General features: G+C 44.1%; 5 protein-coding genes across 9 annotated transcripts; 3 read left to right on the top strand and 2 right to left on the bottom strand.

Moving 5' to 3' along the window:
- Positions 1-62,398: 62,398 nt before the first annotated feature.
- On the top strand, positions 62,399-66,893 carry LOC123045488 (uncharacterized). 4 transcript variants are annotated; one of them, XM_044468584.1, is made up of 8 exons: positions 62,399-62,687; positions 62,780-62,842; positions 62,921-62,996; positions 63,095-63,137; positions 63,394-63,483; positions 64,386-64,402; positions 65,404-65,504; positions 66,514-66,893. In XM_044468584.1, the coding sequence occupies exons 1-6, from the start codon at positions 62,583-62,585 to the stop codon at positions 64,390-64,392; spliced, it is 384 nt and encodes a 127-aa protein (XP_044324519.1). In that variant the 5' UTR covers positions 62,399-62,582; the 3' UTR covers positions 64,393-64,402; positions 65,404-65,504; positions 66,514-66,893. The 4 variants fall into 4 exon arrangements, with proteins under 4 accessions (XP_044324519.1, XP_044324510.1, XP_044324498.1 ...); XM_044468575.1 differs by having other exon boundaries at positions 64,386-64,431; XM_044468563.1 differs by having other exon boundaries at positions 63,394-63,546.
- Positions 66,894-67,645: 752 nt separating this feature from the next.
- On the top strand, positions 67,646-71,191 carry LOC123045480 (vacuolar protein sorting-associated protein 2 homolog 3). Its single transcript, XM_044468551.1, has 11 exons — positions 67,646-67,862; positions 68,094-68,138; positions 68,783-68,817; positions 69,066-69,116; positions 69,203-69,307; positions 69,391-69,462; positions 69,668-69,739; positions 69,911-69,991; positions 70,096-70,131; positions 70,221-70,276; positions 70,882-71,191. The coding sequence occupies exons 1-11, from the start codon at positions 67,829-67,831 to the stop codon at positions 70,931-70,933; spliced, it is 639 nt and encodes a 212-aa protein (XP_044324486.1). The 5' UTR covers positions 67,646-67,828; the 3' UTR covers positions 70,934-71,191.
- Positions 71,192-71,437: 246 nt separating this feature from the next.
- Positions 71,438-81,603, top strand: LOC123181999 (uncharacterized). Its single transcript, XM_044594466.1, has 5 exons — positions 71,438-72,008; positions 72,439-72,576; positions 74,420-74,507; positions 76,248-79,150; positions 81,593-81,603. Exons 4-5 carry the CDS (start codon positions 76,981-76,983, stop codon positions 81,601-81,603), a joined length of 2,181 nt encoding a protein of 726 aa, XP_044450401.1. The 5' UTR covers positions 71,438-72,008; positions 72,439-72,576; positions 74,420-74,507; positions 76,248-76,980.
- An 11,090-nt stretch (positions 81,604-92,693) lies between these two features.
- Positions 92,694-102,180, bottom strand: LOC123045462 (serine/threonine-protein kinase tricornered). The gene is made up of 13 exons (XM_044468521.1): positions 101,583-102,180; positions 101,040-101,214; positions 100,869-100,952; positions 100,539-100,780; positions 100,205-100,430; positions 99,980-100,059; positions 99,813-99,897; positions 99,576-99,707; positions 99,331-99,444; positions 99,196-99,243; positions 99,001-99,085; positions 93,232-93,285; positions 92,694-93,157 (listed from the first exon to the last, which is right to left on the bottom strand). The coding sequence occupies exons 1-13, from the start codon at positions 101,783-101,785 to the stop codon at positions 92,991-92,993; spliced, it is 1,695 nt and encodes a 564-aa protein (XP_044324456.1). The 5' UTR covers positions 101,786-102,180; the 3' UTR covers positions 92,694-92,990.
- Positions 102,181-102,668: 488 nt separating this feature from the next.
- Positions 102,669-106,632, bottom strand: LOC123045471 (uncharacterized protein At1g03900). 2 transcript variants are annotated; one of them, XM_044468540.1, is made up of 4 exons: positions 106,387-106,632; positions 105,780-106,303; positions 103,261-103,542; positions 102,669-103,106 (listed from the first exon to the last, which is right to left on the bottom strand). In XM_044468540.1, exons 2-4 carry the CDS (start codon positions 106,269-106,271, stop codon positions 103,038-103,040), a joined length of 843 nt encoding a protein of 280 aa, XP_044324475.1. In that variant the 5' UTR covers positions 106,272-106,303; positions 106,387-106,632; the 3' UTR covers positions 102,669-103,037. The 2 variants fall into 2 exon arrangements, with proteins under 2 accessions (XP_044324475.1, XP_044324468.1); XM_044468533.1 differs by having other exon boundaries at positions 105,780-106,306; positions 106,387-106,622.
- Between the last annotated feature and the right edge of the window lie 37,547 nt (positions 106,633-144,179).

Below are 144,179 nucleotides of genomic sequence, written 5' to 3'. Positions count from 1 at the left end.
GGCAAGGGAGTTGCCGCGCCCGGTAAGCAAGCTGTCGGGAAGAAGCCAAAGAATGGACCCAAGCCCGAGACTGAGTGCTTTTATTGCAAGGAAAGTGGTCACTGGAAGCGGAACTGCCCCAAATACTTAGCGGACAAGAAGGCCGGCAAAACGAAAGGTATATGTGATATACATGTAATTGATGTGTACCTTACCAATACTCGTAGTAGCTCCTGGGTATTTGATACCGGTGCGGTTGCTCACATTTGTAACTCAAAGCAGGAGCTGTGGAATAAGCGGAGACTGGCGAAGGACGAGGTGACGATGCGCGTCGGGAATGGTTCCAAGGTCGATGTGATTGCCGTCGGCACGCTACCTCTACATTTACCTACGGGATTAGTTTTGAACCTCAATAATTGTTATTTAGTGCCAAGTTTGAGCATGAACATTGTATCAGGATCTCGTTTAATACGAGATGGCTACTCCTTTAAATCCGAGAATAATGGTTGTTCTATTTATATGAGAGATATGTTTTATGGTCATGCTCCGATGGTGAATGGTTTATTCTTAACGAATCTCGAGTGTAATGCTACACATATTCATACTGTGAGTACCAAAAGATGTAAGGTTGATAATGATAGTCCCACATACTTGTGGCACTGCCGCCTTGGTCACATAGGTGTCAAACGCATGAGGAAGCTCCATGCAGATGGACTTTTAGAGTCTCTTGATTACGAATCATTTGACACATGTGAACCATGCCTCGTGGGTAAAATGACCAAGACTCCATTCTCAGGAACAATGGAGCGAGCAACCAACTTATTGGAAATCATACATACTGATGTGTGCAGTCCAATGAGTGTTGAGGCTCACGGTGGTTATCGTTATGTTCTCACCCTCACTGATGACTTGAGTAGATATGGGTATGTCTACTTAATGAAACACAAGTCTGAGACCTTTGAAAGGTTCAAGGAATTTCAGAGTGAGGTTGAGAATCAACGTGACAGGAAAATCAAGTTCCTGCGATCAGATCGTGGAGGAGAATACTTGAGTCACGAATTTGGCACACACTTAAGAAAATGTGGAATAGTTTCACAACTCACGCCGCCTGGAACACCTCAGCGTAATGGTGTGTCCGAACATCGTAATCGCACTCTATTAGATATGGTGCGATCTATGATGTCTCTTACCGATTTACCGCTATCATTTTGGGGCTATGCTTTAGAGACTGCCGCATTCACTTTAAATAGGGCTCCGTCAAAATCCGTTGAGACGACACCGTATGAGTTATGGATTGGGAAGAAACCTAAGCTATCATTTCTAAAAGTTTGGGGATGCGATGCTTATGTCAAGAAACTTCAACCTGAAAAGCTCGAACCCAAGTCGGAAAAATGCGTCTTCATAGGATACCCTAAAGAAACTATTGGGTATACCTTATACCTCAGATCCGAAAGCAAGATCTTTGTTGCCAAGAATGGATCCTTTCTAGAGAAGGAGTTTCTCTCGAGAGAAGTAAGTGGGAGGAAAGTAGAACTTGATGAAGTATTACTTCTTGAACCGGAATATGGCGCAACTCAAGAAAATGTTCCTGAGGTGCCTGCACCGACTAGAGAGGAAGTTAATGATGATGATCATGAAACTTCAGATCAAGTTGCTACTGAACTTCGTAGGTCCACAAGGACACGTTCCGCACCAGAGTGGTACATCAACCTTGTCTTGGAAATCATGTTGTTAGACAATGGTGAACCTTCGAACTATGAAGAAGCGATGGCGGGCCCGGAGTCTGACAAATGGCTGGAAGCCATGAAATCCGAGATAGGATCCATGTATGAAAATGAAGTATGGACTTTGACTGACTTGCCCGTTGAGCAGCGAGCCATAGGAAATAAATGGATCTTTAAGAAGAAGACAGACGCGGATGGTAATGTGACCATCTATAAAGTTCGGCTTGTCGCTAAGAGTTATCGACAAGTTCAAGGGGTTGACTACGATGAGACTTTCTCACCGGTAGCGAAGCTGAAGTCCGTCCGAATCATGTTAGTAATTGCCGCATTCTATGATTATGAGATATGGCAAATGGACGTCAAAACGGCATTCCTTAATGGTTTCCTTAAGGAAGAATTGTATATGATGCAGCCGGAAGGTTTTGTCGACCCTAAGAATGCTGACAAGGTGTGCAAGCTCCAACGCTCGATTTATGGGCTGGTGCAAGCATCTCGGAGTTGGAACATTTGCTTTGATGAGATGATCAAAGCGTTTGGGTTTATGCAGACTTATGGAGAAGCCTGCGTTTACAAGAAAGTGAGTGGGAGCTCTGTAGCATTTCTCATATTATATGTAGATGACATACTTTTGATGGGAAATGATATAGAGCTTTTGGACAGCATTAAGGCCTACTTGAATAAGAGTTTTTCAATGAAGGACCTTGGAGAAGCTGCTTATATATTAGGCATCAAGATCTATAGAGATAGATCAAGACGCCTCATAGGTCTTTCACAAAGCACATACCTTGATAAGATATTGAAGAAGTTCAATATGGATCAGTCTAAGAAGGGGTTCTTGCCTGTGTTGCAAGGTGTGAAATTGAGCTCAGCTCAATGTCCGACCACGGCAGAAGATATAGAAGAGATGAGTGTCATCCCCTATGCCTCAGCCATAGGTTCTATTATGTATGCCATGTTGTGTACCAGACCTGATGTAAACCTTGCCGTAAGTTTGGTAGGTAGGTACCAAAGTAATCCCGGCAAGGAACACTGGACAGCGGTCAAGAATATCCTAAAGTACCTGAAAAGGACTAAGGAAATGTTTCTCGTTTATGGAGGTGACGAAGAGCTCATCGTAAAGGGTTACGTCGACGCTAGCTTCGACACAGATCTGGATGACTCTAAGTCACAAACCTGATACGTGTATATTTTGAATGGTGGGGCAGTAAGCTGGTGCAGTTGCAAGCAGAGCGTCGTGGCGGGATCTACATGTGAAGCGGAGTACATGGCAGCCTCGGAGGCAGCGCATGAAGCAATTTGGGTGAAGGAGTTCATCACCGACCTAGGAGTCATACCCAATGCGTCGGGGCCAATCAAACTCTTTTGTGACAACACTGGAGCTATTGCACTTGCCAAGGAGCCCAGGTTTCACAAGAAGACAAGGCACATCAAGCGTCGCTTCAACTCCATTCGTGAAAATGTTCAAGATGGAGACATAGATATTTGTAAAGTACATACGGACCTGAGTGTAGCAGATCCGTTGACTAAACCTCTCCCTAGAGCAAAACATGATCAACACCAGAATTCCATGGGTGTTCGATTCATCACAATGTAACTAATTTATTGACTCTAGTGCAAGTGGGAGACTGTTGGAAATATGCCCTAGAGGCAATAATAAAAAGGATTATTATTGTGTTTCCTTATTCATGATAATTGTCTTTTATTCATGCTATAATTGTGTTATTCGGAAATTGTAATACATGTGTGAATACATAGACACCAACATGTCCCTAGTAAGCCTCTAGTTGACTAGCTCGTTGATCAATAGATGGTCGTGGTTTCCTGACTATGGACATTGGATGTCATTGATAACGAGATCACATCATTAGGAGAATAATGTGATGGACAAGACCCAATCCTAAACTTAGCACAAGATCGTATAGTTCGTTTGCTAGAGTTTTTCCAATGTCAAGTATCTTTTCCATAGACCATGAGATCGTGTAACTCCCGGATGCCGTAGGAGTGCTTTGGGTGTACCAAATGTCACAACGTAACTGGGTGACTATAAAGGTATACTACGGGTATCTCCAAAAGTGTCTGTTGGGTTGACACGGATCAAGACTGGGATTTGTCACTCCGTATAACGGAGAGGCATCTCTGGGCCCACTCGGTAATGCATCATCATAATGAGCTCAAAGTGACCAAGTGTCTGGTCACGGGATCATGCATTACGGTACGAGTAAAGTGACTTGCCGGTAACGAGATTGAACGAGGTATTGGGATACCGACGATCGAATCTCGGGCAAGTAACGTACCGATTGACAAAGGGAATTGTATATGGGGTTGCTTGAATCCTCGACATCGTGGTTAATCCGGTGAGATCATCGAGGAGCATGTGGGAGCCAACATGGGTATTCAGATCCCGCTGTTGGTTATTGACCGGAGAGCCATCTCGGTCATGTCTACATGTCTCCCGAACCCGTAGGGTCTACACACTTAAGGTTCGGTGATGCTAGGGTTGTAGAGATATAATATGCAGTAACCCGAAAGTTGTTCGGAGTCCCGGATGAGATCCCGGACGTCACGAGGAGTTCCGGAATGGTCCAGAGGTGAAGAATTATATATAGGAAGTGCAGTTTCGGCCATCGGGAGAGTTTCGGGGGTCACCGGTATTGTACCGGGACCACCGGGGGTCCACCGGGTGGGGCCACCCATCCCGGAGGGCCCCATGGGCCAAAGTGGGGAGGGGAACCAGCCCATAGTGGGCTGGTGCGCCCCCCTTGGCCCACCCCATGCGCCTAGGATTGGGAACCCTAGGGTGGGGGGGCGCCCCACCTGGCTTGGGGGGCACTCCACCCCTTGGCCGCCGCCCCTCCCTAGGAGATCCCATCTCCTAGGGCCGGCGCACCCCCTAGGGGCCTATATAAAGGGGGGGAGGGAGGGGTAGCCGCACCCTTGAGTCTTGGCGCCTCCCTCTCCCCTGCTACACCTCTCCCTCTCGTAGTAGAACGGCGAAGCCCTGCAGCGGTGACCCCTGCATCCACCACCACGCCGTCGTGCTGCTGGATCTTCATCAACCTCTCCTCCCCCCCTTGCTGGATCAAGAAGGAGGAGACGTCATGCTGACCGTACGTGTGTTGAACGCGGAGGTGCCGTCCGTTCGGCGCTAGGATCTTTGGTGATTTGGATCACGTCGAGTACGACTTCCTATCCCCGTTCTTTGAACGCTTCTGCGCATGATCTACAAAGGTATGTAGATGCAATTCGATCACTCGTTGCTAGATGAACTCATAGATGGATCTTGGTGAAACCGTAGGAAAATTTTTGTTTTCTGTAACGTTCCCCAACAAAGGTCCCATATAGTCAAAGCCCCAAACATTAAATGGTTCGATAAAGAGTGAATAGTTCATAGGCATTTCTTGGCGTCTACTCATATTACCAATTCTTTGACATTCATCACAAGATAAGACAAACTTACGGGCATCCTTGAAGAGAGTAGGCCAATAAAAACCAGATTGCAATACCTTATGTGCAGTTCTATCTCCAGCATGGTGTCCTCCATAAGCTTCAGAGTGACACTTGCGTAGGATATGTTCATGTTCATGCTCAGGTACACAACGTCTAATAACACCATCTACTCCTTCTTTATAAAGATGTGGGTCATCCCAAAAGTAATGCCTCAAATCATAGAAGAACTTTTTCTTTTGCTGGTATGTGAAACTAGGTGGTATGAATTTGGCAACAATGTAATTAGCATAATCAGCATACCATGGAGCAATATGAGAAGCATTTATGACATTTAATTGCTCATCAGGAAAGCTATCATCAATAGGTAGTGGGTCATCAAGCACATTTTCTAACCTAGACAAGTTGTCTGCAATGGGGTTCTCAGCTCCCTTTCTATGAACAATATGTAAGTCAAATTCTTGTAGCAAGAGAACCCATCTAATAAGTCTAGGTTTAGCATATTTCTTTTCCATAAGATATTTAATAGCAGCATGATCAGTGTGAATAGTTACTTTAGAATCAAAAATATAAGGTCTGAACTTATCACAAGCAAATACAACTGCTAAGAATTCTTTTTCAGTAGTAGCATAATTTCTTTGAGCATTGTCTAGGGTTTTACTAGCATATTGAATAACGTTTAATTTCTTATCAACTCTTTGCCCTAGAACAACACCTACATCATAATCACTAGCATCACACATAATTTCAAAGGGTAAATTCCAATCAGGTGGTTGGACAAAGGTGCAGAGATTAATGATTTCTTAAGTATTTCAAATGCTTCTACGCAATCCTCATCAAAGACAAATGGTATATCTTTTTGTAATAAATTAGTCAGAGGCCGAGAAATTTTTGAGAAGTCCTTAATGAACCTCCTATAAAATCCGGCATGCCCAAGGAAACTTCTTATACCTTTGATGTCCTTGGGGCATGGCATCTTTTCAATAGCATCAACCTTGGCTTTATCAACTTCAATACCTCTTTCAAAAACTTTATGCCCCAAGACAATACCTTCATTAACCATAAAGTGGCACTTTTCCCAATTCAAGACAAGATTAGCTTCTTCACATATCTGCAAAACTCGATCAAGGTTGCTCAAGCAATCATCAAAAGAAGATCCATAGACGGAGAAATCGTCCATGAAAACCTCACAAATCTTTTCACAAAAGTCAGAGAATATAGCCATCATGCATCTTTGAAAGGTAGCAGGTGCATTACATAAACCAAAAGGCATATGTCTATAAGAAAAAGTACCAAAAGGGCAAGTAAAAGTAGTCTTTGATTGATCCTTGGCTGACACAGGTATTTGAGAGAAACCAGAATAACCATCTAGAAAGCAAAAATGTGTATATTTGGATAATCTTTCTAGCATTGATCGATAAAAGGTAAGGGGTAATGATCATTTTTAGTGGCCTTATTTAATTTGCGGAAATCAATTACCATCCTATAACCTGTAATAATTCTTTGAGGAATCAATTCATCTTTATCATTAGGAACAACAGTAATACCTTCCTTCTTAGGGACACAATGGACATGACTTACCCACTGACTATCAGCAACGGGATAGATTATACCTGCCTCAAGGAGCTTTAGTATTTCCTTTCTTACCACTTCTTTCATTTTAGGATTCAGCCGTCGTTGATGATCACGAACTGGTTTAGCATCTTCTTCCAAATTTATTTTATGTTGACATAGAGTGGGACTAATGCCCTTAAGATCATCAAGAGTATACCCAATAGCACCACGGTGCTTGTTTAGAGTGTTCAATAATCTCTCTTCCTCATGCTCTGAAAGGTTAGCACTAATAATAACAAGATATATCTTCTTCTCATCAAGATAAGCATATTTAAGAGTATCAGGCAACGGTTTAAGCTCAAACACGGGATCACGCTTGGGTGGAGGAGGATCCCCTAGGATTTCAACAGGCAAATTATGTTTTAGAATAGGTTCCTGTTTAAAGAATACTTCATCTATTTCCTTTCTTTCATTCATAAACATAGCATTTTCATGGTCTAGCAAATATTGTTCTAAAGGATCACTAGGAGGTACGACAATAGAAGCAAGACCAATAATTTCATCCTTACTAGGTAATTCTTCTTCACTGTTGTGACGCCCGGGTAATTAAGCTACAATAATTCCCTGTTAATCATGACACATCACCGCGATTACTGTTGTTAAACTCACAATGGTTTAATCCCGTTCGAAATCAAAAGTCAAAAACAAGTCAAATGGTAAGGATTTTCAAATATTAAAACTAAAATGTTCGGGAGGTGCAAAATAATGCATAGGTAATTATGGTGGAGAAACCATACTTTTATATAATTCTTTAATACTTCAAAGTGATTAAATGGTAACAAAAACAATTAAGTAAATGCCTCTTTTCAATTAATAAAACTCTAAACTAATTTATTTCAGGGTAAAACTTTTATGCCAGTGGGTGGTCCTGAAACATTATTTTAGGAGTTGTTATCAGATTTTACTAAACTAAATTTAAGGTGTATCTATTATAAAACAGTAAAGAAAAACAAATCAAAAACAAAAGAAAGATAAGAAGAGATGTAAGGATGTCACATCCCTAGCTTCTGGTAATGCTCTAGGCTAGCTTCATGTGTGCATCATGTTTAAATTCTGAAATTTGAACTGAGGGAAATTGGAAGCCTCAAAATCCTAAATAAAAGAGGGGCAAGAAACCCTAAAATTGCAACCAGTAAATCCAAAATGCCCTAGAAATAGCTCTGACAATTTTGGCAAGAGTTATAAATCAAACCAAAATTTTGGGACATTTCTAAGGAATTATTGGGCTCTGATTTTAAATCAATATTTTATTTGAATTTGGATTTATATTCATAATATATAATGAATATATTTTCAAATGACCTGAGATATTTTGTTATATGTGGAGAAGTCCATTAAGTGACTTAAAAATATCCAGGGGAGTTTTGGCACTGTTTTCAAACTCTGTTTGAATTAAAATTCAGTGCCAATTAAATAAAACAGAACAAAAATAGAAAACAGTAAATAAAAACAGAGAGAGGGAGAGAAGGCCACCTGGGCCACCTACCTGGCGCCACTTACCTGGCCCAGCTCCCCCAGCGGCCCAGCCCACCTGGCCCCCCTTCTCCTGTCTTCTTCCCGTGCCAGCGCACGAAGCAGCTCGGTGGCGAGCACCGCCGTCGCGCTTGGCCACCTCCTGCCTGGTTGCCTCCCTCCTCGATGCGCCTGGAGACGCCACGACACCCCTGGCCTCTCTCTCACTCTCCCTGGAACCCCTCTCGCTCTCCCTCCGTCCCTATTCCCCCTCTGCTCTCTCTCCCTCCCGCGACCGAACGGAGCCGCCGCCACCGACGAGCTCCCTCGCGGCCACCGGCCACCCCACGCAAACCCGACGCGCCCAGAAGCTCCGCCACGTTGTCTTCTTCATCTTCGATGAGCCACGCAAGCCGGGAGGGCCCGGAACATCGCCATCGCCGTCGTCTTCCACCTCGGGCTCCGACCACCGCCGCCGTTGATTCGCCGTCTCCACCGCCTCCCCGAGCACGCCGACCTTCTCTTCGAACTCACCGTGAGCCCCTGTCCATTTCCCCTCTCTCTCCGTGCCCGTCCGCGCCCTCTAACCACCCTGGCTGTCGGAGCCGACCGTTCCTCGCCGCCGGCGATGACGCAGACGGTGCTAGAGCCACCGTAGCTAACTTCCGAGCACGGCAACGTGCTCAGCACCCTTCCAGGAGCCGAGCGCGCCCACCCGTGCGACCTGCCGTGCCCCCTAGCGCCAACCCCGACCTCGCCGAGCTCCGGCCGCCGCCAAACACGTCGCCGGCGCCTTTTCCGGCGACCCCGAACCCAACTACCTGCACCACTCGCCGCGGCCCACTCCCAGCTATCCATAGAGCCCAACGGCGCCCCGAACGGTGCCCTGTACGTAAAACCCGCACCTGCACCGCCGCGTTTAGCCTCGCCGGCGGCTAAACGCCGGCGAGTTGACCCCGCCGACCAGGGAGTTTGACCCTGGGTCACTGACGTGTGGGCCTCTGGCCACTAACTAAATTAGGATTAACACTAATCAGATTAGTTAAACTAATTACCCCCTGCTGACACTGACATGTGGGCCCTAGTGCCCTAATCTTTAATTAAACTAAACTAAACCCCCCCTGTTTAACCCGTGTCACTGACGTGTGGACCCCACACGTCAGGTTTGACCTGGACCGCCCTGTTGACCTGATGACGTCAGGGTGAGGTCATGCTGACGCCATATTCCTTTTCTGGAATTTAGTTTATTTTATAATAATCAGGAAATTCCAGAAATAGCTAAAACTTCTATAAATCATAGAAAATTAACCGTAACTCCAAATTAAATAATTTATATATGAAAAATTATCAGAAAAATTCAAGGAATCCATATGTACCACTTTCATGCATGTTAGAACAACATATAGCTGCTGTTTAGCACAAATCAATTAAATGGCATTTGAATAATCACATATGGAGTTTGAATTTGAATCTTGTATTCAAACCAACTTCATTTAATCTGTTGCTAGTTGCATTAGCTCAAAACACATTCATATTGCCATGTCATGAGCATGCATCATATTGTGCATTGCATTGATTGTGTTCCTTTCTGTGTTGCCGGTATTTGTCCCCTCTCGATAGACGCGATACCGATGATGTGATCGTTGACACTGATGAAGACTCAATGTTATCTTCAGAAGTGCCAGGCAAGCAAAAACCCCTTGTTCATTCCGATAAAATCCCACTCTCTCGCTCCTGCTCTCTTTTACTACATTAGGACAACAACGATTCATCTGTTACTTGCTGCGGTAGCTGAACCCCTTTATCCTTTGCATGACCTGTCATTGCCACAGTAACTAGATGAAACCCACTAGCATGAGTAGGAGTTGTTTGAGCCCTGTTGTGCCTACTCATTCATGCTTGTTTGTCATGCCTGCTACCGCTTAGAGTTGAGTCAGGTCTGATTCATCGGGGATGAATCAGAGGCGTGTGAACATGTCCTACTGTGTGTGAGCCAAGTGTGTGAACACGTTTTGGTAAAGGTAGCGGTGAGAGGCCATGTAGGAGTACATGGTGGGTTGTCTCATTGAAGCCGTCCTCAGGAACTGAGTTCTGTGTTTGTGATCCATGATTCAGCTACTACCATACATTGGGCCCTGAAATATGACCCCGCTCGACTTCTTATTCACCCTTGTCCTCTGTCCAGGAGTTGCAAGTAGTTTCTGGTGTTTGTAGTATGCTGGAGGCCGTGGACAGCGCTGACCGTAGGGGTGGGCTGTGATGCGGTAGGCACGTGGCCGGGTATACCGGGTGCCCGTTTGGTGTCACGGAACCCTGTTCACATCGTTTGGGGCTGTGAGCGAAACTCCGGCCGGATCTCCTCATGGATGGAACCCGAATAGGCGATAAACCTGGACTAGAGACTTGAGTGTTTAGGTAGGTCGTGGTCTACACCCACGTCGGCTTTCGCTTGAAGTCTGCCGAGCACATGTCGTGTGCAGACGCTAAGTGGTGGAAACATGTATGAAGAAGTACACCCCTGCAGGGTTAACATCATCTATTCGAATAGCCGTGTCCGCGGAAAAGGACTTCTGGGTTGCTTATATCAGTTCATAGACAAGTGAAAGTGGATACTCTAAAATACGCAAGATAAGCGTGAGTGCTATGGATGGCGTTCTCGTAGGGAGACGGGAGCGGATCCATAGTGGTGTATTGATATGGTGAATATGTGGACTCGTGTGCGCCACCTCAAAAGAGTTACATTGCAGTCGTAGTTCAGGATAGCCACCGAGTCAAAGCTGGCTTGCTGCAGTTAAACCCCACCATCCCCTTGTTGATAATGATGCATATGTAGTTAGTTCTGATGTAAGTCTTGCTGGGTACATTTGTACTCACGTTTGCCTATTTTATGTTTTTGCAGAGAGACTTCAGTCTCACTAGTAGTTCCACGTGGACTTCGACGTTTAGCTTGTTACCTCAGCTACGATCTTGTGCCCTCGGCAGGATCTGGTAGATAGTCAGGCTTCTCAGCCTTTTTCATTTATAGATGTCTGTACTCAGACATGATAGCTTCCGCTTGTGCTTTGACTTGTATGCTCTGAATGTTGGGTCATGAGACCCATGTTTGTAATATCTCGCTCCTCGGAGCCTATTGAATAAATTACTTGAGTCGTAGAGTCATGTTGTGATGCCATGTTGTATTTGCACATATCGAGCATATTGTGTGTATGTTATTGAAATGCTTGGTATGTGTGGGATCTGACCATCTAGTTGTTTATCTTTAGTAGCCTCTCTTACGGGGAAATGTCTCCTAGTGTTTCCACCGAGCCATGGTAGCTTGCTACTGCTCCGGAACACTTAGGCTGGCCGGCATGTGTCCTTCTTCGTTCCTGTGTCTGTCCCTTCGGGGAAATGTCACGCGATGAATACCGGAGTCCTGTTAGCCCGCTACAGCCCGGTTCACCGGAGTCCTGCTAGCCCAGTGCTACAGCCTGGATTCACTCGCTGATGACCGACACGTTCGATGCTGGGTCATGGATGCCTGTCCCTGTAAGTCTGTGCCACTTTGGGTTTACGACTAGCCATGTCAGCCCGGGCTCCTTATCATATGGATGCTAGCGACACTGTCATATACGTGTGCCAAAAGGCGCAAACGGTCCCGGGCAAAGGTAAGGCGACACCCGTGGGAATACCGTGCGTGAGGCCGCAAAGTGATATGAGGTGTTACAAGCTAGATCGATGTGGCATTGAGTCGGGGTCCTGACAGCGTTGGTATCAGAGCTTGACTGCCTGTAGGATTACCAAGCCAAACTGGTCGAAGTTGAGTCTAGAAATTCTTTAGTTATATAAGGGAATTGATTGTGGGATGGAACGTAAGGCTCTTTTTACTCCTTATATCTCATGCCCTTCTGATCTGAGTCATCATCTTCTCTTCTACGGGGATTAAGAACTAGGCTATCTCTTCTTTCTATCAGGATCACGTGTTACTAATCCGTAGACTTATAAGATTGTTGTTTCAAGCCCCAGTTCAGTTCCTACTATCTTCCGCATGTTAATTGTTGATCTCGAAACCTTGATATTGTGCTTCTGAGTGGTTATGCCACCATTTTTGTGAATGTCTCAAATCCTTTCTGAGCATTTACAGCCGTTATGCTGTCCGAGTCATCCCAGGTTTCTAAGTAGTCTAATGCATTTGCAAATCCTTTCTTCCCGTTCCAATGTTCCCATGGGCCAGATTAACCACACTAATCAGTGAGTTGAGGTACTCTGTTACCTTGACATATATGTTGGAGATATTATTATGACCCTAGGTGTCTTAGGGGATCATCTAGTAATTTAGCCATGATTTGTGTTCCCAGTGTGATGATTCTGGCCATCATTCTCGAAAGCATCCCGTGATGCTACTTAGTAATAGGTATTCTGTTCCTGGGTTCTTGAACCCGAGATTCACTCTACCTACTTCATGTTGATAGTAATTGCTAGTGCCTTTAGGATATTAGTAACCTTTGCGATAGTCCTTGAAGTCCGTGGTATCTTCTTCTTCCAAATACCATGAACTACTTATGGCAGAAGTTCCTCGTTGAACTGAAATATCACAACAGGATTATTCTTGATGAGTTCTCCATTATATATTGTGGCTCTGCCAGTTCTACCTTTCTGCATGGGTTATCCGGAAGAAATATGTTGAACTTCGTTCGACATGCTAATCCATGCATCCACAACTTAGAAAATCATATGTTCTTTGAGTTGTCCCATCTTAGTTGTTTCCGACCCTCGCCTATCAATTGATAGTCAAGAGTATGCGTGCAATCGTTCATCGATACCTATTACTCTTGTGGTCCGTCAAGCCATTCTATCGCGGAATGACTAGGAGAAACAAACTCCAGTACCTCTTCCCTATCCAGGATTGGGTCAAAGAAGTTGTGCTCCGCAGATCAAATTGCTAATCCAGCTTTTGTTCTGCTCTACCTTGGAGTATTACATATTTTATATCGAGATTGTTATAGGAATTGCACACCATCCTATGAACTCTTGGTGCAGTGATACTTCTTGCCATCATTGTTCATTCCTCGGTTCCTGTGTTATTGTAACCGGAATGCCGACAAATGAATCATGGCGTGTGAAATCAATACTCCTAGCAACCTTGTTGCTTGGTAGTTAAAGGATAATAATTTCATTCTTAGCATGTTGGTTAGTGAATCATCATTCTAAGATTGATCGTGCTACCTTGTCCATCTTTCTGGTGCACTCCTCGACCAATGAGTTAGGAATTATTTCAAGTCCTCACTCATTTGATCATGTCGTCTTGCCCTCAAAAGCAAGATTGTTCTCAAGCTTAGTAACATACCGGTGGTTCGTGATTTTCCGAATATCTTCTCGAAGTATTACCAGGTTGTCACCTGACTGTTATGTTGAGCTCGTGATCAAGTTGGTTTCTTGTGAACCACCCTCTCTCCAAGAATCTGTGTGGGATACCCCTGAGCCAGTTGGTTAAGCTAAACAACAACTTGGAGAGTTGGAAGATAAAAGCTTGTCCGACTTAGTTCATGTTAAGGGATATCTTTTTGTGTGTGTGTGTGTTGAAGAAAGATGATATCCTCATCAATTGGTCCTTGTGATCAATTGTTGGATCTATTATCTTACCCAAACCTTTGATTGAGTATGGGCTATCGTCAAATCAAATCAGTACCAACGATGCTCGTAATGTTGTCTTATTCGTGGTTGATCCCTCGAGCATATACCATTACATCTTTGGTCTGACCAATGCTATCACCGTGTTCACTTAACTATGGAATTCCTTTTAAAAGGAAACCTAGATGAATTGTTGTTGAGCCCATTGACAACATCCTTATCTCCTCCCTGATTTTGTTGAACATTAAGCTAGTGTTGGAAACTTGTGTAAGCATTTTCTTCATGCCCCGTTCGTGAAGCATTTGTTTGGATGAAAAGAAGTGACTTCCTCTAGTTCATGTGCATTTGATGCAAGTTGCCGTCGTGAATTCGAGAAAGCATGTTTTTACCTCCTTTGGAATCGTCCCAAGTCAGTCATGCACGTGCAAAGAATTATGTGGCCTGTTAGACTGATCATCTTCATTCCATATGTATATCCTAGCACACCAAGCCACTGATTGACTTGTTCAAGGAAAAGAAGTCTATGCTTGGGATCTAATCCATGGACTTGCGTAAAGACTTCGATATCCTCGATGATGGCTCCCAACCAGAACTCGGTAGTGTTTTATTGTAGGACTACCATGTGGGCATGCTTGTCTGGGACAACGTGTTCACATGTTTGTAGCAGAACCAGCTCATGTTTTGGAGCTTGCTATCGTAGTTCATTTCCCGAGAATCTCGCAACGTCATCTCGTCGATTTGTGTTGCAAACTTTCATTTTTCTTCCTAGACTCGATGAGTCTGGAATATCCTGACACCAACCAGATCTGAGTCTCAGGCAGATATGATGGTTGGAATATTTCCCAAGAACTATAATATTGGTCCCTCGATAACCGGTAAAGTGGATGTCGTGGCCAACACACCCAGCCGGAAGACCTATTATTGTAGTATCTTGTTTGAGGAAGTTGGCCACCTCCCCATAAGGATTTCGTAGGATTTACCTCCGTAACTGTTCCTTATGGATTCTATTGCTCCCGAAGTCTGACCTTTACTTGATGTTCTAGATATCAAACCATATCTATGAATGGGTTACACTAGCACATCAAGGAGAACATTAGAAGCGGAGTGCTAAATGTCTCTCGGTCGATCATTCAGATTTTGTTTCCTTGGCCCCGCTAAGGTGAAATCTGAGAAGGTGTTGTCTTCCTTTGCATCTGCAGCGTCCATCGCTATTCATCATGGTAGTATGTTGTGTTGTCAGCACCCTTGTCACGGATGTTGATAAAACCTTGATGATTATGGAAATGCTCAAGTTCTTGAGAGCACGCGCAAGTGCTAGGTTTGATCGTCGGCATTAACTGTATAGTGCTCTCAGTTTCCTCGGCAATGCTATGACCTTTTCAAACAGTGAATTCACTCTCTATTGTTGGGTTCTTCCCCAGTTACCAGAATCATTCCCAGCATTTGCATTTTGTTCCCAGCTTGCACCGTCAATGTGCCATTCTACCATGGATCTCTTCCACTTCCGGTGGTAAGCAAGTTCATCCATTACGTTGTCTTCAACAAGGTAATCCACATCATCCAAGTCCGAGTATGCCATTCTACCGACCCCCGCCAATCGATTGCTGTGATTTGCCTTAGGCTGATATAGAGAGTCTCAATGATCTCTATATCAAAGGTAATTCTTTTTGCCACTTAAGATAATAATCTACGAATCACCCTCCTCCAGGATGTTTCGTCGTGGTATCATGGCAATTCAACTCCTCGCTATGTTGACAACCGATCACCACATTCTTAAGTCTGGAATTGCTGTCTACCTAGTGAACCTCGTCACCTGCTCCACTCCGTCCCTCTAGAGGTATGCTTCGTCTCTCAGCTCGAGAGATGTTGCTATGTCACATTCCGGGAGTTAATCCTGAGTTGTTCGAACCTCGAGGAGATCGACCCTTCTAGAGTCTCCTTCTTCCCTCCATGTCATGTTGACAGGATTTCTCAGAGCAAGACTTCAAGACAATAATGGTGAATGAATCAACGTTCAACTGAAGTGCACCCTGGATCGTGAAGATTGTACTAGTTTACGTTTCCCCTTCATCCTACCCTACGCTTGAATCTCGAGACGAGATTCTTGTTTAGTGGGGGTGAGTTGTCACATCCCTAGCTTCTGGTAATGCTCTAGGCTAGCTTCATGTGTGCATCATGTTTAAATTCTGAAATTTGAACTGAGGGAAATTGGAAGCCTCAAAATCCTAAATAAAAGAGGGGCAAGAAACCCTAAAATTGCAATCAGTAAATCCAAAATGCCCTAGAAATAGCTCTGACAATTTTGGCAAGAGTTATAAATCAAACCAAAATTTTGGGACATTTCTAAGGAATTATTGGGCTCTGATTTTAAATCAATATTTTATTTGAATTTGGAGTTATATTCATAATATATAATGAATATATTTTCAAATGACCTGAGATATTTTTGTTATATGTGGAGAAGTCCATTAAGTGACTTAAAAATATCCAGGGGAGTTTTGGCACTGTTTTCAAACTCTGTTTGAATTAAAATTCAGTGCCAATTAAATAAAACAGAACAAAAATAGAAAACAGTAAATAAAAACAGAGAGAGGGAGAGAAGGCCACCTGGGCCACCTACCTGGCGCCACTTACCTGGCCCAGCTCCCCCAGCGGCCCAGCCCACCTGGCCCCCCTTCTCCTGTCTTCTTCCCGTGCCAGCGCACGAAGCAGCTCGGTGGCGAGCACCGCCGTCGCGCTTGGCCACCTCCTGCCTGGTTGCCTCCCTCCTCGATGCGCCTGGAGACGCCACGACACCCCTGGCCTCTCTCTCACTCTCCCTGGAACCCCTCTCGCTCTCCCTCCGTCCCTATTCCCCCTCTGCTCTCTCTCCCTCCCGCGACCGAACGGAGCCGCCGCCACCGACGAGCTCCCTCGCGGCCACCGGCCACCCCACGCAAACCCGACGCGCCCAGAAGCTCCGCCACGTTGTCTTCTTCATCTTCGATGAGCCACGCAAGCCGGGAGGGCCCGGAACATCGCCATCGCCGTCGTCTTCCACCTCGGGCTCCGACCACCGCCGCCGTTGATTCGCCGTCTCCACCGCCTCCCCGAGCACGCCGACCTTCTCTTCGAACTCACCGTGAGCCCCTGTCCATTTCCCCTCTCTCTCCGTGCCCGTCCGCGCCCTCTAACCACCCTGGCTGTCGGAGCCGACCGTTCCTTGCCGCCGGCGATGACGCAGACGGTGCTAGAGCCACCGTAGCTAACTTCCGAGCACGGCAACGTGCTCAGCACCCTTCCAGGAGCCGAGCGCGCCCACCCGTGCGACCTGCCGTGCCCCCTAGCGCCAACCCCGACCTCGCCGAGCTCCGGCCGCCGCCAAACACGTCGCCGGCGCCTTTTCCGGCGACCCCGAACCCAACTACCTGCACCACTCGCCGCGGCCCACTCCCAGCTATCCATAGAGCCCAACGGCGCCCCGAACGGTGCCCTGTACGTAAAACCCGCACCTGCACCGCCGCGTTTAGCCTCGCCGGCGGCTAAACGCCGGCGAGTTGACCCCGCCGACCAGGGAGTTTGACCCTAGGTCACTGACGTGTGGGCCTCTGGCCACTAACTAAATTAGGATTAACACTAATCGGATTAGTTAAACTAATTACCCCCTGCTGACACTGACATGTGGGCCCTAGTGCCCTAATCTTTAATTAAACTAAACTAACCCCCCCCCCCTGTTTAACCCGTGTCACTGACGTGTGGACCCCACACGTCAGGTTTGACCTGGACCGCCCTGTTGACCTGATGATGTCAGGGTGAGGTCATGCTGACGCCATATTCCTTTTCTGGAATTTAGTTTACTTTATAATAATCAGGAAATTCCAGAAATAGCTAAAACTTCTATAAATCATAGAAAATTAACCGTAACTCCAAATTAAATAATTTATATATGAAAAATTATCAGAAAAATTCAAGGAATCCATATGTACCACTTTCATGCATGTTAGAACAACTTATAGCTGCTGTTTAGCACAAATCAATTAAATGGCATTTGAATAATCACATATGGAGTTTGAATTTGAATCTTGTATTCAAACCAACTTCATTTAATCTGTTGCTAGTTGCATTAGCTCAAAACACATTCATATTGCCATGTCATGAGCATGCATCATATTGTGCATTGCATTGATTGTGTTCCTTTCTGTGTTGCTGGTATTTGTCCCCTCTCGATAGACGCGATACCGATGATGTGATCGTTGACACCGATGAAGACTCAATGTTATCTTCAGAAGTGCCAGGCAAGCAAAAACCCCTTGTTCATTCCGATAAAATCCCACTCTCTCGCTCCTGCTCTCTTTTACTGCATTAGGACAACAATGATTCATCTGTTACTTGCTGCGGCAGCTGAACCCCTTTATCCTTTGCATGACCTGTCATTGCCACAATAACTAGATGAAACCCACTAGCATGAGTAGGAGTTGTTTGAGCCCTGTTGTGCCTACTCATTCATGCTTGTTTGTCATGCCTGCTACTGCTTAGAGTTGAGTCAGGTCTGATTCATCGGGGATGAATCAGAGGCGTGTGAACATGTCCTACTGTGTGTGAGCCAAGTGTGTGAACACGTTTTGGTAAAGGTAGCGGTGAGAGGCCATGTAGGAGTACATGGTGGGTTGTCTCATTGAAGCCGTCCTCAGGAACTGAGTTCTGTGTTTGTGATCCATGATTCAGCTACTACCATACATTGGGCCCTGAAATATGACCCCGCTCGACTTCTTATTCACCCTTGTCCTCTGTCCAGGAGTTGCAAGTAGTTTCTGGTGTTTGTAGTATGCTGGAGGCCGTGGACAGCGCTGACCGTAGGGGTGGGCTGTGATGCGGTAGGCACGTGGCCGGGTATACCGGGCGCCCGTTTGGTGTCACGGAACCCTGTTCACATCGTTTGGGGCTGTGAGCGAAACTTCGGCCGGATCTCCTCATGGATGGAACCCGAATAGGCGATAAACCTGGACTAGAGACTTGAGTGTTTAGGTAGGTCGTGGTCTACACCCACGTCGGCTTTCGCTTGAAGTCTGCCGAGCACATGTCGTGTGCAGACGCTAAGTGGTGGAAACATGTATGAAGAAGTACACCCCTGCAGGGTTAACATCATCTATTCGAATAGCCGTGTCCGCGGAAAAGGACTTCTGGGTTGCTTATATCAGTTCATAGACAAGTGAAGGTGGATACTCTAAAATACGCAAGATAAGCGTGAGTGCTATGGATGGCGTTCTCGTAGGGAGACGGGAGCGGATCCATAGTGGTGTATTGATATGGTGAATATGTGGACTCGTGTGCGCCACCTCAAAAGAGTTACATTGCAGTCGTAGTTCAGGATAGCCACCGAGTCAAAGCTGGCTTGCTACAGTTAAACCCCACCATCCCCCTTGTTGATAATGATGCATATGTAGATAGATCTGATGTAAGTCTTGCTGGGTACATTTGTACTCACGTTTGCCTATTTTATGTTTTGCAGAGAGACTTCAGTCTCACTAGTAGTTCCACGTGGACTTCGACGTTTAGCTTGTTACCTCAGCTACGATCTTGTGCCCTCGGCAGGATCTGGTAGATAGTCAGGCTTCTCAGCCTTTTTCATTTCTAGATGTCTGTACTCAGACATGATAGCTTCCGCTTGTGTTTTGACTTGTATGCTCTGAATGTTGGGTCGTGAGACCCATGTTTGTAATATCTCGCTCCTCGGAGCCTATTGAATAAATTACTTGAGTCGTAGAGTCATGTTGTGATGCCATGTTGTATTTGCACATATCGAGCATATTGTGTGTATGTTATTGAAATGCTTGGTATGTGTGGGATCTGACCATCTAGTTGTTTATCTTTAGTAGCCTCTCTTACGGGGAAATGTCTCCTAGTGTTTCCACCGAGCCATGGTAGCTTGCTACTGCTCCGGAACACTTAGGCTGGCCGGCATGTGTCCTTCTTCGTCCCTGTGTCTGTCCCTTCGGGGAAATGTCACGCGATGAATACCGGAGTCCTGTTAGCCCGCTACAGCCCGGTTCACCGGAGTCCTGCTAGCCCAGTGCTACAGCCTGGATTCACTCGCTGATGACCGACACGTTCGATGCTGGGTCATGAATGCCTGTCCCTGTAAGTCTGTGCCACTTTGGGTTTACGACTAGCCATGTCAGCCCGGGCTCCTTATCATATGGATGCTAGCGACACTGTCATATATGTGTGCCAAAAGGCGCAAACGGTCCCGGGCAAAGGTAAGGCGACACCCGTGGGAATACCGTGCGTGAGGCCGCAAAGTGATATGAGGTGTTACAAGCTAGATCGATGTGGCATTGAGTCGGGGTCCTGACAAAGGAGGAGAGAGGGAGCCCTGCTGCCGGACCAGTTGGCCCAAGGCCCACCTAACTCCCTCTTAACCCTAGCCTGCGCCGACCCCCACTCTCTCTCTCTCGCTCGATTCCCTCCCATCTTCCTCGCGCCGCCACACACTCAGCGACGAGGGCCCTCATGCTCGAACCCCCCTCGCAACCTCTCCTCTCTAGTGCTCCCCCGCGGCTCTCCGGTGCTCCTCAGGTGAGACGCAGCTGCCGCTCGTCGGCCAGGCAACCACTGCGCCGTTGGTCTTCTTCTCCGCTCGTTCTGGATCGGGCACGACCCCGCCGACACCACTGCCCCGGTCGTCGGAGTCGCCCCCTTGTCTACCTCCACCTCGCCGGACGCCTCGTCATCCTCTTCCCCGCCGGCGCCATCGAGTTTCGCCACCCCCTTCGCTCTCCAACGGTGGTGAGGGCCCCCCCTCTCCTCTCTGCCCTGGCACACACGGTCGTGCCCGGTCCCCGTACTCGACGTGCTCCGCCCGCACATCGCGGTGCCTCCTCACCATTGCAGCTGCTTTTGTTGCCGCCCCGACCTCGCCCCCTCACCGCCGCTCGCGCCCCTGCCCCTCCTGTGCGTCGCGTCCGCCCGCTCGCGCCGGCACCGTATCCTGCTCGCCGCTACCCTCGCTGCTAGCTGCCGCTGTTGCGCCGCCGCTCATCTGCGCCACCACCTCCAGCCTCACCACGCGCCCAGCTCGCCCCGCGTCGCCTTGTTCACCATCGCGCCCCCTCGCCCCGGCTCCGCCCAGCTCTGGCGTCGCCGGCCGCGCGCACCCCGCGGCCTCCGCCGGTCGCACCGCTGCACTCGGCAGCCGCGGCACCACCCGGGTCCGTCCCCGCAGGCACCCCGTCTCTCGCCTCGCACGCACCCGTAACCGCCAACCGGCGAGCCCGCTAATAATAATAAATAACTAAATAATTAACTTAATTAATTCTGATTAAATTAACTAATTATGATTAATTAACCTAATGACTAATTAATCTAATTAACTACTGTTAATTAACTAAACAGTCTATGACAAGTGGGACCCACCTATAAGGTTGATCAGGTCAACTGTTGACGTCATGATGACGTCAGCAAACACTGTTCTGGATAATGTTGAATTAAATAATTAAATAAATCCTAAAATGATTTAAATCTTTTAAAATTAATATAGAATAAACCGTAGCTCGGATAGAAAAACTTTGTACATGAAAGTTGCTCAGAACGACGAGACAAATCCGGATACACTGCCTGTTCGTCCGCCACACATCCCTAGCATAGCGAACTCGCAAGTTTCCCCTCCGATTCATCTGAGGGAAAACGTGAAACACCGGGGATATTTTCCCGGATGTTTTCCCCCTTCACCAGTACCACCTCATACCATGTTAGGGCACCCCTAGCACCGCAGCTTGTCATGTCATGCATCGCTATGCATCTGTTCGCTTAATATTTATTGTTTCTTCCCCCTCTTCTCTCGCTAGACACCAAGACCGACGCCGCTGCTACCCAGTACGACTACGGTGTTGACGACCCCTCTCTTATGCCAGAGCAACCAGGCAAGCCCCCCCCCCCTTGATCACCAGATATCGCCTACTCTTCTCTCTACTGCTTGCATTAGAGTAGTGTAGCATGTTACTGCTTTTCGTTAATCCTATTCTGATGCATAGCCTGTCATTGTTGCTACAACTGTTGATACCTTACCTGCAATCCTAAATATTTAGTAAAGGATGCTAGATTATCATTAGTGGCCCTACATTCTTGTCAGTCTGCCATGCTATACTATCGGGCCATGATCACGTCGGGTGTTGATCACGGGTAAATACATACATATATACATACTATACAGGTGGTGACTAAAGTCGGGTCGGCTCGTTGAGTACCCGCAAGTGATTCTGATGTGGGGGCTGAAGGGGCAGGTGGCTCCATCCAGGTAGTGGTGGGCCTAAGTTCCCGACGGCCCCCGACTGTTACTTTGAGGCGGAGCGACAGGGCAGGTTGAGACCACCTAGGAGAGAGGTGGGTCTGGCCCTGGTCGGCGTTCGCGGATACTTCAATTAACACGCTTAACGAGATCTTGGTATTTGATCTGAGTCTGGCCACTGGCCTATACGCACTAACCAACTAAGCGGGAACAGTTATGGGCACTCGACGTTGTGGTATCAGCCGAAGCCTTCGTGACGCCGACTACTGAGCGGCGCGCGCCGGGTTGGACTGCGTAACACAACTTCCTTTGTAATAGAGATTGCTAGGTCTGCTCTCCAGCCGCCCTCGCAACGTGCAGGTGTGCAATGGGCGATGGGCCTAGACCCCTGCACCATAGGATTTAGACCAGCGTGCTGACCTCTCTGTTGTGCCTAGGTAGGGCTGCGACGTGTTGATCTTCTGAGGCCGGGCATGACCCAGAAAAGTGTGTCCGGACAAAGGGGATCGAGCATGTTGGGAAATGTGGTGCACCCCTGTAGGGAAGTTAATCTATTCGAATAGTCGTGATCTTCGGTAACAGGACGACTTGGAGTTGTACCTTGACCTTATGACAACTAGAACCGGTTACTTAATAAAACACACCCTTCCAAGTGCCAGATACAACCCGGTGATCGCTCTCTAACAGGGCGACGAGGAGAGGATCGCCGGGTAGGATTATGCTACACGATGCTACTTGGTGAACTTACCATCTACTCTCTTCTACATGCTGCAAGATGGAGGTGGCCAGAAGCGTAGTCTTCGATAGGACTAGCTATCCCCCTCTTATTCTGGCATTCTGCAGTTCAGTCCACATATGATACCCTTATTCCATTTGATACCAATGCATACATTTGTAGTGTAGCTCCTTGCTTGCGAGTACTTTGGATGAGTACTCACTGTTGCTTTGCTCCCTCTTTTCCCCCTTTCTATACCCGATAGCTGCGACCAGACGATGGAGCCCAGGAGCCAGACGCCACCGTCGACGATGACTCCTACTACACTGGAGGTGCCTACTACTACGTGCAGCCCGTTGACGACGATCAGGAGTAGTTTAGGAGGATCCCAGGCAGGAGGCATGCGCCTCTTTCGATCTGTATCCCAGTTTGTGCTATCCTTCTTAAGGCAACTTGTTTAACTTATGTTTATACTCAGATATTGTTGCTTCCGCTGACTCGTCTATGATCGAGCTCTTGTATTCGAGCCCTCGAGGCCCCTAGCTTGTAATATGATGCTTGTATGACTTATTTTATTTGTAGAGTTGTGTTGTGATATCTTCCCGTGAGTCCCTCATGGTCAAATCGGGGCGTCACAAGTTGGTATCAGAGCCGACTGCCTGTAGGAATCCCCCTTCTACACTCCTTGGCCGAAGTTGAGTCTAGTCATTGAAAAACTTTTACTAACATGGCTGTGTGGCTTACGGGCCCACGTCGCCATCTGGGTGGTATAAGGATCTTTTACTCCTTGATCCTTACTCTAGGACTATGATCTCTCTTCTACTCGGGTTAAATGATTTTACTAAATCTGACTCTAGGTTCTCGAAACTACTTCTCCTGGAGAGCCCCTTTATCACAGTTGATCGCCTACTGCACCAGAAGATTTTGAAGACACTCTTTGATCATTCCCGAGACCCTTGTGCCTTGTGCCTTTTCAATTCCCTACTACTGATATATCCATAAGGATAACGACATACACTTGTTGTTCATACAATTACTCTGAGTTTCTCTTGTTCTTGCAAGATGCATCGAATTGCTCTCCTACTTTTAAGAATCCCTTGTACCACTGCCTTGTAGTTCCTTGCCGAAGAAATACACCTACGGATAATTCCTCGGACTTATCGAGTATCCACTCATTCCCAGTTGTTCTTGTGTTCCGCAAAAGACTTCGAAATACTATTTGATCTTTCAAAAATCCTCAACAGCCTGTTGTTCTTGGAATTCTTGCAGACTTGCATTCCGGTTAATTCCTTTGTTCTAGCAATTTACTTTAAAAACCTTTGTGATTGTCATTCTGATCCTTTTGATTCAACATGTGTGTGAATGCACACAATCATCAGTTGTACCCTGGAATTTATCCTTTCGATTCAGACGTCATTCTGGACATGAGCTGGATCTCGACCAATCAAATTGCCATCGATTGTACACATAAGCCTACTCCACTTATCCATCCTTAATAAGAGTGTTTGCCTCTGATCCCTTGATTTGAAAATCATAATTCTTTTGCGTTTGAGCTTTGAGTTAGTCAGTTGTTTCTATAATCTGATCTACTTGCATCCCTTCTTCCTCTGGTTGAGTACCGATGCTCACATCACCACCAAATCCTTTGTTGGATTTTACTTGACAATGTCCCTCATATACAATCAATTTGGAAGTTCTTTCCCTGATACATAATGCCATTCGTAAATCCTATTCTCTGATTTGGCCAACCATGCTCTGCAGACTAAGGCATAGCCTAGTGGTTGGAAGGGGCTGATGCCTTCCCACCCACCCAGGTTCAAGGCTTGGTACTTGCAATTTGGGTTTGTTGCACCAATTATGCTGTAGGGGGTTCCCTTACAGTCTTTCTATCAAAAAAACCATGCTCTGCTTTCGACATGGTGATATTTACTCTCGAAGCTTGTGGTATATATTTCTAAGATACCCCGAACCTATGCATTCATTAATCTATGGGAGCCTGAAAGTTTTCACGATCCATACTCTTCTGGTATTTTGCCAGATAAAATTTCAATACTACAACTTCATCGGACGCGAGAAGTGAATGAAAGGTTTTGCATTGGAGAAGTGGGAGTCGACCTTGAACCTTTGTGTTCATGCCCATGGACCTGAGGTGGAACTTATCATGGAAGCTTCTTGCAACAATAATTAATCATTTGAATGATTCTTCCAATGTCATTTTATTGGATCGCTGGTAGCTATGGCTCCGACCATGCTAACTTTATTTAATATATTTCTGAAAGGAAACCATCCCAGTGCCTCATATATTTTTGACAAGGTTAAAGTATCTACTATCGCAAGTCTACAATACATATCAGTTTCTATTCCGATCTACCTCCGAGATAAACCTCTGTTATCTCGAGAATATCACCGAACTACATAAACTGCCTATGAGTCTTCATCTAGTATTGCTTCTCACCGATTTCAGATTTCCCCCGGGTTCTGAGTTATTAGTCACTCGAGAACACCAATGAGTGAATCAATTCCGCACTCTGATTCAATAACTCTTAAATAATTTTCATTGCTTATGAGTTTAATAATCCTTCAAGGCATTCCTATCATGATCGGCTATATCATTTTTGTGCTAAATTTTAACTGTGCTACCTGGTCCTTCTTCCCGGAGCACAATTTTCGAGGATGAGCTAAGCTTACGTCGATCTTCCTCGTCCTATCTTTTCACATTGAACAACAAGCTTGGTTCCGAGTTTGTGTCGTACCCGTGGTTCCAATAAACTTGTGCTTCATCATTCCTTTGACTTGATGCCATCGCTGATCGATTACATCTTCATGAAATCTCTCGACAACTGTGTCGTGATCATCATCAACATCCTAAGCTCTTCCAAGATATATATCGAATTCTTGATGGGCAATACCATCCTTGCCCCTCGATGATTCGTGTTATCATCAACCACTTTATTGTCTTCCGTTCAACACAAACTTGTTCGTGTTTTGTGTTATACCTTGAGATCATGCTACCTAAGCCCATATTTCGGGTGCACCTTTCAATCAATGATTAACTGTGAATGTTTTCCTCAAGCATACCTCATTATATCATTTGATTTGACAAATTTTATCTCCTTGTTCGAATACTGGTAGGAATCCATCTTTTGAAAATCTCAACGAATTGTCGCTGAGTTCATCAGCCACCCCCTCATCCTCTCCTTGGGTTAATGATGAACTCATGATTCGGAACTTGCTTCCATAGTTAATTTCCTGAAAATCTTACAATGTCATCTCGTCAATTGCATTGCACCTCTTCTTTCTCAGGCATCTTGAGTCTGAAGTATCCTGACACCAATCGGACCTGAATCTCGGTCAGGTATGATGGTTGGAACATATTTCCAAGAGTTATAACATTGGTCTTTAACCCGATAAGGTGATGTCATCCTAACACACCTGCCCGGAGGGCCTATTGTTATAGTTTCCTTTCTAGCAAGGTTAGTCATTCTTCCATGAGTAATTTGTAAGACTTATTCTATGAGTTGTTCCTGATGGATCCCTTGTGTATCCAAAGTCTGATCTTTACCCAGTGACCATGTCAATGATATCTCGAAGCTTGTCTGTGGTACTCCGATTTTCAACAAGAACATTTGAAGCCCAATGCTAAATGTTTCCTGCTCAATTACCCAAACACCATTGTACGGTTAATATCATGAAATTCTCTCACCTTACCTAAAGAGTTTTCTACATTATATCCGGTCTTGGATATCATACTCTGCTTGTTCTTGGGAAGGATATACCCCTGAAATATGTGTTTAAACACATTTTCCTTTCCATTGTTGTGTTTAATCTGATAATCACATTTTTCTTTCCATTATTCTGTTTAACCTTCTTGAGGTTTATATGATCTAAGCAGTAATACGTCACTGCTTTTATAAGCACCTCAATGTACAACTCTGTCACTAAGACCCTACTTCTACTGTTGATGACTTTCCGGTAACCGCCGATGGACGAGAACTTTGCCTATTGGTATGCCTTGTTCAACGAGCAGGAAAATGGTTCTCTTCATCCCTCGCCCTTGGTACCGATGTTGTTGCCGACATAACCGAAAGACTATCCTCTGACATGCCTTGCTTACATGTTCGTGCAAGATGTCACTGCCCTTCCTACTTTTAACCCACATGGTGGGCCCATAACCCACAGGTCCCAGGATCGAAACCTGACTCTCCGGTACACCCTGTTTCCAAAGTTAATCCTCGCGCTTGTCTTCCTATGCAATTCGCGAGCCACATACCTAGTGATCTATTCTGGTATCAGACGCAATACTTATTCACGTTGCCCTGAGACCCTTTCACCTTCTGACTAGGCATTGAACGATTGCCTGGCTGCTTGAAACTTTCTTATTGTACCTTCGTATTTTACTCTCGATGTGTTTTATTTGTTTAACTCGAGAGGTACTCATATTCTCATTCATGGGCTAATCCCAGATTATTACCCCTATAGCATTCCGTCGTTGCCGAGCTACCCCGTTACCTATTCGTAAGTACGATGGAGTTCCCGAAGAAAGGATGTCATCTTCATCATGATGACCGGAAGCAGAGTAAAGAAGACGTCAATGTAATGGATCAACCTGTTCGAGAAGAGCAACCAAGACCGCGAAGATCCGTTAGATTTTTCATAACCCAATCCCTTCCCCCTTACTCCCCTCCTAAATCTCGTGACGAGATTTCTTGTAGTGGAGGAGAGTTGTGACGCTCGGGTAATTAAGCTACAGTAATTCCCTGTTAATGATGACACGTCACCGCAGTTACTATTGTTAAACTCATGATGGTTCAATCCCGTTCGAAATCAAAAGTCAAAAACAAGTCAAACGGTAAGGATTTTCAAATATTAAAACTAAAATGTTCGGGAGGTGCCAAATAATGCATAGGTAATTATGGTGGAGAAACCATACTTTTATATAATGCTTTAATACTTCAAAGTGCTTAAATGGTAACAAAAACAATTAAGTAAATGCCTCTTTTCAATTAATAAAACTCTAAACTAATTTATTTCAGGGTAAAACTTTTATGCCAGTGGGTGGTCCTGAAACATTATTTTAGGAGTTGTTATCAGATTTTACTAAACTAAAATTAAGGTGTATCTATAATAAAACAGTAAAGAAAAACAAATCAAAAACAAAAGAAAGATAAGAAGAGATGTAAGGAGGAGAGAGGGAGCCCAGCTGCCGAACCAGTTGGCCCAAGGCCCACCTAAATCCCTCTTAACCCTAGCCTGCGCCGACCCCCACTCTCTCTCGCTTGATTCCCTCCCCATCTTCCTCGCGCCGCCACACACTCAGCGACGAGGGCCCTCGTGCTCGGAACCCCCCCCCCCTCGCAACCTCTCCTCTCTAGTGCTCCCCCGCGGCTCTCTGGTGCTCCTTAGGCGGGACGCAGCTGCCGCTCATCGGTGAGGCAACCACCACGCTGTTGGTATTCTTCTCCGCTCGTTATGGATCGGGCACGACCCCGCTGACGCCACGACATCGTCGCCGTCCCCGGTCGCCGGAGCCGCCCCCTCGTCTACCTCCACCTCGTCGGACGCCTCGTCATCCTCTTCCCCGCCGGTGCCATCGAGTCTCGCCGCCCCCTCTGCTCTCCAACGCTGGTGAGCCCCCCCTCTCCTCTCTGCCCTGGCACAGACGGTCGTGCCCGGTCCCCGTACTCGCCGTGCTCCGCCCGCACATCGTGGCGCCTCCTCGCCGTTGCAACTGCTTCTGCTGCTGGCCCGACCTCGCCCCCTGATACGTCTCCAACGTATCTATAATTTTTTTTATTGCTCCATGCTATATTATCTTCTGTTTTGGATGTTTATGGGCTTTATTATACACTTTTATATTATTTTTGGGACTAACCTATTAACCCAGTGCCAGTTTCTATTTTTTCCTTGTTTTAGAGTATCGCAGAAAAGGAAAATCAAACGGAGTACAATTGACCTGAAACTTCACGGAACTTATTTTTGGAAGGAAAGCAACCCGGGAGACTTGGAGTCCACATCAAGGAAGCTTCGAGGAAGCCACGAGGTAGAGGGCGCGCCAACCCCCCTGGGCGCGCCCTCCACCCTCGTGGGCCCCTCGTGGCTCCCCTGACGTACTTCTTCCGCCTATATATCTCCATATACCCTAAAACGATCGGGAAGCACAATAGATCGGGAGTTCCACCGCCAGAAGCCTCCGTAGCCACCGAAAGCCAATCTAGACCTGTTCCGGCACCCTGTCGGAGGGGGGAATCCCTCTCCGGTGTCCATCTTCATCATCCCAGTGCTCTCCATGACGAGGAGGGAGTAGTTCTCCCTCGGGGCTGAGGGTATGTACCAGTAGCTATGTGTTTGATCTCTCTCTCATGTTCTTGATTTGGCACAATCTTGATGTATCGCGAGCTTTGCTATTATAGTTGGATCTTATGTTTCTCCTCCCCCTCTACCTCTTGTAATGGATTGAGTTTCCCCTTTGAAGTTATCTTATCGGATTGAGTCTTTAAAGATTTGAGAACACTTGATGTATGTCTTGCCGTGCGTATCTGTGGTGACAATGGGATATCACATTATTCACTTGATGTATGTTTTGGTGATCAACTTGCGGGTTCCGCCCATGAACCTATGCATAGGGGTTGGCACACGTTTTCGTCGTGATTCTCCGGTAGAAACTTTGGGGCACTCTTTGAGGTTCTACGTGTTGGTTGAATAGATGAATCTGAGATTGTGTGATGCATATCATATAATCATACCCATGGATACTTGAGGTGACATTGGAGTATCTAGGTGACATTAGGGTTTTGGTTGATTTGTGTCTTAAGGTGTTATTCTAGTACGAACTCTAGGGCTGTTTGTGACACTTATAGGAATAGCCCAATGGATTGATTGGAAAGAATAACTTTGAGGTTGTTTTGTGCCCTACCATAATCTCTTCGTTTGTTCTCCGCTATTAGTGACTTTGGAGTGACTCTTTGTTGCATGTTGAGGGATAGTTATGTGATCCAATTATGTTATTATTGTTGAGAGGACTTGCACTAGTGGAAGTATGAACCCTAGGCCTTATTTCAACGCATTGCAATACCGTTTACGCTCACTTTTATCATTAGTTACCTTGCTGTTTTTATAATTTCAGATTACAAAAACTATTATCTACCATCCATATACCACTTGTATCACCATCTCTTCGCCGAACTAGTGCACCTATACAATTTACCATTGTATTGGGTGTGTTGGGGACACAAGAGACTCTTTGTTATTTGGTTGCAGGGTTGTTTGAGAGAGACCATCTTCATCCTACGCCTCCTACGGATTGATAAACCTTAGGTCATCCACTTGAGGGAAATTTGCTACTGTCCTACAAACCTCTGCACTTGGAGGCCCAACAACGTCTACAAGAAGAAGGTTGTGTAGTAGACATCAAGCTCTTTTCTGGCGACGTTGCCGGGGAGGTTAGCGCTTGAAGGTATATCTTTAGATCTTGCAATCGAGTCTTTTAGTTTCTTGTTTTATCAGTAGTTTAGTTTATAAAATAAAATTACAAAAAATGGAATTAAGTATGCCTCATATGCTTCATCTTTTTAATGTCTTTCGTGAGAATAAGGATTCCGATAATTGTGCTCAAGTGCTAGAAGAAGAATGCATTAAAATGTTTGGCACTAAATATTTGAATGATGAGCATAATTGCAATGTTGTTAGTATGAATTCCTTGAATATCCATGCTAATGATATGCAAAGCCACAAGCTTGGGGAAGCTACGTTTAATGAAGATGATATTTTTGTCCCCCAAGTTTTGATGAGCAAATTTATTATGATGAAAGCATGCCTCCTATTTATGATGATTATATTGATGAAAGTGGATTTGGAGAGGTCATGACTTTATTTTGTGATGAATCCACTATTCCGGAAGAGGTTCTAATTGATTATGAGAACAAAGTTGCTATCTATGATGATTATTGTGATGAACTGTATGCTATAAGGAATAATGATATCCATGAAACTTGTCATCATGATTTTAGTTTTCAATTGGATTATGCCTCACATGATAATTATTTTGTTGAGTTTGCTCCCACTATCATTCATGAGAAGAATTTTGCTTGTGTGGAGAGTAATAAAATTTCTATGCTTGTAGATCATGAAAAGAATGCTTTAGGTGCTGGTTATATTGTTGAATTCATTCATGATGCTACTGAAAATTATTATGAGGGAGTAACATATGCTTGTAGGAGTTGCAATAATATCAAGTTTCCTCTCTATGTGCTTCAAGTTTTGAAGTTATGCTTGTTTTACCTTCCTATGCAAGTTGATTCTTGTTCCCACAAGTTGTTTGCTCACAAAATCCCTATGCATAGGAAGTGGGTTAGACTTAAATGTGCTAGTCATATTCTTCATGATGCTCTTTATGTTTCAATTCCTATCTTTTATGTGAGCATCATTGAAATCATCATGCCTAGCTAGGGGCGTTAAACAATAGCGCTTGTTGGGAGGCAACCCAATTTTATTTTTGTTCCTTGATTTTTGCTCCTTTTTATTAATAAATAATTCATCTAACCTATTTTTAGATGTGGTTTTATGCTTTTAATTAGTGTTTGTGCCAAGTAGAACCGTTGGGAAGACTTGGGGAAAGTCTTTGCGATCATGTTGTAAAAACAGAAACTTTAGCGCTCACGAGAATTGCTGCCAGTTTTTATTTGAGAGTGATATTTAGTTAATTATTTTTGAAGATGATTAATAGATAAATTCCTCACGTTCAGCAATTTATTTGATAATTTTATGAGTTCCATAAGTATACGTTTGATCCAGATTACTACAGACTGTTCTGTTTCTGACAGATTCTGTTTTCTATGTGTTGTTTGCTTATTTTGATGAATCTATGAGTAGTATCGGAGGGTATGAACCATAGAGAAGTTGGAATACAGTAGATATTACACCAATATAAACAAATAATGAGTTCATTACAGTACCTAAGGGGTGATTTATTTTCTTATACTAACGGAGCTTACGTGTTTTCTATTAAGTTTTGTGTTGTGAAGTTTTCAAGTTTTGGGTAAAGATTCGATGGACTATGGAATAAGGAGTGGAAAGAGCCTAAGCTTGGGGATGCCCAAGGCACCCCAAGGAAATATTCAAGGACAACCAAGAGCCTAAGCTTGGGGATGCCCCGGAAGGCATCCCCTCTTTCATCTTCGTTCATCGGTAACTTTACTTGGAGCTATATTTTTATTCGCCACACGATATGTGTTTTGCTTGGAGCGTCAATTTATTTTATTTTGTTTTGCTTCCTGTTTGAGTAAAATACCAATATCTTAAATTCTTAAATGTTAAAGAGTCTTCACATAGTTGCATAATTATTTGACTACTCATTGATCTTCACTTATATCTTTCAGAGTAGTTTGTTGTTGCTCTAGTGCTTCACTTATATCTTTTTAGAGCACGACGGTGGATTTATTTTATAGAAATAGATGAACTATCATGCTTCACTTAGATTATTTTGAGAGTCTTAAATAGCATGGTAATTTTCTTAAAATCCTAATATGCTAGGTATTCAAGATTAGTAAAATTTTCTTATGAGTGTTTTGAATACTAAGAGAAGTTTGATGGTTGATGATTGTTTTGAGATATGGAGGTAATAATATCAAAGTCGTGCTAGTTGAGTAGTTGTGAAATTGAGAAATGCTTGTGTTGAAGTTTGCAAGTCCTACAGCATGCACGTATGGTAAATGTTATGTAACAAATTTGAAACATGAGGTGTTATTTGATTGTCTTCCTTATGAGTGGCGGTCGGGGACGAGCAATGGTCTTTTCCTACCAATCTATCCCCCTAGGAGCATGCGTGTAGTGCCGAGGTTTTTGATGACTTGTAGATTTTTGCAATAAGTATGTGAGTTCTTTATGACTAATGTTGAGTCCATGGATTATACGCACTATCACCCTTCCATCCTTGCTAGCCTCTTCGGTACCGTGCATTGCCCTTTCTCACATTGAGAGTTGGTTCAAACTTTGTCGGTGCATCCAAACCCCGTGATATGATACGCTCTTTCACACATAAACCTCCATATATCTTCCTCAAAACAGCCACCATACCTACCTATTATGGCATTTCCATAGCCATTCCGAGATATATTGACATGCAACTTTCCACCATTCCGTTTATCATGACACATTCATCATTGTCATATTGCTTAGCATGATTATGTAGTTGACATAGTATTTGTGGCAAAGCTACCGTTCATAATTATTTCATACATGTCGCTCTTGGTTCTTTGCATATCCCGGTACACCGCCAGAGGCATTCATATAGAGTCATACTTTGTTCTAGTATCGAGTTGTAATCATTGAGTTGTAAATAAATAGAAGTGTGATGATCATCATTTTCTAGAGCATTGTCCCAAGTGAGGAATAATAAAAAAAAAGGGAGAAAGGCCATAAAAAAAGAGAAGGCCCCCCAAAAAAGAGAGAAAGGCCATAAAAAGAGAAGGCCCCCAAAAAATGAGAGAAAAAGAGAGAAGGGACAATGCTACTATCCTTTGCCACACTTGTGCTTCAAAGTAGCACCATGATCTTCATGATAGATATGTTGGAAATATTCCCTAGAGGCAATAATAAAAAGCATTATTATTATATTTCCTTGTTCATGATAATTGTCTTTATTCATGCTATAATTGTGTTATCCGGAAATCGTAATACATGTGTGAATAATAGACACCAACATGTCCCTAGTAAGCCTCTAGTTGACTAGCTCGTTGATCAACAGATAGTCATGGTTTCCTGACTATGGACATTGGATGTCATTGATAACAAGATCACATCATTAGGAGAATGATGTGATGGACAAGACCCAATCCTAAACATAGCACAAGATCGTATAGTTCGTTTGCTAGAGTTTTCCAATGTCAAAGTATCTTTTCCTTAGACCATGAGATCGTGTAAATCCCGTATACCGTAGGAGTGCTTTGGGTCTACCAAACGTCACAACGTAACTGGGTGACTATAAAGGTAGACTACGGGTATCTCCGAAAGCGTCTGTTGGGTTGACACGGATCAAGACTGGGATTTGTCACTCCGTATGATGGAGAGGTATCACTGGGCCCACTCGGTAATGCATCATCATAATGAGCTCAAAGTGACCAAGTGTCTGGTCACGGGATCATGCATTACGGTACGAGTAAAGTGACTTGCCGGTAACGAGATTGAACGAGGTATTGGGATACCGACGATCGAATCTCGGGCAAGTAACATATCGATTGACAAAGGGAATTGCATACGGGGTTGATTGAATCCTCGACATCGTGGTTCATCCGATGAGATCATCGTGGAGCATGTGGGAACCAACATGGGTATCCAGATCCCGCTGTTGGTTATTGACCGGAGAGTCGTCTCGGTCATGTCTGCTTGTCTCCCGAACCCGTAGGGTCTACACACTTAAGGTTCGGTGACGCTAGGGTTGTGAAGATATGTATATGCAGTAACCCGAATATTGTTCGGAGTCCCGGATGAGATCCCGGACGTCACGAGGAGTTCCGGAATGGTCCGGAGGTAAAGAATTATATATAGGAAGTGCTGTTTCGGCCATCGGGACAAGTTTCGGGGTCACCGGTATTGTACCGGGACCATTGGAAGGGTCCCGGGGGTCCACCGGGTGGGGCCACCTATCCCGGGGGGGCCCATGGGCTGAAGTGGGAGGGAACCCAGCCCAAAGTGGGCTGGGGCGCCACCCCCCAAGGGCCCATGCGCCTAGGGTTGGGGGGGAACCCTAAGGGGGGGCCCCCTTGCTTGGGGGGCAAGACCCCCACCCTTGGCCGCCACCCCCCCCTAGTAGATCCATCTACTAGGGCCGGCGCCCCCCCCTTGGCACCCCTATATATAGTTGAGGAGAGGGGAGGACTTCATACCTGAGCTTTGGCGCCTCCCTCTCTCCCCGTTACGTCTCTCCCTCGTAGTATAGGCGAAGCCCTGCTACTGTGACGCCCTGCATCCACCACCAAGCCGTCGTGCTGCTGCATCTTCATCAACCTCTCCTCCTCCCCTTGCTGGATCAAGAAGGAGGAGACGTCTCCCGTCCCGTACGTGTGTTGAACGCGGAGGTGCCGTCCGTTCGGCGCTTGGTCATCGGTGATTTGGATCACGTCGTGTTCGACTACATCATCACCGTTCTTTGAACGATTCCGTGCGCGATCTACAAAGGTATGTAGATGCATCCGATGTCTCGTTGCTAGATGAACTCCTAGATGGATCTTGGTGAAACGAGTAGGAAAATTTTTGTTTTCTGCAACGTTCCCCAACAGTGGTATCAGAGCTAGGTCTATACGTAGTTCTTCTTGCGCGAGTAGAACACAATTTGTTGTGGGCGTAGATTTGTCAACTTTCTTGCTGCTACTAGTCTTATCTTGCTTCAGCGGTATTGTGGGATGAAGCGGCCCGGACCAACCTTACACGTACGCTTACGTGAGACCGGTTCCACCGACTAACGTGCACTAGTTGCATAAGGTGGCTGGCGGGTGTCTGTCTCTCCCACTTCAGTTGGAGCGGATTCGATGAACAGGGTCCTTATGAAGGGTAAATAGAAGTTGACAAATCATGTTGTGGCTTTAACGTAGGTAAGAAGACGTTGTTGCTAGAACCCTAATTCAGCCACGTAAAACTTGCAACAACAATTAGAGGACGTCTAACTTGTTTTTGCAGCAAGTGGTTTGTGATATGATATGGCCAAAGTTGTGATGAATGATGAATGATCTATATGTGATGTATGAGATGTTCATGTTATTGTAATAGGAATCACGACTTGCATGTCGATGAGTATGACAACCGGCAGGAGCCATAGGAGTTGTCTTTATTCTTTTATATGACCTGCGTGTCATTGAGAAACGCCATGTAAATTACTTTACTTTATTGCTAAACGCGTTAGCCATAGTAGTAGAAGTAATAGTTGGCGAGCAACTTCATGGAGACACGATGATGGAGATCATGATGATGGAGATCATGGTGTCAAGCCGGTGACAAGATGATCATGGAGCCCCAAGATGGAGATCAAAGGAGCTATGTGATATTGGCCATATCATGTCACGTTTATTATTTGATTGCATGTGATGTTTATCATGTTTTGCATCTTGTTTACTTAGAACGACGGTAGTAAATAAGATGATCCCTCATAACAATTTCAAGAAGTGTTCTCCCCTAACTGTGCACCGTTGCTAAAGTTCGTCGTTTCGAAGCACGCCGTGATGATCGGTTGTGATAGATCCTTACGTTCACATACAACAGGTGTAAGACAGTTTTACACATGCAAAACACTTAGGGTTAACTTGATGAGCCTAGCATGTACAGACATGGCCTCGGAACACAGAAGACCGAAAGGTCGAGCATGAGTCGTATAGAAGATACGATCAACATGAAGATGTTCACCGACGTTGACTAGTCCGTCTCACGTGATGATCGGACACAGTCTAGTTAACTCGGATCATGTAATACTTAGATGACTAGAGGGATGTCTAATCTAAGTGGGAGTTCATTAATAATTTGATTAGTTGAACTTAATTATCATGAACTTAGTCTAAATCTTTGCAACATGTCTTGTAGATCAAATGGCCCACATAGTCCTCAACTTCAACGTGTTCCTAGAGAAAACCAAGCTGAAAGACGATGGCAGCAACTATACGGACTGGGTCCGGAACCTGAGGATCATCCTCATAGCTGCCAAGAAAGATTATGTCCTACAAGCACCACTAGGTGATCCACCCGTCCCACAGAACCAAGACGTTATGAACGCTTGGCAGACACGTGTTGACGACTACTCCCTCGTTCAGTGCAGCATGCTTTACAGCTTAGAGCCGGGGCTCCAAAAGCGTTTTGAGAGACATGGAGCATATGAGATGTTCGAAGAGCTGAAAATGGTTTTTCACGCTCATGCCCGGATCGAGAGATATGAAGTCTCCGATAAGTTCTTCAGCTGTAAGATGGAGGAAAATAGTTCTGTCAGTGAGCATATACTCACTATGTCTGGGTTACATAACCGCTTGTCTCAGCTGGGAGTTAATCTCCCGGATGATGCGGTCATTGACAGATGCCTCCAGTCGCTTCCACCAAGCTACAAGAGCTTTGTGATGAACTTCAACATGCAGGGGATGCAAAAGACCATTCCTAAGTTGTTCTCAATGCTGAAATCAGCGGAGGTAGAAGTCAAGAAGGAACATCAAGTGTTGATGGTCAATAAAACCACTAAATTCAAGAAAGGCAAGGGTAAAAAGAACTTCAAGAAGGACGGCAAGGAGGTTGCCGCGCCCGGCAAGCAAGCTGCCGGGAAGAAGCCAAAGAATGGACCCAAGCCTGAGACGCAGTGCTTTTATTGCAAAGGGAAGGGTCACTGGAAACGGAACTGCCCCAAATACTTAGCGGACAAGAAGGCCGGCAACACCAAAGGTATATTTGATATACATGTAATTGATGTGTACCTTACCAGTACTCGTAGTGACTCCTGGGTATTTGATACCGGTGTCGTTGCTCATATCTGTAATTCACAGCAGGAGCTGCGGAATAAACGGAGACTGGCGAAGGACGAGGTGACGATGCGCGTCAGGAATGGTTCCAAGGTCGATGTGATCGCAGTCGACACGCTGCCTCTACATTTACCTACGGGATTAGTTTTAAACCTCAATAACTGTTATTTAGTGCCAGCTTTGAGCATGAACATTGTATCGGGATCTCATTTAATTCGAGATGGCTACTCATTTAAATTTGAGAATAATGGTTGTTCCATTTATATGAGAGATATGTTTTATGGTCATGCTCCTATGGTGAATGGTTTATTCTTAATGAATCTCGAGCGTATTGCTACACATATTCATAGTGTGAGTACCAAAAGATGTAAGGTTGATAATGATAGTCCCACATACTTGTGGCACTGCCGCCTTGGTCACATAGGTGTCAAACGCATGAAGAAGCTCCATGCAGATGGACTTTTAGAGTCTCTTGATTATGAATCATTTGACACGTGCGAACCATGCCTCATGGGTAAAATGACCAAGACTCTGTTCTCAGGAACAATGGAGCGAGCAACCAACTTATTGGAAATCATACATACTGATGTGTGCGGTCCAATGAGTGTTGAGGCTCGCGGTGGCTATCGTTATGTTCTCACCCTCACTGATGACTTGAGTAGATATGGGTATGTCTACTTAATGAAACACAAGTCTGAAACCTTTGAAAAGTTCAAGGAATTTCAGAGTGAGGTTGAGAATCAACGTGACAGGAAAATCAAGTTTCTACGATCAGATCGTGGAGGAGAATACTTGAGTCACGAATTTGGCACACACTTAAGAAAATGTGGAATAGTTTCACAACTCACGCCGCCTGGAACACCTCAGCGTAACGGTGTGTCCGAACGTCGTAATCGCACTCTATTAGATATGGTGCGATCTATGATGTCTCTTACCGATTTACCGTTATCTTTTTGGGGCTATGCTTTAGAGACTGCCGCATTCACTTTAAATAGGGCTCCGTCGAAATCCGTTGAGACGACACCATATGAATTATGGTTTGGGAAGAAACCTAAGCTGTCGTTTCTAAAAGTTTGGGGATGCGATGCTTATGTCAAGAAACTTCAACCTGAAAAGCTCGAACCCAAGTCGGAAAAATGCGTCTTCATAGGATACCCAAAAGAAACTATTGGGTACACCTTCTACCTCAGATCCGAAGGCAAGATCTTTGTTGCCAAGAATGGGTCCTTTCTAGAGAAAGAGTTTCTCTCGAAAGAAGTAAGTGGGAGGAAAGTAGAGCTTGATGAAGTATTACCTCTTGAACCGGAAACTGGCACAACTCAAGAAAATGTTCCTGAGGTGCCTGCACCGACTAGAGAGGAAGTTAATGATAATGATCAAGATACTTCTGATCAAGCTCCTACCGAAATTCGAAGGTCCACAAGGACACGTTCCACACCAGAGTGGTACGACAACCCTGTCTTGGAAATCATGTTGTTAGACAACAGTGAACCTTCGAACTATGAGGAAGCGGTGGCGGGCCCGGATTCCGACAAATGGCTAGAAGCCATGAAATCCGAGATAGGATCCATGTATGAAAATGAAGTATGGACTTTGACTGACTTGCCCGTTGAATGGCGAGTCATAGAAAATAAATGGATCTTTAAGAAGAAGACAGACGCGGATGGTAATGTGACCATCTATAAAGCTCGGCTTGTCGCTAAGGGTTATCGACAAGTTCAAGGGGTTGACTACGATGAGACTTTCTCACCAGTAGCGAAGCTGAAGTCCGTCCGAATCATGTTAGCGATTGCCGCGTTCTATGATTATGAAATATGGCAAATGGACGTCAAAACGGCATTCCTTAATGGTTTCCTTAAGGAAGAATTGTATATGATGCAGCCAGAAGGTTTTGTCGATCCTAAGAATGCTGACAAGGTGTGCAAGCTCCAACGCTCGATTTATGGGCTGGTGCAAGCATCTCGGAGTTGGAACATTCGCTTTGATGAGATGATCAAAGAGTTTGGGTTTACACAGACTTATGGAGAAGCCTGCGTTTACAAGAAAGTGAGTGGGAGCTCTGTAGCATTTCTCATACTATATGTAGATGACATACTTTTGATGGGAAATGATATAGAACTCTTGGACAGCATCAAGGCCTACTTGAATAAGAGTTTTTCAATGAAGGACCTTGGAGAAGCTGCTTATATATTTGGCATCAAAATCTATAGAGATAGATCAAGACGCCTCATAGGTCTTTCACAAAGCACATACCTTGATAAGATATTGAAGAAGTTCAATATGGATCAGTCTAAGAAGGGGTTCTTGCCTGTATTACAAGGTGTGAAATTGAGCTCAGCTCAATGTCCGACCACGGCAGAAGATATAGAAGAGATGAGTGTCATCCCCTATGCCTCGGCCATAGGGTCTATTATGTATGCCATGCTGTGTACCAGACCTGATGTAAACCTTGCCGTAAGTTTGGTAGGAAGGTACCAAAGTAATCCCGGCAAGGAACACTGGACAGCGGTCAAGAATATCCTGAAGTACCTGAAAAGGACTAAGGAAATGTTTCTCGTTTATGGAGGTGACGAAGAGCTCGTTGTAAATGGTTACGTCGACGCTAGCTTCGACACAGATCTGGATGACTCTAAGTCACAAACCGGATACGTGTATATTTTGAATGGTGGGGCAGTAAGCTGGTGCAGTTGCAAGCAAAGCGTCGTGGCAGGATCTACATGTGAAGCGGAGTACATGGCAGCCTCGGAGGCAGCACATGAAGCAATATGGGTGAAGGAGTTCATCACCGACCTAGGAGTCATACCCAATGCGTCGGGGCCAATCAAACTCTTTTGTGACAACACTGGAGCTATTGCACTTGCCAAGGAGCCCAGGTTTCACAAGAAGACAAGGCACATCAAGCGTCGCTTCAACTCCATTCGTGAAAATTTTCAAGATGGAGACATAGAGATTTGTAAAGTACATACGGACCTGAATGTAGCAGATCCGTTGACTAAACCTCTCCCTAGAGCAAAACATGATCAACACCAGAATTCCATGGGTGTTCGATTCATCACAATGTAACTAGATTATTAACTCTAGTGCAAGTGGGAGACTGTTGGAAATATTCCCTAGAGGCAATAATAAAAAGCATTATTATTATATTTCCTTGTTCATGATAATTGTCTTTATTCATGCTATAATTGTGTTATCCGGAAATCGTAATACATGTGTGAATAACAGACACCAACATGTCCCTAGTAAGCCTCTAGTTGACTAGCTCGTTGATCAACAGATAGTCATGGTTTTCTGACTATGGACATTGGATGTCATTGATAACGAGATCACATCATTAGGAGAATGATGTGATGGACAAGACCCAATCCTAAACATAGCACAAGATCGTATAGTTCGTTTGCTAGAGTTTTCCAATGTCAAAGTATCTTTTCCTTAGACCATGAGATCGTGTAAATCCCGGATACCGTAGGAGTGCTTTGGGTCTACCAAACGTCACAACGTAACTGGGTGACTATAAAGGTAGACTACGGGTATCTCCGAAAGCGTCTGTTGGGTTGACACGGATCAAGACTGGGATTTGTCACTCCGTATGACGGAGAGGTATCACTGGGCCCACTCGGTAATGCATCATCATAATGAGCTCAAAGTGACCAAGTGTCTGGTCACGGGATCATGCATTACGGTACGAGTAAAGTGACTTGCCGGTAAAGAGATTGAACGAGGTATTGGGATACCGACGATCGAATCTCGGGCAAGTAACATATCGATTGACAAAGGGAATTGCATACGGGGTTGATTGAATCCTCGACATCGTGGTTCATCCGATGAGATCATCGTGGAGCATGTGGGAACCAACATGGGTATCCAGATCCCGCTGTTGGTTATTGACCGGAGAGTCGTCTCGGTCATGTCTGCTTGTCTCCCGAACCCATAGGGTCTACACACTTAAGGTTCAGTGACGCTAGGGTTGTGAAGATATGTATATGCAGTAACCCGAATATTGTTCGGAGTCCCGGATGAGATCCCGGACGTCACGAGGAGTTCCGGAATGGTCCGGAGGTAAAGAATTATATATAGAAAGTGCTGTTTCGGCCATCGGGACAAGTTTCGGGGTCATCGGTATTGTACCGAGACCACCGGAAGGGTCCTGGGGGTCCACCGGGTGGGGCCACCTATCCCGGGGGGCCCCATGGGCTGAAGTGGGAGGGAACCCAGCCCAAAGTGGGCTGGGGCGCCACCCCCCAAGGGCCCATGCGCCTAGGGTTGGGGGGAACCCTAAGGGGGCGCCCCCTTGCTTGGGGGGCAAGCCCCCCACCCTTGGCCGCCGCCCCCCCCCTAGTAGATCAATCTACTAGGGCCGGCTCCCCCCCTTGGCACCCCTATATATAGTTGAGGAGAGGGGAGGACTTCATACCTGAGCTTTGGCGCCTCCCTCTCTCCCCGTTACGTCTCTCCCTCGTAGTATAGGCGAAGCCCTACTACTGTGACGCCCTGCATCCACCACCACGCCGTCGTGCTGCTGGATCTTCATCAACCTCTCCTCCTCCCCTTGCTGGATCAAGAAGGAGGAGACATCTCCTGTCCCGTACGTGTGTTGAACGCGGAGGTGCCGTCCGTTCGGCGCTTGGTCATCGGTGATTTGGATCACGTCGTGTTCGACTACATCATCACCGTTCTTTGAACGCTTGCGTGCGCGATCTACAAAGGTATGTAGATGCATCCGATGTCTCGTTGCTAGATGAACTCCTAGATGGATCTTGGTGAAACGAGTAGGAAAATTTTTGTTTTCTGCAACATTCCCCAACAAGATAGTCTCTTGTTTTGTCACTTTCATATACTAGTGGGAAATTTTTCATTATAGAACTTGGTTTGTATATTCCAACTATGGGCCTCCTCAAGTGCCTTAGGTCTTCATGAGCAAGCAAGTTGGATGCACACCCACTTAGTTTCTTTTGTTGAGCTTTCATACATTTATAGCTCTAGTGCATCCGTTGCATGGCAATCCCTACTCCTTGCATTAACATCAATCGATGGGCATCTCCATAGCCCATTGATTAGCCTCGTTGATGTGAGACTTTCTCCTTTTTGTCTTCTCCACATAACCCCCATCATAATATTCTATTCCACCCATAGTGCTATGTCCATGGCTCGTGCTCATGTATTGCGTGAAGGTTTATGAGTTTGAGATTACTAAAGTATGAAACAATTGCTTGGCTTGTCATTGGGGTTGTGCATGATGAGAGCATTCTTGTGTGACGAAAATGGAGCATGACTAAACTATATTATTCTGTAGGGATGAACTTTCTTTGGCCATGTTATTTCGAGAGGACATAATTGCTTAGTTAGTATGCTTGAAGTATTATTATTTTTATGTCAATATGAACTTTTATCTTGAATCTTTCATATCTGAATATTCATGCCAAAATTAAGAAGAATTACATTGAAATTATGCCAAGTAGTACTCCGCATCAAAAATTCTGTTTTTATCATTTACCTACTCGAGGACGAGCAGGAATTAAGCTTGGGGATGCTGATATGTCTCCAACGTATCTATAATTTTTTATTGATCCATGCTATATTATCTTATGTTTTGGATGTTTATGGGCTTTATTTTACACTTTTATATTATTTTGGGACTAACCTATTAACCCAGAGCCCAGTGCCAGTTTCTGTTTTTTCCTTGTTTTAGAGTATCGCAGAAAAAGAAAATCAAACGGAGTCCAATTGACCCGAAACTTCACGGAACTTATTTTTGGAAGGAAAGCAACCCGGGAGACTTGGAGTCCACGTCAAGGAAGCTTCGAGGAAGCCACGAGGTAGGGGGGCGCGCCCACCCCCCTGGGCGCGCCCTCCACCCTCGTGGGCCCCTCGTGGCTCCCTTGACGTACTTCTTCCGCCTATATATCTCCATATACCCTAAAACGATCGGGGGGCACAATAGATCGGGAGTTCCGCCGCCAGAAGCCTTCGTAGCCACCGAAAGCCAATCTAGACCCGTTCCGGCACCCTGTCGGAGGGGGGAATCCCTCTCCCGTGTCCATCTTCATCATCCCAGTGCTCTCCATGACGAGGAGGGAGTAGTTCTCCCTCGGGGCTGAGGGTATGTACCAGTTGCTATGTGTTTGATCTCTCTCTCTCTCGTGTTCTTGATTTGGCACGATCTTGATGTATCGCGAGCTTTACTATTATAGTTGGATCTTATGTTTCTCCTCCCCCTCTACTCTCTTGTAATGGATTGAGTTTCCCCTTTGAAGTTATCTTATCGGATTGAGTCTTTAAAGATTTTAGAACAATTGATCTATGTCTTGTCGTGCGTATCTGTGGTGACAATGGGATATCACGTGATTCACTTGATGTATGTTTTTCTGATCAACTTGCGGGTTCCGCCCATGAACCTATGCATAGGGGTTGGCACATGTTTTCATTGTGATTCTCCGGTAGAAACTTTGGGGAACTCTTTGAGGTTCTATGTGTTGGTTGAATAGATGAATCTGAGATTGTGTGATGCATATCGTATAATCATACCCACGGATACTTGAGGTGACATTGGAGTATCTAGGTGACATTAGGGTTTTGGTTTATTTGTGTCTTAAGGTGTTATTCTAGTATGAACTCTAGGGCTGTTTGTGACACTTATAGGAATAGCCCAATGGATTGATTGGAAAGAATAACTTTGAGGTGGTTTTGTACCCTACCATAATCTCTTCGTTTGTTCTCCGCTATTAGTGACTTTGGAGTGACTCTTTGTTGCATGTTGAGGGATAGTTATGTGATCCAATTATGTTATTATTGTTGAGAGGACTTCCACTAGTGAAAGTATGAACCCTAGGCCTTATTTCAACGCATTGCAATACCGTTTATGCTCACTTTTATCATTAGTTACCTTGTTGTTTTTATAATTTCAGATTACAAAAACTATTATCTACCATCCATATACCACTTGTATCACCATCTCTTCGCCGAACTAGTGCACCTATACAATTTACCATTGTATTGGGTGTGTTGGGGACACAAGAGACTCTTTGTTATTTGGTTGCAGGGTTGTTTGAGAGAGACCATCTTCATCCTACGCCTCCTACGGATTGATAAACCTTAGGTCATCCACTTGAGGGAAATTTGTTACTGTCCTACAAACCTCTGCACTTGGAGGCCCAACAACGTCTACAATAAGAAGGTTGTGTAGTAGACATCACCCCCCTCACCGCCGCTCATGCCCCTGTCCCCTTCTGTGCGTCGCGTCCGCCCGCTCGCGCCAATGCCGTACCCTGCTCGCCGCTGCCCTCGCTGCAGCGCTGCTGCTGATGCACCTGCGCTGCTGCCCTTGCTGCTAGCTGCCGCTGTTGCGCCGCCGCTCGTCTGTGCCACCACCTCCAGCCTTGCCACGCGCCCAGCTCGCCCCGCGTCGCCTTGTGCACCATCGCGCCCCCTCGCCCCGGCTCCGCCCAGCTCTTGTGTCGTCGGCCGCGCGCACCCCGCGGCCTCCGCCGGCCGCACCGCTGCACTCGACAGCCGCGGCGCCGCCCGGGTCCGTCCCCGCAGGCACCCCGTGTCCCGCCTCTCACGCACCCGTGACCGCCAATCCGCGCGCCCGCTAAGGCCAGCCCCAGGCCACTGACAGGGCCCCTACGCCTAGAATGTTTTAAAAAATAAAAATAATAAAAATAGTAATTAAAATAATTAATGAACTAACTAAATAATTAACTTAATTAATTATGATTAATTAATCTAATTAACTACTGTTAATTAAGTAAACAGTCTATGACCAGTGGGACCCACCTGTCAGGTTGACCAGGTCAACTGGCGACATCATGATGACGTCACCAAACACTGTTCTGAATAATGTTGAATTAAATAATTAAATAAATCCTAAAATGATTTAAATCTTTTAAAATTAATATAAAATAAATCGTAGCTCGGAAGGAAAAACTTTTACATGAAAGTTGCTCAGAACGACGAGACGAATCCGGATACGCCGCTTGTTCGTCCGCCATGCATCCCTAGCATAGAGAACTCGCAACTTTCCCCTCCGATTCATCTGTCCAAAAACATGAAACACCGGGGATATTTTCCCGAATGTTTCCCCTTCACCAGTACCACCTCATACCGCGTTAGGGCACCCCTAGCACCGCTGCTTGTCATGTCATGCATCGCTATGCATCTGTTCGCTTAATATTTATTGTTTCTTCCCCCTCTTCTCTCGCTAGACACCGAGACCGACGCCGCTGCTACCCAGTACGACTATGGTGTTGACGACCCCTCTCTTATGCCAGAGCAACCAGGCAAGCCCCCCCTCCTTGATCACCAGATATCGCCTACTCTTCTCTCTACTGCTTGCATTAGAGTAGTGTAGCATGTTACTGCTTTTCGTTAATCCTATTCTGATGCATAGCCTGTCATTGTTGCTACAACTGTTGATACCTTACCTGCAATCCTAAATATTTAGTAAAGGATGCTAGATTATCATCAGTGGCCCTACATTCTTGTCAGTCTGCCATGCTATACTATCGGGCCATGATCACGTCGGGTGTTGATCACGGGTAAATACATACATATATACATACTATACAGGTGGTGACTAAAGTCGGGTTGGCTCGTTGAGTACCCGCAAGTGATTCTGATGTGGGGGCTGAAGGGGCAGGTGGCTCCATCCAGGTAGTGGTGGGCCTAAGTTCCCGACGGCCCCCGACTGTTACTTTGAGGCGGAGCGACAGGGCAGGTTGAGACCACCTAGGAGAGAGGTGGGTCTGGCCCTGGTCGGCGTTCGCGGATACTTCAATTAACACGCTTAACGAGATCTTGGTATTTGATCTGAGTCTGGCCACTGGCCTATACGCACTAACCAACTAAGCGGGAACAGTTATGGGCACTCGACGTCGTGGTATCAGCCGAAGCCTTCGTGACGCCGACGACTGAGCGGCGCGCGCCTGGTTGGACTGCGTAACACAACTTCCTTTGTAATAGAGATTGCTAGGTATGCTCTCCGGCCGCCCTCGCAACGTGCAGGTGTGCAATGGGCGATGGGCCCAGACCCCTGCGCCATAGGATTTAGGCCAGTGTGCTGACCTCTCTGTTGTGCCTAGGTAGGGCTGCGACGTGTTGATCTTCTGAGGCCGGGCATGACCCAGAAAAGTGTGTCCGGACAAAGGGGATCGAGCATGTTGGGAAATGTGGCGCACCCCTGTAGGGAAGTTAATCTATTCGAATAGACGTGATCTTCGGTAACAGGACGACGTGGAGTTTTACCTTGACCTTATGACAACTAGAACCGGTTACTTACTAAAACACACCCTTCCAAGTGCCAGATACAACCCGGTGATCGCTCTCTAATAGGGCGACGAGGAGAGGATCGCCGGGTAGGATTATGCTACACGATGCTACTTGGTGAACTTACCATCTACTCTCTTCTACATGCTGCAAGATGGAGGTGGCCAGAAGCGTAGTCTTTGATAGGACTAGCTATCCCCCTCTTATTCTGGCATTCTGCAGTTCAGTCCACATATGATACCCTTATGCCATTTGATACCAATGCATACATTTGTAGTGTAGCTCCTTGCTTGCTAGTACTTTGGATGAGTACTCACGATTGCTTTGCTCCCTCTTTTCCCCCTTTCTATACCCGATAGCTGCGACCATACGATGGAGCCCAGGAGCCAGACGCCACCGTCGACGATGACTCCTACTACACTGGAGGTGCCTACTACTACGTGCAGCCCGCTGACGACGATCAGGAGTAGTTTAGGAGGATCCCAGGCAGGAGGCATGCGCCTCTTTCGATCTGTATCCCAGTTTGTGCTAGCCTTCTTAAGGCAACTTGTTTAACTTATGTTTGTACTCAGATATTGTTGCTTCCGCTGACTCGTCTATGATCGAGCTCTTGTATTCGAGCCCTCGAGGCCCCTAGCTTGTAATATGATGCTTGTATGACTTATTTTATTTGTAGAGTTGTGTTGTGATATCTTCCCGTGAGTCCCTGATCTTGATCGTACACGTTTGCGTGTATGATTAGTGTATGGTCAAATCGGGGGCGTCACAATGGTGTTGTCTACTAAATTTAGAGAAATTAAATTCATGAGACATATCATCTAAACTGATAGTAACAACATCCTTTTTGCAATCTATCTTAGCATTAACAGTGTTTAAGAAGGGTCTACCAAATATAATGGGACAAAAGCTATCTTGTGGGGAACCAAGAACAATAAAATCAGCAGGATATTTAGTTTTCCCACACAAGACTTCAACATCTCTAACAATTCCCATTGGTGAAATAGTATCTCTATTGGCAAGTTTAATTGTGACATCAATATATTCTAACTCAACAGGTGTAATATCATGCATAATTTCTCTATATAGGTTAATAGGTATTGCACTAGCACTGGCACCCATATCACATAAGCCATGATAATAATGATCTCCTATTTTAATAGAAATAACAGGCATGCCTACCACAGGTCTAGGTTTATCTTTAGCACAAGGTTTAGCAATTCTAGCAGTTTCATCACAGAAATAAATAACATGCCCATCAATATTATCAGCCAAAAGATCTTTAACAATAGCAATATTAGGTTCAACTTTAACTTGCTCAGGACATGTATATGTTCTAATATTGATTTTATGAACCACAGTTGAAGCTTTAGCATGTTCCTTTATCCTAACAGGGAAAGGTGGTTTCTCAACATAAGAAGTAGGAACAGTAGGATCATTATAAGTGATAGTTTTTTCTTCAACTTTAATAGGTACAGCTACTTTTACTTCTATGGGAGGATGATATTTAAACCACTTCTCCTTGGGGAGATCAACATAAGTAGCAAAAGATTCACAGAAATAAGCTACTATCTCAGAGTCAAGTCCATATTTAGTGCAAAATTTACGGAAAACATCGATATCCATAAAAGATTTAACACAATCAAACTTAGGTGTCATACCTGACTCCTTACCTTCGTCGAGGTCCCAATCTTCAGAGTTGCATTTAATTCTTTCCAATAAATCGCATTTGAATTCAATAGTATTCGTCATAAAAGAGTCAGCACAAGAAGTATCGAGCATGGTGCGATTGTTATCAGAAAGCCGAGCATATAAATTTTGAATAATCATCTCTCTTGAGAGCTCATGATTGGGGCATGAATATAGCATTGATTTAAGCCTCCCCCAAGTTTGAGCGATGCTTTCTCCTTCGCGAGGCCAAAAATTATATATATAATTGCGATCACAATGAACAAGATGCATAGGATAAACCTTCTGATGAAATTCCAATTTCAATCGTTTGTAGTTCCATGACCCCGTATCATCACATAGCCTATACCATGTCAGTGCATCTTCCTTCAAAGATGAAGGGAAGACCTCTTCTTAATAACATCTCCGGGTACACCTGCAAACTTAAATAATCCACAAACTTCATCCACATATATCAGGTGCTCATCAGGATGCGTTGTTCCGTCTCCTGTAAAAGGATTAGCTAGCGGTTTTTCTATCATACCCGAAGGAATTTCAAAGCAGACACTTTCATTTTCAGTAGGTTCAGTAGGTTGAGGAGCAACTCTTTGCTCTACTGGTCGGGGTGAAGATACCCTGAACAAGCCCCTCAGAGGATTACTTTCCATAGTAACAAGTGACAGTAAATTTCAGCACACTATATAAATTTTCCTTACCAAATTCCACCTACCAAAGGCGCTTCACTCCCCGGCAACGGCACTAGAAAAGAGTCTTGATGACCCACAAGTATAGGGGATCTATCGTAGTCCTTTCGATAAGTAAAAGTGTCGAACCCAACAAGGAGCAGAAGGAAATGATAAGCGGTTTCCAGCAAGGTATTCTCTGCAAGTATTGAAATAAGTGGTAACAGATAGTTTTGTGATAGGATAATTTGTAACGAGAAACAAGTAACAAAAGTAAATAAAGTGTAGCAAGGTGGCCCAATCCTTTTTGTAGCAAAGGACAAGCCTGGACAAACTCTTATATAGAGAAAAGCGCTCCCGAGGACACATGGGAATATCATCAAGCTAGTTTTCATCACGTTCATATGATTCACGTTCGGTACTTTGATAATTTGGTATGTGGGTGGACTGGTGCTTGGGTACTGTCCTTACTTGGACAAGTACCCACTTATGATTAACCTCTATTGCAAGCATCCGCAACTACAACAAAAGTATTAAGGTAAACCTAACCATAGCATGAAACATATAGATCCAAATCAGCCCCTTACGAAGCAACGCATAAAGTAGGGTTTAAGCTTCTGTCACTCTAGCAACCCATCATCTACTTATTACTTCCCGATGCCTTCCTCTAGGCCCAAATAATGGTGAAGTGTTATGTAGTCGATGTTCACATAACACCACTATAGGAGAGACAACATACATCTCATCAAAATATCGAACGAATACCAAATTCACATGACTACTAATAGCAAGACTTCTCCCATGTCCTCAGGAACAAACGTAACTACTCACAAAGCATAATCATGTTCATAATCAAAGGGGGTATTAATATGCATATAGGATCTGAACATATGATCTTCCACCAAATAAACCAACTAGCATCAACTACAAGGAGTAATTAACACTACTAGCAACCTACTAGTACCAATCTCGGACTTGGAGACATGAATTGGATACAAGAGATGAACTAGGGTTTTGAGAGGAGATGGTGCTGGTGAAGATGTTGATGGAGATTGCCCTCACCCGATGAGAGGAGCGTTGGTGATGACGATGGTGATGATTTCTCCCTCCCGGAGGGAAGTTTCCCCGGCAGAACAGCTCTGCCGGAGCCCTAGATTGGATCCGCCAAGGTTCCACCTCGTGGCGGCGGAGTTTCATCCGAGAAGATGGCTTATGATTTTTTTTCTCATCGAAAGACTCCATATAGCAGAAGATGGCCATCGGAGGGCCACCAGGGGGCCCACGAGGTAGGGGGCATGCCCGGTGCGCCCGGGCGCGCCCCCACCCTCGTGGGCAGGGTGTGGCCCCCTGGTGAACTTCTTGCGCTCAGTATTTTTTATATATTCTGAAAATGTCTTCCGTGAAGTTTCAGGACTTTTGGAGCTGTGCAGAATAATTCTCTAATATTTGCTCCTTTTCCAGCCCAGAATCCCAGCTACCTGCATTCTCCCTCTTTATGTAAACCTTGTAAAATAAGAGAGAATAGGCATAAGTATTGTGACATAATGTGTAATAACAACCCATAATGCAATAAATATCGATATAAAGGCATGATGCAAAATGGACGTATCACTACCCCTTTCCTACCTTTAAGCTTAAATAGTCTTCATCGCGAGGGTGTGAGATTGCTGAGTCCCCGTGACTCACAGATTACTTCAAAACAGATGCAGGTGTCGATGATGCTAGTGCAGGGGACGCGACCGAACTCAAGTGGGAGTTCGACGAGGATTCGGGACGTTACTATGTGTCTTTTCCGAACGATCAGTAGAGGAGCCCAGTTGGGGCGATCGGGGATCTAGCATTTGGGGTTGTCTTTATTTATGTTGGTTCCATAGTCGAACCTTGATTGTATTCTGGATGATGTATGCTATATTTATGTATTGTGTGAAGTGGCGATTGTAAGCCAACTATTTATCCCTTTCTTATTCAGTACATGGGACGTGTAAAGATTACCCCTCTTGCGACATGCCTACTATGCGGTTATGCCTCTAAGTCGTGCTCCGACACGTGGGAGATATAGCCGCATCGTGGGTGTTACAACTTGGTAATCAGAGCCTTCCCCGACTTAGGAGCCCCCTGCTTGATCGAATCGCTGGCGTTGTTGAGTCTAGAAAAAAATGTTTTGAGTCTTATAGGATTATATATATCAGAGAGTAGGATTCTTTTTACTCCTCAGTCCCTTCGTCGCTCTGGTGAGGCCTCCTGACGTAGAGTTTTGACTCTTCTCTCCTCAAGTTTCACGAAAAAAATTAGGATCACGCGGGTATCTTGGAATCGTTCCGATGGTTTTGTGATGAGAACATTGTTCATGGTGCCTCCTGACATTTAGGGGTTGTGGCAGTGTCCCGGGGAGTTGAGCTCTGAGGTGTTGTCGTCACAATTTTATCGTTGCAGTTCTGGAATACCTGAGTTCGCCGACATCGAAAATCTCCTTTATGCAGTTGTTGGTGAGATAACCTCGACGCCACCCAGTACTGGGGCGGGAGTTCGGGAGTATTGTCATAACTCGTATAACGGATGCTTTCCGAAGGTTGAGGTAAATGATTTCTGAAGGTTTCTTGGTTATGTGTTGAAGGATGGATACAGCTGGATGTAGGATTTGCTAGTTTTGGGTGAGATATTATGCTTCCCTTATATCCCCAACACCTGATTGCATAACCACAAAGTTTCAGGAGTTTCATAGGTGAGAATTCATGTAGCTCTAGTATTTCTTCCCGCAGATATTTGGTTTTTGATTGGGTAATCCTTACCAATCATTTGCTCATATCCGTACCTTGTTGCTTTATTCTTCTACCTTTATCTAAGTGGCTTCTCAATTTATGAAAGTGTGATGATTTACTTTGGAATTCATTCATTCATTCTTGTTAGAATGTTAAGGCTATATGTTGCAATTTCGATCCTTTGATTCAGCTTGAATATATGTCTTTCAAGATGCTAACGGATGTCAACCTCTTCAGGATGGCTCCTCCAACGCATCAGAATCCGGAACCTCCGCCACCACCTCCACCTCTGGAGGCATGGCAAGCTGTCATGGCCGCCACCAACGCCAACACTCAGATGCTTTTGCAACTCTTGCAAGAGCGCAACCAAGGAAATCAAGGCCAAGGCAACAATCAAGCTCAGTTTGCTACCCTCAATCAGTTCCTTGCAAAACAGCCGAAGTCCTTCGGTAACTGTGTCGAGGCCACAGACGCCGACGATTGGCTCGTGGATATCTGCAAAAAATTTGAGTGTAGCAATGTCAGGCCTGAGGACTTTGTCAAGTTTGCTTCGTTCCAACTCAAAGACCAAGCTGCTGCGTGGTATCAATAATACAAAGATTCCAAAGGAGGTCGTGTGATTATCTGGGACGATTTCCATCGAGACTTCAAAGCTCACCACATTCCTCAAAGTGTTGCTGAGAGTAAGCGCGAGGAGTTCCGCAATCTCAAGCAAGGCAGTATGTCTGTTTACCAATACAACATCCTATTTCAGAGGCTCGCTCGCTTCGCTAAACAAGACATCCCTGACACGAAGAGCATGATTTATCAATTCAGAGGTGGCCTCAGAGAAGATCTGCAATTAGCTCTCGTGCTTTTTGAGCCGACCAAGTATGATGAATTCTACAACATGGCACTAACGCAAGAAGCCGCTCAGCTCAAGTGCGATGCATCTAAGAAGAGAGTCAGGGATGTAGCTCCATCGTCTTCTTCATCTCAAGTGGCAGCTAAGCAGCAGAAGTTCTGGTTGCCTCCTCCTCCTCCGTTTCGGCAGCCTTACCAGCAGAAGAGTAAAGGTGGCAATGGATCTTCCCACCCACCCAACCCAGGCTATCATAACAAAGCGCAGTCTCATGCTCCAAGGTCAAGTGCTCCTTATCACCGCCCGCTCTTAGAGGTTACTTGCAACAAGTGTCAGCAGAAAGGGCACTATGCAAACAAATGCTTAAACCAAAGGTGCCTTCCGCCTCCTCCTCCTGTGAGATCTGCCAGCAATGCAGTGGTCAAGCATAATTTCAAGTTTGCAAAGGTCAACATGATGAACGCAGCTCAGGCAGAGGACTCTTCAGAAGTGATCATGGGTAATCTTCATGTTAATGATATTCCTGCAAAAGTTCTTTTTGACACTGGTGCATCTCTTAGTTTCATCTCAAGACCATTTGCATCTAAGCATGAGTTGGGCTCAGTTCTTTTGGGCGGCTTAAAAAATAAGCCGCCTCTCCTCATCTTAAAAAATAAGCCGCTACCAAAATTTTTTGAGGCTTCTATATTAGTTATCCTATAACTAGTCCAGAAGCCTCAATGAATGAGGGAGGCAGCTTATGAAACAATCTCAGAAGGAGATGGCTTATTTTTTAAGCCGCTAAAAGAACTGGCCCTTGGTTTTCCAAGATTTTCCTAGTCTGTTAGCAGTTGTCTCACCGGGTAAATGCTTGTACACAAGCTACATGGTTCTGGATGTGTCTATCAAGATGGGCGACTATAGGTTTCTGTCTTCTCCTATTGTTCTGGGTAACTTGGATATTGATATAATTCTCGGTATGGACTGGCTTTCTAAGCACAAGGCTCAGCTTGATTGTGTTGCCAGGCAGATTCAATTGACACACTCTTCTGAGGATGTGATCATCTATGCCACTCGTGATGATACCATCCGGCTGTTTTCTCTCAATGAGAAGGGCGAGTTGAATGCCATCTCTCAGATTCCAGTCGTTTTTGAATATCAGGACGTATTTCCAAAAGAGCTTCCAGGAATGCCTCCTCACCGGCCAGTTGAATTCGTCATCGATCTTGAGCCTAGCACGGAACCTGTTTGCAAACGTCCTTACAAGCTTGGACCAAAGGAGTTGAAGGAATTGAAGAAACAGCTCGATGAACAAGAGCGTCTGGGTCTGAACAGACCGAGTTCATCTCCTTGGGGTTGTGGTGTTCTTTTTGTCCAGAAGAAGGATGGCACGGTCCGACCTTGTGTCGACTACCGCCCATTGAACAAGAAGACCATAAAGAACAAGTACCCACTTCCCAACATCAATGAGCTTTTCGAGCAACTCAAGGGTGCCCAAGTATTCTCCAAGCTTGACCTCTGTATGGGCTATCATCAGATTCGCATTCGTGAACAAGATATCCCCAAGACAACATTCAGAACAAGCTATGGTTCTTATGAATATATTGTCATGTCTTTCGGCCTTGTCAATGCTCCTCCAATGTTCTCTCGCATGATGAACTTCATCTTCAACCCTTACACAAATGATTTTGTCTTGGTATATCTCGATGATATATTGGTCTTTTCCAAGAACAAGGAGGATCATGCCAAGCATTTGAGATTGGTACTCGACAAACTCAGAGAACATCAATTCTATGCGAAGTTTTCAAAGTGCGAGTTTTGGCTCGATGAGGTTCTCTACCTTGGCCATATCATCTCCTCCAAGGGCATTGCTGTTAATCCTGAGAAGGTGTCTGCAATTGTGAATTGGGAACCGACTCAGAATGTGAAGCAGCTCCGCAGCTTTCTTGGGCTCGCAAGCTATTGTCGAAGATTCGTTGAGAATTTCTCTAAGATCGTGAAGCCTCTTTCCAACCTCCTCGAGAAGCACGTCAAGTATGTCTGGACGCCTGAGTGTGACGTCACTTTCAACACCCTCAAGGAGAAGTTAGTCACAGCTTCAGTTCTGACTCCTCCTGATGAATCCAAACCATTCGAAGTTTTCTGTGATGCCTCCCTGCAAGGTCTCGGTGATGTGTTAATGCAAGAGAAGAAAGTTGTGGCTTATACCTCTCGCCAGTTGAAGCCCAACAAAAATAACTACCCCACTCATGACCTCAAGTTGGCGGCAGTTGTCCATGCTTTGTTAACATGGAGACATCTCTTGTTGGGAAGGAAAGTGGACATCTTCACTGATCATAAGAGCCTCAAGTACATCTTCACTCAACCCAACCTCAACCTCAGACAGACTCGTTGGGTCGAAATGATTCAAGAGTATAATCCGAGTATTGAATATACTCCAGGCAAGGCCAATGTCATTGCAGACGGTTTGAGCAGGAAGGCTTACTGCAACAGTTTGATTCTCAAGCCCTTCCAACCGGACCTTTGTGAAGCTTTCCACAAACTGAATCTCCAAGTTGTTCCTCAAGGATTTCTTGCCAATCTCCAAGTCTCTCCTACTTTGGAATATCAGATTCGTGAGGCACAACTTCTTGATGCCATGGTGAAGAAGGTGAAAAATGGGATTGCCAAGAGCCAACCCAAGTACAAGTGCTATCGCCTTGATCACAAAGGTACTCTTTTCTTCGAGGATCGAATTGTGGTTCCTAAGGGTGACCTTCGTAAAGTCATTATTGAACGAGGCTCACAATTCCCTCCTATCCATTCATCTTGGAAGTACAAAGATGTACCATGACCTCAAGCAGTCGTTTTGGTGGATTTGAATGAAGCGAGAAATTGCTCAGTTCGTGAATGAATGTGATGTCTGCAGAAGAGTGAAGGCAGAACACCAACGGCCAGCTGGTCTCCTCCAACCTCTTGCCATTCCAGAATGGAAGTTTGACCATATTGAGATGGACTTCGTGACTGGATTTCCCAAGTCCAAACGTGGAAATTATGTTATCTTTGTTGTCATCGACAAGCTTACAAAAGTGGCTCATTTTCTTCCTATCAAAGAATCTATCACAGCAGCTCAGTTGGCAGAGCTATACACCTCCAGGATTGTCTCCTTGCACGGCATTCCACAGCTAATATCTTCATATCGTGGAAGCATCTTTACTTCTAAGTTCTGGGATTCCTTCCAGAAGGCCATTGGCACCAACATTCACTCCAGCACAGCCTTCCATCCTCAAACTAGTGGCCAAGTCGAGCGTGTAAATCAAATTCTTGAAGATATGCACAAGGCTTGTGTCATTTCCTTCGGTATGAAGTGGGAAGATTGTCTTCCATATGCCGAGTTCTACTACAACAACAGTTTCCAAGCGAGTTCGGGCAAGGCCCCATTCGAGATTCTCTATGGTAGAAAGTGTCGTACTCCTCTTAATTGGTCAGAGACTGGTGAACGCCAACTTCTTGGCAATGACTTAGTCACAGAAGCTGAAGAACTATGCAAAGTCACTCGTGAAAATCTCAAAGCTGCGCAATCACGCCAGAAGAGTTACTATGATAGCAAGCATCGTGACTTGGCTTTCCAGATCGGAGACCATGTCTACCTCCGCGTCTCTCCAATGAAAGGTACTCGTCGCTTCGGTATCAAAGGGAAGTTTGCCCCTAGATATGTGGGTCCTTTCAAGATCATTGGCAAAAGAGGCGATCTCGCCTATCAACTTGAGCTTCTGTCCAACTTTGCAAATGTGCACGACGTGTTTCACGTGTCACAGCTTCGCAAGTGCTTCCAGACGCCTGAGCGCACCATCAACTTCGAAGAGATTGATCTCCAAGAAGACATGTCTTATCATGAGCATCCCGTCGCTATTCTTGAAGAAACTGAGCGCAAGACTCACAAAAAGTCTATCAAATTCTTGAAAGTGAAGTGGTCACACCATTCCGACCGAGAAGCCACCTGGGAACGCGAGGACCACCTCCGTTCTGAATATCTGGAGTTCTTTCAGTCCTAGATCTCGGGACGAGATCCTTTCGTAGTGGTGGAGTGTTGTAACACCCTGTATGTAACTTACCATATTTGTACTCCGACTCTTGCCATTTTCGGCGTTAAGTTATGAGATTCCCTCGTGGTTGGGTTTTGTCTTCATTTTGCTTTTCATCCATGTCATGCATTTCATATCATATCATCATGTGCATCTCATTTACATACGTGTTCGTCTCTTGCATCTGAGCTTTTTCCCCGTTGTCCGTTTTGCGATCCGAGACTCCTACATCCTCCGGCGTCCCCTTTCGTCTCTTTTCATGTGCGGGTGTTAAACTTTCTCAGAATAGACCGAGATTTGCCAAGCGGCCTTGGTACACCACCGGTAAACCGCCTGTCAAGTTTCGTGCCATTTGGAGTCCGTTTGATACTCCGACGGTTAACCGGGGAACCGTAAAGGCCTCGTGTGTGTTGCAGCCCAACACCCCTTCAAAGTGGCCCAATAACCTATCAAAACCCCTCCATCCTCTCGGCCATTCGATCACGATCGCGTGGCCGAAAATCGCTCTCCATTTGGACACTCCCACCTCCTTCTATGTATAAATATGTGCACCCCTCCTCCAAAATTCGGGCAAAACCCTAAGATTTTCCCACTCCGCTGCTGGACGTGTCTGTCCAGGCCGGACACCCGCGCCGCCGCCGCCCGAACCAACCGCCGCCTGCCACGTGTTGCATCGCCGCCCGTCTCCGCCGCTGGCCCAGCGAGCCTGCAGCGGGCCCGCTCGGCCCATCGCCGCCTCCCGCTCCCCCGCGTGCCCCGAGCCCGAGCGCCGCCGCCTCGCCCACCGGTGCACTCCGTCGTCCCGCTTACCGGCGCGTAGCCGCCTCGCCCCGGTGACCTTCGCCGCCCGTCGCCGGCAACTTCCCCGGCCGGATCCGGGCAGGGGCTGCCCAGATCCGCCGTCCCCAAGGAACTCCGGCCCCTACCTCGCCGGACCCGCTTCTCCAGCCACCGCAGCATCTTCTCCGGTGACTTCTCCGGCATGCTTCGACATCTGCGGCAAGAGCTAACCCTAGATCTGGATCCAGCGGTTGACCTCGTTTGCCCACTAAATTTTTTCCTCTGTTATTTTCAAGCCTCGTTCAACATGCCATAACTCCACATTCGTAGATTCGTTTTGCATGCATGATATATCAAAATGTTCATCAGGTTGTGCTCTTCATTTTGTTCCATTGTGACCTGCTTGTTTCAGTCCATCTTGATGCCCAAATCAATGATGCAAGAGTGTTATAAAATGTTAGATGCTGATTCTTATCAGATTATGAGCATTTGTCATTTTTGCTACAATTGTTGTGTGCCCCCACCCCATATCACGTAACCTGGAGAGGTGGGGGAGCCTCCCCTAGGGCAGCCACCCCTCCAGGCTTGGGGGGCAAGTTTCCTAGGGTGGGGGCGCCCAAACCCATCTAGGGTTTCCCCTGTGGCCGCCGCCCCTCCCCTAGGGAACCCTAGGGCGCCTCCTCTACCCTCTTCCCCCTATATATAGTGAGGGAGAGAGAGAGGGAAGCTGCACACCCTTCCCTTGGCGCAGCCCCTCCCCCTCTCCTACACCGCCTCCTCCTCCGTAGCGCTTGGCGAAGCCCTGCCGGAGAACCACGAGCTCCATCACCATCACGCCGTCGTGCTATCGAAGTTCTCCCTCAACTTCTCCTCTCCCCTTGCTGGATCAAGAAGGAGGAGACGTCCCCGGGCTGTACGTGTGTTGAACACGGAGGCGCCGTTGTTCGGCGCTTAGATCGGAATCGACCGCGATCTGAATCGCTGCGTGTATGACTCCACCAACCGCGTTCTTGTAACGCTTCCGCTTAGCGATCTTCAAGGGGATGAAGATGCACTCCCTCTCTCTCGTTGCTAGTATCTCCTAGATTGATCTTGGTGACACGTAGGAATTTTTTTGAATTATTGCTACGTTCCCCTACATGTTTTACCTTAATGATCTTTAGTAGTTGCGGATGCTTGCTAGAGTTCCAATCATAAGTGCATATGATCCAAGAAGAGAAAGTATGTTAGCTTATGCCTCTCCCTCATATGAAATTGCAATGACGACTATCGGTCTTGTTAACAATTGCCTAAGACAATTCCGCACACCGATCCATCATTATTCCACACTCGCTATTTATAATATTTAGTAATATATTCTAACTTTATGATAACAACACCTACTTTTATATTTTATCTCTCTGTTACCATGCAAAGTTATCCTCTTCATACCCACAACGTAGTTTTATTTCTCGTTTCTAGTTGGAAGCAAACGTTCGGTGTACGTAGAGTCGTATCAGTGGCAGATAGGACTTGAGAGAATATTGATCTTACCTTTAGCTCCTTGTGGGTTTGACACTCCATACTTATCACTTCCACCTTTGGGAATTGCTATGATGATTCCCTGCACTTGGGGATTATCATCCAGCCGGCCCTTGGGGCGCGCCAAGGAGGGGAGGAGTCCTCCTCCTAGTAGACATAATACCGATCGTCACCGAATGTTAAGCGTGCGGACCCTACGGGTTCGAGAACTATGTAGACATGACCGAGACACGTCTCTGGTCAATAACCAATAGCGGAACCTGGATGTTCATATTGGCTCCCACATATTCTACGAAGATCTTTATCGGCCAAACCACATAACGATATACGTTGTTCCCTTTGTCATCGGTATGTTACTTGCCCAAGATTCGATCGTCGTTATCCCAATACCTAGTTCAATCTTGTTACCGTCAAGTCTCTTTACTCGTTCCGTAATGTATCATCCCGTAACTAACTCATTAGTTACATTGCTTGCAAGGCTTATAGTGATGTGCATTACCGAGAGGGCCCAGAGATACCTCTCCGATACTTGGAGTGACAAATCCTAATCTCGATCTATGTCAACTCAACAAACACCATCGGAGACACCTGTAGAGCATCTTTATAGTCACCCAGTTACGTTGTGACGTTTGATAGCACACTAAGTGTTCCTCCGGTATCCGGGAGTTGCATGATCTCATAGTCATAGGAACATGTATAAGTTATGGAGAAAGCAATAGCAACAAACTAAACAATCATCATGCTAAGCTAACGGATGGGTCAAGTCAATCACATCATTCTCTAATGATGTGATCCCGTTAATCAAATGACAACTCATGTCTGTGGTTAGGAAACATAACCATCATTGATTCAACGAGCTAGTCTAGTAGAGGCATACTAGTGACATTCTGTTTGTCTATGTATTCACACATGTACTAAGTTTCCGGTTAATACAATTCTAGCATGAATAATAAACATTTATCATAATATAAGGAAATATAAATAACAACTTTATTATCGCCTCTAGGGCATATTTCCTTTAATATGCCCTTGGGGGACAATGCTTGGTGGCTTGGGATATTGTAACCCTCCCCAGGGACAGTGGGAGGCTTGGAACCAGAGATCTCTGGGCACATAATTTGGCCATGATCTGTCACTTCACCACAAGAGTGTAGTAGGATAGTGAAGTGCCCTGCTTTACTTGGTTTGCGTGACACTTTTGTGAAAGCACCATCCCGATGGTGGCTAGCAATGGTGACATAGCCATGTGGAGATGTTTGAAAAGCTCGATGCCTCTGGTTATAAATGCCACAAAGTGTTCTCTAGGGGAAGGCTCCAAGATTTCTTTCTGGTTCGATAATTGGTCAGGTAATGGCTGGTTAAGGCGCTCCTTTCCTACGCTTTTCACTTTTGTTAGGAACAAGTTATGCACGGTGGACTCACAGTATGATGGACAATGAAACATTCAATTGCATCCCAACCTCTCCATGACCGCTACACAACAACTGGCTATCCTGCTAGAGAAACTATGTAACATACAGCCGGACCTAGCACACAACAATAAGAGGCTTTCCTCTGTTTATAAGGGTGAAGCAACAACGGCGTACTTTTACGACTTGCTAACTCTTAGAGGTATGAATTAGCCACATGCTACTTTCATATGGGACAGCATCATTCCCATGCGACACCGAGTTTTTCTCTGGCTGGCCTTCCATGGAAGGTTGAATACTCGAGATAACATGGTTAAAAATAAGTGAAAAGCTACTGCATCACGATGTGATGTTTGTCCTGCCACTGAATCCATTGCTCACCTGGTGCTGAGATGCAAGGTTGCAGATGTCCTTTGGCAGAAAATAGGGGTGCTAGACCTAGCTGTGAAGGCAAATAACATCTTTGATTTTGTTTCATCACTACTAGCTTTCATCACCACTTGCTTCGTGCAAAATTGGCAAGCTATGACATGTGCTTTTTGCTGCGTGCGTAGTTATATTATGGAGCATCAGAAATGCCTGAGTTTTTGATAACAAGCGATGGCCTAATGCTCTCATAATCAGTAAGGTCTCAAAGATGATTCATCTATGACATCACTGGGCAAAGAAATATGCAGACCAGCAAGTCATGCTTCGCTGGTTGGAGAGTTTTAGATAGGCTCATGTACCTTCACATGTACTCCTTCGGCCCTAACGTTGCCTTCATGTAATTGACCTCGATCACTTAGGTATTATACCTGTTTTGAAATCCATAAAGCCTTGTTTGGTTACACCTCTTTTCAAGAGGATTGGAGGATTTGGGTCAATTTTATTTTATCCACCTCAATCCCTGCCAAATTCTGTCAATAGAACAAGGCCTAAGGCAGAAACTGCTTTGCCTTTTCTATCTACTCCCTCCATTCCTAAATATAAGTCTTTGTACAAATTTCACTAGGTGGACTACGTATAGAGCAAATGAATGGATCTACACTTAAAATACATATATATACATCTGTATGTAGTTGATAGTGGAATATGTACAAAGAGCTACATTTCGGAATGGAGGGAGTATTTAAAACTATATAGAGGCCGGGCAACTCGCTCCCAGGGCGCTCCCTCGATGGCAAGCTTCGTCGGCCGTTCGATTTTAGTCAATCCGGTCTTTTTTTCGTTCTTGTCCGTTCGATGGTCGCTACGTTTTGACTTGTGCGTTTTCACCGGACGGTAGATCTTGGCCAGCGGATGACCTATGGGCTCGGGTCGAATTTCATTGGCTGTGTGCCAGCTTATTGGGTGCGCGGGGCAGCCTGTCCTGCCGCGCCGCGTGCATGCGAGGAAGCCCGGGTCGCGGGCGCTGTGCGCTGCTCCTCGCGTTTTGCGCCTGCGCTGTGCTGTCCTCATGACGGGTGGGCCAGTGCTGGCCCCGGTCCCACTCATCAGCTGCGGTGACCACATGTCTCGTGTATAGGATATTTCCTCGTTACCTCGGTCAACTGCTTCTGGCGCGGCACTCCTCACGCGTTGTCCGCGTCGTGCGTTGTGGGGAGTTTACTGCCTCCTGCGTCAGCTACAGAGGGGTGGGTCAATGCATGTGCACCCGGATTGTGCACATGCGTTTGTACTAGTGCGATGACGTGTGGGCCGCCACTGCTCCGGTCCCGCTCGTCGGCTGCTACTATTGTGTCTAGTGCACGTGTACGCCTTTCCTGTGCGCGGTGTTGCGTCTCGTCTGCTTTGGACTTTGGAGAGAGTGGATGGACTGCAGCTGCCCGATGCATGTGCTTGTGGGGCCTGGCTAACCGATGCATCGTGCGTGCCTCACCTCCATCTGCAGTTGGAGAGAGAGAGATGGATTGGTGCCTACGATGCGCTGGTCGACGCGGCGGCCACCGCAGTCCGCGAGCTCGGGTGTACGGTGGCGCTCACGGACCTCCACCGCTGCCTCGATGCCTTCAGCGAGTCCTGCGACCGAGCCAAGGGCCTCGTCCAGGCGGCCGCCGCTGGCCTCGGCCCCGCCGCCACCCGCCACGACGAGCTGTGCCGCGCCGTGCGCGCGGTCGACAAGGATCTCCGAGCCGCCGAGGAGAACGAGATGGAAGAGGAGAAGCATCGCCCTCCGACCACGCCGCTGGTGGCCTAGGACAAATAGCCCAATCGATCTACCTCTTCTCCTGTTGAAGTGATGTTCATCGTTCTTGTTTTTTCCATGTGATGTTCATCGTTCCTTTTATTTTCTTGCTTGATGTGCTAATCGTGTTAGTCATCTAGAAGATGAATGAAACTGTGACGGGAAAGGACAGATGGACTGGATATATTGCCTCGCCATGCCACATGGTGGCCGAGATGCGGCAGCCCCATGCTCTGTTCCGATGGGCCTCCTATGCTCGATGTTGCTGCTGGTTGAGGTTCGTCCTTCTCTGGTTCGCATGTTCTTCGCTACTGCTTTCGATTCGTCGTGCTAATTTCGCATGTTTGCCTTTGTTTCCTTCATGGGCAGTTTGGTACGGTTTCCTGTTGTCGCTTGCGTCGAGCCTTGGGTCCGTCTCTCCTTCTCATTGAGGTTAGTCCACTCCTCTTCTGCTTGCCTATAGAATGTTTGATGAAATGCGTGTGTGCTGACGCTTGTTCTACGGTTCAGCCTACTTCTCCTGTCGCTGGCGCTTCTTCTTCTCGTCGGTCCTGCTGCTTACCCAACCTTTTGCTTGCTGCCTCGGGTAAATAGGCCGTTATGTTGCTTCTGTGACCGGCGAGTGTTCATTGCATGTCTGTGTGTCGTTGTGCTCTGATCGGTTGTTTTTTGTGTATTTCGCAGGTTGCACGATCTCTGATGTAGCTGCGTCGTTTGACTCATCAAGGTTTTCTTCTTTCCTTTCTACTACATGTGTGCGTGTTTTACTTTCAGTATCTTCTGTGTCATGTTGTCTGCCTTGGTGATCTTTTAAATATCTGTATGTCGTGTTGATCGTGTAAATGTTCCGGATATGGTTGCGGCTTCTTCATTTATGTTGGACTGTTCTGTGAATTGCCACCATGACACTTGTTGAAAATAGTGTTGTCGGGCGATAATCATTCTTGGCAGTGATTCTTGTTGTGGATGGGATATTGATGCAGATATACCACAGAGGGAAGATCTGCCTCACTGTGCACTTCAGGTGCGCGCACACTAGCGATGGTACAAGATTGGCTTCCTGGTGGAATCAGGTGCGCGTCGTCCATGGTGGCCTGTCGTGGGTGTTGGTGGGCGGCTGGAGGCGGCTGTAGCAGGTCGATTTATCTGACTACTGAAAATGAGCTTCAGAATATCTGTAGAACGTAGCCCACTTCCAGCCAAATATCAATTATGATAAATCCACCATGTACCATGATCATTTTGAATAGTCTTGCTTAAGTTTATGTTAGCCTTGTATGCTGATTTGAGGAGATTGTTAACTTTAAGGTGCGAACATTTATAAAATGATAATTGTACCGTTTTTTGGGATTTTGTGATTCCTATGGAATTAAGAGGTCATCTATTGGCCTATCCCTATTTGTAATTTCAAATAGTTATTTTTTGGTGCACTTCTATTTTAGAAATGAATCAGTAGCCAATTATGCTTGATGTTTCAAGCAGAACTAGAATTGTTAAACAACTATCTGTGAAGCATATATGGAGGCGGGAGTCTGGTTTGTTTTTTTGCTATGTGCCTATTTGCTTAAGAAAATACTTGACTGGAGAGCAGATTCCAAATGGAGATGCAATTTCATGCGTTGGGGGCAGAAGTAGAATAAATAGTAAATCTTGATCTTATGGAGTGATGATTTACATTCTTTGTGTGATGAGATAATACACAACCTAGGTGTTATTTAGCTTGCTACTGTAGAACAACTGACTATCATGATGTGTAGTTTCTGAATATTGAGTCCTCGAGTTTTGGGGAATGGTGCGCTCTAATTTGGAAGTGGTATTTCCTAATGTATTCACATAGTTAGATATCATATTATATATTTTTTCTCTTACTTGAAATTTCTGCCATGTAAAGCTAGGTTGTCTTTGATTTGTTGTTGTGTTAGATATTGAACAGACTGGCTTGCTTGGCTAACCTTCCTTTCCATTTATTTTGCAGACTCTAGAATCGCTAAGGTTGCTCCTTCTCTGTTCCTTTGGTCAAGGTTTGTCCTTGTCATTCTTTTCTAAGCACTGCACTTTTCTACCCTATTTGTTTACTGCTTATTGTCGTGTTAATTCCTCTGGTCCTGCTTTTTCCAGGTGTCGTGTTTGTGTGTTTGTTTTTGTGGTGCTGCTTATATGTGTGACTACCGTATGATCGTATATATATGCTGAAAGGTAAAACGATTTTTCCTTGGCACGATACATAATTTGTAATGAGATGGTAGCACATCAGTGTATTTGGTGAAACTCGAGCTTCGACGAATATGAAGGTCTTTGTGTGGGCATACACTCCTTTATTCCAAATGGTGCTGATATAGGAACACCATCAGGGATTCCATGTGTACCATGTATGTCCATAAAAACAGCATCAATATATCAGCATACTAATGTGCTGATCTAAAAACGTTTTTTTCTAAGTGACGGTTTCGAGTCGGCAAAAATACAGTGTATGTCCATAATGTGATGGCAACTGAGTAGCCATGTGTACAAGGAAGGCATCAGTCTATATCGAAAAACACCAGCGATTTTATCCTAATTGTTAATGAAATTGTTGTTTATTGCTTCATATTACCAATTGCACCTGCTTACAGATATCCTTAAGTTTACTACCTCCTGTCCTTAGAAGCATCAGTTTGTCCTTATTTTTTGTATGCTCTGTTTCATCTAAATTGCATACATCCATTTCCAACAGAACTAGGGGAGTCCGTATAAATTAGATATGTTCCTTTTCTTCTCAACAGGTGCCTATTATGAGTACTGCAATTTAGACATGATTAAAAATGGTACTGGAGTTTGCTTATCTATCATGATTTTTTAGTTCTGCTTAGTTGATGGCCTCACGTAATGTGCCTCCATGGATGGAGCTTTCCGTGTCTGCCTTGTTGAATGTTCTACCATGGATGGAGCTTTTGCTGATACCCTTTCTGAATAGCTGATATTTATTGTACCTCATGTTCGCTCATGGTTGGCAGGGAACCCCTCCTGGTCGAGCCCCTAGCCCCCACCTTGGCAGCTGCCTGGAGAGGAGGATAGCTCGAGGACAACTCCCAATGTGCCGAGGAGATGGGAACATGTGAGCTTCTTTATTTCTTTCTTCCTTCTTTCCTCATCTTCCCAACCTACAATTTGTTTTCTAATTTCTCTACAAGTTTTTCACGGGATATTTTAGGCTATAGCTTGACTTGGCACTATCGTGAAGTGGGGTAATTTTCCATATTGATATGGTTGGTATGCACATCCCACTAAGAAGCAAGGCGCAATAAAAGCTCATTTTCCATTTTGCAAAGGTTCCTTTTAGTAACTGGTGCGTCCATGTTGATGCAGCTACAACTATGGTAATGCAGGTTATACCGCAGGGTCCATGATGCCTTTCTAAGTAATTTTACCGCAGATATTGTAGGGTGTTATGTCGCTTAGCAAACTTTACTCCAGTATATGCAACTTTCAGAGTTCTAATTCGTCTGTGTTATAACAGATTTGGTTTGATCAATTCAAATTTCTTATTCATGCATGTATACACAAATTGCAGGGTGTATTAGCGCTTAGGAAACTTGCTTTTAGTATGCATTATTTTCAAGCTTCAAGGTGTATTATTATTCATTTTATGTTAGTTGTCTGTACTTGGCCTACATTTTTGTTTTCAAATAGTTCTGCCTCTCAATTTGATATTTCTATTTGCTTTTGCTTAGTAATATGATGTATTGTTTTCTTGCTCTAGGCCTACTTGTGTTCAAGGTTTAGTTGATTGTGTTTCTTAAGGGTGTTTTATTTAATGGCATCAACATGTGGCATTAATTCCATTCTGCATTGTACTGTGATTTTTCCAAGCAACACCATTATGGCAATTTTTTGCTCCATTTTAAGTTTCACTTGGATCACTAGCCTACTTGTTCTCACCTCATAATCATGCCCTTTTTAAGGGTGTTCAGGCATTTTTGTCCTTCTGTAAATTAGTGGCATTAAATTAGTGGTCTTCTATTCGTGTTGCGAACCCCAATATGGCATCTCACCATTCCCCACGATCCACATGTTAACTGTGGATTTATTTAATGATAATAGGATATCAATTGCCTTTTCTTCAGGATAAGTCGACACATAATAAGGATCAGAAGAACAACAGATATGCTAAGAGACAAACCTTTTGGGGTTAAGGATATAAACAACAACAGAGCTTATGAGGCCGAAGAGAGCTCGAGTGGCGTCTTTTGGTTCTTGAAGACCTGCACGTTCCTGGTGGAGTAGAGCAAAATAATTTGGAGGCTTTAAAGCTACTGCACTTCATGTATTTAGGATCAATTCTTTGTTTTAGTTTGAAATATTCCCCATTTCCTCCTATTTGATTGATTCATCTGATGAACATTTTGTCAGGCAAATAAACAAAAGGCATATGTATTGTTACGAGTGAAGCCATCCATACTCCCATGTGGAATTCAAGAAATAGAAAAATGTTATTGTTCTTGTACTAATTGTTTGCTTGGCCAAATGTACTATAAATGATTTATTATTGTTCAAGGTATAGAGAAATGTTGTTGTTCTTCATTGTAGTGGATGATATCTATCCCAATTATTGAGGTGATGAAAGTACTACTGAGGAGTTTTGTCTTTGACTGAATGAAGCTGTCAAGGAAGAAGAAATAGGTGTTGAGGAAGAAGGGATAAATAAATCGCTTGAGTCATGGGCCGAACTATCTGCCATATAACTGCTTGGAAATATACATGTGTCTAAGAGACACATGAATACTTTTTTTTTTCAAACACACAAAAACAAATTGATAGAAACACTACTCTTTTGAAATGTGTTTTTTAATACATATTTCATAATAGGCGTATTTACACCTAGGAGCATCAAAACCCTCTCTCCTTAACTGGTTTTATACATGGTGTTTAGTATACATATATTCTTAGGTTTTTCATCTTTTCCCCTCTTTTTTTCAAAAAAAATATGCATGACCAAGTTTCTCATCATGATAACCATGTTTTCAAACTTGCTAAAAAAATACAACCATGCCAATTTTACTCTCTCATCATAGTGTCCATATTTTCAAACTGAACCTATTCATATTATGCAAAGTTTCCTTTTTCCCAGACTATCATTTAACAACATAATAAATATGTTTAAAAAATAGCATGATTTAGTTAAAGGTTCTTGCAGCATGAAACTATTTTCATTGACAATATATTTTCAGCAAGTCTCTGTGCTATTTGACACAACGGGCCAACTAGTATATATATTAAATAACAGAAGAAGAAGTCGGTCAGTCGAGGTAGCCCTTCCGCGCAACTACCAGGAAGAACCCAAACAAACAATCCCCTCACGTACGCGTTAGCCGGCCTTCTTCTCCCACGCCCCACCGCCCCTCCTCGATTCCTCCCGGCGGCGAGCGCACCGAGGAAGTGATGAATCCCTTCGCGAAGAAGCCAACGCCGAGAGGTACGACTCAACCCCTCCCCTTCCTCACCGTTCAAAATTTCACCCGAATTTGGCCTCGGTTCACGTGATCCTTTCCCAATTTGCGCTTCGCGCGCCGGCCGGCGTTGCGTAGCTCGAGTTCTGATCGATCGGATTGCTTTCGGGGATGATCCTAGGGTTTCGTACGCCTGTGTCTAGCTCAATCGTTGTGCCCTGAGCTCTGAATCCCTGATTGCGGTTTCTGCTGTGCAGAGGCGATCAGGAACAGCAAGCGGGAGCTGACGAACGCGACAAGAGGTGAGTAGTTTGTGCTCCGGCACACTTGGCGCTCAAGTGGGTTGCCATTTTTAAATGGTACGTTATTAGGTCAGAGTATACCAAGTTACATGTGCTAGCTGTAGTTTGAACCTAATTAATGCAAGTTGAATCGAAGGCTGCTTCATTATATTCGATTGTTTCTGATCAACTGTTCGAGGCAATTGTAGTTCCCATCTAGGGTTATCTTCTGATTTAAGGTTCAATCCCTGTTATTCGGTGTAAATTGAATGGTACTAATTTTATGGCCACAGCTACCAAATTCTCCAAAATTGGTTGAAATTGAATATTATTTACTTAAAGCCCTTATCTGTTGTATACCTGTATAGCACGGTTTGACATACCATCTGTGACTCCGCTCATTCTATCATAATACACATACGCTCCAAGCTTTTGCATGTTTGCTAAATAGAAGTTGTTGAAACTCGGGGAGTTGAGGTTTGACTGAATTGTGAAACATGGAGGGAAATACTATTCTGCATCCTGTCCTAGAAACCACATGTTGAGAATTTCGATCAGTATCAGCTATAACCTTTTATAGAAAACCATGTAAGCCATGCTTTCTCCCAGTAGTTCAACTTTGCAGGTTCGGAGGTTATCTAATTCCTGAAGCGTGTCATCTGTAGGTATTGAGAGGGACATTGGGACATTACAGCAAGAGGTCTGTATGTTTAATCACATACCCTGTCTTGTGTGGTTAATGAGAAATAAAATGCTCAGGTCAATGGAAATGACTTTATACGTTCAGTCATCTGACAAGTTGTTAAAGCTTGCTCCATGTAGTTCTTCACATATTTCACACTCCATATGACGCACACATATTTTCTTGCTGTGTTCCGCTATTTTGTTTGTGCCAGTTGAATAAGCAGTAACCATAGCTTCACCTTGTTTTTTTGTTCCAATTAACAGGAAAAGAGACTGGTTGCTGAAATCAAAAGGACTGCAAAAACTGGCAATGAGGTTTTATTTCCTATATTTCAGTTTCACGCACTAATATTGTTCTAAATCATGCAGTATGGTTCTCCTGATTCCCTTCTATTTGTCAGGCGGCAACTAAAATTCTGGCCCGTCAACTGATCAGGTTAAGACAGAAAATATCTACTTTACAAGGTAGCCGAGCTCAGATTCGTGGCATTGCGACACACACACAGGTGAATATTTTCCTGGTTTTTCTTTCTTCCACACATGGTGGTGAGTTAATTTTCTGTTTTTTGTTGGCGCATTATGTCCTTAGGCGATGCAGGCCAACACTTCAGTCTCTGCTGGCATGCAGAGTGCGAGTAAAGCGATGGGAGCTATGAACAAGGTAATAGGCTACCTAACTTATTGGAATGATATATTCCAGGTGTTAAAATTTAGAAACCAAGTGTATACTATCACGGTATCTTTGAACTTAAATATCTTACAGTAGTAACTTCTGTGCGCCTTTGCTTAAACTGAGCTGCAGAATACAATTTTGTAAGAGTTGAAACACGTGTTCTACTATAAATTTTGTTTTATTTTTGTTGCAGCAAATGGATCCCGCCAAGCAAATGAAGGTAATGCAAGAGTTCCAAAAGCAGTCAGCACAAATGGATATGACGGTACGCAACTTATGTCCAGTACTTCCTACTTTCATAGAATGATTGCTTCCAATTTGACAAGATTTTACATTGTATTTCTGGGAAGCTCACAAGCATATGATGGGTTCCTGTGTTAGATTTTGACAAAGTGTATGCACCTGCATGTACTGACTATCCTGATTATTTGTGCAGAACGAGATGATGTCTGACTCAATCGACAATGTCTTAGACGATGATCAGGCTGAGGATGAAACTGAAGAGCTTGCTAACCAGGTTATTTCCAGTGTCCAACCTCAATCCAAATTGGTAGCATCTCTTTGAAAGACTCTTCCTAGCATGTTTCTTCGATTATTCATTCTTTTCAATGTCTCTTTTAGGTGCTCGACGAGATTGGTGTTGACGTTGCCTCACAGGTAGTTGAAGCTACCAGTGCAACCCCTTTTTCATTACTATGATTCTAACTCTTGTTCTAAATTTCTCTTGTCCTGGTACTGTTTTGCAGTTATCCCCGGCTCCCAAAGGAAGAATTGCTGGAAAGAAGGTTCAGGCTGATGAGAGGTATGCAGGATCCTGGATCTGTAGTTGTTTATTTTCTTCATTTTTATACCCCCCTTGGACCCTTCATACCTTGTTAAGGAATCCAGGTTACTACTCCCTCCGTCCCAAAAAGTTTGTCTTAGATTTGTCTAGATACGGATGTATCTAGACACGTTAGATACATCCATATCTAGACAGATCTAAGACAAGCTTTTTGGTACGGAGGTTAATATATTTTCTGAACTTCAAACTGCGATGGACCAAGACTACCTTAGCTCCCCACTGATGTCCTATGCAACACATCGAAATAGTTAATAAATCCTCTTTAAAAAGAGTAAACTCTTAGAGTCGTAATCATATGTTTTTTGTGTACCGAATAAAAAAGAAGGATAAAGTAGTTTCGAAGTAGAACACTTACTTTGATTTTGTATTCACGATATTTTGTCTGCATTTCTTTAAAAGAATTAAACATGATCTGGTTAGGATCTTATTCCTTCGACCATTGCTGACACACACTTATCTCCAACAGCTATTTATGTACTCTTGATCTTTTTTTCGCTCAATGAATTTACACCTATGCCTGATATAAGTTGCCATGTTAATGACACTGGTTACCTTGTTTACAGTTCGGAATTGGAGGAGCTCAAGCAGAGGCTGGCTGCTCTGAAAAATCCATAAAGTGACTCCCCTTTGCAACCCTCTCTCCACGCAGAGTGCCTAGGCTTCAAATTCTTGTTGGGGACCTGAAAGACATTTTGCATTTGTGAATATTGGATGGGGGATGGTTTACTAGAAAGTGAGGGGCAGATGACGCCTCCAGAGTTTGACCTTAAGGGAGTCCTGTAAAAAGCTTGATTGCTTGGCTATTACTGTAGCCATGCAGGCTGGAACTGATGAGTTTATGCTTCGATGGAGTTATTTGTTTGGGTAGTTACAGTGCTTAGTGTAAAAAGTCGAGATATTTCATATAGTATCTGTCAGGGCCCTCCCCCTAGCCCATGTGGGCTTGCCTTTGGACATCACTTGGGCCTGGCCCGGCTGGGAATCCTCTGGCCGATGCAGCTACAAATACTTGGGCAAAAGCAACGAACAACCTATCCAGTGGATCACGGACCAACCCGACGGCGGCTACCCTCTTTTCGGACGGGGCTTGCCTGCTCCCGTCCCGTGCTCCCATCCGTACTCCCCTTCGCTAATTCTTTATCTAACGGCTGCGCCAGTTTTCCTCCCTCGCGTGTCTTTTTTCTGGGAAAAAAAACACACGAAGCTCTCGTATTTCCGTTTGCCCCAATATGTATTCGTTCCTCCTTTTTCGCCTTCCCTGCCGACAGTCGACCGTCTGGAGCGGAGGCATCGAGTGGATCTGCTACCGCCCCGTATCGTCGTCGCGGCCTCCAGGAGGTCCGCCGGCGTGAAAGGAGGAGAGCGGCAAGCCTGAGTTGGGCTGAAGCTTCTGTCACAGCTATGGCCCCGCGCCCGTCCCAGATTGCGGCTTCTCCCGTCGCAAGACCGGCTCCCCGTCTTGATTCGTCCTCGCGCTAAAGGCCAGGTCTTGGAGTTGCTAGCAGCCATGGTGGAGCTCGGGTCGGGATAGTGGAGGTGGTGGTGGTGGCTGTTGTGCCGCCATTGAAGACCACGGCGGCGGTGGCAGGGCAGAGGCCGCGGCGAGCGACGAGGGCGGCCGCCATCCAGCGGGTCTTCGGGGCCCCGACACCATTCACGCAGCTGCCGACCTCGCCTGCTGCGCGCCATGGTCAGTACAGGAACTCACCGTCGCTCCCTTTCATCCTCCTCTTTACTGTTTTGTTTAGAATACAGATGTATCCTCTGGTTTGCTTGCCATTCAGTTCACATCTGACCAAGTCAACAGCTAGCTACTACCAATTGAGCGCACATGCACATTGGGGCCTTGCAAATTAATTTGTTCCATACAGTGATTCGTTAAAAGCTAAAATTATGTGATTGCAAAATTATAGACCGAAATTAGTTTCTACATGTCCTGGATACCTAGTTAGCTGACTGTTTTCTGTGTGCTGAAGGTGCTCAATTTGATATTTCTTTAAAGATGTTTAATATTAGAGGCAACGAAATATCTTTCATCGCACAAAATGCTGATGGTTTCGTGTACTGGTTGAAAATAAACTGAAATTAATATAGCTACTGATGGTGATATTTGCATACAGGATGAGCCCACAATTCAACTAAGTGAACAAACTACTCCTTAGATCGATGCATGCAAAGTCATATGGTTGGATTGATCCTCGTCCAGGTGACAATGGCGCTCCATTACCATAGTCATCGACTACTGGTCTGTTTGTCAGGTTAGACAAACAAATCTATGATGTTGGTAATAGTACAGTTTATACATGATGCATGACAGATAATACTATTTCTATATTTATCACGGTCACAAATTGCTTATTCAATTACTTGCTGATTGACATAGATAGTCTCCTTCAATCCATGGTCGTATACTCATAGGTTCTAATAGAATTGCACACAAGTACATGAAACAAAAATCTATAACATTGATTAAGCTGGCTTTTGTTGTTGGGAGAATGGTAGATTTTGTCCTGGCATCATCGTCGGGGTAGAGGTACCACTGGTAGGATTTTGTTGCTGGAAAAATGATAGATTCTGTCTGGGCATCATCATAGGGGTAGAGGTACCACTGGTAGGAGTCTGCTGTTGAAAGAATGATAGATTCTGTTCCGGCATCATCGTAGGGCTAGAGGTACCAATTGTAGGATTCTGTTGTTGGAAGAATGGTAGATTCTGTCCTGTCATCATCATAGGGGTACAAGTATCACTGGTAGGAGTCTGTTGTTGGAAGAGTAATAGATTTTGTCCTGGCATCATCGTAGGGGTCGACATACCAATGGATTGTTGCAGACTTGGGTTGTAATGTGCTAAATAGGGGTACACATGATTTGGCGGAGCTCCCAGATGAACCTATGCAGATAAATAGCAAAGCTTAGGTCATAAGTGATTGAAAATGAAAAATAGTTTAAAAAGTACACTTCTTATACCATTTGGGTTGGTTTGTACTGTGGTAGATACCTAGGCGTTTGGTTTGTCAAAGGCATTTCAGGTCGTTGTAAAGAATGGACTGCCTTCTTTTTCTTCTTTGTTTTTGCTTTCTCCGAGCCACCAACGGGTCTTCCTGATCCTGGTACAATATTTTCTCCGAATTGACACTATGAAAATTAATAGCAAAGCTTAGTGTCGCAGAAGTTTGAAAAGTAGATAAAGTCAAAAAGCTTAGACTTCTTATACCATTAAGATTGGGTTATTCGTAGGCATTTCATTTGCGAAAGGCATTTCAGGTTGTAGTTGTAAAGAATCATCTATCTTCTTTTTCTTCGTTGTTTTTGCTTTCTCCAAGCCACCAACGGGTCTCGCTGACCCTCGTACAGTCTTCTCCTTTACCTTCATACCTCTTGGCATGTGAAGCCCCTCGTTATGCTTTGAAACTCTAGTAGAGTCGATGTTCAGACCTGCAAGTGCAACCGTAAAATTAAATGCAAGTCTTAGTTTGAAAATACTCTATGGAACTACTAGTATAGTATATAAATATATACCTTGTGAAACAGAGGAGTCACCCAAATCCGGATTTGGGTCTGGATCAACTCTAACTTTCAAGCTTTGCTCCACATTTCGTGCTAGCTGCTCTGCGCATTAGCAGCCATATCATATGTTTCATCGGACTCTGCGGCGCGAGCAGCTATGTGGATAAACATTCTGCACAAGTCCTTGTAAAAGTTTGACATTCTTGCTTTTAGATCCTCGTGCAAATTGCGATTGCTTGTTATCTCTAGCACTTTTGGCATCAATTGTCCATCTTTTCAATATATATTGTTCAGGGATATGCTTGATATTATTAATATCAAGTATCTTTAAGCAATGAGAGCAGAGGATTCCAGCAAATTCAAACTTCTTGCAACTGCAATTGACTTTTTCTTCGTTTGGATAAAAACTGACAACATGCTCATGTTGTGTTCCATGAAATTTTACTGTATAAACCCTCTTCTCTTTATCACTTGAATCACAAAGAAATGTGTCATAGTTCAGGGTCCGAAGCACTTGCTCCTGAAACATCTTGAATATTGCGGGAGTATATGTACTTGCGGCTTGCCTTAACACATAGCTTCCTTCTGCCTTCAGCTTGGGAGTACTTTGTGAGGCCTTGAAGTCACACTTGACCTCTACAAATCTTTTATCCGCAACTAGGTGCTCAAAATGCTCGAAAAAAGTAAGCATGTCATATTTAATACTAATGTACCGCTTTAGTTCATTATTCATGCTTTCACTTCTTTGGGTAGTGCTCATGTGGGCTGAGAATGTATTTCTGCCATACACTAGTGCCCATTGCTCCCTTTTCTCAAACAACCTTTGCAGCCACGTATTGTCACGTAGTCCATATCTGTCTAGCATTCTATTTTATTCATTTATAAAATCTTCTTCTTCCTCAATATCATAGATACAATGCTGAAAATCAGCATTGAACTTCTTATATTCTTCAACAACCCCAGCAAGGTGCTTGCAAGCATTTTGATTCATATGCCACACGCAAAGTCTATGGTGAGAGTGAGGAAGGACTTTACTAATTGACTTGGCCATTGCTGCATCTTCATCGGTCAGAATAGTCCTTGGATGTTTCCCAGACATGGCTGTTAGAAATGTTCTAAAAAGCCAACCAAAACTTTCAGCAGTTTCATCATAGAGAAGTGTAGCACCAAAGACCATAGTTTTCTTGTGATTATTCACCCCAACAATCAAACCAAAGGGACGCCCATCATCTAGTTTCCTATATGTGGTGTCAAAGCATATAACATCACCAAACATTGCATAGTCCGATATCATTTTCGAGTCAGCCCAGAAAATATTAGTTATCAGATCATCCTCATCAACTTGAATTGAATAGAAAAAATTGGCATCTTCTTTTACCTTCTTCTCCATGTATTCTAACACTCCCCCTGTGTCTCCTTTCTTTGCTTGCAATGTTCTCTTAGAGTATAAACGATTTTTCATATCTTTAGGTGCAAACCCAAGATTTGGAAGTCCACATGCTTCTTTGGCCATAAGATCAATAGTTGCTTTATTCAAAATGCCTACAGACTTTGCGACCTCAGCGTTTGCTATTTGTGCTTCCGTCACTTTTCTTTGGGATCTTAAGTATAAGGCCATGTCTCCAGTAGCAAGATTATGATTATGTGCAGCCTCAAATTCATACACATAATATAATCCGTTTTTGAGACTTATCTTCATATGGGCTTGACAGCCACATTGTGTTTCGGGCCTACTGTAACTGAAAGAATCCTCTCTCTTATCTTCTGCACGGAATCCTGTCAATTGAAATAAGTATCTTAGTGATACCAATAGTTATATAACCAAAACAAAATACAAGCAGCCCATACCTTGACGGGAGCATGTAAATGTTCTTTGTTGTATCACGGAAGAATTCTTTACTTTATGTTGACTCCCTCTTCGGATGCTAAAACCAATAGCCTTTGCATACTTGTTATAAAAGGAGTAAGCTTCCTCTTCAGATACAAATTGCATGCCAACCTTTGGTACCCTTTCATCAATGCAATCTGTTGCATTGCTAGGAGCAGTTTCATGCACATCCTATATGAATCAGTATTCGCTTTAGTTAATACTCATATGTTCGGCAGTTAGATTTGTGAAACAACACACTAATTGAATACTACGTGTACACTAAATTATTTTTCAACTACCAGAATCTAAGTCAATTGCAGAAGATCATAATGTTGATTTTGTGAAACTAATATTGATTATGGCTAAAACAACAATCAGACATCTGATTTTATTACATACAGTAGGCCTCGAAAGAATAACATATTCTTGTATATATGAGTGAAATAACATGATTGACCTGACAAAGTAAGTTGTGCAGAACTGCTATTCCTTTTGTGTCAGATTTGCATAGATCTTATACAATCATCAACATTTTTGATTTGTTCTTCAGCAGAGGAAATGGTGCAACTAGTTCAACAAGAAGGACAAGAACAATGAAAAGAGGAGATAAAGAAGAATACGAGTCCGATTTCTTACTTTTGGTCCTGAAGATCCATTGCCGTGTTCATGGTTCTCATGACCACTGCTTGAAGAAGCCATAGAGGACAATGATTTCCTTACTTTAAACCTCGGATCGCTTGATATTTGCACACTTTGCTATCTGCCTGAATTTGGTTTGTGGATGCAATCAGGCTCCAGATTGAAATCTCTTCCACCTGGTATTTAGGATCTTGTGTTTGTAAAGATTTGCCTAGTGCCTCTGTTTTCTATATTGGCGCCAATAGTTAGTTTGGCGGACATTTTCCCTCCAAAAACAGTTGTGGATATTACGTGAGGGACTGAGGGCGAGGGATATACGGGAATACGGGAGCTCGGGTATTTATTTATTTTGGCAGAAAAGGCACGCGGGGAAGGGAATCTGGCGCTGCCGTTAGATGAAAAATTAGCAATGGGAGTACAGATGGGAGCACGGGACAGGAGCAGGCAAGCCCCGTCCCCTCTTTTCCCCTTACCTTCCTTCCTCCAATTCGTGTATCTGTGATCCTGTAATCCACCATTGTTATTTGAGTTCATCTGTGAGTGATAGATCGAGGAAGATATCGTTAGGTTGTTAACATCTGGTATTCAGAGCCAGTAAATTTCACCACCACCTCCTCGATTTCCCAATTTCCACCGGCGACGGCACCATGTCCGATCAGGAGCAGTCTCCTTGTTCCCTGGTCTATCCACCGGAGTGGGACACCATGACCGCAGACGAGCAGATGTTGTGGTTTCTCGCGCAGCTATCGGCGCAGATGGATAGCATCAAGTCCGAGTTCGCGGCCGCGCGTGCGGGCGATCCAGTCGGGGCTACCTCACAAGTCGATCTGCCTGCCTCCCCTCCTCCTGCTACTGCTACCTCGTCTCACATCGACCTCGCATCCACGACTACTTCACCCACCATCGACGAGGAGGTCCACGACACATCCCCTGAGTCTTCCCTCGACAGCAACCGCCACGTCCCCGACACGGGCATGGACGAGCACACATGGGTGGAGGATATTCCAGAAGTCGTCACCGAGCTCGCCGTCCTCCCCGGCACCCCCTCCTCCACCACTGAGGCCCGGGTGGTCCCCCACGATGCGTCCGAGGACTCCATCAATGACAAGCCCGTGACCTGTTCGACAGAATGCTCGAACCAGGACAACAACACGAGGGCGTTCCCACCTTCAGTCATGACAGTGCCGCTCCTCTCAACAGCCGCACCAATGCTCGTCACGGATCTCATTCACTCGGGCACCGATGCCGTCGTGCAGCCGTTCCGGAACCACGACCTGGACGTCTCGCCGGGGCATGCAGGGCTGCTGATACGGGCGTCACCATGGCCATCGTTTCTGGTGGATCATATTGCAGAGGGAAACGAGGTCCGACCGACTCCGTGGTCATCATTTCAGATGCATTTTGCTGACGGCAATGATGTACGGCCCGCGCCGTGGCCGTCGTTTGCTGGTTCTCTTGAAGGCACGACTCTGAATTATGAAGGGCTGCTGTTGCAAGTTACTTATGTGGTGCAGCGTTTGCCGGTTGCTCTGAATTTTTTGAGAGAATACTGGAGGTATCTACCAAGTGTGCGACTGAAGTCGTTTGAAGTCAGTGTGCCATTAGAGAAGTGTGATTGTGTGCATCTTGTATCAGCAGACGGAAACGAGGTCCGACCCATTCCATGGCCATCGTTTCTAATTGGAAGGTTCATGAAGCATCTAATTATGTTAGTTCAAGTGCATGACAGTGGTTTGATTAGTAGTAGATTTCTGATGGAATTAAGCCATGTTGGAAATCTTGTGTGTGGTCTTCTTGGAAACGGCATAAGGATATTCCCAGGTCAGCTCCTATGTTTGTGGTCTTTGCAACAAGATGAAGATGATTCATGCCTCAATACACATGTGAAGCTCTTTCATTACAGTAAACAGTGGTTTTCTGAACTTTGTGCATTTGCTGAACAAGAGCAACTCACTTTCTTGGTTTCCACTAAGCACGATTGTGGTAGTGAGATGATCTGTTATTGTGCACATCCCGGAACAAATAGCAATGATTTCACCATTCAGTCTGATCTCCCTAGTTCTTTTGAACAATTACAATGTGGAGTTGCATGGACTCTCAGTTTTGTGCGGAAAACAACTGTCTGCAGGCCCTGCCTTAGGCATGATTTTCAGTTTCTGCTACCATCCAACAATCCTCGAGAAGTGCATGGTTTGTCTGAACTACAAATTGTAGAATTTATTGAGCATCAGTTTATTAATCATGTGCACATCAGTGAGTTGGCTGGCTGTTTTTGCCTTGAGAAATTATGGGGTGCTGGTGACATTGTGCATCAAAGCCAGGAGCAGTGGAACTTGTCGGAACATCACTTTCTGGAGCAAGCTGCTACATGTAATATTCCTTGGCATGAGAAGTTGCTAGGGACCATGAGGACCATGAGCATGTATTGGCTATTTTTGAGTCAAAGGGAATATAAGAGGAGTGACCATCTTGATATGAACTGCAATTCTAAACAAATGATTGGTGGTTCTGGAGCTAGAATTCCGCTTACTGTACTACTGGTCCCTTTCGAGTTTCGCTCCTCATTTGGTGAAATAATGCTGGGTGGAAATGCTTATCAACAGCTTATGGTACATATCGCCACAGCCTTCCCAAGCGATCTACCAGCGAAGTACTTGTTTGACGACACTACTGGACCTGTTCACCATTTGATACAGAAACCTATTGTAGCTAAGTTGCAGCAACATGTTACAGAGCCTGGGAATTATTTTGCATTGTTTCAGCTGGAGTCCCCAAGGCCACTTAACATCATTATTCTTGCTCAGTTGTCTTGCTTCAGTAAGAAAGCCATATGTAACGCCCTCGATGCGGCTATATCTTTCACGTGTCGAAGCACGACTTAGAGGCATAACCGCATTGAAAGCAATGTCGCAAGTGAGGTAATCTTCACACAACCCATATAATACATAAGGGAAAAGAGATACATAGTTGGCTTACAATCGCCACTTCACACAAATACATGAATAAAACATTACATCATCCAGATACAATCAAGGTCCGACTACGGAACCAAAATAAAAGAAGAACCCCAAATGCGACAAGGTCCCCGATTGACCCCAACTGGGCTCCACTACTGATCAACTAGAACGAAACAAAACAAAGGACAAGATCTTCATCGAGCTCCTCCTTGAGCTTGGTTGCGTCACCTGCACGGTCTCATCGGCACCTGCGAGCTGGTTTTTGAAGTATCTGTGAGCCACGGGGACTCAGCAATCTCGCACCCTCGCGATCAAGTCTATTTAAGCTTATGGGTAAGGTAAAAGGGTGAGGTGGAGCTGCAGCAAGCGACTAGCATATATGGTGGCTAACATACGCAAGTGAGAGCGAGAAGAGAAGGCAAAGCACGGTCGATAAAAGTATGATCAAGAAGTGATCCTAAAACAACCTACGTCAAGCATAACTCCAACACCGTGTTCACTTTCCGGACTCCGCCGAGAAGAGACCATCACGGTTACACACGCGGTTGATGTATTTTAATTAAGGTCAACTTCAGGTTTTCTACAACCGGACATTAACAAATTCCCATCTTTCCATAACCGCGGGCGCGGCTTTCGAAAGTTCAAATCTCTGCAGGTGTGTCCCAACTTAGCCCATGACAAGCTCTCACGGTCAACGAAGGAATAGACCTCCTCCCGAGACATTCCGATCAGACTCGGAATCCCGGTTCTACAAGGCATCCTCGACAATGGTAAAACAAGTCCAGCAAGACCACCCGATGCGCCGACATCCCGATAGGAGCTGCACATATCTCGTTCTCAGGGCAACACCGGATAAGCAATCCGTACAACTAAAACCAGCCATCGAGTTTCTTCGAGGTGGCGCTGCAAGGGGCTCTAGTTTGGACCAACGCTTAGACAAGCACTGGCCCGGGGGGGTTAAAATAAGATGACCCTCAGGATGCGCGACTCCCAAGGGAAAAAGGCTAGGTGGCAAAAGGTAAAACCAAGGTTGGGCCTTGCTGGAGGAGTTTTATTCAAGGCGAACTGTCAAGGGGTTCCCATTATAACCCAACCGCGTAAAGAACGCAAAATCCGGGAACATAACACCGATATGACGGAAACTAGGGCGGCAAGAGTGGAACAAAACACTAGGCATAAGGCCGAGCCTTCCACCCTTTACCAAGTATATAAATGCATTAATTAAATAAGAGATATTGTGATATCCCAACAAAATATCCATGTTCCAACATTAAACAAACTCCAATCTTCACCTGCAACTAACAATGCTATAAGAGGGGCTGAGCAAAGTGGTAACATAACCAATCAACGGTTTGCTAGGACAAGGTGGGTTAGAGGCTTGGTTCAACAATATAGGAGGCATGATAAGCAAGTGGTAGGTATCGCAGCATAGACATAGCGAAAGAGCGAGCAACTAAGCAAGCAAAGATAGAAGTGATTTCGAGGGTATGGTCATCTTGCCTGAGATCCCGCAAGGAAGAAGAGCGAGTCCATGAAGAAGACAAACGGACATAGTCGAACGGTTCCTCACAAACGCGACGTTAACGGAACCAACCCGAAGAAGCAACACCGAAAAGAAGCACACAACATAGTAAATAAACAACACGTGGACATGGCATGATGCACAACCAAGTATGATGTATGTACGGTTTAATGATACATGGCATGGCATGGCAAAATGCATAAACAATCCTACAAATTAAGTGGAGCTCATTATGCAACGGAGTTGCATATTGAAGAAAACACCACATGACTTATTTAGTTCTCTCTCGTTTATGTACCCAACAAGATTAAATGTTTATTAACATGGCAAGAGGGTGAAGCACAATAAAACTACCTATCTAGGCAAGTTTAAATGAGGCCGGAACATCGAACAACAAATCCGGAAACTCCTCATGAGCATATTATAGATTTGGTACTGTTCTGCCCTAAACCATATTCTATAGTTGTTGAACATGCAAAGTGATGCCACCATGTTAAACTAGGCATTTTTCTACCTCATTTACATATAAAGTTTGTTTAAATCCGAGCTACGGTTATTTAGTTATGAATTAAAGCATTTTAACATGACATAGGAGCAAATTTAATCAAACAGCATTTTAAACATTTCAAACATAGATGAAAGTTGGATATTATGAATCTAGACAAAGTTCTAAGCAAGTTTCATATATAACTTATTTAGATCCGATGCACGGTTCATGAGTTATTATATGCATGATCCACAAGGGTTTTCCTGCAAAAATGCTCTCCTCTGGAAAAATAGACAAATTGTAGATCTGAAAAAAATAGAGGCGGGCCGAATCGGACTGGGCCAATAGTGCACAGCGGGGTTCTCACCCAGTGGGCCTTTTCCCAAGGCGGTGGAAATAGCAGGCCAGGCGACTGGGCCGGGAGCTGGGCCTTGGGGCGCATCGGCCCACGCGGGGCCCACACGAGAGGCGCTCTTCCTCCTCGTGCCCGCACGAACCGAAAGGCAGAGACGGCGGCGACGGCGCAGCAACGGCGGGGAGGTCGCGGGGACATGGAGATGACCGGATCTGGTCGCGCCGGGTCCATTCCGGCCGGATCCAACGGCGGTTCGTTGTGGGCGTCGGCGAGGGAGCCCTGGTGGTGGCGCTGACCATGTGGAAGCGCAGAGAGGTTAGGGAGAGAAAAAGAGAAGAGAGAGAAAAGGGAGAGGAGAGGGACGGGGTCGACCTGGTGGAGCTCGTTGCTGCTCCGGCGAGCAGCTCCGGCAAGGACGCCGACGGGGCCTGGTGCGGGAGCTCCCTCCCCTGGAGCTCGGGGACGAGGGAGCGGGAGACGACGCGGGGGCTGTCCCGAGCCCCAGATGGGCTCAGGTGGGCCGCGGCAGGGCTCGCAGGGCCGGCGGCGGTGGGGAGCGCTGGGGTGAGGTGGCGACGCCACATGGCGGCCCAGGGGTGGCTGGAGACGGCCACGGGCGACGTGGCACGCCCGGATTGGTCCGACGCGGCGGCGCGGACATTGCCCGGCGTGGGAGGATTTGTCCGGTGGCGCGAGGGGAGGGATTTTAAGGTTTGCACCGCGAATTTCGGGAGGGGAGCACATATTTATAGGTAGAGGGAGCTAGGAGAGTCCAAATGAGGTGCGGTTTTCGGCCACGCGATCGTGATCGAACGACCGAGATGATGGAGGAGGTTTAGGTGGGTTTTGGGCCACTTTGGAAGGGTGTTGGGCTGCAACACACACGAGGCCTTCTCGGTCCCTCGGTTAACCGTTGGAGTATCAAACGAAGTCCAAATGGTACGAAACTTGACAGGCGGTCTACCGGTAGTAAGCCAAGGCCGCTTGACAAGTCTCGGTCCAATCCGGAAATGTTTAACCCCCACACACGAGAAGAAGGTAGAAATGACCACCGGAGGAGATAGGAGCGCCGGAATGCAAAACAGACAACGGGGAAAATGCTTGGATGCATGAGACGAACATGTATGCAAATGCGATGCACATGATGACATGATATGAGATGCATGACATGCAAGCATGACAAGGCAACAACAGCAAATAACTGGAGAACACCTGGCACAACGGTCTCGGGGCGTTACAACACTCCACCACTACGAGAGGATCTCGTCCCAAGATCTAGAATGGCACCGGAGGGACAAACGGAAGAGAAAGAGAAGAGGTAAAACTAAATTGCTTCTTTGGAAAACGAGTGAAACCAAGGAACCTTGAAGAGGTTAATCCATATGGAGAAAAGAATACAACGGAGATGAATGCAGTTGAAAGCACTCCGGTAGGGAAGAGGAAAACAAGGAAGAGCAAATTCGGACAACACTCCAGTTGGAAAGAGATGAAAGACTTGATAAAATGAAAGAGCATGAGCAAAGGGGCACAACACTCCGGTTAAAAGGATAAGCATGACAAGGACAAGAAGAAGGTTCGAAGAGAGAAACAACACAATGCCTCCAGGAGAAAGAAATAGAAGATAGATGATTAAAATAAAAGAATGGAGAAGAAAATGCCAACTTTTGCCACAAAAGAGTTTGATAAGGCATCCTTAGGAGAAGGGTCGAATGGAGTTGTTGGAACACCAGCAACGAAAAAGGATAAACTTGCCATGGTCTTATGGAATACATCTCAAATTATGAGGTGACAACCTGCCACTAACAAAATCAAAGATTGGGTTGATATCAACAAGGAGACGAGAAACCTATTCACCGGGAGGATAGATGAAGAACTTGGGTCATTTATAAGCACCATAAGTAGCAACAATCCTTAGGGAACGCTCTAGGTGAAATATAACCCAAGGTAATTCCAACGAATAGGTTGATGGATTTAAAATACCCCATTCTTAACAACCTGTGAATCATGAAACATGAACTCAAATTATCAAGAATGACATAATACCACCTCCGATGATATGGTAGAGGGAATTGCACTCGGATTGCAAGATGGAGAATGCTTGAGCTCCTCTGAAAAGAATCTCAATGAACACTTTGAGAAGGAATTAAATCCTTGATGAACCATCATGTAGAGCCTCCATGAAGAACTCCGGTAATAAAAGAATGATCAATCGAAAGGAAAGAGAAGTTGAAAACACAAGGTGAATCCTTGCAATGATTAGATAGATCTTTGGAATGATATAATTAAATAACTTTGAGCTCCGGAAATAAAGATTAAACAAGTGAAACCGAGAGTTTTGATGAGGCTCCGAAATAAGGAATTGAATTTACTCGATGAAACAAGAATAAGAATTACATTATGTTTATCCTTCATCAATTAAATTGATGACAATCAACGGATTTGACATACTACTTATTCTCGTAGCGAGCATTAAGACAGATATAGCGCCAACTTGAGAAGGTCTTCAACAAATCACCCGTCGGGATTGAAAGAACGAATGAATTGATACGGAAGAGAGATCTTGAACGAACCACCGTAAGAATTGAAAAACGATTGAAGTAAAGGCAAAGAAAACACCGGGAAGAATTATAAAATGAACATAGATTTAGAGGATTTAGAAACATGAGAACGAAGAGATCACGAGCCGATTAAAGATCACTTGAACGATGCACCGGTAAAATTTGGAGAATGATAGCTGAAAGCTGAGAATGAATAATCCCGAAATGATGGACTTCAGAGAATCAAACTGAAAAGACTCCTGAATTACTCTGGATGGGTGAAAATCTCACAAACGAAAACAATTATGAGAGGATGGCAGAGAATGGGGCAATATTTAAAAGAAACTCTTCTTCGGTCTCCAACTGCAGAGAATGACGATGAGGAACACCACCATGAATTGTTGAGGCACTCCGAATGAAGAATGGAAAAGGTTGAGCCAACGATGAAAATAGTGTGAAAGATCTTGGAGAAGGCATTTGACTGATGATAACTCATTCTTACGTCAAACTTCAAAAAGAATTTAGGATAGCTCCGGGAAAATAAGAAGAGTCAGGTAAGATCCTGGGAAAAGACCTGTGGGTTAGGGCCCACTCAAAAGAAACACCGTTGAAATGATTACTTGAAAAGAGATATTGCACCAGTTGAATTAAATGGCTTGAATAAGATAACAACCTCGAACTAGGTTGAACGGATCTTGAATGACAAGACGAGCCTTTTGAGAAAGCTTGAGCACGCCGAAACAAAAGAATAGTGAGAAGTGAATTATTATGAGGTGCACCGGTATGAGAAGACATTGAAAAGAGGAAAGGGTAAGATCAACAAAGCTTGACTTGAAACCACCGGAGAAGATAAAAGAAATGAAGAATGATGAACTAGAAGCTCCGTTAGTATCTTCATGAGAATCACCGGATAAGAACATGAAGGAAATAGAACGGAGGGACTTCCATCAATAAAATGGATAGTGATTAAGAAATCTGAATCCTTGAAGAAAAACAAGGGAGGGAGGGTGGGAAAAACAAAGACAATTTGGAATGGATGAAACGAACACCATTGAGAAACTTAGAATTGATCTTGCGGATGTTGAAATGATCGGATCCACTTGAAGAGAAGCACATCGGTGCAAAGGATTGACATGACAATCTCGATTATCATGAAGGATTTGTATTCACATCGGAGTATGAGAACACCGTTTAGGAAAGGTATGGAATCAACACTTGACTTCGAAGCAACTCGAATACCACAACTCAAAAACAAAACAAGGATTGGCTTGCCGAATAAGCCGGAACAAACATATGATAGAGATTTTGTCCGAAGTTTTCGTGGTGGGGCCTACACGGGCTCGATCGTACAGCACCATCATGTACAAGGCAGTGCACATGACATACGAAGCGTCCCCGAGTCGGCAAAGCCAAGGACTCTTTAAGACACAACGAGACCACTGTAAAACCGACCGTGGATAGGCGGACCACTAGACGTCGAACCCCAATTTCATATCATACATCTGTCGAAAAGATATCCTAAGAGCTACTTGAATTCCCACTTATGAAACTCCCGAACCTTTCCGGTTATGCAATCAGGTGTTGGGGATTCAGGGGAAGCATAATATCTCACCCAAAACTAACAAATCCTACATCCAGTTGTATCCATCCTTCAACACATAACCAAGAAACCTTCGGAAATCGTCTACCTCAACCTTCGAAAAGCATCCGTTATACGAGTTATGGCAATACTCCCGAACTCCCGCCCCAGTACTGGGTGGCGTCGAGGTTATCTCACCAACGAACTGCATAAAAGAGATTTTCGATGTCGGCGTAATAAACTCAGGTATTCCAGAACTGCAACGATAAAATTATGACGACAACACCTCAGAGCTCAACTCCCCGGGACACTTCCACAAAACCCCTGACAGGAGGCACCAAGACAATGTTCTCGTCACAAAACCATCGGAACGATTCCAAGATACCCGCGTGATCCTAAAAAAATTTAGTGAAATTTGAGAAGAGAAGAGTCAAAACTCTACGTCAGGATGCCTTACCAGAGCGGTGAGGAGACTGGGGAGTAAAAAGAATTCCTAAACTCTCCGATATATAATTCCTAAATGACTCAAAACATTTTTTCTAGACTCAACAACAGCTTCTAAGAACGATCAATCAGTGGGGGCTCCTAAGGTCGGGGAAGGCTCTGATTACCAACTTGTAACGTCATCGATGCGGCTATATCTCCCACGTGTCAAGCACGACTTAGAGGCATAACCGCATTGAAAGCAATGTCGCAAGTGAGGTAATCTTCACATACCCCATGTAATACATAAGGAAAAAGAGATACATAGTTGGCTTACAATCACCACTTCACACAAATACATGAATAAAGCATTACATCATCCAGATACAATCAAGGTCCGACTACGGAACCAAAATAAAAGAAGAACCCCAAATGCGACAAGGTCCCCGATCGACCCCAACTGGGCTCCACTACTGATCAACTAGAATGAAACAAAACAAAGGACAAGATCTTCATTGAGCTCCTCCTTGAGCTTGCTTGCGTCACCTGCACGGTCTCATCGGCACCTGCGAGCTGGTTTTTGAAGTATCTGTGAGCCACGGGGACTCAGCAATCTCGCACCCTCGCGATCAAGTCTATTTAAGCTTATGGGTAAGGTAAAAGGGTGAGGTGGAGCTGCAGCAAGCGACTAGCATATATGGTGGCTAACATACGCAAGTGAGAGCGAGAAGAGAAGGCAAAGCACGGTCGATAAAAGTATGATCAAGAAGTGATCCTAAAACAACCTACGTCAAGCATAACTCCAACACCGTGTTCACTTCCCAGACTCCACCGAGAAGAGACCATCACGGTTACACACGTGGTTGATGTATTTTAATTAAGGTCAACTTCAGGTTTTCTGCAACCGGACATTAACAAATTCCCATCTTCCCATAACCGCGGGCACGACTTTCGAAAGTTCAAATCCCTGCAGGGGTGTCCCAACTTAGCCCATGACAAGCTCTCACGGTCAACGAAGGAATAGACCTCCTCCCGAGACATTCCGATCAGACTCGGTATCCCGGTTCTACAAGACATCCTCGACAATGGTAAAACAAGTCCAGCAAGACCACCCGATGTGCCGACATCCCGATAGGAGCTGCACATATCTCGTTCTCAGGGCAACACCGGATAAGCAATCCGTACAACTAAAACCAGCCCTCGAGTTTCTCCGAGGTGGCGCTGCAAGGGGCTCTAGTTTGGACCAACGCTTAGACAAGCACTGGCCCGGGGGGGTTAAAATAAGATGACCCTCGGGATGCGTGACTCCCAAGGGAAAAAGGCTAGGTGGCAAAAGGTAAAACCAAGGTTGGGCCTTGCTGGAGGAGTTTTATTCAAGGCGAACTGTCAAGGGGTTCCCATTATAACCCAACCGTGTAAGGAACGCAAAATCCAGGAACATAACACCGATATGACGGAAACTAGGGCGGCAAGAGTGGAACAAAACACTAGGCATAAGGCCGATCCTTCCACCCTTTACCAAGTATATAGGTGCATTAATTAAATAAGAGATATTGTGATATCCCAACAAAATATCCATGTTCCAACATTGAACAAACTCCAATCTTCACCTGCAACTAACAACGCTATAAGAGGGGCTGAGCAAAGCGGTAACATAGCCAATCAACGGTTTGCTAGGACAAGGTGGGTTAGAGGCTTGGTTCAACAATATAGGAGGCATGATAAGCAAGTGGTAGGTATCGCAGCATAGGCATAGCAAAAGAGTGAGCAACTAAGCAAGCAAAGATAGAAGTGATTTCGAGGGTATGGTCATCTTGCCTGAGATCCCGCAAGGAAGAAGAGCGAGTCCATGAAGAAGAAAAACGAGCGTAGTCGAACGGTTCCTCACAAACGCGACGTTAACGGAACCAACCCGAAGAAGCAACACCGGAAAGAAGCACACAACATAGTAAATAAACAACACGTGGACATGGCATGATGCACAACCAAGTATGATGTATGTCCGGTTTAATGATACATGGCATGGCATGGCAAAATGCACAAACAATCCTACAAATTAAGTGGAGCTCATTATGCAACGGAGTTGCATATTGAAGAAAACACCACATGACTTATTTAGTTCTCTCTCGTTTATGTACCCAACAAGATTAAATGTTTATTAACATGGCAAGAGGGTGAAGCACAATAAAACTATCTATCTAGGCAAGTTTAAATGAGGCCGGAATATCGAACAACAAATCCAAAAACTCCTCATGAGCATATTATAGATTTGGTACTGTTCTGCCCTAAACCATATTTTATAGTTGTTAAACATGCAAAGTGATGCCACCATGTTATACTAGGCATTTTTCTACCCCATTTACATATAAAGTTTGTTTAAATCCGAGCTACGATTATTTAGTTATGAATTAAAGCATTTTAACATGACATAGGAGCAAATTTAATCAAACAGCATTTTAAACATTTCAAACATAGATGAAAGTTGGATATTATGAATCTAGAAAAAATTCTAAGCAAGTTTCATATATAACTTACTTAGATCCGATGCACAATTCATGAGTTATTATATGCATGATCCACAAGGGTTTTCCTGCAAAAATGCTCTCCTCTGGAAAAATAGACAAATTGTAGATCTGGAAAAAATAGAGGCGGGCCGAATCGGACTGGGCCAACAGTGCACAGCGGGGTTCTCACCCAGTGGGCCTTTTCCCAAGGCGGTGGAAACAGCAGGCCGGGCGACTGGGCCGGGAGCTGGGCCTTGGGCTGCATCGGCCCACGCGGGGCCCACACGAGAGGCGCTCTTCCTCCTCGTGCCCGCATGAACCGAAAGGCAGAGACGGCGGCGACGGCGCACGCCGGCGACGGCGCAACAACGGCGGGGAGGTCGCGGGGACATGGAGATGACCAGATCTGGTCGCGCCGGGTCAATTCCGGCTGGATCCAACGGCGGTTCGTCGTGGGCGTTGGCGAGGGAGCCCTAGTGGCGGCGCTGACCACATGGAAGCGCAGAGAGGTCAGGGAGAGAAAAAGAGAAGAGAGATAAAAGGGAGAGGAGAGGGACGGGGTCGACCTGGTGGAGCTCGTTGCTGCTCCGGCGAGCAGCTCCGGCGAGGACGCCGACGGGGCCTGGTGCGGGAGCTCCCTCCCCTGGAGCTCGGGGACGAGGGAGCGGGAGGCGACGCGGGGGCTGTCCCGAGCCCCAGATGGGCTCAGGTGGGCTGTGGCAGGGCTCGCAGGGCCGGCGACGGTGGGGAGCGCTGGGGTGAGGTGGCGACGCCACATGGCGGCCCAAGGGTGGCTGGAGACGGCCAGGGGAGACGTGGCACGCCCGGATTGTTCCGACGCGGCGGCGCGGACATTGTCCGGCGTGGGAGGATTTGTCCGGTGGCGCGAGGGGAGGGATTTTAAATTTTGCACCGCGAATTTCGGGAGGGGAGCACATATTTATATGTAGAGGGAGCTAGGAGAGTCCAAATGAGGTGCGGTTTTCGGCCACGCGATCGTGATCGAACGACCGAGATGATGGAGGAGGTTTAGGTGGGTTTTGGGCCACTTTGGAAGGGTGTTGGGCTGCAACACACACGAGGCCTTCTCGGTCCCTCGGTTAACCGTTGGAGTATCAAACAAAGTCCAAATGTTACGAAACTTGACTGGCGGTCTACCGGTAGTAAACCAAGGCCGCTTGGCAAGTCTCGGTCCAATCCGGAAATGTTTAACCCCCACACACGAGAAGAAGGTAGAAATGACCACCGGAGGAGATAGGAGCGCTGGAATGCAAAACGGACAACGGGGAAAATGCTCGGATGCATGAGACGAACATGTATGCAAATGCGATGCACATGATGACATGATATGAGATGCATGACACGCAAGCATGACAAGGCAACAACAGCGAATAACTGGAGGACACCTGGCACAACGGTCTCGGGGCGTTACACCATAGGTGAATCTTTGCTTGACAAGAAGGTCTCTTGGACGCCGATTAATTTTGAGGATATTGTGCTACCTGACAACAAGTCATCTATGTTTATTTCCCTTCTTTCTACAAGGAAGTGGAGCGTAGCAGGAGACTTTTGGTTGGATATAACATTCAGTATCCTGAGAGGCCCATCACAAGACGTTGCTGAACTAGATGGTATAGTGGGCAAAGTGGAACAAATATCTCATATGGACAAGCCCATTCATCAGTTAGTTCAGCAGTAGATGTCACTACCTGACTCTGATGAGAATGCAAGCATGCATGAACACATACAAAATGCAATTGTGCACAAGTCATGGGATCCCGGGAGTGTTGCCATGCCAGCTTGCAATCCTCGGTCGTTGAAGATCCTGATGTCGATGCTCACCAACCATGAAGCACAAGCCATGAGTGGTATGTCGTTCTCTCAATGTTGCGACGTAGAACATTTTCAAGAAGTAGGGAATGCCATCGTGGTCATTCTTGCTGCCGGCTTGGTGCAAGGCTACGTCGACCACAAGTACTACATCAACGTCTACAACGACTACTTCCTCGACACCTCCTTTGGTCAGGTTGCCATCGGCCACGACTACTACAACCTCGTTGTTCAAGTCAACCCCGACTTCGACTACCACCATGACGTCAAGCTAGTCAAGCAACACCGACGGCAATGGGACCCGGGCGGTTCTCAATGGCGCCATTCAAGGGGCAAGGACGATCGAGTGCAATGGGATTCAGGCGGGTCTCGGTGGCATTGGCTTGGGGGCAAGCCGAATCTCAAGGAGGGGGGATGTCAGGGCCCTCCCCCTACCCCATATGGGCTTGCCTTTGGACATCACTTGGGCCTGGCCCGGCTGGGAATCCTCTGGCCGATGCAGCTACAAATACTTGGGCAAAAGCAACGAACAACCTATCCAGTGGATCACGAATGAACCCGGCGGCGGCTACCCTCCTTTCCCCTTACCTTCCTTCCTCCAATTCGTGTATCTGTGATCCTGTAATCCACCATTGCTATCTGAGTTCATCTGTGAGAGTGATAGATCGAGGAAGATATCGTTAGGTTGTTAACAGTATCTCTTTGCTCGTAAGGTTTAATGTCCTTTGAGATGGTTACACATTAAAATTCGTTTGTGGACCAAAAGTAAGGCACACGGGCACAACCCAGTCCAGGACCAAAATTACACATTAATGGTGGCGTTATGCCAGTTTATGGACCGTCCAGTGATAGTAGCCCCCCCCCCCCCCACACACACACACCCTAGAGAGATTGATCAGTTTTGACTTATTTGTCACTTGGTTTTGCATGTTTGCGGTGAATGGTATGGCTCATGTATGTATTTTGCATGACCTGCGAGTCATGGGTTTGTCAAGTCGGCTAGAGCCTAAGCACTATCACTATAATGTACTACAAACTACGTGCCGGCTTGTGATTCTTTGTAATTCATTACTAGTTGTAGTAATATTGAAGGACATAGAGCAACTGCGTTGCTCGGGTGGAGATCCGACATGCTATTGGAGTTAGGACCAGCTGGAGGACCTTCATGGAGGAGACATACTATATTCATGAAATATTTATTTGTTTGTGATTGATATTGGTTCTATTTCTATGCATGTTGAATGGTAGAAAGATCCCTCGTAAATATCAAGCACATTTGCCACCCCAGATGTTGCACCTTCTCATGTCTTGTACATCTAGCAGTGGGCTCATGAAATTATTTCTATGCATGTTGAATGATAGAAAGACCCCTCATAAATATCAAGCACATTTGCTATTTTAGATGTTGCACCTTCGCATGTCTTGTATGTCTAGCAGCGGGCTCATATAACTGTGGTGCTGCTAGGTGTCCATGGGCTAGAGGGTTTGTGTCGGACACGAACATACACGACATCATTTTTGTTGACAAGGCTATCCAAACAATTTTGGGCCTTGTGGCAAAAATAGGTCAGGAGATGGGGTATGAGATACCTCCTCGACTGATAGGAGTTGCGGTATGAGATACCTCCTCCTCTACGACGCTATGATAGGTAGCAACTGTGGCCCAGCTAGCCGGACAACGAGCGAAGATCCAAGTCTGTTCGGACCTTGATGAGATTTTTATTATTTCTGGTGTTCATTGTATTGTCATGACTGAAGATGAATAGATCAAAAAAATTCTCGCAGAAAAAAAGTCATTGGTACCTGCACACAAAACACAACACCAACTTATCCCCAACACGTGAAGAAGGTTGTCAAGTTTCTTGTCGTGCTAGTTACAAGATTAAATTGCACGGAATAGTAGGAATAGATAGACAGATAAAATAAAATAAAAATGGTAGAATAAATAATTGTATTTTTATGAGGTTTTCTGGGAGGGGATGGCAAGCGAACGCATCTTTTTAGCAGTTTTAGTTACAACGCCAGAATAAACGGTGACAATTTTAGAAGAAAAATGCCTTCCTCTGAAGAAAAATGTAATCCTACAAAGAAATTGTCATGCTAAGAAAATGTCACGCGAATCTAAAGAAAAGCTAGCAAAAAGTTTGCAAATGTCATTCCTCCCAATAAAGCTATTGCAGTCCAAAAAATAATGCTATCCTCCAAACAATTATAGAATGCTATCCTCCAAACAATTATAAACAATCACCATGTTTATCCTTTCTTCCGAAGACCCCTAGGTAGCTTTTCCAATCGTTTTTGCATGTGCAATATCAACCCCTTTCAGCTAGTCCGGTTTGAAATAACACTACGAGCTAGATCGACGCATAACGACATACATAGATCAATCCAAGGGAACATCACCGACTTGACGACATAGCGTAAAGGTCCAGAGTACACAAAGGGAAAGAAGCGATGTTGTCGTTAATCCATTGGCAAGGCGAGGTTGGGCTTGTCGGCGGAGGGGGGCGGCAAGCTGAGGCTCCTTGTCAGCTCGGGCTCGGGCTCCGTCTTCCGGTTCCGGACGCTGCCTTCACCGTCGTCGTCGTCTTCGGTGGCCGCTTGCTGCTCCTCCTCTCCTTCAGGCTCATCTATCGTAATTATAGCAACATAAGCTTTTTGTCAAGAAAAACATATCAAATTTGAGCACGAGAACGGTGTGCACCGAAGAGGGACATGATGTTTGGTCTCTTCGCCTTCTCCTTCTTCTTCAGACCAGCTGTGTGCGCATGCAGTGGGTTAAACAAGGCCTTGTTAGTGAGCAACAAAATGATAACGGTATAGCACGACACTGTTTATGGCTGTTCGTAAATTTCCTCAGAATTTCCTAAAACTCTGAAGATTCAGAGTCACTATTTAAATAACAAGGTCAAGTCTTGAAGGATTGTTATGTCGTCTAAGGTTTTGAAATTTTTCTTAAACTACTCATGGGGATGGAGAATGCTATGAAGAAAAAAGGAAACAAATTCAACTAATAAGATCATTTGTATTCCACACACAAAAAAAGGGATTCTCTCGTAAACATTCCAGTATTTGGAGGAATGTTTGTGGTTTTAAATTTCATATAATTTCATACATTCAAAATCACTTTTTGCATTTTTGGCAGGTGTAATGCAAACAACTTTTCAAAGCCAGATTAGGGTTCATGTTAGACGAGATTAGAAACTTTTGGGTTTATATTGATTGATTCATAATTTAAGCTTCAATTTCTTTGCTACCTGTTAGAGTTATATTAGTGATATCTTTTGACCTTTGTATTCTAGTCTTTTGGCATTTTTTTGTAACCTTTTGGCATCCTCATGTATGTGTATATATGCTGACTTTGGACTTTTAATAATATATGTTGCATATTCCTAACCTGATATCAGAGCCTTAGAATTTTTTTTTCCACACGCGGCAACTCGTGCTTGATCCTTTCTCCCCGCCGCCTTCATCTCTTTGCCGGCTCCCGGCTGCCGCTGCCCTCCCTACCCGCCACGTTCATCGCTACTCTGGCTGTTTCTGTCCACGCGACGTCTCACCTCCGCGTGCTGGCCTGACGCGCTCCAATCCTGCGTGCCGCACGGCTCCCAATCCGATCTTCCGCCCGCTGGTCAACCTCCGTTGGCTGATTTGCTAGAGAATCCTGCACTCTACACACACCCGTTCCTGATTACAAGTCCCGTGGGCTCAAGTCGAGACTCCATGTGCTCATCGATCACCAGGCGCCGTGAAGTCTGCCGCTACTGCTCGCGCCGCCGGCTGCTGGTATTCGCTGCATCTCGCCTAATACCGCCGGATTCTGCCACTCCCGCTGGTCAACGCCGCTGCTCGATCCGCCAGTTGCTCCTTACCGATCGCTGCTCCGCCTGGTCGGCTGCTGCTGTTTCTGTTTCGATCGAACCTGTTTTGATCGGATCGAGCGCTCACTGGGTCCGCCCCGCTGGATCGATCTGGTCCTCGTTCGGCTGGCCTCCCGTCAGGATCGATCTGCTGCTCCTGACCGCTCTCGTCCAGACCCATCCAGACCCATCGGGTGTTCAGTTAACTGTGTTGGGGCCTTTCGGGTCTGTGGTTGACCCGATCCAGATCGGTTGAAAAAAATGCTCTCGTCGGGGCTGGTCTTTCATCCTAGCTATCCGGTGATTTTTTTACGGTGTTCCCTGTATTGATTCTGTCTTGCACACACGTCGTCGCTCGGTATTTGGTCCTCGTCTGTTCGTGACATCTCCTACGATATCTTCAGCGGTCTGTATTGGTCGCTATTCGCCGAATTTTCTCTCAGCTTCTTCCAGCGGTGGTGATGCTCGCTCTACGTCGACTCGTCTTGCGGCTTTTGCACATGGTGGTGGCCGCTCTACGTCGACTCCTCTCGCGGCTTCCGCCCACGGTTGTGACCGCTCTACAACGACTTATTTGATGGCTTCCGCACGTGATGGTGACCACCCTACATCGATCTGGCGGCCTCCTTACATGGTGATCGTCGATCTACGTCGACTCTGTTGGTGGCTTTCACATGCTACTCTTCATCGACTCGCTACTCTTCGTCGACTCTGCACTCGGTTTCCACGGGCGGTGGTGTCCGCTCTTCGTCGGCAGATGTCTCTACCTCGACCTCTACCGCCGTGTCTCTGTCTACGGATGAGATTGCGCAGCTGCGAGACCTGCTTGCTGCTTGGGATTCTTCACCGATGGGTTTTGTAGTTTCTGTGGCCGACTCTTCTGGCACTGAGAGATCACCTTCTACTCATTCAGATACATCCCCATGTATTCTTGATACTGTAGCATCTTTTTGTATGACTTATGACTCTTCTACTTTGACCTCCGTTCGACCTGTCGAGTCTCCTGTTCGCGTTCTTACGGCTGATGACACTCCTCTCCTTGTAGCTAGTCGAGGCACTCTTAGCACTTCTTCATTTCATGTTCCCTCTGTCGCTCATGTTTCTCGACTTACCATGCAAGTCATATCTGGTGGTCAGACTGTTGACTCTAGTTGTAAGGTCATTCTCGACTTTGATTCATGTTCTGTTCAGGATCATCGCATCGACGCTCTGATGGTCTCTGGGAGCTTGACTGGCTTCGTCTTCCCTGCACTGCCACCACCACCACCAGTCTCGTAGCCCCTATTGCTGCATCTACCAGCTCTTTTCGACAGTGGCATCATCTTCTTGGCCATTTATGTGGTTCTTGTCTCTCGTCTTTGGTTCATCGCGGTGTTCTGGGGTCTATCTCTGGTAACGCTTCGTTGGATTGTCTGGGTTGTAGGCTTAGTAAGCAGATTCAGCTACCATATCCTCATAGTGGGTCAGTGTCCGAGCACCCTTTTGATCTCGTTCACTCTGATGTTTGGGGTCCGGCTCCCTTCACTTCGAAAGACGGTCATCGCTACTATATTATCTTTATAGATGACTTTTCTCGGTACACTTGGATCTATTTCATGTCTTCTCGTAGTGAGGTCTTATTTATATATAAAAAAATTGCTGCCATGGTTCATACCAAGTTTTCCACTCCTATTCATGTTTTTCGCACAGATTTAGCTGGTGAGTATATCTCCCATGCGCTACGAGGATTCCTTACTGAGCAGAGTACTCTTACTCAGTTCTCTTGCCCTGGTGTTCATGCTCAGAATGGTGTGGCTGAGCGCAAGCATCGTCATCTTCTTGAGACGACGCGTGCCATGATGATCACCGCCTCTCTTCCGCCTCACTTTAGGGCTGAGGCTATTACCACTTCTACCTATCTCATCAGCATTCAGCCATCTGCTGCTCTACAGGGTGGTATCCCTCTCGAGCGTCTTTCTGGTCGTTCTCCTGATTATTCGACGCTTCGTTTGTTTGGTTGCGTTTGCTATGTTTTGCTTGCCCCACGTGAACGCACCAAACTGACAGCTCAGTCTGTTGAGTGTGTCTTTCTCGAATACAGTGATGAGCATAAGGGCTATCGGTGTTTGGATCCTGTCGGTCGTTGGATGCATATTTCTCGAGATGTGACCTTTGATGAGTCTAGTCCCTTCTACCCGCGTCCATCCTCCTCGGCCTTTTCCACAGAGGACATCTCTTTTCTTACATTTCTAGATACACCTCTCGTTGTACCTAGTACTCCTACTCCTCGTCCCACTGTTGCAGATCCGACCCCGTCCTCTCCTATGATTTCTTCTCCTTCCTTATCGCATAACTCTTCACCTTCATCATCGATACCTTCTCCTTCTTCACATTCATCACCGATACCTTCCTATTCTCCACCTTCATCACCGATACATTCCCCGTCACCACCTCCAGTGGTTCCACCTCTTCCCTCCTTTCATTTCCATTATACTCGTCGTCCACGTATTGCAGATGAGTCTACTGATGTGCCCTCTACTTCTGGTGTGTCGTCTTCCTCCTCTCAGCCGACTTGGTCTTCGTTCTCGGACTTGTCCACCCCCTGACAGATATTCTCCTTCTCGCTATGGTCTTTCGACCATTCTTGAGCCGACTTCTTATCGAGATGTTGTTGTTCATCATGAATGGCAGTTTGTGATGGCTGAGGTGATTGCTTCCCTTGAGCGCACCGGCACATGGGATCTAGTTTCTCTTCCTCCCGGTGTTTGTCCCATCACTTGTAAGTGGGTCTATAAAATAAAGACTCGCTCTGATGGTTCTCTTGAGCGTTATAAAGCTTGTCTTGTGGCTCGTGGCTTTCAGTAGGAGCATGGTCGTGATTATGATGAGACTTTTGCTCCTGTGGCCCATATGACCATTGTCCGCACACTTCTTGCCGTGGCCTCTATTCGCCATTGGTCTGTGTCTCAACTTGATGTGAAGAATGCCTTTCTAAATGGTGAGTTGCGTGAGGAGGTTTATATGCAGCCACCACCTGAGTATTCTGTTCTTGATGGCATGGTTTGTCATCTTCGTCGCTCTCTCTATGGCCTTAAGCAAGCCTCCCTGCCTGGTTTGAGCGCTTCGCCTCTGTGGTGACAGCAGCTGGTTTTTTGCCCAATGCTCATTATCCAGCGTTGTTTGTCCATCTTTCTGCTCGTGGTAGGACTCTTCTTCTTCTTCTTCTTCTATATGTTGATTACATGATCATCACTGGCGACGATTCTGAGTACATTGCCTTTGTCAAGGCCCGTCTCAGTGAGCAGTTCCTGGTGTCTGATCTTGGTCCTCTTCGTTACTTTCTTGGGATTGAGGTTTCCTCCACCTCTGATGCCTTTTTTATTTCCCAAGAAAAGTATATCCAGGATCTTCTTACTCGTGCGGCTCTCAGTGATGAGCGCATCGTTGAGACTCCTATGGAGCTTAATGTTCACCTTTGCGCTTCAGATGGTGTGAGCCCTTGTCTGATCCGACGCGTTATCGTCATCTTGTTGGGAGTCTTGTCTATCTTGCTGCCACTCGTCCGGATATCTCCTATCTTGTCCATATTCTGAGTCAGTTTGTTTCTGCTCCCACTTCAGTTCACTATAGTCACCTTCTACGTGTTCTACGATATCTTCGTGGCACAATCTCTCGTCGTCTCTTTTTCCCCCATTCTAGCTCGTTACAGCTCCAGGCCTATTCGGATGCTACGTGGGCTAGTGATCCTACGGATCGCCGTTCACTTTCCGCTTACTATGTTTTTCTTGGTGGTTCTCTCATTGCATGGAAGACGAGGAAACAGACTGCAGTTTCCCATTCGAGTGCAGAGGTTGAGTTGCGAGCTATGGCTCCTCTGACAACAGAGGTGACTTGGTTACGATGGTTACTGGAGGATTTAGGTGTTTCTGTTACAACACCTACCATCCTCATGTCAGACAGTACAAGTGCTATCAGTATTGTGCGGGATCCCGTGAAGCATGAGCTTACCAAGCATATTGGTGTTGATACTTCTTATGTGTGCGCTGTTGTGCAGGATCATGTTATTTCTCTTCAGTATGTGCCTTCTGAGTTACAACTAGCAGACTTCTTCACGAAGGCCCAGACTAGAACGCAACATGGATTCCATCTCTCCAAACTCAGTGTTGTGGATTCACCATGAGTTTGAGAGAGGGGGGGTGGTAGAGTTATATTAGTGATGTCTTTTGACCTTTTGTATTCTAGTCTCTTGGCATTCTCTTGTAGCCTTTTGGCATCCCCATATATGTGTATATATGCTGGCTTTGATCTCTCAATAGTACATGTTGCATATTCCTAACACTACCTGTCAATGAATGATACGCAAGCTTAGCGTATTCGCGAAAAAAAAGTTAAAGGCTCAAGTCAGACCAAGCACAACAGTTCATGATTCAAAATAGATTTGTTTCTACCTAAAAAAACGTGTGGCATAACAAACTCATGCATTTTGAAAATTGACACAAGATGAATAACTTCAACATGTTCACACAGTTTGAATCATGGTATATCTGCTTATATAATCGGCTATAACAAGAACAAATGGTGGCAATGGAAGAGGCAAACATAGTTATTTAAAGAAAGTCGAAAGTACACAGTACCCATTTCAAGAACTTCATCATCATTCACAAGTTCAAAGTTCTTGTAAGTATAGCCCACGAAATTCAAGTCCTTTGATGAAAGCATCTGCAAGGCAAATGACAGAATGTATGGGGAAAAAGGCGGTCCAAATTATTGCATACATAGGTTGAAATTTGTAATGTTAACGAAAGAGTTTATATATAAATGCAAATTACCTTCCTCCAAGGGCCTGTCTTTGATGAAGCTTGAGAATGATCCGAAGACTGCAAATACAACATAAATTAAAAAAAAAATGTACTGACTTCTGGAGATGAAGTAGAACATAATTTAGAAGAAAACCAACTACCCACCTCTTCAAATTTCTCAAAATTCTGAGTGTCCAACTCATCCGTTACTTGAGGTAAATATGCAGCTTCGGTTTCATACAATTTCTCCCAGTCTACTTCATTAAACCAGATGTGCTCCTAATATTAAACATGCAAAGTAGTATGAACAAAAATTCGGTAGTGGCACCATTTTTTTATGTTCTTTTTAAAGGACTCAGATATTTGATTGGAGGCATGTTTCAAGGCATTCTTAAAGGACACATAACAACCTTAATTTCCTCTGCACCTTTTGTACCAAGGCGTTGGTCAACGCTGCATAAGAGTCTACTTATTAGATCTTTTGCATCCAGCGTTAGCCGTGCTTCTTCCGGAAATTTAAGGTGAGTTCTCCAGTTCACAATCTGTCGTGGCCCGCATATACGCAACAAGAACAAAATTGCATAAGATGAAAGCAGAGAACAATAAAACTTGGAAATCCGAGTAGAATGGGGGATACCCATGACTACCTTTCTGCAAGTTGTCATAGGTTCGTCCGAGTAGAATGGGGGATACCCCACTAGCATTTCATACATGATAGCACCAAGTGACCACCTAAACAAAGTGGAAACCATTTTGTATTTGAGTGAAACTCAACAGATGCAATGGCATGTGATATACCGCAAATTACGCTTACCAATCGCACTCCATCCCATAACCTTTCTTCAGAAGAACTTCTGGAGCAATGTAGTCGGGTGTACCAACAGTGGAGTAAGCCTGCAATCATTTAAGGGCATGTCAGAAACATGGAAACAGTTCAAAAGCGGCCGAACGAACAATAATGCCCGCTCTCTCATGGTTTATTTATGGATAAGCTACTAATGATTAATGATCAGTTCAATAAGGTGTAGGTAATACTGACCAAAGTTCTTCTGTTTTTTTGCCAGTGCTCCAGCTGCTCTTGCTGTGTGCGTTTCGGCGTAGTTTGCTGCCTTCCATCACCATGAGCCGATGATGTTCTATTAGGCGTGACATCCTTCTCATTCAAGTCAGGGAAGGCTGCATAGTCAAGCGGTTTGCATAGCCCAAAATCGGATAGTCTCAAGTGGCCATATCTATCTAGGAGCAGATTATCAGGCTTGATATCTCTGGAAGATCAAGTACCAAGTTCATAAGGAAATCTCCAAAATATCAAGTACGTATAATTTATAGGTTCCTGCAAAAAAATGTACCATTTATAGGAGCCGAACACATACCTGTGGATGTAGTTGTGCTTGTGGATTGCTTCTATTGCGAGAACCGTTTCGCCGACATAGAACCTAGCCTCATCCTCGGTCAACGTGTCTTTTCTCATCAGCAATGTCATCATGTCGCCTCCAGGAAGGTACTCCATTATGAGATACAGAAATTCGTTATCTTGGAAAGAACAATACAGCTTCACAATGCAATGGTGGTCCACTTCGGCAAGGAGGTTCCTTTCGGCTCTGACATGCTCAACCTGTGTGAAATCCAAAGTATGATCAGAGACGGAGCGAACAATTCGACGTAAATGCACACCCAGAATTCTTATCACAAGATAGTCATACCTGACCTCGGCGAAGCATTTCTGACTTCTTGAGTTTCTTCATTGCGTAGACATTCCGTGTGGTCTTCTCTCTGCAGATCCTAACCTAGAAGGAAAATTTTGCAGCAATTGGGAAGAAAGAACAGATGGAAAGAGGACGTAGAGTGAGCCTACATTTGCATGGAAGTTTTACCTCACCAAATGCTCCTTTCCCTATCATTGTCAGCAGGTCAAAATCCTCGGCACTCATTTTGTGCCTCTGCAAACGCATGTACTCTGTCTCCTTCTTCTCAAATTGCTTCAGGATGTTGTTCTGCTCCTCCTCGGACACATTGGCATCTGCTAGCTTCCTTTCAAAACTATACCGTCTATATCGTGAAACAAAAAAAATCACCAGTTAAAGCATTATTCCTTGAAATTAAACATGGCCAGCAATGTAAAATTCTATCGCGAGCAAAATCATGTGACGAGCATATATGCTTAATGGTTCGTAGGATTACATTAATCCTCAACTTATACATATAGTACAATTACCACACAAATTATTCCTGAATCCAATCATTTCTTTTATCGGGGATCACAAGGTTGTACGGAAACGACACGTGAAAGGTCTCACAATTATCATTTTGCATATGGGCAAACATATTACATCATGGGCCGGTAAAATACTAGACCTTATTGACAGTTAAAACTTATGACAATCGGCCAAGATGCGGCACGGATCCTCATTACTTACCTCTCTTTCCTGTCCTGTAGATGTTTCATCTGCTCCTTGTAGTGCTTCTCGATGTACTGTTTTGCCGCGGCGACCCTTTGCTTCGTCGCGCTGGAAGGTGCTTCATCGGTCCCTTCCTTGCCACTTGGAGGCATATCTTTCTTCTTGCCGATGGATTTCTCCCTCGTTTGGAGCTTGTTGAACCAGCTCCTCGCAGAATCCATTGCAAACGGGATAACAAGAGCAAGAAACAATCAAATGCATAAGCCTATGAGGCACCCTTGTAAGAAACTGCATCCAATACTTGTCTTGACTGAGGCAAAATTTGTTTGGGGTAAAAATCCATCTACATGTGAATGAACTGCCCCCGAAGTTAGGATCACAATTTTGTTTGCATGGCTCCAAAATGGTGGGGAATTTTGGCCTGAATTTTAGGCCCAAGCGCGTCGAAATATAGTCGCCAAATGTTTTAGCTGGTGGCACAGAAGCCAGCCTGTAGGTTAGAAACAGGGGATGCTAAAAATACACAGTTGAATGAGTGGCTTTGGTTGAGTGTGTTTCCTAAGGAAAAAAATGTACTTCCTCTGATCCATATAAAGTTGTACTTCCTCCATAAACTAATATAAGAGCGTTTAGATAATGATCTAAACACTCTTATATTAGTTTACAGAGGGAGTACTACAAAAGCTGCGGCAATTAATATGGATGGGAGGGACTACAATAATCCATTGACAATCTAACAAAGTAAAATTATTGAAGCCGTGATGCCGTTTTTATCAGTTTTGTGGCTTTGCTTCACTTCTCTTCATTTGATATGGGCAAAATCATGCTGGCGTCTACTTAAATAAAAAAATGGTGCTGTCGTCCATGTATGGCAAAATGCTCACATATTGCTTGTTTTGCTCCCTTCTGCCAATGGTAATTTTTGTTTTTAAATTTCATTTTGTCAAGGTATACACTTCATATTCAGAATCATTCTTGGTTTCACGACTGTTCAATGTTGCTATTCCAGATGTTTGTATGGTGGTTGTTGCTATAAAACCATTATCAGATCAGCACAGGGAACAAACATAACCGTGCTCTAGTTCTCAAACGAATCTTCGCAAATGATAGAATAAAACAAGCTTTTCGCATAAACAGTACTCTCGAATCTTTCAGGACAGAAATACATGTGGAGGTCAGTATGATTCTTGTATCAGTATATGAGATCCGGCAAACACAAATATGACAAACAAGGAAACCCACACTTCTATTCAGGAAAATATTCAGACTTTCGGAGCTCCCTGAATCCATGCGGGTTGATGCCTTGATAGATAACAGCACCTCCCCAAAGGTTTATTTTTCAAGTACCAAGTGGATGCAGATCGTCATTTTTCACCATGTGATTTCATAGGGTACAGGCTCCAGTGAGTAGAAATTTTGTGTACTTTTTCAGTCACACAGTTTGTCTGTGACACAACAGATGGCATTCTGTTGTCAAAATGCTGCCCATCCGGCACCGGTGCTTTTTGTTTGTCCCAGTTCGGTCGATGAGGGTAGGCTTCGCTGCATACCACAGATAATGGAAGTCCAGAAGAGAGGAGATGTGTAAGCCACCCAGACAAGACAGAGCAAAATGAGAAGCTGGGCGGGTATCACTTACAATCATATATTGCAAGAAGTGTAGAGATTGTAGTGAAGTACAAAATTTAATTCTCACCTCTAGAGCAGAAATATCTGAAAAGGGGTCGATGCTTTTCTTGGTAGGTTCTTTTGAGGCCCTGGTTCCAGCATTGGGTCCAGAACTCATTCTTGCAGATGCAGAGTCATTAGGGGGAGGTGGGAGCGGAGACCGAAGCTTCCCGGTTGCACCTGGCGGTGGTGCAAGGAGCATGCTTGCTTTAGGTTTTTCAGTGGCCCCACCAGATAAGCCAGCAGAGGAAAGCATGCCACTTCCAGTTGATGGCTTGTTTTTCACGTTTATCCTAATGGTTTCACCTTCCTACAACAGCAGGGACACCATCATCAAAAGGTCAGGAACAGATATAAAACCATAGGGGTCATGCATCAGGCAAAAGCATTAGTCCCATTACCCTGATGGCTTAACCTCTTATAAAGACAAACTACTCCCTCCGTCCCAAAATAAGTGACTCAACTTTGTACAAGCTTTAGTGCAAAGTTGAGTCACTTATTTTGGGACGGAGGGAGTATTAGAGAACATGCATGCATCTTACAAGAATACTGGATAAAGTGTGTCTCAGCTTCAATTTTTTGCATCCATATAAGAAATAATAGACCAAAAAAGTGGTGTATCATATCACAAATATCAACCTTGTGATAATAACCAGAAATCTAACTCTATCAAAGCTTCACCCATCTAGGACTACTAGATGAGCAGAAGTTACATACACATGGAGAAAAATGATAATGGACATGGGATGAACAATTCATGTGTAGACTCTAATCCAGTAGAACCTAGATCGCTACATACAATTGTGACACCATTTTTGGCCAGCTAAGCCAGTAACCGGGTAATTCTCACCTATATGCAGTGGTTTGGTCCGATGTTTTCTCATCTTCATGGCATACCTGTTATGTTAAAAAACCAAATTCATTGCATCTATAGCTGCCTTCACTTCATGTGGTCTTAATATATCCCTCAGCAAGACCCTAAGTCGGTGTGCAAGTGGGTCGTGTCAAGACTAGGGATGCACACAGACGGCGTCCGCATGCCGTGACTGTTCGCATACCCATAATTAAAACTAGTACGGTTATTAAAGTAATTAGGATTAGTGCAATTTTGGCCGCGCGGACGGGAGCGGACACGTCTGCCTGCTTCCCTAGTCAGGACGGCCCACCAACACCCATCATTGTTCTTTTGCTGGACCATGAATGCAATGATATATGCACAAAGTGAACCGACAATCAAGAGCATCTTCAATCGATGATGTAAAATACATCACCAAATTGTGCTTCGAGTAAAATTTACATCACCAAAAACCTCCAACTCCAACAGATGATGTAAAATAGGGTACTAGTGCTCCAATAAGTGATATAAAACAGGGCAGCTGCACAACAACCGCTCCACAATTTCATACACATTTCAACCAAATAACATCAAAATCATCTCCAATAAATCCTAAATCATCTTAAAATCATAAATCATCTCAAAATAAATCCTAAATCATCTCAAATAAATCCTAAATCATCTCAAACAAATCATCATCAATATTCGAAGATGGTAGTCAAGCGAGTCATAGAGCCTCTCCTCTGCCTCGTTGACGCGTACCAGTAGGGGGCTGCCCGTAATTTCGGCGAGGCGGCGCCCGCGATGCCGACCGAAGCAGCGGCCGCTCGGCTTGGTCGCGGCGGTTGCGCACCTGCCCGCAGTAGCTCCGGCGGCTAGAAGACCTACGACGGACGACGACCACGAGCTCCAGGAGCCATCACAGGCGTCGGCGCTCCGGCCAACAGCCGAATCAGCCGAAACTCTGCGCAGTGGCGGATCCAAATCGGCACGGCGACACCTCCGGCGGCTATCTGGGGTAACGGGGGTGGGGAGGCGGGGTCACGGCAAACTCAGAGGAGGACGGACGAGTGGCAGCCGCAGCCTTGCCGACCGAAATCGCCAGCGGCGGTGGTCGGGTGGAGAGCGGGCACGCGGCGGGAACGTTCCGTGTGGCAGTTGGGGCTGCGCGCGTTTTGCTCACGTTTTGCTCGAGCGGCCCAAATGATGCAAATTTGCATCACTTGGTGCCCTATTTTACATCATGGAGAAAACTCAAGCATTTTTTTTTTGCATCTACATCATCTATTGGAGCACCGTTTTTGTGCCTTCGTGAAGTAAAAATCAGTTATTTTTACATCTACATCATCTATTGGAGATGCTCTAAGTGGGAGATAAAGCAATAATGAAGTGGGCAAGTAAGCTATATCACCAAATGTCATACAAAGCAATTAGTAACATATCTGTGATTGTTCATTTGGTCATTATGTAACTTTATACTGGCCCTTATTATTTTGAACAAAGAAGTCGACATTTTGTAGCAGCATATTAGATACTTCCTACTTGGATAAACAGTTTGTATCAGAACACATTTTCAATTCATTTATGAAAAATTCTGAACATATTTCAGATAAGGAGCAACTAATTTGGCAGTGAAAATGTAGCCTTTGATCAATCAGATTACACTATAGCTGAGCAATAGCAAAGAGAGAAGCTGGGCATTTTTCTGTTACCTTGAGCCGGCGATTCACCGCCGGGTGGATGTCAATCTGGCTATCGTCTGCCTCCTCGCCACCGGTCTCCTTGTCTTGCTCTCTCTTGACATACTTCTCGTGATCCGACAGGGCGACGTTGAAGTCGAAGGCCTCATTGCGCTCGCCGAAGCCCAGGCCGACGAAGGCGTGCTTCCCCCTGCCGTCCTCGATGCGGAGCACGAAGTAGCGCGACGAGTCGAGCACGGTCTCGACGGCGCTGTCCCTCTGGCCCGGCAGCACGAAGCAGGCGGCGAAGAGGTCCCCGGAGCCCGGGTCCTCGAGCCGGATCTCGCAGCGGTCGCCGCACGACACCACGCGGAGGCGGCCCGTCCAGATCTTGTCCGTCTGCAGCCACTCGCCGCACTTGTAGCCGCCGCTGGTGGTGCGCGGCGGGATCTTGAACACCGACACCTCGCGCACCACCAGCAGCGTGTGCTCGAAGGCCTCCTCCTCCTCTGGCAACGACGCCATGGCCCCTCCTCGCTGCTCACCGCTCTACTTCACTGCTGCAATCGAATACACAATGGCCGCGGGATCAGATTAGGAGAGGGTGCTAACATACGACCAAAGATCCGGATCATCTCACCTCCGCGGGTAGTGGCGGATTCTGGGTTTGATCTGACGCAAAATGAAACCTCTTGGGGAATCTCTTGGGATTTTTGTTCGAAGTTGAGGTTTGGATTGGGTTCTTGATGGGAAGAAAGGTAGAGAAGGAGAAGACGTGGTATCGAAGGGTGGAAGGTGCGAGGAGGAGGAGGAGCAGCAGCAGCAGCAGAAATCAGAATGTTACGCTTGACGATTTGCCCCTCTGATCGGGATACTTTTCTGTTCCAGGGTCTCCTTTGCAAACGTCCAGTCGAGCGTGCCTGCGCCGTCAGATTTCACATTAACTTACCCTAATACTACCCTAATTTTAATTATTTTTTGAAAAACTACCCTAATTTTAATTATTTTTTGAAAAACTACCTAATTTTATATATCTCCTAGGCACCATGGAATACGTGGGTTTCATATCGTTCATGATACTGTCCGTCCGATGATAATTCTAAAAGCCCACTATCCGGCTACGTGTCCGGTGGGCGGATGATAATTCTAAAAGCCTGAACCATTGTTCGATAGAGCCGCAAACAGAAGTGGGATCCTTTATGTGAGTTGTTGGGCCTTTACAATAATGTTATGTCGTGCTCGGCGTTTTGCAACACGAGCCTTGTTGCAATCCCGACAAACAGGTTTTATTCTACGTCAATGTTTTGTAAAATATTGCAAACGTCCAGTCGAGTGTGATTGGATCGTTAGATTTGACATCAACGACCATAAATTCATATCCCCATGAGCGTTTACAATTTCGCCCTGATGACACGGATCAAACGAAGTTTCCATTTCCTTTCAATAAGAGCTTTCATTTTCATGGATGAGAGAAAGTGAGTTTAATGTTTATGGTGCATTCGTCAATCTTAAAAGTTGTTAGATCTGCCTCTCAAAAGCATCTATAGGGATAGAATGTGTGTGTATACATTTACAGGTTGAGTGTGTGTGCATGTATGTGAGCATATGCACTTGTTATGTGTTTATGAAAGAAAACAATGATGATACCACAAATAGATGAACCAAAAATTGATACTGTTATTTGAGATCTTGCTTGCTAGTTGTTGTTCAACCTTGTGCCCACAATCTTTTTTTCAAAAAAAATTCTTAATGCATTTTAGGTGGCAGATTAAAAGTAAGGTCTGCAATTGGTAAACAATCTATATCAATCTTAAGTTTGGTGTTACATGAGTGGGACGTTACATGAGTCTCCATATAAGTTCTTTATAGCATCTACAACCATGATTGGCAAATTGTGGCTCCCAAACACTCACGGGGGCGTCCGGCCGCGTCCGCTGGCAGTGCCCGGTCAGTTGCCATTCTGCCCTCCCCACAACCTCAAATGTCATATGCCCTTTTCATACAAACACATGCAAGTACGTAGACGACATTACAAACGTAGAACATAACATTTCAGTCATCGAACATCCAAAAAGTTCATCCAGAAGGGGCGGTGGAGTTCAAATTCAACCTAAATATGCTATAAAAACAACTAAAAATATGAACATAGCAGTTTGGGGTGGCCGGAATTCGCCACTTCCTGGTCGAGCCCTTGCCCTTGCGGTCGGCGACGCGGCGGTCCATCTCCTCCATGTAGGCGTCCGCAACGGGAGGATTGTCTTTGTCGTCGTTCGTGGTGGTGTTGCTCTCCTCCGACAAGGGGATGTACCCGGAGAGGCAGTGGAGGAGGCGTTGGTGCTCCTTTTGGCGGAGTCCTTCTCCCTCGCGTGGTGCTCAGAGCCTTCGCATTCTTGCGCAGGAGGCGCCGCGCGTCGGTCCCTACCGTGGTCAGGGAGCGTTGCATGACATAACGGAGGAGGGCCTCCTCCGAGTCGACGGGGACGGACCATGCGCGTTGGCGGGAAGAGCCAGGCACCACCATCGCCGTCGCCCGCTGCCGCCCGCGTCGGGCCGCCTTTGCCTCCAAATTCGGGATGCGCATGTGCACGGTAGCCGTGAACACGAGGACCCAATGCTGCCCAGGGCGGTGCAACCGCCGGAGGGGAAGGGGACACGCCCGCCCTGCTTTGGATCTGGACTGGCACAGGACGGGCGGTCGCAACTCATGTTACGGCGGCGGGACATGGAGGAGCTGGCGGATGCGACGGAGGTCGAGCTGAAGGAAATATGCCCTAGAGGCAATAATAAAGTTGTTATTTATATTTCCTTATATCATGATAAATGTTTATTATTCATGCTAAAATTGTATTAACCAGAAACTTAGTACATGTGTGAATACATAGACAAACAGAGTGTCCCTAGTATGCCTCTACTAGACTAGCTCGTTAACCAAAGATGGTTAAGTTTCCTGACCATAGACATGTGTTGTCATTTGATGAACGGGATCACATCATTAGAGAATGATGTGATGGACAAGACCCATCTGTTAGCTTAGCATAATGATCGTTTAGTTTTATTGCTATTGCTTTTATCATGACTTATACATGTTCCTCTGACTATGAGATTATGCAACTCCCGAATACCGAAGGAACACATTGTATGCTATCAAACGTAACAACGTAGCTGGGTGATTATAAAGATGCTCTACAGGTGTCTCTGATGGTGTTTGTTGAGTTGGCATAGATCAAGATTATGATTTGTCACTTCATGTATCGGAGAGATATCTTTGGGCCCTCTCGGTAATGCACATCACTATGAGCCTTGCAAGCAATGTAACTAATGAGTTAGTGATGTGATGATGCATTAGGGAATGAGTAAAGAGACTTGTCGGTAACGAGATTGAACTAGAGGTATGAAGATACCGACGATCGAATCTCGGGCAAGTAACATACCGATGACAAAGGGAATAACGTATGTTGTTCTGCGGTTTGACCGATAAAGACCTTCGTATAATATGTAGGAACCAATATGAGCATCCAGGTTCCGCTATTGGTTATTGACCGGAGATGTGTCTCGGTCATGTCTACATAGTTCTCGAACCCGTAGGGTCCGCACGCTTAACACTCGATGAAGATTTGTATTATGAGTTATGTGGTTTGATGACCGAAGCTTGTTCGGAGAGGATGAGATCACGGACATGACGAGGAGTCTCGAAATGGTCGAGAGGTAAAGATCGGTATATTAGAAGGTTATATTCAGACACCAAAATGGTTCTGAAGTGTTTCGGGTATTTTTCGGAGTACCGGGAGGTTACCAGAACCCCCCGGGGAAGTAGTGGGCCTTAATGGCTTTAGTGGAAAGGAGATAAGGGCCACAAGGGGTGGCCGCCCCCTGGCCCCATGGCTGGTCCGAATTGGACTAGGAGGGGGCGGCGCCCCCCTCTTTCCTCCTTCCCTCTCTCTCCCTCTTGGAAAAGGAAGGGGACTCCAACTAGGATTGGGAATCCTAGTTGGACTCCCCTATGGCGCGCCCCCCTTAGGCCGGCCTCCTCCTCCCCCTCCTTTATATTCGTGGGCAGGGGCACCCCAAAGCACAACAGACAATCTTTAGCCGTGTGTGGTGCCCCCCTTCATAGTTTACCACCTCGGTCATATCATCGTAGTGCTTAGGCGAAGCCCTGCGCCGGTAACTTCATCATCACCGTCACCACGCCGTCGTGCTGAGGAACTCTCCCTCGTCCTCAACTGGATCAAGAGCTCAAGGGACGTCATCGTGTTGAACGTGTTCAGAACATGAAGGTGACGTATGTTCGATACTTGGATCGGTTGGATCGTGAAGACGTTCGACTACATCAACTGCGTTACTAAACGCTTCCGCTTTCGATCTATGAGGGTACGTGGACACACTCTCCCCTCTCGTTGTTGTGCATCTCCTAGATAGATCTTGCGTGATCATAGGATTTTTTTTGAAATACTGCGTTCCCCAACAGTGGCATCCGAGCTAGGTCTATGCGTAGATGTTATATGCACAAGTAGAACACAAAGAGTTGTGGGCGATAATAGTCATACTGCTTACCACCAACGTCTTACTTTGATTCGGCGGTATTGTTGGATGAAGCAGCTCGGACCGACATTACACGACTGTGTTCATGAGACTGGTTCTACCGACGTGCTTCGCACACATGTGGCTGGTGGGTGTCTGTTTCTCCTGTTAGGGAACACAGTATTTCAAAAAAATTCCTACGATCACGCAAGATCTATCTTGGAGATGCATAGCCACGAGAGGGGAGAGTGGAGAGTGTGTCCACGTACCCTCGTAGACCGAAAGCGGAAGCATTTAGTAACTCAGTTGATGTAGTCGAACGTCTTCGCGATTCAACCGATCCAAGCACCGAACGTACGGCACCTCCGCATTCAGCACACGTTCAGCTCGATGACGCCCCTCGATCTCTTGATCCAGTTGAGGACGATGGAGAGTTGCGTCAGCACAACGGCATGGCGACGATGATGATGAAGTTACTGACGCAGGGCTTAGCCTAAGCACTACGACTATATGACCGAGGTGTGTAACTGTGGAGGGGGGCACCGCACACGGCTAAGAGAAGACTTGGTGTGCCTTTGGGGTGCCCCCTGCCCACATATATAAAGGAGGGAGGGAGAGAGGCCGGCCCTCCTAGAGGCGCGCCAAGTGTAGAGAGTACTACTAGGACTCCCAAGTCCTAGTAGGATTCCCTTTCCTTTTTGGAGTAGGAAAGGAGGAAAGGAGGGAGAGGGAGAAGGAAAGGGGGGGCGCCCCACCCCTTGTCCAATTCGGTTTGGGCAGGGGGGGAGGCGCACGCCACCTCATGGCCCTTCTTCCCTCTCTCCACTAAAGCCTAATAAGGCCCATTAACTTCCCCCGGCGAATTCCCGTAACTCTCGGTACTCCGAAAAATACTCCAATCACTCGGAACCGTTCCGATGTCCGAATATAGCCTTCCAATATATTTATCTTTACCTCTCGACCATTTCAAGACGGGAAAACTTTGTTTTTTCCACTCTAGCTTTTGCCCACTTTGCTTATGCCACTCTAAAATTTGACATTTCACTTTTGCCACTCTTAGCTTTTGACAATATATCACTTTTGCCATTCCGTGACAAAAGCAAAATTTTCAGAGTGGCAATTGTGATACATGTCAAACGCTAAGAGCGGCAAAAGTGAAATGAAAAATTATCGCTCTTGCCATGGAATGGCATTTGTGATGTATTGTCAAAAGCTAAGAGTGGCAAAAGTGAGATGTCAAATTCTAGAGTGGCATAAACAAAGTGGGCAAAAACTAGAGTGGCAAAAACAAAGTTTTACCTTTCGAGACTCCTCGTCATGTCTGTGATCTCATCCGGGACTCCGAACAAACTTCGCTCATCAAACCACATAACTCATAATATAAATCATCATTGAACGTTAAGCGTGCGGACCCTATGGGTTCGAGAACTATGTAGACATGACTGAGACACATCTCCGGTCAATAACCAATAGTAGAACCTGGATGCTCATATTGGCTCATACATATTCTATGAAGATCTTTATCGGTCAAACCGCATAACAACATACGTTATTCCCTTTGTCATCGGTATGTTACTTGCCCGAGATTCGATCGTCGGTATCATTATACCTAGTTCAATCTCGTTACTAGCAAGTCTCTTTACTCGTTCTGTAATGCATCATCCCGCAACTAACTCATTAGTCACATTGCTTGCAAGGCTTATAGTGATGAGCATTATCGAGAGGGCCCACAGATACCTCTCCGATACACAGAGTGACAAATCCTAATCTCGATCTATGCCAACTCAACAAACACCATCGGAGGCACCTGTAGAGCATCTTTATAATCACCCAGTTACATTGTGACGTTTGATAGCACACAAAGTGTTCCTCCGGTATTCGGGAGTTGCATAATCTCATAGTCAGAGGAATATGTATAAGTCATGAAGAAAGCAATAGCAATAAAACTAAACGATCATTATGCTAAGCTAACGGATGTGTCTTGTCCATCACATCATTCTCTAATAATGTGATCCCGTTCATCAAATGACAACACATGTCTATGGTCAGGAAACTTAACCATCTTTGATTAACGAGCTAGTCAAGTAGAGGCATATTAGGGACATTCCGTTTTGTCTATGTATTCACACATGTACTAAGTTTTCGGTTAATACAATTCTAGCATGAATAATAAACATTTATCATGATATAAGGAAATATAAATAACAACTTTATTATTGCCTCTAGGGCATATTTCCTTTAGTCTCCCACTTGCACTAGAGTCAATAATCTAGTTCACATCGTCATGTGATTTAACACCAATAGTTCACATCTTTATGTGATTAGTGCACATCTCCATGTGACTAATACCCAAAGGGTTTACTAGAGTCAATAATCTAGTTCACATCGCTATGTGATTAACACCCAAAGAGTACTAAGGTGTGATCATGTTTTGCTTGTGAGAGAAGTTTAGTCAACGGGTCTGCCACATTCAGAGCCGTATGTATATTGCAAATTTTCTATGTCTTATAATGCTCTGTACGGAGCTACTCTAGCTAATTGCTCACACTTTCAATATGTATCCAGATTGAGACTTAGAGTCATCTGGATCAGTGTCAAAGCTTGCATCGACGTAACCGTTTACAACGAACTTTTTGTCACCTCCATAACCAAGAAACATGTCCTTATTCCACTAATTAAGGATAATTTTGACCGCTGTCTAGTGATCCACTCCTGGATCACTATTGTACCCTCTTGCCAAACTCATGGTGAGGTACACAATAGGTTTGGTACACAACATAGCATACTTTGTAGAACCTATGACTGAGGCATAGGGAATGCTTTTTCATTCTCTTTCTATTTTCTACCGTGACCGGGTTTTGAGTCTTTACTCAACTTCACACCTTGCAATACAGGCAAGAACTCCTTCTTTGACTGTTCCATTTTGAACTACTTCAAAAAATTTGTCAAGGTATGTACTCATTGAAAAAACTTGTCAAGCGTCTTGATATATATCTATAGATCTTGATGCTCAATATGTAAATAGCTTCACCGAGGTCTTTTTTTGAAAAAACTCCTTTCAAACACTCCTTTATGCTTTCTAGAAAATTCTACATCATTTCTGATCAACAATATGTTATTCACATATACTTATCAGACAGGTTGTAGTGCTCCGACTCACTTTCTTGTTAATATAGGCTTCACCGCAAGTTTGTATAAAACTATATGCTTTGATCAACTCATCAAAGCGTATATTCCAACTCCGAGATGCTTGCACCAGTCCATAGATGGATCGCTGGAGCTTGCACACTTTGTTAGCACCTTTAGGATTGATAAAAACCTTCTTGTTGCGTCATATACAACTCTTCTTTACAAAATTCATTAAGGAATGTAGTTTTGACATCCATTTGCCAGATTTCATAAAATGTGGCAATTGCTAACATGATTCGGACAGACTTAAGCATCGCTATGAGTGAGAAAATCTCATCATAGTCAACACCTTGAACTTGTGAAAAACCCTTTTCGACAAGCTTTGTAGATAGTAACACTACTATCAGCGTCCGTCTTCCTCTTGAAGATCCATTTATTCTTAATGGCTTGCTGATCATCGGGCAAGTCAACCAAAGTCCACACTTTGTTCTTCATACATGCATCCCATCTTTGATTTCATGGCCTCAAGCCATTTTGCGGAATCTGGGCTCATCATCGCTTCCTCATAGTTCACAGGTACAAATGGTCTAGTAACATGACTTCGAGAATAGGATTACCGTACCACTCTGGTGCCGACCATACTCTGGTTGACCTACGAGGTTCGGTAGTAACTTGATATGAGGTTTCATGATCATCATCATTAACTTCCTCACTAATTGGTGTAGGCATCACTGGAACTGATTTCTGTGATGAACTACTCTCCAACTCGAGAGAAGGTACAATTACCTCATCAAGTTCTACTTTCCTCCCACTCGCTTCTTTTGAGAGAAACTCCTTCTCTAGAAAGTATTCACTCTTAGCAACAAATATCTTGCTTTCGGATCTGTGATAGAAGGTGTATGATGCCTACTACACAACCTTCTTCTTGTAGACGTTGTTGGGCCTCCAAGTGCAGAGGTTTGTAGGATAGTAGCAAATTTCCCTCAAAGTGGATGACCTAAGGTTTACCAATCCATGGGAGGCGTAGGATGAAGATGGTCTCTCTCAAGCAATCATGCAACCAAATAACAAAGAGTCTCCTGTGTCCCCAACACACCCAATACAATGGTAAATTGTATAGGTGCACTAGTTCGGCGAAGAGATGGTGATACAAGTGCAATATGGATGGTAGATATAGGTTTTTGTAATCTGAAAATATAAAAACAGCAAGGTAACTAATGATAAAAGTGAGCACAAATGGTATTGCAATGTTAGGAAACAAGGCTTAGGGTTCATAATTTCACTAGTGCAAGTTCTCTCAACAATAATAACATAATTGGATCATATAACTATCCCTCAACATGCAACAAAGATTCACTCCAAAGTCACTAATAGCGGAGAACAAACGAAGGGATTATTATAGGGTACGAAACCACCTCAAAGTTATCCTTTCTGATAGATCTATTCAAGAGTACGTAGTAAAATAACATGAAGTTATTCTTTCCGTTCGATCTATCCTAGAGTTTGTACTAGAATAACACCTTAAGACACAAATCAACCAAAACCCTAATGTCACCTAATACTCCAATGTCACCTCAAGTATCCGTGGGTATGATTATACTATATGCATCACACAATCTCAGATTCATCTATTCAACCAACACAAAGAACTTCAAAGAGTGCCCCAAAGTTTCTACCGTAGAGTCAAGACAAAAACGTGTGCCAACCCCTATGCATAAGTTCATGAGGTCGCGGAACTCGCAAGTTGATCACCAAAACATACATCAAGTGCATCAAATGATATCCCATTGTCACCACAGATAAGCACGTGCAAGACATACATCAAGTGTTCTCAAATCCTTAAAACTCAATCCGATAAGATAACTTCAAAGGGAAAACTCAATCCATTACAAGAGAGTAGAGGGGGATAAACATCATAAGATCCAACTATAATAGCAAAGCTCACGATACATCAAGATCATGCCACCTTAAGAACACAAGAGAGAGAGAGAGATCAAACACATAGCTACTGGTACATACCCTCAGCCCCGAGGGTGAACTAATCCCTCCTCGTCATGGAGAGCGCCGGGATAATGAAGATGGCCACCGGAGAGGGATCCCCCCCTCCGGTAGGGTGCTGGAACGGGTCTAGATTGGTTTTCGGTGGCTACGAAGGCTTCTGGCGGCGGAACTCCCGATCTAGGTTATTTTCTGGAAGTTTTGGGTTATATAAGAGGTGTTGGAGTCGGGAACAAGGTAGGGGGGGTCTTTGGGCTGTCCACGAGGCAGGGGGGCGCGCCCAGGGGGTGGGCGCGCCCCCCACCCTCGTGGGCAGCCCAGGACTCTTCTGGCCCAACTCTTTTACTCCATATCCTTCTTCTGGTCCAAAAATAAGCTCCATGAAGTTTCAGGTCAATTGGACTCCATTTGGTTGTCCTTTTCTACGATACTCAAAAACAAGGAAAAACAGAAAACTGGCACTGGGCTCTAGGTTAATAGGCTAGTCCCAGAAATCATATAAAATAGCATATAAATGCATATAAAACATCCAAGGTTGATAATATAATAGCATGGAACAATAAAAAATTATATATACATTGGAAACGTATCAAGCATCCCCAAGCTTAATTCCTGCTCGTCCTCGAGTAGGTAAATGATAAAACGGAATTTTTGATGTGGAATGCTACCTAACATAATTATCTTTATTGTGGCAAGAATATTCAGATCCATAAGATTCAAGACAAAAGTTTAATATTGACATAAAAATAATAATACTTCAAGCATACTAACCAAGCAATTATGTCTTATCAAAATAACATAGCCAAAGAAAGCTTATCCCTACAAAATCATATAGTTTGGCCATGCTTCATTTTCGTCACACAAAATGCTCCCATCATGCACAACCCCGATGACAAGCCGAGCAATTGGTTCATATTTTTAATGCGCTTCAGCCTTTTCAACCCTCACGCAATACATGAGCGCAAGCCATGGACATAGCACTATGGGTGGAATAGAGTATGATGATAGGGGTTATGTGAGAAGACAAAAAGGAAGAAAGTCTCACATTTACGTGGCTAATCAATGGGCTATGGAGATGCCCATCAATTGATGTCAATGCGAGGAGTAGGGATTGCCATGCAACGGATGCACTAGATCTATAAATATATGAAATCTCATCAAAAGAAACTAAGTGTGTGTGCATCCAACTTGCTTGCTCACGAAGACCTTGGGCATTTTAAGGAAGCCCATCATTGGAATATACAAGCCAAGTCCTATAATAAAAAATTCCCACTAGTATATGAAAGTGAAAAAAATAAGAGACTCTCTATCATGAAGATCATGGTGCTACTTTGAAGCACAAGTGTGGAAAAGGATAGTAACATTGTCCCTTCTCTCTTTTTCTCTCATTTTTTTTATTTTTTTTTATTTTTTTTATTTGGGCCTTATTTTCTTCTTTTTTATGGCCTCTTTTTTTCGTCCGGAGTCTCATCCCGACTTGTGGGGGGAATCATAGTCTCCATCATCCTTTCCTCACATGGGACAATGCTCTAATGATGATCATCACACTTTTATTTATTTACAACTCAAGAATTACAACTCGATACTTAGAACAAAATATCACCCTATGTGAATGCCTCCGGCGGTGTACCGGGATTGCGATGAATCAAGAGTGACATGTATGAAAAATTAAGCATGGTGGCTTTGCCACAAATACGATGTCAACTACATGATTATGCAAGGCAATATGACAATGATGATGCGTGTCATAATAAACAGAACGGTGGAAAGTTGCATGGCAATATATCTCGGAATGGCTATGGAAATGCCATAATAGGTAGGTATGTTATGTCTACTACACAACCTTCTTCTTGTAGACGTTGTTGGGCCTCCAAGTGCAGAGGTTTGTAGGACAGTAGAAAATTTCCCTTAAGTGGATGACCTAAGATTTATCAATCCGTGGGAGGTGTAGGATGAAGATGGTCTCTCTCAAACAACCCTGCAACCAAATAACAAAGAGTCTCTTGTGTCCCCAACACACCCAATACAATGGTAAATTGTATAGGTGCACTAGTTCGGCGAAGAGATGGTGATACAAGTGCAATATGGATGGTAGATATAGGTTTTTGTAATCTGAAAAATATAAAAACAGCAAGGTAACTAATGATAAAAGTGAGCGTAAATGGTATTGCAATGTGTTGATGTAGCGACCAGACCTCAAATAGTCTGATCTCTGTGCTCCGGTGTCATCCCTGGATCAGTAATGCTGACACCACACAGTACTTGGAGGATTTATAGCAGAGTAGCAATCACACACTTATTACATCGAGTGTCTCAAAAGAGAACTTATTACAATAAATATGGCTTAAGGCCATCTAATTACGATAACAGCGGAAGGCTTGGAAGATAAGTGAGTCCATCAACTCCAACGGCATCACTGAGTATAGAACCACGACCTAAAAACTCCTTAATCGTCGTCTGAAAAGTCTGCAACATTAACGTTGCAGCCCGAAAATGGGTCAGCACATGGAATATGCTGGCAAGGTAACACATAGAGAGTTATGGAATGCAACAGCTATACTATATGCATATTTGGCTGGTGGAAAGCTCTATGGTTACAGTTTTGCATAAAGCCAATTTTTCCCTACTTCAAAGGAATAAATTTAATTACTATCATGGTGGTTGTTAAACATTGAGAATGGTTGACAGCATTCTCAATCCCAATTAAGCATCATCATTAACCCAACAACATTAATTTTAGAGTAACATGTTGAGATTCACATGATAATCCAGATACTAGATACTCAAGATGTCCATAACCGGGGACACGACTAATCATGATTAGTTTGTTACACTCTGCAGAGGTTTGCGCACTTTTCCCCACAAGACTCGATCGCCTCCGTTGGATTTCTCGCACTACATGGTGTTTGAGAAACGGATGACCGAGACACAGTCTTTCAGAAGCGCTAGCACCTTACGATGGATAGACCGGTACACCTACTTTCCCCTACATCTGCTAGTCTACCCTGTAAGAGTTCGCACGACTTAATCAACTATGCCAGAGCCCATAATGGCTTGTGGCTGCACACGGAAGTTTCTAGTTTGAAAAATCTCATGATCCCTTTGAGCCTGGGTGGCGGTCCAAAAGAAAACAGGCATGTCCTGGAATACCCAGGTGCCTCAATCCACCCAGATGTGTGTTTAAGTTGCCACCTTAGATAAACCATTAATTATCAATCTCACATCTGTCATGGATTTCACTCACCCAATCCATGTCTACTAGCATAGCATGGCATAATAAGCAAACGTAGAAGTAACTCCCAAAGGTTTGATAATAAACAGGTAATAGGTACTACCTCATCTACTTCCCATCCCACAGTTTAATTAGATCCTAATCATGCAATGTGTGAAGATTGATCTAATGCAAAAAAACTGGGTTGTAGAAAAGGTATGATCAAAGTGTTACTTGCCTTGTTGATGATCCGTGAAACCTAACAATTCGAAGTAACAGGCGGCGCACTCCGGGTACTCTATCGCAGGCAAACAAACAAGCATACAATAAGTACTCATCTAATGCACAGGTAAAACTCAAATAAGAGATCTAACCAGAATGTTCAACTTAAGAACTCCGGTTGGCAAAAGGAAACAAATCGAACGAAGCAAAGAAAGTCAAACGGCGAAAGAAAACAACTTCGTTCTAGTAATATGAACCTAAGTCAAATTTTACAGTAGCAAAAACTTGTTCAAGTTGATTATTCGGATAGAGGGTTTCGAGACGAAACTCCAGGCGCTTGAATCGCCTGATTCCGATAAACGAGCGAAAAGAAAAACTAAAACGAAAATCAGATCAGAAATCACGATCAGAAAATAACCACGGAAAAATCCGACGAAAAAGAAAAACGACGAACGGAATTTTTTTTAAACGGCACAGATTTCGAGGTGCAGCGAACCTCAGGCGACGCGCGGCTCCGCCAGATCGGCGACGGGGCGGCGGCGGCGGCTGGCGGCTAGGGTTAGGGTTTCGGGACGGCTGGGCCTTCGGGCTAGCTTGCCCCGGCTTATAAAGGCCCCGGCCAGGCGGAGTCCTGGCCGAGTACGGCCCAAAGTTGGTTCCGTTTTTTTTTCGCTCGGAAGAAAAAAAATAAAAAGAAATACTAAACGGACTCCAAAAATCCCGAAATAAATTTTCCCGGACTTCTAAAATCAAGCCCGACGAAGTGAACATTTATTTGGGCCCTAAATGCAATTTTGAAAAACACACATTTTTCCTAATTCAAATAAAAACAACAAAAAAAACTCCGAAATAAAACTATTTGATTTTTCTATTAAATCCTCAATATTTCTATATTTTGGGAAAGTCATTTTATTCCCTCTCTCATATTTTTGTAATAGAAATAATTGATGATAAAATAAATAAAATCAAATGATCCTATTCTCAAAATTTGAGAAAAACTCAAATATGAAAATAACGAAATCCCCAACTCTCTCCGTGGGTCCTTGAGTTGCTTAGAATTTTCTAGGATCAAAACCCAAAGAAAATAAAATATGATATGCATGATGGTCTAATGTATAACATTCCAAATTGAAAATTTGGGATGTTACAGTTGAAAAAAGGCCTAGGGTTCATACTTTCATTAGTGCAAGTTCTCTCAACAATAATAACATAATTGGATCATATAACTATCCCTCAACATGCAACAAAGAGTCACTCTAAAGTCACTAATAGCGGAGAACAAACGAAGAGATTATGGTAGGGTATGAAACCACCTCAAAGTTATCCTTTCTGATCGATCTATTCAAGAGTCCGTAGTAAAATAACACAAAGTTATTCTTTCCGTTCAATCTATCATAGAGTTAGTCCTAGAATAACACCTTAAGACACAAATCAACCAAAACCCTAATGCCACCTAGATACGCCAATCTCACCTCAAGTATCCCTGGGTATGATTATACGATATGCATCACACAATCTCAGATTCATCTATTCAACCAACACAAAGAACTTCAAAGAGTGCCCCAAAGTTTCTACCGGAGAGTCAAGACGAAAACATGTGCCAACCCCTATGCATAAGTTCACGAGGTCACGGAACTCGCAAGTTGATCACCAAAACATACATCAAGTGGATCACATGATATCCCAATGTCACCACAGATAAGCACGTGCAAGACATACATCAAGTGTTCTCAAATCCTTAAAGACTCAATCCGATAAGATAACTTTAAAGGGAAAACTCAATCCATTACAAGAGAGTAGAGGGGGAGAAACATCATAAGATCCAACTATAATAGCGAAGCCCGCGATACATCAAGATCGTACCACCTCAAGAACACGAGAGAGAGAGAGATCAAACACATAGCTACTGGTACATACACTCAGCCCCGAGGGAGAACTACTCCCTCCTCGTCATGGAGAGCGCCGGGATGATGAAGATGGCCAACCGAGAGGGATTCCCCCCTCCGGCAGGGTGCCAAAACGGGTCTAGATTGGTTTTCGGTGGCTATGGAGGCTTCTGGCGGCGGAACTCCCGATCTATTCTGTTCCCCGATGTTTTTAGGGTATATGGACATATATAGGCGAAATAAGTCAGTCAAGGAAGCCACGAGGGGCCCACAAGGGTGGGGGCGCGCCTAGGGGGGCAGGCGTGCCTCCCTGCCTTGTGGCCACCTTGAAGCTTCCTTGACTTCAACTCCAAGTCTCATGGATCGCGCTTGTTCCAAAAATCACGCTCCCGAAGGTTTCATTCCATTTGGACCGCGTTTGATAAAATACTGAAACAAGGGGAAAAAACAGAAACTGGCACTAGGCTCTGGGTTAATAGGTTATCCCAAAAATAATATAAAAGTGTTTAATAAAGCCCATAAACATCCAAAACAGATAATATAATAGCATGGAACAATCAAAAATTATAGATATGTTGGAGACGTATCAGTATGGTGGCTGTTTTGAGGAAGATATAAGGAGGCTTATGTGTGATAGAGCGTATCATATCACGGGGTTTGGATGCACCTGCGAAGTTTGCACCAACTCTCAAGGTGAGAAAGTACAATGCACGGTACCGAAGAGGCTAGCAATGATGGAAGGGTGAGAGTGCATAATATTCATGGACTCAACATTAGTCATAAAGAACTAACATACTTATTGCAAAAGTTTATTAGCCCTCGAAGCAAAGTACTACTACGCATGCCCCTAGGGGGATAGATTGGTAGGAAAATACCATCGCTCATCCCCGACCGCCACTCATAAGGAAAGCAATCAAAGAACACCCCATTCTTCAAATTTGTCACACAACGTTTACCATACGTGCATTCTACGGGAATTGTGAACCTCAACACAAGTATTTCTCAATTTCACAATTACTCAACTAGCTCAACTCTAATATTACCACCTTTATATCTCAAAACAATTATCAAGTATCAAACTTCTCATAGTATTCAATTCACTTTATATGAAAGTTTTTATTATATCCCTCTTGGATTCCCATCATATTAGGACTAAATTCATAACCAAAGAAAATTACCATGCTGTTCAGGACTCTCAAAATAATATAAGTGAAGCATGAGAGTTCATCTATTTCTTCAAAATAAAACCACCATCGTCATTGTTTGTCCTTGAATATTACCTTGGGGTGCTTAGGGAATCCCCAAGCTTAGGCTCTTGCCACTCCTTATTCCATATTCCATCGTATCTTCACCCAAAACTTGAAAACTTTACAACACAAAACTTAACAGAAAACTCTTAAGCTCCGTTAGTATAAGAAAATAAATCACCACTTAGGTACTGTTGTGAACTCATTCTAAATTCATATTGGTGTAATATATATTGTATTCCAACTTATCTATGGTTCATACCCTCCGATACTACTCATAGATTCATCAAAATAAGCAAACAACACATAGAAAACAGAATCTGTCAAAAAGGTATACTTATGGAACCCCAAAAATTCTAAAATAAATTTCTGGATGTGAGGAATTTATCTATTAATCATCTGCAAAAAGAATCAACTAAATATCACTCTCCAGTAAAACATAGCAGCAAATCTCGTGAGCGCTAAAGTTTCTGTTTTTTACAGCAAGATCGCAAAGACTTTCCCCAAGTGTTCCCAAAGGTTCTACTTGGCACAAACACTAATTAAAACATAAAAAATCAATCATAACAGAGGCTAGATAAATTATTTATTACTAAACAGGAACAAAAAGAAAGGAAAATAAAATAAAATTGGGTTGCCTCCCAACAAGCGCTATTGTTTAACGCCCCTAGCTAGGCGTGATGATTTCAATGATGCTCACATAAAAGATAAGAATTAAAACATAAAGAGAGCATCATGAAGAATATGACTAGCACATTTAAGTCTAACCCACTTCCTATGCATAGGGATTTTGTGCGCAAACAACTTGTGGGAACAAGAATCAACTTGCATAGAAAGGTAAAACAAGGATAACTTCAAGATTTTCAACATATAGAGAGGAAACTCGGTATTATTGCAACTCCTACAAGCATATATCCCTCCCTCATAATAATCTTCAGTAGCATCATGAATAAATTCAACAATATAACCATCACATAAAGCATTCTTTTCATGATCTACAAGCATAGAAAATTTACTACTCTCCACATAGGCAAAATTCTTCTCATTCGGAATAGTGGGGGTATCATAAGAAACTCGAATACTATAAATTGTTTCCACATTAAAAGAGTAATGTTCAAAAAAAGGGTAATCATAATCATGACAAGTTTTAATATAATCATCACTACTTTTTATATCATACGTGTCATCACAATAATCATCATAAGTAGCAACTTTGTTCTCATCATAATCAATTGAAACCTCTTCCAAGATAGTGGAAGCATTACTAAATAAAGTCATGACCTCTCCAAATCCACTTTCATCAATATAATCATCATAAGTAGGAGGCATGCTATCATCATAATAAATTTGCATATCAAAACTTGGGACTAAAAATATCATCTTCATTAAACATAGCATCCCCAAGCTTGGGACAAAAATTAATTGCAGCAAATATATTCTCAAACTTGTCATTCTCATCAAACATAGCATCCCCAAGCTTGGGCCTTTTCATATCATAATCATAATCACTCTCATCACTAAAAGTATGGATAGCACCAATAGTATAGCAATTATCATCATCACAATGAGTAATAGGAGCAACATCATTTGGGAGGGATACCTTTTCACCTTTGCTCCTCCGTCTTTTCTTTTTCTTCTTCACATAATGTGTGGGTTTAATCCTCTTTTCTAAGCTCCTTATTAATGAGATTGGTTGAATAGGAGGCTCCTCCTCGTTACCTGATTAATCATAAGAAATAATAGGAGAATATTGGGAAGTCTCTTCTCTTTCATTAGTATTCTCTTCATCTTCTATTTGTTTTCTTGTCTTTATGTAATTGGCAATATAAGGATTTTCAATGCAATTCACCGCACAACATAAAAATTTCTTCTAGGTAAAAATCAAGAAATCTATTAAGATTAAATTTTGGAATACCCTCAGTTATACGTTTCATTTCTTCATACCCCAAAAGAAGACTAAACTCTTTATGATGCTCAGGGGTAATCAAGTTATCACAATTTTTGGACGCGATTTGATCATGAAACAAATACCATTGGAGCTTTAAATGACCATGTTCATTGCAAAGCTCACAAGTATGATGATAAATATTGAATCTTTCAGCACAATCATCTAGCCTTTCTTGCAACCGTTTAGTTTCCAAATACTTATGCCTCTTGCAAAATCCATCTTCCCTATTTGGTGTGTGCTTGCAAGCTTTATGTATTCCACCAAAGTTGACATGCTTATAAGAGACATTTTCATCATGACTAATGCAATCATCATTAGTACTATGGATATTCAAAGAGTTCATACTAATAACATTGCAATCATGCTCATCATTCAAAGACTTAGCGCCAAACATTCTAATGCATTCTTCTTATAACACTTTGGCACAATTATCGGAATCCTTATTTTCATCAAAGATATTAAAAACATGAAGCATATGAGGTACCCTAAATTCCATTTTTTTGTAGTTTTCTTTTATAGACTAAACTAGTGATAAAACAAGAAACAAGAAGATTCGATTGCAAGATCTAAAGATATACCTTCAAGCGCTAACCTCCCCGGCAACGACGCCAGAAAAGAGCTTGATGCCTACTACACAACCTTCTTCTTGTAGACATTGTTGGGCCTCCAAGTGCAGAGGTTTGTAGGACAATAGCAAATTTCCCTCAAGTGGATGACCTAAGGTTTATCAATCCGTGGGAGGCGTAGGGTGAAGATGGTCTCTCTCAAGCAACCCTGCAACCAAATAACAAAGACTCTCTTGTGTCCCCCACACACCCAATACAATGGTAAATTGTATAGGTGCACTAGTTCGGTGAAGAGATGATGATACAAGTGCAATATGGATAGTAGATAATGGTTTTTGTAATCTGAAAATATAAAACAGCAAGGTAACTAATGATAAAAAAGTGAGCACAAACGGTATTGCAATGCTAGGAAACAAGGCCTAGGGTTCATACTTTCACTAGTGCAAGTTCTCTCAACAATAATAACATAATTGGATCATAAAACTATCCCTCAACATGCAACAAAGAGTCACTCCAAAGTCACTAATAGCAGAGAACAAACGATGAGATTATGGTAGGGTACGAAACCACCTCAAAGTTATCCTTTCTGATCGATCTATTCAAGAGTCCGTAGTAAAATAACATGAAGCTATTCTTTCCGTTCGATCTATCATAGAGTTCGTACTAGAATAACACCTTAAGACACAAATCAACGAAAACCCTAATGTAACCTAGATACTCCAATGTCACCTGAAGTATCCGTGGGTATGATTATATGATATGCATCAAACAATCTCAGATTCATCTATTCAACCAACACAAAGAACTTCAAAGAGTGCCCCAAAGTTTCTACTGGAGAGTCAAGACGAAAATGTGTGCCAACCCCTATGCATAAGTTCACGAGGTCATGGAACTCGCAAGTTGATCACCAAAACACACATCAAGTGGATCACATGATATCCCATTGTCACCACAGATAAGCACGTGCAAGACATACGTCAAGTGTTCTCAAATCCTTAAAGACTCAATCCGATAAGATAACTTCAAAGGGAAAACTCAATCCATTACAAGAGAGTAGAGGGGGAGAAACATCATAAGATCCAATTATAATAGCAAAGCTCGCGATACATCAAGATCATGCCACCTCAAGAACACGAGAGAAAGAGAGAGAGAGAGAGATCAAACACATAGCTACTGGTACATGCCCTCAGCCCCGAGGGTGAACTGCTCCCTCCTCGTCATGGAGAGCACCGGGATGATGAAGATGGCCACCGGAGAGGGATTCCCCCCTCCAGCAGGGTGCCGGAACAGGTCTAGATTGGTTTTCGGTGGCTACGGAGGCTTCTGGCGGCAGAACTCCTGATCTAGGTTATTTTCTGGAAGTTTTGGGTTATATAAGAGGTGTTGGAGTCAGGAACAAGGCAGGGGGGTCTCCGGGCTGTCCACGAGGAAGGGGGCGCACCCAGGGGGGTGGGCGCCCCCCACCCTCGTGGGTAGCCCGAGACTCTTCTGGCCCAACTCTTTTACTTCATATCCTTCTTCTGGTCCAAAAATAAGCTCCGTGAAGTTTTAGGTCAATTGGACTCCGTTTGGTTTTCCTTTTCTGCGATACTCAAAAACAAGGAAAAAACAAAAACTGGCACTGGGCTCTAGGTTAATAGGTTAGTCCCAAAAATCATATAAAATAGCATATAAATGCATATAAAACATCCAAGGTTGATAATATAATAGCATGGAACAATAAACAATTATAGATACGTTGGAGACGTATCAGTGTACCCAACAGTTTCTTTTTGGGTATCCTATGAAGACGCACTTCTCCGATTTGGGTTCGAGCTTATCAGGCTGAAGCTTTTTCACATGAGCATCGCTACCTCAAACTTTAAGAAATGACGGCTTAGGTTTCTTGCCAAACCATAGTTCATACAGTGTCGCCTCAACGAATTTAGATGGTTCCCTATTTAACGTGAATGCAGCTGTCTCTAATGCATAACCCCAAAATGATAGTGGTAAATCGGTAAGAGACATCATAGATCGCACCATACCTAATAAATTACGGTTACGACGTTCAGACACACCATTACTCTGTGGTGTTCCAGGTGGCATGAGTTGTGAAACTATTCCACATTGTTTTTAAATGAAGGCCAAACTCGTAACTCAACTATTTACCTCCGTGATCAGATCATAGAAACTTTATTTTCTTGTTACGATGATTCTCAACTTCACTTTGAATTTCTTTGAACTTTTCAAATGTTTCAGTCTTGTGTTTCATTAAGTAGATATACCCATATCTACTTAAATCATCTGTGAAGGTTAGAAAATAACGATACCCGCCGCGAGCCTCAACACTCATCGGACCACATACATCAGTATGTATTATTTCCAATAAGTCAGTGGCTCGCTCCATTGTTCCGGAGAACGGAGTTTTAGTCATCTTGCCCATGGGGCATGGTTCGCAAGCATCAAATGATTCATAATCAAGTGATTCCAAAAGCCCATCAGCATGGAGTTTCTTCATGCTCTTTACACCAATATGACCTAAAAGGCAGTGCCACAAATAAGTTGCACTATCATTATTATCTTTGCATCTTTTGGCTTCAATATTATGAATATGTGTATCGCTGCAATCGAGATTCAATAAACCATTCACCTTGGGTGTATGACCACAAAAGGTTTTATTCATGTAAACAGAATAACAATTATTCTTTGACTTAAATGAATAACGTATTGCAATAAACATGATCCAATCATATTATGCTCAACGCAAGCACCAACTAACATTTATTTTAGGTTCCACACTAATCACGAAGGTAAAGGGAGTGTGCGATGGCGATCTTATCAACCTTGGAATCACTTCCAACACACATCGTCACCTCACCCTCAACTAGTCTTTGTTCATTTTGTAACTCCTGTTTCAAGTTACTAATCATAGCAACTGAACCAGTATCAAATACCCAGGGGCTACTATGAACACTAGTAAAGTACACATAAATAACATGTATATCTTATGTAATTTTTGTTCACTTTGCCATCCTTCTTATCCGCCAAGTATTTGGGGCAGTTCCGCTACCAGTGACCATTTCCTTTGCAGTAGAAGCACTCAGTTTCAGGCTTAGGCCTAGCTTTGGGTTTCTTCATGGGAGTGGCTGATAACCCACAAGTATAGGGGATCGCAACAGTTTTCGAGGGTAAAGTATTCAACCCAAATTTATTGATTCGACACAAGGGGAGCCAAAGAATATTCTCAAGTATTAGCAGCTGAGTTGTCAATTCAACCACACCTGGAAGCTTAATATCTGCAGCAAAGTATTTAGTAGCAAAGTAATATGATAGTAGTGGTAACGGTAGCAAAAGGTACAGTAGCAAAAAAAACGTTTTTGGTATTTTGTAGTGATGATAGCAATAGCAACAGAAAAGTAAATAAGAGAAGAACAATATGTGGAAAGCTCGTAGGCAATGGATAGGTGATGGAGAATTATGCCGGATGCGGTTCATCATGTAACAATCATAACATAAGGTGACACAAAACTAGCTCCAATTCATCAATGTATTGTAGGCATGTATTCCGAATATAGTCCTACGTGCTTATGGAAAAGAGCTTGCATGCCATCTTTTGTCCTACCCTCCTGTGGCAGCGGGGTCCTAATGGAAACTAAGGGATATTAAGGCCTCCTTTTAATAGAGTACCGGAATAAAGCATTAGCACATAGTGAATACATGAACTCCTCAAACTATGGTCAGCATCGGTAAGTATCCCGATTATTGTCACTTCGGGGTTAACGGATCATAACACATAATAGGTGACTATAGACTTGCAAGATAGGATCAAGAACTCTCATATATTGATGAAAACATAATAGGTTCAGATCTGAAATCATGGCACTCGGGCCCTAGTGACAAGCATTAAGCATAGCAAATTCATAGCAACATCAATCTCAGAACATAGTGGATACTAGGGATCAAACCCTAACAAAACTAACTCGATTACATGATAAATCTCATCCAACCCATCACCGTCCAACAAGCCTACGAAGGAATTAGTCACGCACGGCAGTGAGCATCATGAAATTGGTGATGGAGGAAGGTCGATGATGATGATGGCGACGGATTCCCCTCTCCGGAGCCAAGAACGGACTCCAGATCAGCCCTCCCGAGAGGTTTTAGGGCTTGGCGGCGGCTCCGTATCGTAAAACGCGATGAATCTTTCTCCCTGATTTTTTTCTCTCCGAAACCAAATATATAGAGTTGGAGTTGAGGTCGGAGGAGCTCCAGGGGGCCCACGAGGTAGGGGGCGCGCCCTAGGGGGGGCGCCCTCCACCCTCGTGGATAGGTGGTGGGCCCCTTGGTCTTCATCTTTTGCAAGGATTTTTATTATTTCCGAAAAGATGTTCCGTGAAGTTTTAGGTTATTCCAAGAACTTTTGTTTCTGCACATAAATAACACCATGGCAATTTTGCTGGAAACAGCGTCAGTCCAGGTTACTTCTATTCAAATCATGCAAGTTAGAGTCCAAAAAAAGGGAAAAGTGTTTGGAAAAGTAGATACGATGGAGACGTATCAACTCCCCCAAGCTTAAACCATTGCTTGTCCTCAAGCAGTTCAGTTGATAAACTGAAAGTGATAAAGAAAAACTTTTACAAACTCTGTTTGCTCTTGTTGTTGTAAATATGTAAAGCCAGCATTCAAGTTTTCAGCAAAGATTATGACTAACCACATTCAAAATAACGCCTAGGTCTCATGTTTACTCATATCAATGGCATAATCAACTAGCGAGCAATAATAATAAATCTCGGATGACAACACTTTCTCAAAACAATCATAATATGATATAACAAGATGGTATCTCGCTAGCCCTTTCTGAGACCGCAAAACATAAATGCAGAGCACCTTTAAAGATCAAGGACTGACTAGACATTGTAATTCATGGTAAAAGAGATCCAGTCAAGTCATACTCAATGTAAACTAACAGTAATGAATGCAAATGACAGTGGTGCTCTCCAACTGGTGCTTTTTAATAAGAGGATGATGACTCAACATGAAAGTAAATAGATAGGCCCTTCGCAGAGGGAAGCAGGGATTTGTAGAGGTGCCAGAGCTCGGTTTTGAAATAGAGATGAATAATATTTTGAGCGGTATACTCTAATTGTCAACATAACAACCAAGAGATGGCGATATCTTCCATGCTACACACATTATAGGCGGTTCCCAAACAGAATGGTAAAGTTTATACTCCCCCTCCACCAACAAGCATCATTCCATGGCTTGCTCGAAACAATGAGTGCCTCCAGCTAACAACAGTCCTAGGGGGAGTTTTGTTTTGCAATTATTTTAATTTAGTTTGCATAAAGCATGGGACTGGGCATCTCGGTGACCAGCCACTTTCTCGTGAGTGAGGAGCGGAGTCCACTCCTCTTGAGAATAACCCGCCTAACATGGAAGATATGGACAGCCCTAGTTGATACATGAGCTATTCGAGCATACAAAATAGGATATTTATTTGAAGGTTTAGAGTTTAGCACATACAAATTTACTTGGAACGGCAGGTAGATACCGCATATAGGAAGGTATAGTGGACTCATGTGGAATAACTTTGGGGTTTATGGGATTGGATACACAAGCAGTATTCCCGCTTAGTATAGGTGAAGGCTAGCAAAAGAATGGGAAGCGACCAGCTAGAGAGCGACAACAGTCATGAACATGCATTAAAATTAATCAACACTGAATGCAAGCATGAGTAGGATATAATCCACCATGAACATAAATATCGTGAAGGCTATGTTGATTTTGTTTCAACTACATTTATGAACATGTGCCAAGTCAAGTCACTTAAATCATTCAGAGGAGGATACCACCCTATCATACCACATCACAACCATTTTAATAGCATGTTGGCACGCAAGGTAAACCATTATAACTCATAGCTAATCTAGCATGGCACAAGAAACTATGATCTCTAGTTGTCATCGCAAACATGTTTATTCATAATAGGCTGAATCAGGAACGATGAACTAATCATATTTACAAAAACAAAAGAGGTCGAGTTCATACCAGCTTTTCTCATCTCAGTCAGTCCATCATATATCGTCATAATTGCCTTTCACTTACACGGCCGAACGATGTGAATAATAATAATAATGCACGTGCATTAGACTAAGCTGGAATATGCAAGCATTCAATAAGCAGGAGAAGACAAGGCAATATGGGCTCTTTTGTCAGATCAACAATAATGCATATAAGATCCACTTCGACAATTTAATTTTGGTCTTCTCCTATCGACCCCCAAATAAAATAAAAGAAATAAAACTATTTACACGAGAAAGCTCCCAACAAGCAAAAGAAGAACATGAAATCTCTTTGGGTTTTCTTTTTTAATTACTACTACAAGCATGGAAAGTAAACTAATAAAAAGCTATAACTAATTTTTTTTGGCATTTCTTAAGGTTTATTAAACACACAAGAAGAAAACATGAAAATGAAAATAAACTAGCATGGATGATACAATGAAAAAGTATGAGCACCGACATCTAGCAATGAGTGTGTGAACATGAATATAATGTCGGTGAGAAATACGTACTCCCCCAAGCTTAGGCTTTTGGCCTAAGTTGGTCTATGGCCATGGCTGGCCTGGCTGATATCCATAGTTATAGTTGGGGTCGTACTGCGATGAAGAAGGCTCCGATTGCCACTGGTTGGCAATCATCTCCGGATCCCACAGGTAATTAGACTGTCATGGAGGATCAACTTGTGGTTCCGACTCTGGCTCTGTAGCTGATGTAGGGTTCCGGTAGGCGTGAATAGCCCCTAACGGAACAAGGTATTTACCTGCAGATAAGTCAAACAAGGAAGAAGCAGGCAGGGTAATAGTCTCAGGATGATGTTTATCAAAGAACAATTTGTATTTAAGCTCTCCTTCCCTATTCTTAACAATAAAAATCATGTGCTACCATACTCTTATAATCTAAATAAACAATAGGCAACAATTTTTCTTCTTTTTCATAGTGCCTAATAGGTATATTATAATGTGCAGCAAGGCGTGAAGCATAAATACCACCAAAGATGGGTCCTTTTGTACGGTTCAGACTTAACCGTTTAGCAATAATACCACCCATACTAACAGAGTCATCACAGAATAAGCCATGGAACAAAATAAAAATATCAAGAACACTAAAATTTCCACAGTTTCTGCGACCAATTAAGCAACGACTAGCAAATATTGCAAAGTAGCGTAAAACAGGAAAATGTATGCTAGTGATTCTTGCATCGGAAGCCTTCCTAGTTTCCCCTACAATAATAGTATCAATAAAACCGTCCACATCCTTGCGATGTGGTTCCTATAAACTACCCCCGAAAGGTACTTTCCAAACCCTGCAAAATTCATATAGTGACATCTTCTTAACCACATCATATAAATGAAACTCTACTGAAGGAGGTGATTCCTTAGGATAATAGTAGAAGTTTTGCACAAAAGTATTGGTGAGTAAGAGATACTGTTCGCGTCGGTCGCGAAGGAAGTCGGTGAGGCCTGCATTTTTAGCCAATTCATAAAAATCCTCATAAATCCCGGTTGCTCTCAAGAAATCATCGGAGGGCCATTCACACGGCCGAACCTCCGCGGTGCGAGGCAAATTATATTTGGGCTTCTGTGCCTCTTCATTTTGCTTTTCCCTTGAGCTTCGGCTCGATGAGCCCCTCAAAAATCTCTTCATCATTTTCTAAATTTTTTAGTAACTTCAAAATAAAAGTGAACCAAACTCAATAATATTGATATCAACTACTCCTACAAGTGCCTAGAGCCTATATCATGCATCAAAACTACTTTTGACCATATAAATTTGACATGCAAGCTCAAGAACAGGGTCACCTAAGCAGTAAAAATATGCAATGAATAAAGCACTAGAACAAAAACTAATTGGACCAATGGAGGAGTCACATACCAAGGAACAATCTCCCCAAGTAGTTTTGTGAGAGGTGCTTTGAGCAAGGAGATCGAAAATGGCAGCAAAATGAGCTAGAACTCGTGTTTGAGCTGGATATTCGTGTTTATGGGAGGAAGAAGAAGTGTATGGGTGCAGGAATAAGTGGAGGAGGTCCACCGTGGGCCCACGAGGCAGGGGGGTGCGCCTAGGGGGGTAGGGTGCGCCCTCCACCCTCGTGGCCAGGTGGTTGATCCCCCTGCTGTGTTCTCAGTTCCAAATATTCTCAAATATTCCAGAAAACATCATATTTAAATTTCAGGGCATTTGGAGAACTTTTATTGTCGGGGTATTTTTTATATTGCACGGATATTCAGATAACAGACAGGAAATACTTATTTTTATTTTATTTAATACAAATAACAAAAAATAAAAAGAAGGTAGAGAGAGTTGTGCTTTCTAGTTTCATCCATCTCATGCTCATCAAAAGAAATCCACTAACAAGGTTGATCAAGTCTTGTTGACGAACTCATTCAGAACAACATGGAACCGGAGAAATTTCGAATAACACTATGTTACCTCAACGGGGATATGCACATCCCCAATAATAAGAATATCATATTTCTTCTTGACAGTAGGAAGAGGAAATTCAAAACCTCCAAATATAATTGATGGAATTTTTCCAATAGAGTTGATACTATGAACTTGAGGTTGTTTCCTCGGAAAGTGTACCGTATGCTCATTACCATTAACATGAAAAGTGACATTGCCTTTAGTGCAATCAATAACAGCCCCTACAGTGTTCAAAAAAGGTCTTCCAAGAATAATAGACATACTATCGTCCTCGGGAATATCAAGAATAACAAAATCCGTTAAAATAGCAACGTTTGCAACTAGAACAGGCACATCCTCACAAATACCGACAGGTATAGCAGTTGATTTATCAGCCATTTGCAAAGATATTTCAGTAGGTGTCAACTTATTCAGATCAAGTCTACAGTATAAAGAGAGAGGCATAACACTAACACCGGCTCCAAGATCACATAAAGCAGTTTTAACATAATTTCTTTTAATGGAGCATGGTATAGTAGGTACTCCTGGATCTCCAAGTTTCTTTGGTATTCCACCCTTAAAAGTATAATTAGCAAGCATGGTGGAAATTTCAGCTTCCAGTGTCTTTCTTTTATTTGTAACAATATCTTTCATATACTTAGCATAAGGATTCATTTTAAGCATATCAGTTAATCGCATACGCAAAAAGATAGGTCTAATCATTTCAGCAAAGCGCTCAAAATCCTCATCATCCCTTTTCTTGGATGGTTTGGGAGGAAAAGGCATGGGTTTCTGAACCCAAGGCTCTCTTTCCTTACCGTGTTTCCTAGCAACAAAGTCTTTCTTATCATAACGTTGATTCTTTGATTGTGGGTTATCAAGATCAACAACAGGTTCAATTTCTATATCATTACTAGGTTGAGCATCATCATGAACATTATCATTAACATTATCACTAGTTTCAGGTTCATTACCAGATTGTGTTTCAGCATCAGAAATAGAAATATCATTTGGATTCTCAGGTGGTTCAGCAATAGGTTCACTAGAAGCATGCAAAGTCCTATCATTTTTCTTTTTCTTCCTTTTAGAAGGACTAGGTGCATCTATATTATTTCTCTGAGAATCTTGCTCAATTCTCTTAGGATGGTCTTCAGGATACAAAGGTTCTCGAGTCATTCTACCACCTCTAGTCATAACTCTAACATCGTTATCATTTTTCTTACTATTCATTTCATTGAGCAAACCCTTTTGAGCTTTAAGTACTTGTTCTACTTGAGTGGTAACCATAGAAGCATGTTTACTAATAAGTTTAAGTTCACCTTTGACATTAGCCATATAATCACCCAAGTGTTCAAGCATATTTGAATTGTATTTCAATTGTCTACCAAAATAAGCATTAAAATCTTCTTGCTTAACCATACATTTATCAAATTCATCTAAGCATGGGCTAGCAAATTTAGCAAACGGGATTTCAGCTTTATCATATCTTTAGAGAGAGTTTACCTTTACTACCTGTGTCGGGTTATCAAGACCATGAGTTTCTTCAATAGGTGGAGGATTAAGATCATATGTTTCTTCAACATGTGGTAAATTAAGATCGTGTATTTCTTCAATGGGAGGTAAATTCTTAGCATCTTCAGCTTTAATACCCTTTTCTTTCATAGATTTCTTTGCCTCTTGCATATCTTCAGGATTGAGAAATAGAATACCCCTTTTCTTCGGAGTTGGTTTAGGAATAGGCTCGGGAAGTGTCCAATTATTTTCATTTGTCAACATATTATTCAATAGAATTTCAGCTTCATCCGGCGTTCTTTCCCTGAAAAGTTTACCAACACAACTATCCAGGTAATCTCTGGAGGCATCGGTTAGTCCATTATAAAAGATATCAAGTATTTCATTTTTCTTAAGAGGATGATCAGGCAAAGCATTAAGTGATTGGAGAAGCCTCCCCCAAGCTTGTGGGAGACTCTCTTCTTCAATTTGCACAATATTATATATATATATCCCTTAAAGTAGCTTGTTTCTTATGAGCAGGGAAATATTTAGCAGAGAAGTAATAAATCATATCATGGGGACTACGCACACAACCAGGATCCAGAGAATTAAACTATATCTTAGCATCACCCTTTAATGAGAACGGAAATATTTTAAGGATATAAAAGTAGCGAGTTCTCTCATCATTAGTGAACAGGGTGGCTATATCATTTAATTTAGTAAGATGTGCCACAACAGTTTCAGATTCATAGCCATGAAAAGGATCAGATTCAACCAAAGTAATTATATCAGGATCAATAGAGAATTCATAATCTTTATCAGTAACAAAGATAGGTGAAGTAGCAAAAGCAGGGTCAGGTTTCATCCTAGCATTTAGAGATTGCTTACTCCATTTAGCGAGTTCTCTCATCATTAGTGAACAGGGTGGCTATATCATTTAATTTAGTAAGATGTGCCACAACAGTTTCAGATTCATAGCCATGAAAAGGATCAGATTCAACCAAAGTAATTATATCAGGATCAATAGAGAATTCATAATCTTTATCAGTAACAAAGATAGGTGAAGTAGCAAAAGCAGGGTCAGGTTTCATCCTAGCATTTAGAGATTGCTTACTCCATTTAGCTAATAACCTCTTAAGTTCATATCTATCTTTGCAAGCTAAAATAGCTAAAGAAGCTTCCTTATCAAAAACATAACCCTCAGGAATAACAAGTGATTCATTATTAGGGGAAGAGTTTTCATCATCACTTGCATCAATATTATCAGATTCAATATTTTCATTCTCTCTAACCCTAGCAAGTTGTTCATCAAGAAATTCACCAAGTGGCACAATAGTATCAAGCATAGAAGTAGTTTCATCATAAGTATCATTCATAGCAGAAGTGGCATCATCAATAACAAGCGACATATCAGAACGAATAGCAGAAGCAGGTTTAGGTGCCGCAAGCTTACTCAAAACAGAAGGTGAATCAAGTGCAGAGCTAGATGGCAGTTCCTTACCTCCCCTCGTAGTTGAGGGATAAATCTTGGTTTTTGGATCTCTCAAGTTCTTCATAATGATAAGAAGATATAAATCCCAAGTGACTCAAAGAATAAAGCTATGCTCCCCGGCAACGGCGCAAGAAAATAGTCTTGATAACCCACAAGTATAGGGGATCACAACAGTTTTCGAGGGTAAAGTATTCAACCCAAATTTATTGATTCGACACAAGGGGAGCCAAAGAATATTCTCAAGTATTAGCACTTGAGTTGTCAATTCAACCACACCTGGAAGCTTAATATCTGCAACAAAGTATTTAGTAGCAAAGTAATATGATAGTAGTGGTAACGGTAGCAAATGGTACAGTAGCAAAAGTAATGTTTTTGGTATTTTGTAGTGATGATAGCAATAGCAACGGAAAAGTAAATAAGCGAAGAACAATATGTGGAAAGCTCGTAGGCAATGGATCGGTGATGGAGAATTATGCCGGATGTGGTTCATCATGTAACAATCATAACATAGGGTGACACAGAACTAGCTCCAATTCATCAATATAATGTAGGCATGTATTCCAAATATAGTCATACGTGCTTATGGAAAAGAACTTGCATGACATCTTTTGTCCTACCCTCCCGTGGCAGCGAGGTCCTAATGGAAACTAAGGGATATTAAGGCCTCCTTTTAATAGAGTACCGGAACAAAGCATTAGCACATAGTGAATACATGAACTCCTCGAACTATGGTCATCACCGGTAAGTATCCCGATTATTGTCACTTCGGGGTTAACGAATCATAACACATAATAGGTGACTATAGACTTGCAAGATAGGATCAAGAACTCTCATATATTGATGAAAACATAATAGGTTCAGATCTGAAATCATGGCACTCGGGCCCTAGCGACAAGCATTAAGCATAGCAAAGTCATATCAACATCAATCTCAGAACATAGTGGATACTAGGGAACAAACCCTAACAAAACTAACTCGATTACATGATAAATCTCATCCAACCCATCACCGTCCAACAAGACTATGAAGGAATTACTCACGCACGGCAGTGAGCATCATGAAATTGGTGATGGAGGAAGGTTGATGATGACGATGGCGACGGATTCCCCTCTCTGGAGCCCGAATGGACTCCAGATCAGCCCTCCCGAGAGGTTTTAGGGCTTGGCGGCGGCTCCGTATCGTAAAATGCGATGAATCTTTCTCCCTGATTTTTTTCTCTCCGAAACCAAATATATAGAGTTGGAGTTGAGGTCGGAGGAACTCCAGGGGGCCCACGAGGTAGGGGGGCGCCCTCCACCCTCGTGGACAAGTGGTGGGCTCCCTGGTCTTCATCTTTTGCAATGATTTTTTACTATTTCCGAAAAGATGTTCCGTGAAGTTTCAGGTCATTCCGAGAACTTTTGTTTCTACACATAAATAACACCATGGCAATTCTGCTAGAAACAGCGTCAGTTTGGGTTAGTTCTATTCAAATCATGCAAGTTAGAGTCCAAAACAAGGGTAAAAGTGTTTGGAAAAGTAGATACGATGAAGACGTATCAGTGGCGACTTGCTTGCCATTCTTTCCTGAAGTTCCCTTTCTTTTCCTTTTCCCCTTTTCTTGAAACTAGTGGTCTTGTTAACCATCGACACTTGATGCTCTTTCTTGATTTCTACCTTCGCCGATTTTAGCATCGCGAAGAGCTCGGGAATCATTTTTGTCATCCCTTGCATATTATAGTTCATCATGAAGTTCCAGTAACTTCGTGATAGTGACTAGAGAACTCTATCAATCACTATATTATCTAGAAGATTAACTCCCACTTGATTCAAGCGATTGTAGTACTCAGACATTCTGAGCACATGCTCACTGGTTGATCTATTCTCCTCCATCTTGTAGGCAAAGTACTTGTCAGAGGTTTCATACCTCTCGACATGGGCATGAGTCTGAAATACCAATTTCAACTCTTGGAACATCTCATATGCTCTGTGGCATTCAAAACATTTTTGAAGTCCCGGTTCTAAGCCGTAAAGCATGGTGAACTAAGATATCAAGTAGTCATCATACCGAGCTTGTCAAATGTTCATAATGTCTGCATCTGCTCCTGCAATATGTCTGTCACCTAGCGGTGCATCAAGGACATAATTCTTTTGTGCAACAACGAGGATAATCCTTAGATCACGGACCCAGTACACATCATTGATACTATCATCTTTCAACTTATTTTTCTCTAGGAACATATCAAAAAATAAACAGGGAGCTATAACGTGAGCTATTGACCTACAACATAATTTGCAAATACTATCAGAGTAAGTTCATGATAAATTAAAGTTCAATTAATTATATTACTTAAGAACTCCCACTTAGATAGGCATCCCTCTGGTCATCTAAATGATAACATGAGCCATATCAACTAAACCATGTCCGATCATCACGTGAGATGGAGTAGTTTTCAATGGTGAACATCTCTATGTTGATCATATCTACTATATGATTCATGTTCGACCTTTCGGTCTCAGTGTTCCGAGGCCATATCTGCATATGCTAGGCTCGTCAAGTTTAACCCGAGTATTCTGTGTGTGCAAAACTGGCTTGCACCCATTGTATGTGAACGTAGAGCTTATCACACCCGATCATCACATGGTGTCTCGGCACGACGAACTGTAGCAACGGTGCATACTCAGGGAGAAAACTTATACCTTGAAATTTAGTGAGAGATCATCTTACAATGATACCGCCGTACTAAGCAAAATAAGATGCATAAAGGATAAACATCACATGCAATCAAAATAAGTGATATGATATGGCCATCATCATCTTGTGCCTTTGATCTCCATCTCCAAAGCACTGTCATGATCACCATCATCACCGGCTTGACACCTTGATCTCCATCGTAGCATCGTTGTCGTCTCACCAACTATTGCTTCTACGATTATCACTACCGCTTAGTGATAAAGTTAAGTAATTATTGCATTTCATACAATAAAGCGACAATCATATGGCTCCTGCTAGTTTCTGATAACTGTTACAAAACATGATCATCTCATACAACAATTTATATATCATCACGTCTTGACCATATCACATCACAACATGCCCTGCAAAAACAAGTTAGACATCCTCTACTTTGTTGTTGCAAGTTTTACGTGGCTGCTACGGGCTTCTAGCAACCATTCTTACCTATGCATCAAAACCACAACGATTTTTCGTCAAGTGTGCTATTTTAACGTTCAACAAGGACCGGTCGTAGTCAAACTCGATTCAACTAAAGTTGGAGAAACAGACACCCGCCAGCCACCTGTGTGCAAAGCACGCCGGTAGAACCAGTCTCATGAACGCGGTCATGTAATGTCAGTCTGAGACGCTTCATCCAACAATATGGCTGAATCAAAGTAAGATGTTGCTGGTAAGCAGTATGACTATTATCGCCCACAACTCTTTGTGTTCTACTCGTGCATATAACATCTACGAATAGACCTGGCTCGGATGCCACTGTTGGGGAACACAACATTTCAAAAAAATTCCTACGATCACGCAAGATCTATCTAGGAGATGCATAGCAATGAGAGGGGAGAGTGTGTCCACGTACCCTCGTAGACCGAAAGCGAAAGCGTTTAGTAACGCGGTTGATGTAGTCGAACGTCTTCGCGATCCAACCGATCCAAGCACCGACGTACGACACCTCCGCGTTCAACACACGTTCAGCCCGATGACGTCCCTTGATCTCTTGATCCAGTTGAGGACGAGGGAGAGTTCCGTCAGCACAACGGCGTGGTGACGGTGATGATGATGTTACCGAAGCAGGGCTTTGCCTAAGCACTACGACGATATGACCAAGGTGTGTAACTGTGGAGGGGGGGCACCGCACACGGCTAAGAGAAGACTCGGTGTGCCTTTGGTGTGCCCCCTGCCCATGTATATAAAGGAGGGAGGGATAGAGGCCGGCCCTCCTAGGGGCACGCCAAGTGTAGGGAGTCCTACTAGGACTCCCAAGTCCTAGTAGGATTCCCTTTCCTTTTCGGAGTAGGAAAGATGGAAAGGAGGGAGAGGGCGAAGGTAAGGGGGGGGGGGGGGGGGGGGGGGCGCCCCCACCCCTTGTCCAATTCGGTTTGGGCAGGGGAGGCGTGCGGCACCTCGTGGCCCTTCTTCCCTCTCTCCACTAAAGCCCAATAAGGCCCATTAACTTCCCCCGGCAAATTCCCGTAACTCTCCGGTACTCTGAAAAATACCTGAATCACTCGGAACCATTCCAATGTCCGAATATAGCCTTCCAATGTATCGATCTTTACCTCTCGACCATTTCGAGACTCCTCGTCATGTCCGTGATCTCATCCGGGACTTCAAACATACTTCGGTCATCAAATCACATAACTCATAATATAAATTGTCATCGAACGTTAAGCGTACGGACCCTACGGTTTCGAGAACTATGTAGACATGACCGAGACACATCTCCAGTCAATAACTAATAGCAGAACCTGGATGCTCATATTGGCTCCTTCATATTCTATGAAGATCTTTATCAGTCAAACCGCATAACAACATACGTTATTCCCTTTGTCCGTAACTTGAGGATTATCCTCATTGTTGTACAAAAGAATTACATCCTGGAAGCACCGCTAGGTGACAAACCCGCTGCAGGAGCAACGCCAGATGTTATGAACACCTGGCAGAGCAAAGCTGATGACTACTCGATAGTTCAGTGTGCCATGCTTTACAACTTAGAACTGGGACTTCAACGACGTTTTGAACATCATGGAGCATATGAGATATTCCAGGAGTTGAAGTTAATATTTCAAGCAAATGCCTGAATTGAGAGATATGAAGTCTCCAATAAGTTCTGTAGCTCCAAAATGGAGGAGAATAGTTTTGTCAGTGAACATATACTTAGAATATCTGGGTACCACAACCACTTGACTCAACTTGGAGTTAATCTTCCTGATGATAGTGTCATTTCCAGAGTTCTTCAATCACTGCCACCAAGCTATAAAAGCTTCATGATGAACTATAATATGCAAGGGATGGATAAGACAATTCCCGAGCTCTTCGCGATGCTAAAGGCTGCGGAGGTAGAAATCAAGAAGGAGCATCATGTGTTGATGGTTAACAAGACCACTAGTTTCAAGAAAAAGGGCAAAGGTAAGAAGGGGAACTTCAAGAAGAACGGGAAGCAAGTTACCGCTCAAGTAAAGAAGCCCAAGTCTGGACCTAAGCTTGAGGCTGAGTGCTTCTACTTCAAAGGGACTGGTCACTGGAAGCGAAACTGCCCCAAGTATTTGGTGGATAAGAAGGATGACAAAGTGAAAGGTATATTTGATATACATGTTATTGATGTGTACCTTACTAATGCTCGTAGTAGCGTCTGGGTATTTGATACTGGTTCTGTTGCTCATATTTGCAACTCGAAACAAGGGCTACAGATTAAACGAAGATTGGCTAAGCACGAGGTGATGATGCGCGTGGGAAATGATTCCAAAGTCGATGTGATAACCGTCGGCACGCTACCTCTACATCTACCGTTGGGATTAGTTTTAGACCTAAAAAATTGTTATTTGGTGCCAGCGTTGAGCATAAACATTATATCTGGATCTTGTTTGATGCGAGACAGTTATTCATTTAAATCAGAGAATCATGGTTGTTCTATTTATATGAGTAATATCTTTTATGGTCATGCACCCTTGAAGAGTGGTCTATTTTTGTTGAATAATATTGAAGCCAAAAGATGCAAGGTTAATAATGATAGTGCAACTTATTTGTGGCACTGCCGTTTAGGTCATATTGGTGTAAAGCGCATGAAGAAACTCCATGCTGATGGGCTTTTGGAATAACTTGATTATGAATCGCTTGATGCTTGTGAACCATGCCTCATGGGAAAGATGACTAAGACTCTATTCTCCGGAACAATGGAGCGAGCAACTGAGTTATTGGAAATAATACATATTGATGTATGCGATCCGATGAGTGTTGAGTCTCGCGGCGGGTATCATTATTTTCTGACTTTCATAGATGATTTGAGCAGATATGGCTATATCTACTTGATGAAACATAAGTCTGAAACATTTGAGAAGTTCAAAGAATTTCAGAGTGAAGTGGAAAATCATTGTAACAAGAAAATAAAGTTTATACGATCTGACCGTGGAGGTGAATATTTGAGTTACGAGTTTGGTCTTCATTCGAAACAACGTGGAATAGTTTCGCAACTCACGCCACCTGGAACACCACAGCATAATGGTGTGTCCAAACGTCGTAACCGTACTTTATTAGATATGGTGTGATCTATGATGTCTCTTACTGATTTACCGCTATCGTTTTGGGGTTATGCTTTAGAGACGGCTGCATTCACGTTAAATAGGGCACCATCAAAATCCGTTGAGACGACACTTTATGAACCGTGGTTTGGCAAGAAACCTAAGCTGTCGTTTCTTAAAGTTTGGGGCTGCGATGCTTATGTCAAAAAGCTTCAACCTGATAAGCTTGAACCCAAATCAGAGAAATGTGTCTTCATAGGATACCCAAAGGATACTGTTGGGTACACCTTCTATCACACATCCGAAGGCGAGATATTCGTTGCTAAGAATGGATACTTTCCAGAGAAGGAGTTTCTCTCAAAAGAAGTGAGTGGGAGGAAAGTAGAACTTGATGAGGTAATTGTACCTTCTCCCGAATTGGAAACTAGTTCATCACAGAAATCAGTTCCAGTGATTCCTACAAAAGTAAGTGAGGAAGCTAATGATGATGATCATGAAACTTCGGATCAAGTTACTATTGAACCTCGTAGGTCAACCAGGGTATGATCCACACAAGAGTGGTACGGTAATCCTGTTCTGGAAGTCATGTTACTTGACATGACGAACCTACGAACTATGAGGAAGCGATTATGAGCCCAGATTCTACAAAATGGCTTGAGGCCATGAAATCTGAGATGGGATCCATGTATGAGAACAAAGTGTGGACTTTGGTTGACTTGCCCGATGATCGCCAAGCAATAGAGAATAAATGGATCTTCAAGAAGAAGACTGACGCTGACAATAATGTTACTGTCTGCAAAGCTCAACTTGTTGCGAAAGGTTTTCGACAAGTTTAAGGGGTTGACTACGATGAGACCTTCTCACCTGTAGCGATGCTTAAGTCTGTCCGAATCATGTTAGCAATTGCCACATTTTATGATTATGAAATTTGGCAAATGGATGTCAGAACTGCATTCCTTAATGGATATCTTAAAGAAGAGTTGTATATGATGCAACCAGAAGGTTTTGTCGATCCTAAAGGTGCTAACAAAGTGTGCAAGCTCCAGCGATCCATTTATGGACTGGTGCAAGCCTCTCGGAGTTGGAATATACACTTTGATAATGTGATCAAAGCATATGGTTTTATACAGACTTTTGGAGAAGCATGTATTTACCAGAAAGTGAGTGGGAGTTGTGTAGCATTTCTAATATTATATGTGGATGACATATTGTTGATTGGAAATAATACATAATTTCTGGATAGCATAAAAGGATACTTGAATAAGACTTTTTTAATGGAAGACCTCGGTGAAGCTGCTTATATATTGGGCATCAAGATCTATAGAGATAGATCAAGACGCTTAATTGGACTTTCACAAAGCACATACCTTGATAAAGTTTTGAAGAAGTTCAAAATGGGTCAGTCAAAGAAAGGGTTCTTGCCTGTGTTACAAGGTGTGAAGTTCAGTCAGACTCAATGCCCGACCACTGCAGAAGATAGAGAGAAAATGAAAGTCATTCCCTATGCCTCAGCCATAGGTTCTATCATGTACGCAATGCTGTGTACCAGGCCTAATGTGTGCCTTGCTATAAATTTAGCAGGGAGGTACCAAAGTAATCCAGGAGTGGATCACTGGACATCGGTCAAGAACATCGTGAAATACCTGAAAAGGACTAAGGATATGTTTCTCATTTATGGAGGTGACAAAGAGCTCATCATAAATGGTTACATCGATCCCAGCTTTGACACTGATCCAGATGACTCTAAGTCACAAACTGGATACGTATTTATATTGAATGGTGGAGCTGTCAGTTGGTGCAGTTCCAAGCAGAGCGTCGTGGCGGGGTCTACGTGTGAAGCGGAATACATAGCTACTTCGGAAGCAACAAATGAAGGAGTCTGTACGAAGGAGTTCATATCCGATCTAGGTGTAATACCTAGTGCATCGGGTCCAATGAAAATCTTTTGTGACAATACTGGAGCAATTGCCTTGGCGAAGGGATCCAGATTTCACAAGAGAACCAAACACATCAAGAGACGCTTCAATTCCATTAGCGGTCAAGTCAA

Source organism: Triticum aestivum, chromosome 1A, assembly GCF_018294505.1.
Source record: "Triticum aestivum cultivar Chinese Spring chromosome 1A, IWGSC CS RefSeq v2.1, whole genome shotgun sequence".
Lineage (NCBI taxonomy): Eukaryota > Viridiplantae > Streptophyta > Magnoliopsida > Poales > Poaceae > Triticum > Triticum aestivum.
This window is presented reverse-complemented; position numbering and strand designations above follow the sequence as displayed.

Coding starts and splice junctions, on each gene's coding strand:
- LOC123045480 (XM_044468551.1), top strand. CDS start 67,829: ATGAATCCCTTCGCGAAGAAGCCAACGCCGAGAG. Junction 68,139..68,782: donor GCTGACGAACGCGACAAGAG/GTGAGTAGTTTG, acceptor TGTCATCTGTAG/GTATTGAGAGGGACATTGGG. Junction 70,277..70,881: donor AAGGTTCAGGCTGATGAGAG/GTATGCAGGATC, acceptor CCTTGTTTACAG/TTCGGAATTGGAGGAGCTCA.
- LOC123045488 (XM_044468563.1), top strand. CDS start 62,583: ATGGACTGGATATATTGCCTCGCCATGCCACATGGTGGCCGAGATGCG. Junction 62,688..62,779: donor CGATGTTGCTGCTGGTTGAG/GTTCGTCCTTCT, acceptor CTTCATGGGCAG/TTTGGTACGGTTTCCTGTTG. Junction 62,997..63,094: donor CCTTTTGCTTGCTGCCTCGG/GTAAATAGGCCG, acceptor TGTATTTCGCAG/GTTGCACGATCTCTGATGTA.
- LOC123181999 (XM_044594466.1), top strand. CDS start 76,981: ATGTCCGATCAGGAGCAGTCTCCTTGTTCCCTGGTCTATCCACCGGAG.
- LOC123045471 (XM_044468540.1), bottom strand. CDS start 106,271: ATGGCGTCGTTGCCAGAGGAGGAGGAGGCCTTCGAGCACACGCTGCTG. Junction 103,543..105,779: donor CGGTGAATCGCCGGCTCAAG/GTAACAGAAAAA, acceptor CTGCTGTTGTAG/GAAGGTGAAACCATTAGGAT. Junction 103,107..103,260: donor CAGATATTTCTGCTCTAGAG/GTGAGAATTAAA, acceptor TGTGGTATGCAG/CGAAGCCTACCCTCATCGAC.
- LOC123045462 (XM_044468521.1), bottom strand. CDS start 101,785: ATGGATTCTGCGAGGAGCTGGTTCAACAAGCTCCAAACGAGGGAGAAA. Junction 99,898..99,979: donor TATGGGATGGAGTGCGATTG/GTAAGCGTAATT, acceptor CACTTTGTTTAG/GTGGTCACTTGGTGCTATCA. Junction 99,086..99,195: donor AGACAGGCCCTTGGAGGAAG/GTAATTTGCATT, acceptor TTTGCCTTGCAG/ATGCTTTCATCAAAGGACTT.